The sequence below is a fragment of the Chionomys nivalis genome, chromosome 11, assembly GCF_950005125.1.
Source record: "Chionomys nivalis chromosome 11, mChiNiv1.1, whole genome shotgun sequence".
Lineage (NCBI taxonomy): Eukaryota > Metazoa > Chordata > Mammalia > Rodentia > Cricetidae > Chionomys > Chionomys nivalis.
In genome coordinates, this window is record NC_080096.1 from 17385317 (window position 1) to 17527774 (window position 142458).

The following is a 142458-nucleotide window of genomic DNA, read 5'->3' on the forward strand; positions in this document are numbered from 1 at the left end:
CCGCTCCATCTGTGCAAAGACCGTGGCTAAAGCCTTCGAGTTTGAGATGCTGAAATGTGACCGTTTCCATGCAGTCGGTGCGGTGTGGGGCTGAATCCAGGAGCCATCTAGTCTCACGTCCACACCAGTGACTCATCCCTCCTTTCCTCCAAGCTGGGATTCTGAGTGGAGTCTCCCTGCTCCTCAGTGGATGCTGAGGAACTGTTGTAATTATTATAACTTCCTTTGTTCTCTAGCTACGGATCTTGAGTACAATGCAAATAAGATTTTCTCATAATATTAGCTTTCATAGCTCTAAAGTATCGAGCAGTTTGCATACCATTAAGAGACTGAGGGGTTTGGGCACTCGGTGGGTCAGCACTAAGACTTAGGCTTTTGTACTTCAACTGAGTTAGTCTTCTGGGACCTCGCCAGAGGCGCATGGAGATAGGTTTTATGTCTTCATACTCTTTTAAAAAAAACCTATTTAGGAAACATCTACAAAGTAAAAGTGAAGGGAAGTAGAAAGTATTTTTTTAGGGAAGGTTTTGGTCTACACCTTATCAATCTGTAAAGGACTCACCAGTTTCTTAGGCTGCAGTAATCGCCATTTGGTTCAGAGAGCAAGAGAGCGAGAGCATTTGTTAGTGAAACTCACAGTGGACTTCTAAAGGGTCATCTTTACAATTATCGGGGGGGGCAGCTAAAATTATTTTATTGTGGAAAAATTTAAGTCCCAAACCATAATGCTGAACAGAATTGTAATATTTTTTTTTTGTAGAGTTCCTGGGGATAGGAATGAAAGCTCGTTTCAGAATGCTTGCCTCTTCTTTCTTCTCTTTGGAACATCAACACCAGTATATTGCTGGCAGCTATTGTATTAAAAAAAAAAAGTAAATAAATATATTTTCACTATCAAAGGATTCTCTTCTTCATGGTGTGAAAGTGTTTGAGATCGCTTTTCTGATGATTTAGCACATTTACTAGGAAGGAAAATGAACTGCTTATCCACCCACAACTGGTGCAGCGAAAACCACTGCTCTTAGCAAAATAGGGAAACGTTAAAAATACTTGGCTTTTATGTGAGCACACACATGTGTGCTCGTGTATGTGGGGGTGCTGCAGAGAGCAGAAGAGGGTATTGGATCCTCTGGAACGGGATTGACAGGATTGGCCTGGTCCTGAACATGAGCAATATACAGTTTTAGCTGCCAGGCCGACTCCCCAGGACCAGTAACCCCACAAGGTGTGGGACAGGACCGTGAAGAGGAAGCTGTGTCCTATCACTGCAGCTGTGGAGTTGTCCCAGCCGTGCAGCGAGACTGGATGGCAGTGGGAGAGAGATGGCTTTTGAACATGTGTGGATGTGTAACCTAAAATAACACACAGATTCCGAATGAATTTCTACAGACAGCACCAAATACCAAAAGTCAGGCTGGGGAGTGGCTTAGCAGTTAAGAGCACTGGTCCAGAGTACCTGGGTTTCATAACCAGCTGTAACGCTGATACTAGATCTGTCACCCTCTTCTGGCCTCCTTGGGTACCAGACATGCATGTGATGCGCAGACACACATGCAGACCAAACACCTAGATATATGAAATGAATTTAAAGATTTTGAAAGGCAGTATAATTCATATACTAAGTGAAGGAAACCTGGATCTTGGAGGAAAAATAAGTAGGAGAAACTTAAGCTTATGTAAAGTACCTGTTTTGAAAGAAATTATATCTATTTTACTTTGGTGTTTTGAGACAGGGTTTCTGTCTTTAATTCCAGCATTTGGGAGACAGAAACAGGTGAATCCCCGAGTGTGAGGACAGCCAGGGCTACACAGGGCTCAGAAAAGGTTGCAAGAGAAAAGGAGCATACAAAAACATCAGACTTCCCAGTAGAAACCCCCAAAGTCAGGAAACACGACATTATTTCAAGTCCTGCCAACTGAGATTCCTCTATCCACTAAAATTCTCTTAAAATTGAGAGAAAAATGAGAACGTCCTAAGACAAGCACCAACTAAAACAGTTCACGACCACCAAGCCAGCATTTCAGGAAATACTTAAAGGAGCCCTAAACACAGAGTGGGAGAAACGAGACTGAGAAGAATGGATTTCATAGAACTGCGGGCAAAAGCGGACTAGGAAAGGATCCAGCATATCCAACACAGCCAGAAACCCTACCACAGATAGAAGAGAAAGGAGCAACAATCCAGACGAGAATCAAAACGTGATTGCAGCAACTCGCAAACCTCTCTCAATAGTCCCAAGTGCAGCTGGGCGGTGGTGGCGCACGCCTTTAATCCCAGCACTCGGGAGGCAGAGGCAGGCAGATCTCTGGGAGTTCGAGACCAGCCTGGTCTACAAGAGCTAGTTCCAGGACAGGCTCCAAAACCACAGAGAAGGGGGCTGGAGAGATGGCTCAGCGGTTAAGAGCATTGCCTGCTCTTCCAAAGGTCCTGAGTTCAAATCCCAGCAACCACATGGTGGGTCACAACCATCTGTAATGAGGTCTGGTGCCCTCTTCTGGCCTGCAGACAGAATATTGTATACATAATAAATATTTAAAAAAAAAAAACCACAGAGAAACCCTGTCTCGAAAAAGCAAAAAAAAAAAAAAAAAAAAAAAAAAATGTCCCAAGTGCATAGTCTTCAACTGAAAGATGCAAACTTACTCAGAGGGAAGATCAGATCCTCTCCTCTAGCCTCAGGTGTGGTGGGGTTGTCAGCTTGACACAATGTAGAGTCATTTGGGAGGGGGGCTAGAGGGATTGTCTAGATCAGGATCACCTGGGGACAAGATTAGGAAGGATTTTCTTACATTCACTGAAATACTATCTTTGGTCAGGCTTATAGCTAGACTTCCGAAGCTATTGAAAAAATTTCCTGATTTCTTTCTCAAAAAAGATTCATTTCCCACCAAAACTCCAGTAATATTCTTCACAAAAATATATCTATAGATCTTGAAGTTTATATGGGAGAGCAAAATACTCAGCCAAGGTAATCCCAAGCAATGCAGAACAATGGTAAAGGTATCAAAGCATGCTACAGAGTCATAGAAAAACAACATGGTACCGGCACAAACCCAAGACGTGCAGACCAATGGCATAGACTAGAAATAAACACACATAGCTCCTACTTCCTAATATTTGATAAAGGTGTTAGAAACATACATTGGAGAAAAGACAGTGGTGCTGGGAAAACTAACCACACGAAGAGCAAAACTCGATGCCCAACTCACACCCTGTGCAGAGGTTGAGTCAAACTGGGTCAAAGCCATAATGTGAGGCACGAGACAGCTGGGGGAGAGCATGAAATGTAAACACTGTCCCAGTTTCACTTCCGTTGCTGTGGCAAAGCACCCTGCCCAAAAATGTCTCTGAGGAGGAGGGGTTTATTTGGCTTACAATTCCTTGTTACAGTTAACCCTGCAGGGAAGACAAAGTCAGGGCCAGAGAGGAAGGAATGGAGGCAGTCATGCCACCAGCTCGCTTTTTCTGCTCGGCTGTCTTCCTTTGCTCTTACACGGTCCAGGGCTCAGCCTAAGGAATGGTGCCACCCATGGTAGGCTGGGTCAGTTAATCGACAATCTCCCACAGACATACCCACAAGCTAACCCCGTCTAGACAGTTTCTCACTGAGGCTCTTTTTCTAGATGACTCTCGGTTGTGGGAAATTGAATTTAAAACTAGCCACCATAGGCCAGGGCACAGCAGCAAAAGCAGACGTGGGATTGCATGGTATGCAAAAGCTGCTGCCCAGCAAAAGCAAACACCAGAGTGGAGAGATGCCTACACAATGAAAGAAAATACCAACTGTACATCTGACTGGGAGCTAAAAAAATGAGCCACTCATTAGTAAGTGGGCACATGAACTGAATATAGTCCTAAACGAAACAAATGCCCAATAAATATTTGAAAGACCATTCAACACCCCTAACAGGGAAATGCAAATTGAAACTATATTGAGAATTCATTATATCTTAACCAGAATGGCTATTACCAAGAAAGCAAATGCCTCACAGTGCTGGAAAAACTGCTAAGCCGTTTCACTCCTCTTGCAAATGACCTGTGTCTGCATCCTGGCCTCAGATTGGGTGGCTCACACACGCCTGGGACTCTAATTCCAGAGTATCTCTCCTCTCTGACCTCCGAGGACCTGCACTTGTGTGCATACACAGACACATTGTATAATAAAAAGAAAAAAACATGTGACCAGTGCGAGCAAGGCTGTGAGGAAGGACAACCCTTATTCAGGTGGGAATGCAAGCCGGTGCAGCTACTAGGCAAATCAAAATGAAGGTTCCTCAAGAACTGTAAAATCAAACTGCATCCCTCCCAGCTGTACCTAAAAGCCTCCAAGCCAAACGTATCCTAGAGGTGCTTCCCACTGGTGTGTTTGGAGCACTGTTTCTAACTACTAAGCTTCACTCCAGCCCAGGTGTCCCAGCAAGAGAGCCATGCACTAAGAACAGGCTGTTTCTACACAATGAAAGGGGTTTCAGTCCTAAAGAATGAAGCTGTTGCCTGCCTTGGGGCAGCCTGCTCCAGTCTCTCTCTGAAGTGTTTATATTGCTTAGCCTTCTTAAGTAAACTTCCACTGAAACTGGAAAGAGGAGGAGGAGGAAGAGAATAAGAAGTTGCATCCTCTCCAGGAAAATAGATACAACGGTGACCAATCTTCCCGTGCGTGCGTGTTAACTCAGAGTCTCAGAACTAAACTGCCTGATTTCTCTCGCTTATGAGTCTTAGATCTTACACAGATAATACAGTCATATGTGTACCGATGACATAGAAGTGAAGCTCCAGGGGAACCAAAGGGACTCGTGTGAGGGGGAGGGCGATGGGGTGTGGGGATGTGTGTGCTCAGAGTCCATTATAGATGTCTTTGAAGATGGCCTTAGATGACTGGGTTTACCAAAGTGAACCAAGGGAGAGGGAGGGCTCCAGAGAGAGAGCTGGGGACAGGAGCGCGGGTGGGAGAAGGAAAGAGTTTAGCTATGAAAGCAGAAGGCGGCTGATTGGAGGGAGGGGCAGCATGCGTTCACAGTGTCTTCAAGCCTCTATAGCGGTACTGTTTGTGGTACCCGACAAAGACAGCTCACATGTCCGTCTAACCAGCGGGCTGGCATGTAGATCTGTGTACATGCAAAGGCATGAGGAGTTGGCAGATGCCACCGCAGGGATGAACCAGAAAGACGGCTCTGTGATACAAGCCAGGGACCGAAAGGTCACATACTGTGGGGTGCTGCTTATTCCAAGTGTCCTTGGTACTGGGGAGACGGAGACCAGGAGGAGGGGGCGGTTCCCAGGAGTTTGCTGGCCAGCCAGTGTAGTTAAAACATCAGGCTGTAGGTTGGTTGTGGGAGCAATCTGGCCTCCACGTGTGTACACATTTGTACATAAACACGAGTGTATACACGTACCGGAGGCGGGGGGGGGGGAGAGAAACATACCCAAATTAAAACAAAGAAAGGGTAAGGTACAAAGCAACTTAAAACCAAGAAAACAAGACCCACATGAGAGGCATGGACCACAGCCTGGGTGTACTGAAACCCTGGAAGGGGAGGGGAAGGGAGGGAGGGGGAAGAAAGGGTGGGGAGAGAAGGGCAGGGAAGGGCAATGGGGCAAGAGCTACATTTGCTGAAGAATGATTGAGAATCTTCTGAAAGCTAATTAAGAGAGTCACACATCCACGAAATGTCTGTAAAGTCCATGTGAAATAAAACAACATACCTAAGCACATCATGGTGAAAATGCCGTTCATTTAAAACAGCCAGACAGCTGGGCGGTGGTGGCGCACGCCTTTAATCCCAGCACTCGGGAGGCAGAGGCAGGCGGATCTCTGTGAGTTCGAGGCCAGCCTGGTCTACAAGAGCTAGTTCCAGGACAGGCACCAAAGCTACAGAGAAACCCTGTCTCGAAAAACCAAAAAATAAATAAATAAATAAATAAATAAATAAATAAATAAATAAATAAATAAATAAAAAATAAAACAGCCAGACAAATGGCACAGAGCCAGTGGGGGTACCATAGGGGACCAGAGGGGCTTTGCTGCTGGGGATGTCTACCAATAAAAAGTTCCTCCCCAAGAGGACAAAGAGGCAGAACTGGCTCTAACCCAGCCTAAGGAGGAATGCTAGCGCAGTTGCTTGGCAAGCGGGAAGCCCTGGGTTCAGTCTCAAGTACCGCGCTCTGAGGTGGTGAAGACAGTAGGACGTGAAACACAAGGTCATCCTTGGCTGGATAGTGAGTTCAAAGCCAGCCTGGGACATATAATACCCTGTCTCAAAAAAAATTTTTTTTTCAAAGAAAAGAGGTGGGGGGGATTTAAGCAACAACCAAATAGGCCTAACTGATGTATGCAGAGATCTGCATTCAGCAGCTTCAGGGTGCAGGTTCAAGTGCACGTGGAAATTCTAGCAAAAGAGAGCATAGACTCTGATCTGTAACTGGGGCCTCAGGAAAATCCCCTCTCTCCGCCAGTGCCGACAGGCTCCCCAGCCATGCTGCCGTTTTAAAGGCTTTCATTCAACAAACGAGTAAGTCTCAGCACGTTAGGAACTAAATGCCTTACCATGTAGGAGCTCTTTCCCGATCCTAATATAGGACACTATCATTTAGTGGATGAGGAGACTGAGACACAGGGGGTAAGACACTTGTTTAAAGTCACACGGCTGCCGGGCGGTGGTGGCGCACGCCTTTAATCCCAGCACTCGGGAGGCAGAGACAGGCGGATCTCTGGGAGTTCGAGACCAGCCTGGTCTACAAGAGCTAGTTCCAGGACAGGCTCCAAAACCACAGAGAAACCCTGTCTCGAAAAACTAAAAATAAATAAATAAATAGTCACACGGCTAGGAAATGACTGTCCCATTGATGGACTGTAGCGGTGTGAAGCTGTGTTCTGTAATCCTTAGAAGGCTTGCCTGCTTTCCTTTTTCTTTTCTTTCTTTCTTTTTTTTTTTTTTGTGTGTGTGTATGTGTGTGTGCCTGCTTTTCTTATTAAGGTTACCAACCAAACGAATTAGATTATCAGATAAAGGGAGACCCAGTTGGTGCGCACCCAGTACTGGGTTTATTCTCTGAGGGCACATCTCTTGCACCAAGCAGAAGTTAAAGAGGCCCCAGGCTGAGACAAGTTGTGCATACCCACCAAGAGGTGGTGGATCCTGATCTTCAAGTCCTGGCGGTCACCTTGGCTTTCTACAAATGGCCGGCAGGGGGCGCAGGCGACCCTCTCTGGGGCGCCACTTCTGCAAGCCTCTGCGTGAGGCCAGCTGCAGGACGCCGGCAGTTTGGGGAGTTGTCAGCTCAGATCCGCAGCGTCTCCGGCTTCCTTCCTCTTTATCAGATCTGTCAGGGCCGCGACGTGTCGTGAAGGCACCTCCGGCCTCCTTCCCTCCTTCCTGTGGCGAACGGACGCAGCCAGCTAGTGAGCGACACTTCGCACCCCCGGGGCCGGGCGGGGCAGGAGGAGGGGTGACACCTGCCCCGAAGTTGGTTCACAAATGGGCCTTTCGCGCCTCTGCACCCTCTTCTCGGCCTGTGCCCGGCAGACTGCCAGGTCTGGGTGGTAGTTGGGTGGAGGCGGCGCGAGCGCGCTCTGCCATCTCTCCAGGGGCTTCGGACCCGGGTGACTCCCAGCACGTGCATTTGCTTGGCTGTGGTCTGAGCTACACGGAGCAGTGGGTGACACCTAAGTGAAAGGCAGGCCACTTGGTCTCTGGCAGAGGTGACGGTGCGTGAAAGATCTCCGAAGATTGGTGACACTTTCTCCACAAGATGCGTTTTAGGCCCAACGGAACACGCCCCTAAGTCTGCACTCAGAGGGGAGTGGGAGGGGCGTGGCTTGATGCACCTAGGACTAAAGGAAAAACTGCTGCTTCATTCTGATCCCATGCCATAAAATAAGAAAACGACAAGGCCCCGTTTCCTCAAGAGTCCCCTTGTTCTCCGATCCCCTCCCCAAATAAGAGCGAATTATTTTCATTCGACCAGCTGTAGCGCTAAGCTCCCTCCCTCCTCCTCCTCCTCCTCCTCCTCCTCCTCCTCCTCCTCCTCCTCCTCCTCCTCCTCCTTCCTCCTCCCTCCCTCTCTCTCTCTCTCTCTCTCTCTCTCTCTCTCTCTCTCTCTCTCCTCTCTCTCTCTCCCTCTCTCTCTCTCTCTCTCTCCCTCTCTCTCCCCCTCTCTCTCTCTCTTTTTCTCTTTTCTCTTTTCCTCCCTCCCTTCCTCCCTTAGCACTGGGTTGAATGCTATCACTTCCCATGTTAGCAGGGGGTCTAGCCGGGTTTGACTTCTTGGCCGGGTAGTGGGGCAGCCCAGAGCTTGCCAAGAGAATTTTTCTGTGGGATGTTGAACAGCCTCACCAGAGGATGCTAAGAGGGCCCAGTGGCTCTGGTGCCACCTGGCTAAGTGCATGGGCCCAGTCTTCAGTGTGGAAGAGGCAGGTCCTGTCTGGTCCGATGCCGGTGTGTGTGTGTGTGTGTGTGTGTGTTAGTGAAGGTTTGGTGACGTCTGGAATCCCAGGGCTTGAGAGGTGGGGACAAGAGGATCAAGAACTGAAGTCAGCCTCTGTTGGCTCTTCAGAGATGGGGGCAGGTGGAAGGCCAGGGCTCCCTCTCACCTCTCTTTCTTTGGAAACACTTTTGTCAAAACCTCCACACAATTTCACCGCAGGCTGGGGAGATGGCACAGTGGATAAAGCTCTTGCTTCACAAACAAGAGAATCTGAGTTCAGATCACCAGAACCCACATATGCTGTGTAGACATGGCAACTACCTGTGATCCAGCAGGAGGGGTCTTGGGACATGCTGGTTAGAGGAGACTAGCCCCAAAAAATCAAGCTCAGGGTTTAATTAACAGACCCTGCCTACCTTCCTGAACAAGGCAATGGAGGTAGATCTGCCAACCTTGGGGCTTCACAGATATGTCCACCCACAAGTATGTGAATACACGCATATGTGCATGCATACCACATACATATGCTACAAGAAAAATATTTTGGGGGCTGGAGAGATGGCTCAGCGGTTAAGAGCACTGACTGCTCCTCCTGAGGACCCGGGTTCAAATCCCAGCGCCCACATGGCAGCTCACAACTGTCTGAAAATCCAGTTCCAGGGGATCTGACACCTTCACACCAATGCACATAAAATAAAGCTAAATAAACCGTAAAAAAATTTAAAAAAAAAAAAAAAAAGAAAAATATTTTGCCTCCTCTCTAACAGTTTAAGAAATTTCTACAGCTCCTTCTGGAACTCAAGGGTCTCTGCAGGAACATCGAGGTTGCCTGCTTTGCATTTCTGATCAGAAAATGTAAACGAACGTAAATGAAGTTGGTCCGTCTACTGGCCCAGTATTGACTCCGTTACTGGCGGTTTTGTTTTTTGAAGGGAAAATCCTGCAGGGCTCTGGAGTTCCTTCTCAACTTGACATTCTACACCTGCTTTCCTTATCTGATGTCTTGTGGAAATAAGTCATTAGGGCATGAAGCTGGATCCCCTCCAGCTTCTGTGTGACCAAGGAACGCCAAGGCCGAGTGGCGGAGAGTGCAGGGCTGAGCTCCTTGCTGAGCTGGGGCCAGAGTGGGCTTCAGTGGGTCAGCAGGTGAGAGATGCCACACCTGTATCTCTAGCCTCTCCTTTCGGTTTTTAGGGGCTCCCCTCTTCGGCCCACAGGCAATCCCTGATACCGTGTCCATTTCGGGTTAAAACACGCATGCTTGGGGCATCCCAGTGTCGATGGCGTGGCTAGATATGAATAAAATAGAGACACTGGGCCTTTTAGAAGCTTCCGGAATGACAAAGGAGAGATGATTTACTAGAGATGGCTGGGCTACGCAAGCCAAGAGTAAGACTGATTCATGAAAGGACTGTACACAGTCCCTCCCGAGCCTTTACCCAGCGAACAGCAGACTTAGGAAGAAACTTTCTCTAAGAAAATGACAAGGAATGGGGGGTGCTGCTGAGTTGGTTTTTTTTTTTTTTTTTTAAATTGTTTAAGTGATGACCAAAGCCATTCTGCTCCCTGAGAGGCTTGGAAGCAACCCCTCTCCCACTTCCCCCACGGAACTGTCACTCAGGGTTAGCCCTCAGGGACAGCTTGTCGACTAGGGGCTTCTTTTTCCTTTGAGAGTTTTAGGGTTCTGTCCTCTGTCACCAACAGACTATGTCGCAAACATCTCCACATCATCTGCGACTCTAGATTTTGCTCAGGTCCCCTCACGGCCGCCTATCCCACGATGAGCAGAATTCGGTTGTTTTCAGCTCTCACGGTGACACATTTAGTCACAGCAGACAGCCTCGAGCACACATCTGGGGCTGTACCCATAGTATGGGGTTCAGAAGAAATAATCAGAAATGGGAAATGAAAGCGTGAACATTTGAAAGGGGGGGGCAGAGGGAGGGCGGGGGAAGGGCGGGGAGGTGTTCCACCAGTGTAGCTCCCAGACAGGGCCTTCGGAAACGGATTTGAAAATGTGAACGAAAAGGAGCTGTTGGAAAGTTTTGCCGTGGTTTATGGGGATGGGGTGGGGGTGGGGGTGGGGGTCGCTTGCGCTATTCCTCTCAGCTTCAGTGGAACCCATGCCCCCTAGCGGCTGAGCGGTATTACAGTCCCAGCCATTTTAATTTACTGTCCATTGCTTACGGGACTAGTATCTTATCCCCTGTCGCCTTGGCCTTTTCATCTAACCTATGTATTCTTTACAAGTTAATGATATGAAAGATTTTTATTTATTATTATTAGTGTGTGTGTATGTGTGTGTGCGCGCGCGTGCACACACACACACCAACACACATGTGGCAGGCAGAGAACAATTTTTGGGTGTCGTGTTTCTTTTTCTATAGGTTCCAGTGCAAACTTAGGTCTTCAGGACCGTGCCCCAAGTGGCCTGACCTCACCAGCCCCGATTCTAACGGCCTCGGTTCTCTTTGTGATCTCCGCTGCGAACATCTCGGCTTGTTTTGTTTTTAGTTTTGCTCGTTTTAATCCTCTTTCTGTATCTTTCTCTCTCTCTCTCATGTGTGTGTGTGTGTGTGTGTGTGTGTGTGTTTTACAGGGCTGCAAGTCACGAGGACATGTTCTCTTAAGCAGCTTCCCTCTTCCCTGGCCACAGTCTGGTCATATACATCTACATTTTACACAGTGGGTGGGGAATAATAATTCTAAAACATTTTTAAAAATGGAACCTCACGAGCTGGGCGATGGTGGCGCACGCCTTTAATCCCAGCACTCGGGAGGCAGAGGCAGGCGGATCTCTGTGAGTTCGAGGCCAGCCTGGTCTACAAGAGCTAGTTCCGGGACAGGCTCCAAAGCTACAGAGAAACCCTGTCTCGAAACCCCCCCCCCAAAAAAATGGAACCTCATATTTTTAGTGAAATAGACAATCTTTAATCATTTTAAACATTTTTATTGAGCTTCACCGTTGTCCACAGGGCAGCTTGCATTGTCACAGCATGCTGACGGGGTTTGGGAAGCTAAAGGATGTGGCGCTGGAGAGGTGGTGCTGCAGTTAGGAGCACTGGTTGTTCTTCCAGAGGACCTGGTTCAATTCCCATCACCTACCCAGTGGCTTACAACCATCTGCAACTCCAGTCCCTCTCTGGCTTCTGGGGGCACTGCATGCGTGTGGTGCACAAACATAGAAACATGCAAAACACGCACACACATGGGAGAAAAAGGATGCCAGCAGCTCTTGCGGGGAGGGGCCCTGCAGACCTATCCTGCCGCTAAGCAAAGGTAGCCGATATCCCGCGTTTATAAAGAACAAGTGAGCTTTGGCTATTCTGTGTTTATATGTGTGTGTACATGTGTGTGTGGGGGGTTGGTGTCACACCCCCCTGCATACATGTGTGTGCTGGAGGCCAGAGGTCAGTGTCACATGACTTGCTCAACCACTTTCCACATTCTTCCTTTCTTATTTTATTCTATTTTATTTTGAGAGAAGATCTCAGTATGTAGCTCTGACCGGCCTGGAACTTTTTTTTTTTTTAATGATTGACTCATTATTTATTGTCTATGCAGTGTTCTGCCTTCGTGTATGCCTGTACTCCTAAGCGGCTTACAGACTGGAAGCAACTTAAGGAAGAACTTAAAGAAGGCAGGGAAGACTGAATGCGGCCTGGAACTCTTGAACCCACAGAGATCCACCTGCCTCTGCCTCCAGGGTGTTGGAGTTAAAGGCTTGCACCGCCACACCCTGCAGGCTTTTTGAGACATGGTCTCTCACTGATTCAGCTAGACTGGCTGGTCCAAATGCTCCAGGATTCCTCCCGTCTCTGCTTCCCTAGCACTGGATTATAGGGTGCACTCATGCTCTGCCTTCTGTGTGGGCGCTGGGAATCCCCTTCCCTAGCACTGGATTATAGGGTGCACCCCATGTTCTGCCCTCTGTCTGGGTGCTGGGACTCCAAGCTCATGTCCTACGTTTGTGTGACAAGTACTTCATTCTCTGAGCCATCTCTGCGGCTCCAGAATTTTGCCAGTTTTTGATCTTTGCATCCATAAAACCATAAACCATGTCCTCTCTGGCATCTGCATCTCTTGCTCCACTTTATGTCTGTTCCATCTCACCACTGAGCTTACGGGGCAGGAAACTCTGCTCCCCGGCACTTGGGCCTCTTCATGCTGTACCTCAAGAATTTTGATGGTCTAGCAGCTGACTTCTTCAGAGGGAGCTATGGAGACCAAGACAGAAGTTGCGACACCTTGATGACCTCACCTTGGAAGTTCCATGAGGGTACTCCCACATCCTCTGGACCACTGGATTAGCCCCATTCAGGATGAGATGGGCTTCATCAGCAGTCTTGCAGAAGTTGGTACCGTTGTTGATCCATTGTTGATACTTTCATAGTCTTTCCCATTGGGCTATTCGAAATGACAATTCCTTGCCGCAGTGGCTGACCTTGGCACAGACATATTTATGCACATGGCTTCTTTTTTCTGGGTTCTTCTAAATAAGCCATTCTTTGCCAATGGACTCCCTGGGTCAACGGCTCTTGCCATATTTACGGTTATTGTTTCCAAGAGAAGAAAGCCAATAGTGGCCATATCTACTGTGGCTTTGTATTCGGTACCAACGTTGCCAGTCTAGCCCATGTGCCCAGAACACAAGTCAAGCCTCGGTCCTAAAGAAAAATGCAAATGATGGCAAGACAGGTGGCTCAGTAAACAGCATGCACCGCTCTTGCCAGAGACCTGAGTTTGGTTCCCAGCACCCACACTGGTGGCTCACAACTGCCTGTAACTCCAGCTTCAGGGGATCCAGTGACGACCTCTTCTGGTTTCTGAAGGAATCTGGTTTCTCTCTCTCTCTCTCTCTCTCTCTCTCTCTCTCTCTCTCTCTCTCTCTCTCTCTCTCTCTCACACACACACACACACACACACACATCAAATAAATCTTTAAAAACGAAATGAGAAAGACAAATGACATACACCATTCTGGATTATGGTCTCTCGTTGGCTGATGGATGGGGTGGGGTGTCCCTGTCATGAGAACTGGACCCTCTTCTCCAGAGTGCCTGCATGACTGGTCCTCTGCATGTTTTGAAATCAAATGTCCTACCAGAGGTAGCGAGAACAAGATGGTCTTGAGTTTGATTTTTGCTCCACCAAGTACCAACTAAGTGAACGTGAGCAAGGTGCCCCACCTGCCTGCCTCAATATCCCCACGGGTGAATCAGGGACCAGAACAGCAGACTCTTGAGTAGTTGAGACAATGGATGCGGTTTCTGTGCCACCACATCTGCCCCATGGCAGGCACCAGTGAGGGTGGTCCTCTCTCCTTTACCCATTTCCTTTCTGGGTTAACAAGCTTGGCGCCTCTTACACTCAGTGGCTGGAAGGCTTCCGACGCTGTGTCTCCTGGGAGGAAAAGAGAAACCCCATCACGGTGTTTTTTTTTTTTTTTTTTTTTTTTAAATTCTCTTTCTCTAATTATAACAGCAATGCATATTCACTGTAGAAAAATCTGGAAGCTGTGGGAAAGTACGAAGAAGGAAATCAAAATTACCCGCAATTTCACGCCCTAGATCTGCCACTGTTCGCATGTGGGTGTGTCCCCTCCAGGGTGTTGGGCCAGGTCTTATTTTGAGAATTCTAAGATGTGACTCCAGGGCAGGGTGACGATTCTGGGGCCCGACACTACGAAGGATGGGGCGGGGGAGAGAGCCCGCTTTCTGTGGCAGATGTAGAAGCAGATAGGATTTCAAGACTCAACTTTGCTGCAGAAGCAAGTCTCAAGCTGGAGGGGACGGAACTGTCCTTCATCCTCCTGGGCTCTACAAGTCGCTGCCCAAGCTGAAACAGATCCATGGCTCTGACTGCCTTTGGGCTTCAGTGACCAGGGCTAATGTGTGGCGTGGGGGCATTCTGGCAGGGGAAGCGCTTGGGGGCTTGCTGGCCTGTGTGAGCACACATCTGTTCCTTCCTCGGAGAAGATGGGAAAACAAGCCTCCTGCCATCTCTTCGGTACCAGCTGAGTGAACACGGGCATGCTGAGGGGGAGGGGGGAGCGTCTCACCCAGCTCCTCTGCGTTAGCATCCCCACTGCAACAGCTGCCTGGGACAAGGGCCTTCTAAACACATGGCTTTCACATGTGCATTTGCAGGGCTGAGCCTGTGACCCACTGGCCATGATGCTCTGGGACCTGTTCATCATGACGGCATGCAATAGTGGCAGCCGCAGGACAGGGTACAACTATTTACCTCATGGCTGGGATGATGACAAAGAGGAAGATGCTGGGGTCCCACAGTCCCCTTCAAAGTCAAGTTCCTAGTAGCCAAAACCCTTCCTCCAGACTCCACCCTTGCATCTTCTAGTCTCTCTTCCTTCCTCTGTGCTGTGTCCTCTAGAACAAGGGCCTTTGGAGAATATTCTGTGAAGTGAGTCCACAGAGAAGCCCCTGGTGCACAGTAGGTGCTGTGTGCACAGTAGGTTTCTTATTAGCAGCACACTGTGCTGTGCTCAGGGAGTCACAGTAGGTACTCTAAACAGATTCCAGAAAGAATGTAGGTAGGTGTGTCTGATGTGAAAACGGAAGGTTTCTCCTGCTCCAGCCCAGCCCAGCCCAGAAGTAATCTCCTTTGAGCGGGCGCCAGGAATCTTCCAGCCTTTCCTCAAGTGCAGTGACCCCATGCAGAGCCCTGCTGGTGGGGACTGCTGTGCTGGTGGCCCCTGGCAGGGTACCTGGAGTTGGCAGCTGGCCTTTTCCAAAGCAGCAGGTGAGCATAGGTGCAGTGACATTTTGTTTGTGATCTAACAAATAAAGCTTGTCTGAAGATCAGAGCTAAGCCACTAGTTAGTTAGCCAGAGGTCAGGCACACACCTTTAATCCCAGCACCAGGGAGACAGAGGGAGGTGGATCTCTGTGAGTTCAAGGTCACCCTGGACCGTGTGAGATTGAGACAAGAAGGGATATGACTGGGTGGAGAGAGGAATATAAGGCGGGAGGAGACAGGAGCTCAGGGCAGTCTGAGAATTCATAGAAAAGAGATGCAGTCTGAGGACTCGTGGGGACAGGAGCGCCCCTTTTGTCTGAGCACTGGTAGAAGTGAGAACTCTCTAGTGACTGGCAGCTGACAGGTTCAGGGCAGAGAGAATGCTGCCGGGAGGGCGTGGGCCACAGGCGCTGCTATTGGGGTCTCCAGCTATCACTCAGCGGGAGTGACTCTGGCCACCAGAGAAGACAAGGTCACAGGTTACCTTGGTATGGTTGCTCAAGATGTCCTCCAATGGAGAAAGAAGAAGTTAAGGTGGTGTGTGTGTGTGAATGTGTGTGCAGGGGCTGTATGAGTCTGAGTGTGTGTGTGTTAAGTGTGAGAGGAGACGTGTCTTGTGCCAGGTGAACACTCAGGACCCATGGGAGGGTGCAGCGGGAACTCCATGCAGGTAAACAGGACACGGGACTCTGGGGCATGGCTCTGAGCACCACTGCTGGGCATGCTCCTGTCCCCAAGGCTGAAGAGGGCCTCGCTCTGCAGGTGTGTGCAAGCCTGTGTGCATCTGACCAATCCCTCTTCTCCATCTTCTCGAATCCCAGCCACTCCTGTGTCGTCCTCGTCAGGGACCTCGTGGGGCTCAGTGCCTGGCGTGATTCAGTGCTGCCGGCTGTAAACTGCCTCTACCTCATTTTCTGTCTTCCCTGACCCCTCCCAGATTCTCCACTCCATACGGTGGGTGTGTTCCTTGCTGTGGCCAGATGTAGAACACACCCGCCACGGGGGAAGGAAGCGGCCTCTGGCTTGGGGGTAGAACTCTGAGTGTCAGCGAGGGATCCAAGCTTCCTCTGTTTATTGTGTTACTTCACCTAGGACCTGGTATCTGGGGCCCTGGGATAGAATCTGAAGCCACCTGCTTCTCCTATCCATGTGCCCCCCCTATTTTTTAACTTCCATAGACTCCTCTGGGCTTGCTTCTTTTGCTTTGTTTTATTCCTTTTTTTAGTAACAATCAAAAAAAAAATGTATGTTTGTTTTCCAAGCCACCAACGGTGTAGCGATAAGGCCCTTCCACAGGGCTGGAGGGGTAGCCCAGAGGTAAATAACACTTGCTGTTCCAGCAGAGGACCGGGGTTCAGTTCCCACACTAGGCACCTATAGAATTATCTATAATTCTAATTCTAGGGGATCCAGCACCCTCTTCTGGCCCTTGCACACATATTGACTCAACCAGGGAAACACATCTAAGCATAAATAAAAATCAATAAATCTGAGAGAGAGACGGGAGCGGGGTGAGAGAGAGAGAGAAAGAGCCCTTCCTGTCAAGCCCTCTGCAAACCTCATCCCCTGCACACTGCAGAGGCCAGCTTAACTGTTTTTCTCTGTCTGGGGTGCACATCCCTTTAGTCTTCCACCTGCTAAGGCACCAAGTGGGAAGGACAACAGCATAGCTGCATTGAGCAGCCCTCCCCAGGAGGGGGGTTCATTCCTCAGTTCCCAAAGGTATCCTCAGACACCCCAGAGCTGGGAAGTGCAGATTTCGGGAGTGGCCTCTTCCCTCTTTCCTTTGGGCAGATGTCATTTGTTTTGGGGAAGTTTCCAGTTTTCCATGTGGGAAATGGGCTTCTCACGTGTCCAGCAAGCATTCACATCTGTGCAGGTCTGAGCAGAAGCAAGGAGGGATGATGCTGTGTGTGCACTCTACGTATGTGTTGTGTGTGTGTATATATGGGTATGTGTGTGGGTATGTACAGGGGTGCCCACGGGTGTGTGCAGGTGTGCACGTGGATGTGTACAGGGGTGCCCATGGGTATGTACAGGTGTGCACATGGGTGTGTGCAGAGGTGCCCACAGGTATGTACAGGTGTGCACATGGGTGTGTACAGGGGTGCTCACGGGTGTGTACAGGTGTGCATGTGGGTATGTACAGGGGTTCCCACGGGTGTGTACAGGTGTACACATGGGTGTGTACAGGGTTGCCCATGGGTGTGTATGGGTGTGCATGTGGGTGGGTGTGCACTTGGTGAGTGTGCATGTGGAAGCCAGAGGGTGACACAGGGCATCTTCCACATTAAATTGGGTTTATTTTTAGTTCTCACGTCTATTATTGATCTGGTGTTTGTGGATGTGAGTGGGTGCAGCTTGCAGATGACATGTGCCACAGCTTACAGATGGAGGTCAGAAGACAACCCACTCTGTGGGTCCCAAGACTGCACTGGGGTCATCGGGATTGGCAGTAAGCATCTTCCCTACTGTACCCCCCTCACTGGCATGCCACATTGGGCTTTGAGACATAATTTCTTACTGAATCTGGACAGGCAACACTGGCTGGCTGTGAGCTTTGGGGATCCCCAGGCCCGCACCACCACGCCTGGCTTTTTATGGGGTCGCTGGGCATCCTCATGCTTATGCAGCGAGTACTTCATCGGCTGAGCCGTCTGTCCAGACACACCACGGACGTCTGTGCAGCTGTAAAGGAAGTGAAATCCGGAATGGAAACGAAGCCTCTGCAGGGAGCTGTGTGGAACTGGAATTATGTGTCACAGTGAAATAAGTCACACACAGATAAATGTCACATGATTCTCTCACACGCGCAGCCTAGGCTTCAAATTACGTGTGTGTGCGCATATAGGTGTATGTGTGTGTGTGTAGGCCATGGAGCTAAATAGGAGACCCTGGGAGGAGGAGAAGGAGGTCTTCTGGGAGGGAAAGAGAGGACTGGAGCAGCAGGGATAGTGAAGAAGGGAGGACCGTCCGGGAAGGAAGGGAACTAGCCGGAGGTGCAGAGACATGGAGAGGGATGTGTGGAAGGGGACGGGATGAGAACAGGGATATCAACACACACGTGTGACTATTACTCTGTATGCTACTCTAAGCTTTAAAAGAGTCAGTTGTGTTCCTGGGTCTATCCCCAGCTTTCTAACAAGCAATGACTCCGTCTCCTGCACCTCCAACCCCCCAGTCTCCCCTCCCCATTCCCATGGGCCAGCAGTGCCGACATGTCAAGTGGGCCTGTTTCTTGACCTGGACACAGGGTGTGGGGTCTGTCCCAGCCTCCAGTGTGGCAGAAAACACACGATATGCAGCGTCCCGGTTGCTCACTCACTGCCTGGCAGAGTGGGGACCAGGAAACACAAGTGGGTAGAAGAAGAAGGCAGGTGTTTGAGGACTCAGTACAAAGCCGTCAACAAAGGCAGAAGGGACGTGGAGACAGTGTTGGGCTATTGGTGGGGTGGGAGCAGTCTCTTGTCCATGTTCAATCTTCACATGGTGACTGTGGCTCCAGAATGTGTGGGACAAGGTCCATGTCTCATGAGGCTATGCTGACAGGGACTCAAGAGCCAGCACAGTCCGCTCAGGTTGACATTCCAGAAACCTGGGGCACAGCAAGCATCATGTGGATGTATAGGGAGAGCCAGGAGCTGCGTGCTAACTGATGGAGAAGCCAGGGCAAGGAGCCTGGGCTCAACTGCTTTCCTTAACATACCATTCTCGGGGTTTAATTTTTATTATTGTTTGTATTGGAGACAGGGTCTCTCTACATAGCTCCAACTGTCCAGAAACTCTCTGTGTAGACCAGCGTGGCCTTGAACTCAGAGATCCACCTACCTCTGCCTCCCAAAGTGCTGGGATTAAAGGTGTGCACCACCCGGGTGAGGCAGGACTTAATTTTCTTTGAACAGAATAGAACAGAATGCTAAAACGTGTGGCAGAGGCCTTGGAAGACCCTGATGGGGTGACTGTCCTGGCTGTGACTGAGAGTCACAGGCTGGGTAGCTTACAGAGATGGTGTCTTAGGCTAATGATCCTAGAGGCTGTGGGGATCAACAGCCCACACTACAGCGTGACTGAGACCTTGTAGCTGAGGTTGCGAGGTGCCAGGGAAAGGAATGCTCAGTCTCTGTTCTACAAGGCACAACAGTTGGCTTCCCCAGAGTAACTGTGAAGAGAACCCATGATTCATGCATCCAGAGATGGAGGACTCTGCTCCCTAGGCCAGAGCTTATGTCCTACTGAGAAATCCTGTCCACATGTCCTGGGGAGGATTACGTGACCAGCTTAGAAGATGCATTCAGCTGAGAGCTGTGATCTTATGGCATTTCAGGATGGGGTTGGAGCTGCCCACTATCCCCCCAGCCTCCCATATTCTTTCCTTATTTGTGACTTGGCCAGAGTCAACAGGCCCCTTGGTTCAGCACTGCTGTGAGGTACGATACCACCTTAAGGCCCCTCAGTGCGACAACAGTGGAGATTTAGCCATTGGGGGTCTTTACTGAAACTGTCTTCATGGTGGATAGGATGAGAACGCACCCATAGGCTCACGCTTGGATATTTGGTTTTCAAAGGGTGAAACAGTCTGGGAAGGATTGGGAGGTGTGGCCTTGTTAGAGGAGGTGTGGCATGTCAATTCTTTTGTACCATTCCCAGTATGTTCTCTGCCTTCTGCCTGCTGATGTTCCTGCCGCCATGCCTGCGATCCCCTTCGCAGACTCTCGATCCCTGGAACTTGCAAGCCCAGTGAAATGTTTTCTTTTATAAGTTGCTTTGGTCATCATGTTTTATCATAGCAATAGAAAAGTCCTTATCCTGAGTCCTTTGACCATGGGTTATAAACTCAGGTGAAAGAAACCCTTAGAGATCAAAGAATCCCCCTGTATGTCCTCTGATCCACCCCTTCCACCTCATTGCTGCTGGGCAGTACCCTTCCCCTGTTTGATCTCCCCCAGTGGGCACCCCATCCCCTACCCTTCAAAGCTGCCTATGCCATATGCAGCAGGAAGCAGAGAGCGTGCACTGGGGCTGGCTTAGGGCTTCTAAACCTCAAACTCCGCCTTCAGTTACCTTCACCCTCCAACAAGACCATGCCATCTGAACTTCCCCAAACAATGCCACTAACTGGGGACCAAGTGTTCAAGCATCTGAGCCTATGGGAGCACAGTCATCCAGACCACCACACTGTGGAGGTTTTCTGCATGCACCTGCTGTGGCCATGGCAGACTGGCCCACCAGCTGCCCGTGAGCACAAGGCTGCATGCTCCCTGCTTCCCAGTCAACAGCCTGTTGAGAGGCTTAGATTTCTTTTGGGCTTCCCTTTCAAAGAGGTCGCTGTGAGTATCAGTAACCTTGACTCTATATGGGGACATTGTTAAATGGTGGCTCCCCCAGTGTGGGCTCACTAGACCTTAACTGCATGAGTGTAGGTTTGCTGGCCTTTGCCAAGGCATCCTATAGAGGCCCATCTTTACCAAACCTCACTAAGCACTGAATACCCCATTTCTGAGTGTCCCGGGGGGGACAGAGTCCCAGTGGGGAGCTGGAAGTCTGGAAGCCCCAGACCATCTGTGCCCCTCTCCGGTTGACTGTCTGTGGGGACGTTCCTTCCTTCAATTTCCTCACTCTTAAAAGGGGGTGCTGATGTCAGTTGCCTGCCCCTAGGGCTTTTGGAGGCCTTGCCAGGCTTGCATGTGGAAATCAGCCTGCAAAACTGTGGGACAAGGGACTGTCCCCAGCACTCTGGAGAGTTAGTTCTTCCTGCTGGGGCTCCCCTGAGGCTCTTCCCTCTTTCAGAGGAAGCAGCTTCTGCTGCTGACCTTTGCCAGTCTGGGCAGAACTGGTGTATCTAATGGCCATCTCCTGGAAGCTGGCATTTACATAGACCATACTGATGCCCTTACCTAAGGTTAAGTCCAGAGACTCAGGCTTGTGAAGGGTATTTCAGGTCAGCCGTCTGTCCACAGCATCAGGAGGGGCTGGTGTTCTTTTGAATCCAAGCAAGGAAACAGAAGCTCTCCTTTTGCTTGTTTGTTTTTCTTTCAGAGACAGGGTTTACCTAGCATAACAGTCCTTGTCCTGGAACTCACTCTGCAGACCAGGCTGGCCTTAAACTTGGAGATCCACCTGCCTCTGCCTCCTGAGTACTGAGATTAAAGGTGTGCACCACCACTGCCCAGTCAGAAGCACTCCTGTCTCTGGATAGACAAAGGGACTTAACACAGAGGGTTAGTTACACAGGCTTTAGGGGAGCTTAGGCCAATTAAACCAGGAGACAATGAGTGAACCTTGAGACAGAACACTGAGGGGAATGGCCACCATCCTGAGGATGGAAGGGCCAGGAGAGGTGATGGCGTTAGCAGAGCCCAGAGTCCTGGCTACTGGGGTCATCGGAAGCTTGTTTGGCGGGACCTGGGACAACATACACAGAGGAGACATGGCTGCTTCTGGGGACCTGCTAAGGCAGGATACTCCAGCTTTTCTCTTCATGCAGCTGAAAGCAAGCCCAGGAAAGGCAGCATGCAGTCAGCCCCTGTAGCACAGGAGGAGCGCCAGAGTTGGGGTCCAGCGCTGTCACAGTGATTTCCAGTTAAGCTTTGGACACGGGGAAGCTCACTCTCCTGACTCGAAAAGCAGCAGCTAGGGTCCATCTAGTACAGACCAGGTCAGCAGAGCAGAAGGATTTGGCTACCGTGGTGGGCAAATGTGAATCTCTATGCAGTCCCAACCTAAAGCCGGGCTTGCCTTCGGAGCAACGGGTGTCACCAGCCAGCAATAGCCCATTCTCCTGCATTCTGCTAATCTTCAGCCTCCCCAAAGGAGATGGGTGCTCCCAGGAAGCTTGCACCCCGTGCTGAGCCACGGTACCGGGCGCTCTTTCCCCGCACCAGGCTTCCGTTTTTACTGAGCACCTATGCCGCATTCATGCGAATTTCCCGGTCCATCGTGTCGGGTGTGGCATTTAGGGAACTCAACTCTGCCGCCTCGCATTTGCACCAGTGCAGGCACCACAGTGTGGGGGCTGCTGAGTACTGAGTAAGCCACGTCTGCTGGAATTCTCCGGAGCCCAACGGCAGAAGGCGAGCCTGCCGAGGCAGCGTGGCGAGAGTCAGCGTGGCGAGTCAGTGGGGCAGAGCTCAGGTTGGGGTCTGCCTGGGAAAGTCATGTTGCTCAATCACAGGCTCAACCTCACGCTCTTCCTCCCACCCAGCTGCGCAGCAGGGTGAGCCCCCAGGAGCCCTTTCCAGTTCCTAGGTCCCAGGGTCTACGTCAGCCCACTGCAGACAGAAATCATTTCCACAGTCACTTCTCCATTCTGAGTGAGCAAGACGCCAGGACAGGATGGCAGGTCTGACCACAGGGCAGATGTTCCCACATGTGGAAGTGGGCTAGAGCCTGCCACACTGTTCTCAGGGTGTCTCCTACCTCGGCTGCGGGTGACATGTCCAGTCGCTGTCTGGTTGCCCCTTCTGCGTCTGTGTCTCGTGATCTTTCTATACTGGCGGAGCACGTTTTCATTTGTATGGTGCTTGGAAGGGGGCAGGGGCCATGACAACGGTGTATGACCAACCGTTGGGGTCTCACAGAACCTTTACCAAAGCCCTCTAGGGCAGAGGATAGTGCTACCCCTATTGTGGAAGTAGGGAAACTGAGGTTCAGAGAGGGTAACTGACTTGCTTAATGTTACTCAGCACTACACACCTGGAACCCGTCTTATAGTTTTACCTCTTGGCCCAGTGTTCTACCCAGATCTTGAGAGCAAAAACAAAACAAGACAAAAAGCACTTTAAAGGGGTTTGTGGTTCTATTTGAACAGCTCTGTGACATCATTCAAAGCAGACAGACCTCAGGTGGGCGATGGTGGCGCAGGCCTTTAATTCCAGTCCTTGGGAGACAGAGGCAGGAGGATCTCTGTGAGTTCAAGGCCAGCCTGGTCTACAAGACAGGCTCTAAAGCTACAGAGAAACCTGTCTTGAGCCCCCACCCCAAAGTAGATAGACTTCTACTTAACATACCCTAGGAAGTAAAAATGCCATCAATAAAATTACAATTCTTTATAACTTAGAACTTTTTATCCTACTCGAAAGACTTCTTTGAGGTTTATAAGCAGTGTGTGTGTGTGTGTGTGTGTGTGTGTGTGTGTGTGTGCGGTGTGGTGTTTGCACCATGGGAATTAGCAATCACAATTCAGGGGTTTTGTTGTCCAGCTTACTAGTTCATCAGTTCACCAAGGAGTGTAACTCCGACTGTGTCAGGAGAAAGCTGTCAGCTCACAGCCGGCAGACGCTGCTCCACAGCCCATCCCTACTTAGGAAGCTTTGGTTTGTTCTGGTTTTGAGAGGTAGTGTCCTGTAGCCCAGGTTGACCTCAAACTCCATCTATAACTGAGGCTGGCCTTGAACTCCTGATTCCCCTGCCCACAGTGCTGGGATTGCGGGGATGGATCACCAAACTGAACTTGGACGCAGTATTTTTCACCAAGTCCTCAGATGGCAGAGAACCGCTGGCACAAGCTGAGCCATTGTGTGGCCAGTGTCTGCGACTCCCCGGTGAGGAATGCCACTGAGCCCGCCTGCTTCACCACCTCCTCCACCCTGTGCCCACAACGGTTTGGTTCCGAGACTTGAAAGAACACTCCTCCATTGTCTCTGAGGGTTCCCCAAGCCACAGAGTCCCCTACAAGTTGTGATGTTCAGCATCGGCAGGCAAGGAGAAAGCCCCGCCAGAGCTGCGGTGGGACACACCCAATTCCAGAAATATTAAAGCAGGACAAACCCAGTCTCTCAGAGATACCCAAACACAGTGTCTCACCATTGAACATCGTGTTTATCTTACAGGGAATGGGGCCTTGAGAAGCCGCACATTTTGAAGGTTGAGCCTTACAAAGTGGCCAGGCCCAGGTTCTCCTGGCTAGCGCCTTCCTGGTCTCCTCCCCTCCACCAGCTGAGCTGGACCTGTCTTTGCTACCATCTTGGTTCATAACAAGAAGACAGGGATAATTCAGAATTCCCCCCCCCCCCGACCCACTGCATCAGGCTGCTGCAGGCAGTGTGGTCTGTGCCTTCTATGCACAGGGGTCTTGGAATACAGCCTTGACACCGTTTGTAATCATGGTTCCAGTCCAGAGGTACCTTCGTCACCTGGGAGCCCCTACAACTGGGTTGAAACTCCAAACTGTATCCCCAAAGTCAAGTATGTCTCAAACAGATCAAGAGCCAGGCAAGATCTGAAGCCAGGAACACATGTGTTTGCTGTATAAGGCCGGCTTGTGGAGGGCACTTTCCGTACTCACGACAGCAACTAGAAGCCACTGATGTAATATGACGTGGAACAAGCTCCACGGAACTCACTATGACAGTCATTAATTGATTTTAATATTTGAGACAGGGTCTGTTCATGTTGCCCAGGTAGGTCTTGAATTCACGATCCTCAACCTTCCTAGGACTTTAGTTAAAGGTGTAGGTCATCATACCCAGCTCTAACTGTTTCTAAATGACCCCTTGGGAGACCTCTGGTTCAGACTGTCCTATCCTGAGTCCCCCTGCCAGAATGCAGGCTAGACGCCCAGGTTGAGTGGTACCCTAGTTCCACTTCTGTGGCTGTGATAAGATGCCCTGACAAAAAGCAGCTTCGGGGAGAACGGGGCTACTTCAGTTTACAATTCCAGGCTCTGCCCATCATTGTGGGGATGTCAAATCAGGAATGTTAAACAGCTGGACGCGTCTAGTCAAGAGCCCAGAGTAACAAATGCAGGCAAGGTCACTTGCTGACCGGGGCTCCGTCTGATATCTTCACTCTAACAGTACGGGACCTCCTGACTAGAGAATGGTGCCACCCACAGTAGGCTGGGTCTTTCTCTACATCAATCATTTTAATTAAGACAATTCCCCACAGACATGCCCACAATCCCCCAAGACAAGACAGACAGACAAGACAATGTAGACAGTCCCTCACTGAGACTCTTTGCAGGTCATTCTATGTTGTGGCAAGCTGACAAAGTTAAGGGTCACAAAGTGGGGGGATGCCTGTGGGGATGGGTGGGGGTACCTCTGCTCCAGAGAGAGCACAGGGAGGGGGAGTGGCATAAAGGAGGGAAACATCCTGAGCCAGACTGAGTTGAAGGGGTGGGGAGATGGAGGATGGAATGAGGCCAGAGCGCTGGTACCCTCCCTCCCCCAATCCTGGGACATGTCTTCAAGCCAGAGTCAGAAGACACGGACTTGTGTCCCAGCTCTGCCATTTCCTGCCCTTCTCCCAACTATCAGTAGCCAATGTCTTCTATGAGCCTCAGTTTCCCTAACTGGAAAACCAAGACGAAAGCATACAGGCTGCCAGGCTCGGGGCAGTGCATTCATAGGATGCTGAGGCCTCCCCAGTCAGACTTAGAGTGTTGTCTGCAAGTGGATTTACGCAAACGTCAGCACTGGGGAAATTACCAGAAATGTAAATTCCCAGGCTGCACTGGCTGAGTCAGGAGCATCCCAGAGATGGCTCATATTTTAGCACACACTCTTCGAGAGTCTAAGGAAGCCTGTGATCTGAGAGTGGACGGTTAGCTCGCGGTTCTGTTGACAGCCCTATGACACAAGAACAGTCGTCATGTGGAGAAAATGTGTCTGTCATCCCCGCTGGACCTCAGCTTCTGACTTCAAGATAATGTGATTTTATCTTTTGGTGTGTGCGTGTGCGTGCATGTGAGTGTATGTGTGTGTGGTGTGCATGCATGCATGCATGTGCGTGTGTGTGTGGTGTGCATGAGTATGTGTGTATTGGTGTCTTCAGAAGCATCATATCTGGTAGTTGTGAGCCATCTGGTATAAGTGCTGGGAACCAAACTCAGCATTAAGCACCGAGTCATCTCTCCAGGCCATTAATTAATTAGTTAATTAATTATTGTTATTATTATTAGTAGTATTTAGTATTTGGTGGGAGGACAGGGTCTCACATAGCTCAGTCTGACCATTAGCTATCTATGTAGACCAGACTGGCTTCAAACTCCTCATTCTCCTGCCTCTGCCTCCCAAGAACTAGGACTGCAGATGCGGACAACCATGCCTACCCTATGTACTGCTGGGCATCAGACCCAGGCCTTCATGCAGGCCAGGCAAACACTCTACCAGTGAAGCTACATCTCCAGCCCCTATTAACCCATTCAGTAATTAGTGGCTAGAAATATGGCTCCGTGGTAGAGCGCTCGCTGTCATGCCCACGGTCCTGGGTTTGATACGTGCACTAATGGACAGCATTTATTTATTAACTAAAAGGCTATCCAACCATCACCAGTAGTTGCAGTATAATTTCATTGCCCCCCCCCATGGAAATTTGAACCTTTCACAAGCCCGTCTCATTCTCTAGTCACTGGCCAACACTGGTCTACTTTCCACGCTTGGGTTTGTCTGTTCTAGGCATGGGCACACTGGAACGGCACGTTGTGGTATCATCATTCTCTTACAGTAACTAACACTTTCCAGGTTCATCTGTACTGTTGCGTGTTGATACACGCTGGGCTGATGATACATGCCAGCCACAGTCTGTTTCATTCATTCATTCATTCATTCCTCGTTACACAGAGTCAAAAGTTTAGACCCCCCCCCCCCCCCGACAAACTCGCTGATGGGTGCTTACAGCAGCTTTAGCCACAGTCATCAAAACCAGGAAGAAACCAAGATGTTCTTCAGTAGGTGAATGGGCAGAAAAACTGGGCCACATCCAGAAAATGGAAGACTGCTCGGCACTAAAATGAAAGGAACGACCAAGCCACGAAAAGAACTAGGAAGCCACCTATCCCACAGCTCTCTTTCCGTGTGGAAAATAAAACACAAGCAAACAGCAGGTGGGTGGCACCGTGTCTCATCAGGTAAAGGCACCTGCTGCCAAGCCCGACAACCTGAGCTTGATCCCCAGGACCTTGTGATAGAAAGAGAGAACCGGTTCTTGCCAATTGTCCTCTGACTTCTGCACATGTACTTTGTATGTACAGGTGAGGTCACACACATACACACACACACACACACACACGAGAGAGAGAGAGAGAGAGAGAGAGAGAGAGAGAGAGAGAGAGAGAGAGAGAGAGAGAGGAGGGTGGGGATAGTTTAAAATGGGAACACTTAAATCCATATTACTAAGTCTAGGAAGGCTAAGAAATATGACCATCCGACATTTCTAGGAAAGGAAAATTATCCCCAAAGTGAGTGAGGTCAGGGGTCAGGAGTCGGGGCAGGGGGTGAATCCCGAAGGCAGAGATGCGACATGTCATTGTGCACTGTGCAAACCCACAGAAGGACCAAACAAGAACAAACTCCAAAGACAGCCATGGACTAGGAGTGGAATGGCTGTGCCTCCTGGGGTTCTCAGCAGGGACAGTGCCATGTCACTGTGCGGGTGCTGCTAGGGGGCATAGCTGTGCGTGTGCCTGTGTGTGTGCGCCTGTGTGTGTGTGCGCATGTGTGTGTCCGTGTGTGAATGCTGCTAAGGAGCAGTGCCACGTCCTGTTAAGAAATGGTATTCACAGAGGATTCATATAACACACAGGATGACAGTTATGCACAAATTTATATTCCTAACAGAACAGGTCAAAAGGAGAACAGTGAGGCTGAAAAACAGAAGCCCAACTATAACCATAACCCTAACACCTAAACCCTAACTCCAAACCCTTAAACCTAAACCCCTAACTCCTGACCCTAACCCTAACATCAAATATAACTCCCTAATACTAATCCTAAACCCTAATCCTAATCAATAACATTAACCCCTAATACTAACCCTAACACCGTCCTAATCTCTAACCCTAATAACAAATCCCTAGCCTTTACCTTAACCTCTAATCCTAATCCCTGACCCCTAACCCTAACCCCTAATCCTAATCACAAACACTAACCCCCAATCCCAATACCTGGACCCTAACCCCTAGCCCTGAACCTAACCTCTAACCCTAATCCCTAACCCTAACCCTAAGCCCTAACCCTAACCTCTAACCCTAATCCTAACCCCTAGACCTAACCCTAACCCCTCACCCTAACCCTAACCTCAGAGGCTCGGTGGTTCACAGAATTTGCTGTCCAACCATGGGGAGCTGAGTTCAGTTCCCACCAGGCAGTTGGATGATGAGATGGGCCTTGTTCTGCTGTTGCTGTTGTTTTTAAATGTTAGCTATAGGTGATTTAGGATTGAATTGTTCTCATGGAGAAAGAAAGAAGACCTATCCGAGGCTGAAAAAGGCAGCCATATTGGCAGAGACTCCCTGTGGGAAGAGGTCTAGACTCAGGTTAAAGTGTTAGAAAGAACAGCTGGGGGTTACCAGGGAGATGGGTGGGGGGGGGAGTGAATTCACTTCCAACTTCGTGCTTTGTGCAACAGAGAAAGACAACTTGTTTTCTAAAGTGGAGAAGGGACTATAGACAGTCTTTTTGCATATCCAGTCATCCATCCATCCATCCATCCATCCATCCACTTATCTTCTATCTCTTTATCTTTTCTGTTTCTTCTTTACTTTCTTTTTAGAGATAGGGTCTCATGTAGCCCAGGCTGGTCTCAAACCCACTACGTAGCTGAGGCTGACCTTGAACTCCTGAGCCTCCTGCTTCTGCCCCCCCCCCATACTGAAATTACAATATTGAGTCCCCATGCCTGGTTTGCACAGGGCTGGGGATGGAACCCAGGCCCCAAGCATGCTGGATAAGTTCTCTTTGGAGCCTCATCCCCAGACTCAAGTTCCTCCCGCTTCTGCTTTTAAGCAAGGATGTTTTCTCACTCCTACTTCTCCTTCCCCCACACCCACGATGGTTTTTATAGCAAAATTATGTCATGGAAGGCGCAATGCAGGAGAATGAGAATGGTCTTGTTTCCCCTCAGGGCGCGCGTTAGACCCTTGAGGAACTTCCTTCTGACTTGGAGGCCTCACCATATGGGAAACTGGAACTCACTATGTAGACCAGACTGGCTACAAACCCACAGAGATCTACCTGTCCCTGCCTTCTGAGTACTGGATGCATAGGCCACTATGCCTGGATCTTTATCTACTTTTAAAACTACTTTGATAGTTCTAGGAAAGCCAGGATGGTTACACAGAGAAACTCTGCCTTGAAAAGAAAAGAAAAAAGAAAAAAAAAAGAAAAAAGAAAAAGCAAGCAAACAAATTTGATAAACTATGCACAGTGAAAATGACTAGAAAGATGTTTCTTTCTATAAAGCAATGATACAGTTAATAAAAGACAAAGGTCTGAATATGGGAAAACTCAAAATGCTCACACTAGTCACTTTTGGAGAGACTGAAATTGCCAGTAAATTTTCTCATGTTCCTTTTAGGACTCTGTATTCCTCTCTTTTTTCCTTTCATAATCAAGAATTATCTAATGTCACTTTAAGAAGCATTACTTAGCTTATACCTGTTATCTCAGAATTTGGGAGGCAGAAAGAGGATCAGAAGTTCAAAGGCAGGCTGGGCTACAAGAGACCCCATCTCTTTTAAAAAATGTATTTAAGATGTAATACATAAACACAGGAACCTGGGGCTTCTCTCTCATAGTCTCCACATCCTCAGACTCCAGAAGGGAGTGGATGGCTGGACCAGACTGAGATCAACAGGACCTTGGCCGAGGTCAGAGGCCTGAGATGAGGAAACCAAGACGGAGATGGGAAAATCCCGAGGAGCTGAGTGGTAGCAATGACTGCTCCTAAGACTTTGTTCCAGCGATTCTGTTAATCACCATTCACCCTGGCCAGGCATGGTGGTGCATGCCTTTGATCCAAGCATTCTGGAGGCAGAGGCAGAGGCAGGCGGATCTCTGTGAGTTCGAGGCCAGCCTGATCTACATAGCAAGTTCCAGGACATCCAGGACTGCACAACGCTAGCTTGCCCAAAACTCGACAATGGTTCGGACATGGAGCCCTTCTTGTGACCTCAGAGCTAGAGGTACCCACGACATTGTCTAGCTCTTCCTGCTCCGATGCCCACAGCTTCTGCTTCCTGTGCTCAGACCATTGTTTATCCCACTCCCCCCATCTCTTATTTCGGCTCCCCAGGGCCCCATGATGAAGGCCAGCCCCCCATCCTCAGCCCCCTCTCCAGCTATCTATGGTTGGAGAAGGCTGTCCTGCCTGCCCTATGTTCTACTCGTCTTTCCATCTTGTCTGAGGGGGAGAGATGCCTCCTCCAAGGAGCCCGTGTGCTTGTTCTGACCTGCTGTCCCCCATCTGTCCCGAAACTTGCTCATCTGCAGATGGCACTTGGGGAGTGACTGAGTGAGCGGTGGCCAAAGCCTTGAAGAGACTGTCCCCAGGAGTAGAGCAGGTTATGTGGCCAGAGGCAGCCACCCATTAACACTGAGGAGTCTTGGCCATTTCCAGCATTGGGGCACAGCGGGGAGGTGGCATCACCAGCAGGGCCACCCACCCCTCCGCATTCTGACCAGCCCTGCAGGCCCTCTGTGCTGGATATAAATATAGAACAAACAGCCCACTCTTGGTCGCAAACTAAAAATAGGAAGCTTGGAATCCGGCTTCCCAGACTTCCCTGGCCAGGACCACACAGGTGTAGCGGCGGATATTGGGGGGATACGGGCCCTCACTCTGTACAGCCCCCATGGGTAGGAGTTAGGGGAGGTCTGGGTTCCTGCCAGGGAGGCTTGTTCTTACACTCAGCTCTTCTGACAGCTCGTTTCATTTATGACCCTGAGATGAACAGAGCCACTGAAGTGCTCTTAGCTGGGATGTGGGGTGCGGTGGAGAACTGCTCCTTCCCGGGCCGTGCTGGGGGTCTGAAGGCTTGTGGCCATGCAGGCCGGGGGCAGGGAAGGGTACTGGTTAAGAAGGGAGGCAGATCTGGATCTGTGTCAGGTCCTGTCCCCATGTCACATGGCAGCCCAGATTTGTTTCCTGTGGCCCAGACAAGATGGGCGCTTCTCAGGACAAGAGTCAAAGCCATCCCAGGCCTGATGTCACAGGCTTAGGTCCTTTCTGGGAACTGCCTCTTAGTCAGCCACTAAGCCAGTCACAGATCATTAAGTCAGTGGATTCCTCAACTCTTCAGATGAGACAGGAGGACCTCGGGGCTTCCAGACTGGCAGCAGACTGGCCTCCTTGCCTGGTGGTATCCTTTGATTCTGGAAAGTGACCGAGCCTGGCTGGGGCTGCTGAGCCGAGGAGCCTTCCCTCCCAGAAGTCAGTTCTCCCCTAGTCCCTGTCTTCCGGTGGGACCTGGGAGCTCAGGGTCTACAACTGTGCTAACATACGAGACATGTGACCAGGAGAGTGGCTCTGAAGGGCAGAGACAGGAAGCTGCTGCTGTCACTACCACTGCGGGGCGAGTTTCCGGGCAGGGCAAGAGCGACTCTCCTGAGGCTGAGGAGTTCTTCCTAAACATCAGTCCATATTTCTCTCCAAAGCGGGGGTTTGGGGTGGGTAGGGAGGGACTGGATGGGGGGTGCTGCTTTCTCTCTGCCACTCCTGCTGCCACCCACAGGCCACAGAGGTAACTGCGGTAACGGCGGGCGGGGCTTCCTCAGGACCTGCCTCTAGCTAGGCCAGGACTTCTCTTGGTCTGTTACCTTTTGACACGCAGGGTGCAGTTGACAGGAGATAAAGTCAGAGCTTTTGTTAAATTGTAGGGGCCACCTTACAGGTCCACCCTCAGATAAACCAATTAAAAGAATGTGGAACTGTGCTGATGTTGCTGTTGCTTCTAACCCAAGGAGAGGCCCTGCTGGGGGACCCACTCAGGGTGAACCTGGGGGCAGGTTCTATGGTAGTGGTGGTCAGAATTCTGTGGGCAGAGCTGCTGCTGTGTAGAAAAACAGGAGATTCCTGTTGGGGGCTGATCTTAGGCAGGCTAACACAACAGGGCAGGACCTCAGAACTTTGAGGTGGGCACCACAGCACTTTGGCAGTCTGACGAAAATCTCTGTCTGTCCCATCTGGTCAGGCACAGGCTGGGGTGGGGTTCTGAACCTCCCTGATGGAAGGGTAAAAAGGGATTATCAGGCTAGGTCCCCACTGTCATCCACGGCCTCTGTTTTCAGGGTGTGGTCTCAGCTTGGCAACCACCAGCTTCAGGGAGCCATGGGACTCATGACAGCTCTTTCTTACTCAGCTACCTCATCTCCAAATGACTGCTTTGCCGCCCTGTGTCCCAGCAAGCCTACCCTGGCGGGGGTGAGGGACACCTACTTCAGAGGGGCTCCCCAAAGGGATCCTTATTTCCTAGAGCCCCTCACTCTGGAAAGGTCTTCACCTAAGAGGGGTTCTTACTCCTGAGGGGCCTCTGCCACACCCGTTCCAGGGTACCCCACTCAGAAGGTTCCACACCGGGGTGTCTGGCTGCCCCTTCAACCTGTCCCTCCTCAAATCTGATCTGTGTCAGACAGGACCGTGCAGGAACATCATTGTGTGATTGACATGGCCAGCAGAGGGAAAACAGGTTAGTGTAATCTTGAGGGTCTATCTGATGTTATGAGGTGCTAGCCCAGCCAGAAGGGTGGCCTTTCAGAGGTCCTTGGGCCAGGTCTCTGGAGCAGGATGGAGGACTTCCCAGCACGGGGGTATCTCCCACACAGCCAGCTCACCCATGCCCTGTAAGAGCAGGAGGCCCCACCCACCGTCACAGCTCTAGAAGACCGACACAGGTCCTTCAAGGCATCTGTTATATTATTGTAACAAATACAATTTTCATTTTACAGTTAAATAGTACCCAAGATGGGCAGTTGACTGTACAAGCGAATTGTGCATTTAAAAAAAACCAAAACAACAAACACACCAAAGCAGCCTATAGTGCAAAGCAGGCCCTCCCCTCCCCCTGGACTCTGAGCCCGCTTCAGGAAGACCTGCTCACAGCAGGTAGGGTACTTCAGGGAAACAATGTCACCAAGGATCAGCACCCACCTGCACACTTACAGTGACATTGTATCAATCCCTTCAGCCTCCTTGTGCTTCTAGCCAGTGCTTCCAGGTAGCACTTTAAAGCAGCCTTGTGAGTAAGGACCCATTTTTACCAGACCCCGCTGCCTGTACTGATCGTAGGACCAACAACAGACTGAACCGTCACTGTTAATCAGAGATGGGAAAGAGAAGTAATGGCGTGTGTGTGTGTGTGTGTGTTTGATTTCCCATCTCCACCTGCATTTGGGTATCAGGAAGGGCAGTTGTCTGGGGTGGTTTGCACAGTGTTAGGTGCTAGGACCCTGGAGGTGTCTTCCTTGGTAGCCTGGGCCAGCCTACGCCATGGCAGGTAGGAGGGCATTGGGCTATAGCTGCTTCCTGAGAAGAGGTGAGGAGGCCCCTCTGGGTTCAGGAGCTGGAAGGCTAACTCAGCTACTTCCAAGAGATAGAAAATGTTTTGGTCCTGCCCCCCAGCAGGGCAGGACAAAAGAAACTGTAACAAACAAGAGGTGTCTGCACGGGATTGTCAGGACCCTCTGACCTGCCGGAGTGCTTAGAGGTGGGGGAAGGCTAAGCACTACCACAGAGACCAGAGACCGTCACTAAGGAGCCTTTTAGAGGAGAGCTCCAAGGCCACACAGGACGTGGCTCACTCAGTTTGTGGAGCAGCTCTGGTAAAGCCTTCTAAGCTAGCCCACTGACAGTCTCCCACAGTCCCCATGACTCAAGCCCTAGGCCAAGATCTAACTTCCCATCTGACCTCTGCTTGGACACTGATCTGCCATTGCACACCTCAGCAGAGACCCCAAAAGGTCTCCTGGAGCCCCTGGTGCCCTCCTATGAGGAATGTGGGGTCCAGAGTGGCAGGATCCTGCTGACATCACACCAGTAGAGGCGGGGCTTTCAGATACACAGTACCTCAGCTCTCAGACTTTAAGATGCGTGACGAAGCCACTTTTTCTTTGGCTTCTAGGCTGTTTTCTTCTAGGTATAAACATGTAGGGAGCAGGGCTGCGGGTTGGGAGTTAAGGCCTGGGACACAGTTTGGCTGGACCGAGGGAGCCTACTGAGCAGGGATGCTGGTCATCCCATTGCTTCCCATGGTAAGCCTTTCTGCTCCGACCTCTCTGCCCCTGAGAACCACGCTGTCCCTTCAGGCTGGAATGTGCTTGGAGGTGTTGAGGCCATCCTCACTTTAGGGACCTGTCACCAGGGATGGGTCTGCTCTGGAGCCTGATATCTTTGGGGAAGCTAGAACTGGCCAAGGATCGCTTGCCTAGGGTAATGGAGGAAGTCAAGACTGGGATTGTGGGGGTGTGTCCTGGGTCCTTCATCTCAGGGGTTGGGGTTTCCAGTTGACTTGATGGGTACGGATGCAGAGTGAGGGTTGGTCCCCGGGTGAAGGGTGAGAGAGAGGAAGTTTGGATATCTCCGAGCCTGGGCTTCTCTTGCCAGCAAAGGCTTCCTTCCACATGGGCAGGGGTAGCCTCTGACTCAGGAGATAATCCTAGGCATGGCTGCAGACAAAAGAGATGGGTCTGGGTTGGGGCAGTGTCCTGGGGGATGTCCCCACATTCTCTGTTCAAACTTGTTGCTGGACAGAGCTCTGGGAGCCATTCATAGCTCTGGCCCCTGGGACCAGGCCAAAGTCTGTTTCTTCCTGTAGCCTGAAGCTGGAGGGCCGCTCCGGGTGGCCCGCGAGTCCCCAGGGTGCTCAGTAGGGCCGCCACACGGCCTCGTCTATACGGCCCGGCGTGCTCAGGGCCGTGGGCGAGTTGCTGTGGCTGCCATCGGCCTCCACGCCATCAGCCTGGCCCAGGCTGGGGTTCATGAGGTTGCCCGCGGACACCGAGGCGCCGCTGGGGCAGGAGGTCAGCATGCGGGTGGGCGAGCGCTCGCCACCGCCCGCAGCCGCCATGGAGAACTGGTAGGAGCCGGAGGAGGCGCCGTAGAAGAGGTGGTAGGGCGCGGGGTTGGCCTGGAAGGGCCCGCTCTGGCTCTGCGGGGCCCCGGGGTAGGGCGGCGGGAGGTAGGTGTGGTGGAAGCGGCTGCTGGCCGGCATGCCCGCCACGCTCAGGCTGCCCAGGCTGGTGCCCGACGGCGTGGCGCTGTAGGGGAAGGCGGCAGACATGGCGCCGGGGTAGTGCATCCTGGGATCCGGGAAGCGGCTCTCCGTGAGGCTTTGCAGCGTAGAGAATGAGCGGTCAAACTGGCGTGGGTCCGAGAAGGGGTTCAGGTCTGAGGAGCCTGGGGACAGCAAGAGGGGGTGTCAGGTTCGCAGGCCAGGAACACCGTGGGTCCTCTGCCACTGTGGGGTAACCCTCCTGGGGACCCTTTCCTCTGCCTGGGCTGGGCTGTGCAGGACCCTGCTCTGGGACCTCTTGTGGCAGATCTAGGGGAGTGGACCTCTAGGCCAAAGCAGAGGGGACCAAGGGGGACAGCCCTTCTTCGCCCTATGTGTCCTTCCCAGCCCGCTAGGTCACGCACTAGATAGGGCTCCCCACAAGCTCACTCTGGAGAGCTGGCAAGACCAAGAGTGTGAACAGGGTCTCCAGGGACCAGTGAGACCGGAAGCTGAAAGAGGAGGAAGCCAAGGCAGAGACAGAGAAAGACTGATTGTCCCCCTCATGCACAGAAAGTGCCGGAATGCTCCAGAAGGTCTCTTCTCCGTTGGGGCCACTGTGTGTGCGCGCACATGCATGTATGTATGTATGCATGCATGTATGTATGTATGCATGTATGATAAACGGCTCCTGCCTGTAAACTGCACAGTCAAGAGGGTCAAGGCATCAGATGAACGTCAGGACAGTTCTCAGCAGGACAGTGAGACAGACATATCACTTCTGATCTTGAGAGCAGCCATGGGCTAAGTAACAGAGCCTGGGCAGCAGCACACAGGCATCCCCGTGCCCTCTGGATGGGCACACCTGTAGATTGGGGTCCTGGTTGGGGGGGGTGGGCTCTGCTGGTCCTCATCCCCACTTCCTGAGTCTATGTCTTCTAAGTCTGCCCTGCAGGCTGAAGCTACCTGTTAGTCACACAACTGTACACATGAAACCCTCACCACCTCCGCAGAAAAGAGAAACACTTGCGGGTCCAGACCCCAGCCTGGTTAGTATGCAGTCAGAGCCGGCACAGCAATGCCAGGGGTCTGGATTTCTCAGTAGGCTCTAAGAGGGGATGTGGCGACTGTATACCTACTTCTATAATCACTACAGGTCCCGGATCCCAGCATTCCCATGGGCTTTGGGAACAAACCTAACGCCACTGGTGGGAAGACAGGGACCCAGCAAGGGAGAGGCATGCAGGTCACACAGCACACTGTCCCGAGCCCCAACACTGCATGCTGGGCACTGCCTCTTTGTAGAGGCAGCAGGACTTTTCATGGGGGCCTCTGAAGCCGTCCACTCTTCCTGGCTTTGATTTTCATTCCCTGTGTGTCCTCTGTCAAATCACTTAACCTCTCTGCGCATCAATTTCCTGAGGACCTGGATCAAATTTGTTAATCCACTTAAAACTCCGAGAACTGAGCCAGGTCCAGCAGCCTGTGCTCTCTCTGCTTGTGGCAGCCGCCGTCACACCTCTTGCTGTGGGTACCCAGAAGTGGCTGGTTTGGGTCCCGGATAAGGTGAAACCCTGACCTGGGACCCTCTTCATACCCTGACAGGGAACATTCCCCAGAACCTTGGCCTGCCAAGCCTCAGCCCGTTGCATCCTTCATCATGGATGGAAGACCAGGGGAGGCCTATCTCTGGGTCAGCAGGATCTGGGTGGGTCCCCTGACCATGAATGACCAGCTGTGTCTGGAGATGCAGGCTCAAGGGCTCCTGCTTCCTGGGGTCTGCCAAAGGCGTTAGGTGACCTCAGGTATCTGCTACCCCTTGGGTTTCCGTGTATCAGCGTCTCCAGCTGTGGAGCATCACAGAGGGCTACCCCTGGCTCCAGGTGGGGAGACTGGACAAGGGTCAGGCAGCTGAGGCTTTCTGACATGAAAACCGAAGGCTCTCTGGCTGCTTAGTCTGCCTTGAGGTCTGGGAGGGAGGTGCCTGATGGCCATCTACATGCTGGAGTCCTGTGGAGGGGACATTCTAAGATGAAAGGACACCGGACACTGACGCCCGCTCTCAGGGACCTCACTCCTCCAAGCAGACCGAACAAGACTTGTGATGGGACAGTGGGACCACGACCCTGCATCAGAGGGACTGGGATGCATGGAGAGGCCACTGACCCCTCCTTCCTCTCTCCTTGTTGCTCCCACTTCTCCTCCAGAGTGGTGGGGAAGTACCTGCCCTAGGTACCCCCTCAGATCCTCAGCCTCAGCCTCACAGCCCCAGGAAATCTGAGCTGCTGGGACCACTGTCAGACAGCTACCCTAGCAGCGGGAGGAAAGGTTCATTTTCTCCAAATTGCCCCAGCTGCTGTGTGCAGCTGAATGAGCCCTTTGAGCTGTGAGAAGCCCCCGCTGTGGGCATCTGCAACAATCTTCCCCCTCCCCCATCTTGACATTGCCTGCAGTAACTAAAGCTAGGGGTCAAAGCAATTAACCCGCACCAAGGAAAGTGGTGAGGTATCCTGGAGGACTTCTGGGACCTAGTCCCACCAGGACGGAGGACCAGAGAGTGTGACTCTTCAAATCTGAGCCTGCCAAAGCCACTCTGATGGAGGCCACTTTTCACTTTATGGATGAGCACACTAAGGCTCAGAGAAGTTAGGTGACTGGCCCAAGATCACACAGCCAATGCACGCGGAGCTAGAACTGCTCAGGTGAACCTGATAATGAAATCTATGCTTCTTTCCTGTGGTGGGTATCCAGGACCCTCTCCTGAACCCCAAAAGGCCAGCAGAGCTAACATGGGGCTGAGGAGTCCTCTATCAGGATGCAGCAAGAGAAGGACTGGCCCTCCATGCCACACTGGCTGGGTGAGGTCCAGGGCTATTGAGAGGCTGAGTCTGGCTCCAGGGAGCACAGAGTCCAAAGACCATACCCTCTCCCTGTGGCGGGGCAGCCATATGCTCTTCCCTCACAGGAACTGGTGGACAGGAAGCACTGTCCAGCACTATTGACTCGGGGTGTTCCTGGCTGGACTCTATCCATCTCTTCCAGGCCAGACCCTGTAGGTGCTGGCCTGTGGAGCTGGGGCAAGGACAAACTCCTGGACAGGGCTGGGCATGGGGTAGAGGCAGGGCACTTACTGAGGCCAGAAATGAACCTCAAAGGCCCAGGGCTCAAGAGCTGAATCTCAAAATCACAAGCCCATGGGCTTAGGCAAGCTGGGGGTAAGGCCTTTCCTTACCTTGAGCCAGCTTTCTGGCACATCGAGGGATGGTGCCACGCCCCTGATACTGTCTCATGCCTAGGACACATGGTTAATGTCCTCATGGAAGGACCAACGTGGAGAAGGGCAAAAGGTAGGGCAGAGAGGAGCCAGCACGCAGCCCACTTTGGCCCGCATGGTCAGTCCCTTCTCAGACCCTCAGAAGTCCTAACCTAGAGACAGGCCAAGGGAGACATTGAACTTGGTCACCAGAAGGCTACATGGCCCAAGGGTGGCACAACCCTTCAGTTTCAACTCACTCATCTGCCACATTGCCCCTGAGCCAATGCTGGTGAGCTGAAGGGACAGGTACCGCACAGGGCAGCAGCCAGCTCTCAGGCCTGCCCCAGCCAGCTACATTTAACCTCCTCTCTGACTCCTAGCAGAAGTCCAATGCCTGCCGCGGGGCTGGCCGAACACCTGACTTGGACTGACAGACCTCAGGGAGATCTGCTTGCGGCCTAGCCGCCTCAGCGAGGCCGTGGGGACAGAGCCCAGTCCTAATGTTCTCTATTCGTGTGACCACAGGTGGAGAGACCGGGCGAGGCGGTGCTGGCACCCAATGCCACAGTTTCAGGTGTGAATAGCACCCAGTGCCAGGAAGAGATATCCCCAACCTGCTGGGTGGTGGCGGTGGCACACACCTTTAATACCATCACCCGGGAGGCAGAGGCAGACGGATCCCTGTGAGTTCGAGGCCAGCCTGGTCTACAGAGGTAGTTCTGGATAGCCAGGGCTATACAAAGAAGCCCTGTCTCAAGGGAAGAAGAAAATGAGATATCCCCCACGGTATCTCCCCTCACCACGAGAAGGCTGAGGTAGTGGGAGTGTGCTAAAAGTGGGGACCCGGTGGCTATGGCTCTATACCCACCACGGGATTACCCTCATGTCTCTGGGGAATAGTGAGTTTCAGAGGGAGGAATGGTCACATCTCATGCTCATCCCAGGACCAGACACCTGGTCGCACAAACTGCAAACTGCCCCAGCTGTCCACCGAGAAACGGTGGGGAGCCATCTTCCCCGAGGACTTCACATCCTGGCTCCCTTTCCACAGCCCGGCCTGATCCCCACAGAGCTCTGCTGTTCTGTACCTTGGATTGGGGTCTGGGCTTGACTGCTGAAATGGCTCGTGGTGCTGAGTGAGCTCCGGGGGCTGGGGGTGCTGGGCGTTACACGCATGCGCAGGTCTCCGAAGCGGTCGGGGAAGGCCTTGGTCTGATCTTCTATCTTCTGCCGGTGCCCTGTGGAGCACGGGGAGCCCATTAGCCACTGCAATGCCTTGCCCTGTTGGGAACTTCTCCCTGGAGTCTAATCTGGGCCTCTGTGGAACTCTCTGATTTTCTGAACAAAACAGAGATTGTGGCTACTTCCCTCATCAGGCTGTCTGATCTCACATCAGAATGGTTATTTTTACATCACCCCCGGGAGCTCTGACTGGGCCAGCATGCTGTGGTGGTAAACTCTGAACCACCTAAACCTCCCCAGCATGGTCTGACAGAAAAGGATACCGAGGCAGCAACAGGCCTAGAAGAATGGCTTGGGCAGGCACGTTGCCAAGGAGTCAGGAGAAGGTGCGATACTCCCCTCATATCAACCATGCATATCCCCATATATTACACACCCCTGTGAGGCCATGAGGTCGTGGAAGGGAGTGCTGACCACTTAGTTCTGGCTGACCTAACCACCCTCAAACCTGCTTCCCCTCAGGGCTTCAGGATGGAGGGCAGGGGCATGGTTGTTGAGGGTACACAGGCTTCCAGCCCCTGCCCAGACGCAGGGCCAAGGGACCACAACACCTGGTGGAGTGTCACGTTTAGGAGACGGCCAGTCCTCCCTGCCACCTCTGCAGAGTCACAGGCTGGCTGTGCACCCGTCGATGGCTGAGGGACACTTGGGGGTGACACCTAGTGCCACACACACTCCTCAATCACCCAGCTTTCCTTTCTCAAACAACACACCGAGTTCCTAAAATAAAAATGTCAGGTGAGCCCTGGCCACCGAGGCCCCTTGATAGCAAGCGCCTGTTCTCACCAACTCTCAAATTTCTCTTCTCAGTCTTTTTTGGGGGGTTATATGCTTGGGAAAATGGAGGAGAAAGACTCCCTTGGAACTCCCTAGAATGACCTCAGCTTGGGTGTGTTATTCTATCGCTTTCTCTTAGAGTGACATCCCCGGGAGCCCACCTTTCTCACCTGTGAAGAGGGGGCAGTGACCAGCCTCTCCGAATGTTCTCCCTGCCACTCTAGAGAGCTCGTGAATGTGACGAGAAGAAGCCACATCACTGGATGCTCTTCTCCCATCAGGCATCTCTGCCTACTGTCCACCCACTAGCTCAGTCGGCCTCCCAGGCTTTCTCTGTACAAACAGGGACTATGGCTCAGAGAGGCATGGGGGCTTGTCTGAGGTCACGCAGCAATATGGCGGGGTTTCCTAAGCTAGGGAAGTGTAAGAAGGGTGTTTATCATGAGAAGTTTGCCTGAATCTTTGGTCTGGACTGACGCGGACTTTTCTTGACTGACATAAAGCTGAGTGGGACGAGAGGGTCTTTCACTGTTACCCGAGGCTGGACAAGTGAGTCCAGGGCTTTGGCAATGACCGCTGACCCCTGCTGGGACGAGGGACCTGAGGAGGCTGTGAAAAGATTCCTAACTTTGAAACTGAAGCATAAAGGTGCTGGGCCTCAGGGATCTCAGCGCTCCCACACATGCCTGCCACAGGTCCAAGTGGACTCGGGAGAGCCTCAGGAACTGAGCAGGGGGTCCAGGAAGGCAGGCCACCATAGCCAGGGAACCCCACTGTCCTCTCATAAGGCTCCAGCCGAGGCCAGCAGGATGCTGGGCAGCAGCTGTCGCGACCCCAAGGCTCTAGAAAAGGAAGAGCGTGCCCTGAGGCACCTGGAGTTGGTGCTGCAGACTCCAGGGCCTGGCGGCCTGGGGGCCCGGGCAAGCCTGTGATGAGACAGGTGGGTGGCTGCGGACTAGACAGAAGGCTCCTGCCTCACTGAGGACGACTGACTGGCATCATGGTGCCACCATGTGGTTTCTGGCTCAGTAGAAGTGCCAGAACCCAGCTCTGAGGCTACTGGAGATGGCAGGGATGAGTGGATGAGCTGGGGGCAATGAATTCCAAGACATCTCAAAAGGCAGGAAGCCCACCGGATAGATGGGAGGTTGTGGGTTGGCTGGATGGCAGCTTGGGTGCTAGGAAATGGGAGTCTCAGTCAACCGCAAGCTCCAAGGCAGCCAGTGGGGCCACACAAATGCTGGTGCAAAACCTCAGGCCTGCCATTGTCGTCACTGGTGAGCAAAGGCCCTGGTTCTGAGTCACAGTGAACTGTGTGTTTGCAACTGCTCCTGTGACCAGCGGAAGGAGAGGGAGCTTGGGGACAGTCTGGGTTCAAGGACGGATCTAAACAGGTGCGTCATGGGTCTCACCCATCACACTTCCCTCCCCTTGGGCTACAGTGTCGCCATCACAATGACCACAGGGAAGGCCAGGGTGGTGACCAGAAGACAGCCCAGATCCCTAACTCAAGACCCCTTGTTCCTTCTCTACTGTTTCCCCTTGGAGCTCCCATGGGTCAGTGGGGACACTGAGGCTTCTCAGCCAGCTGGGACCCAGTGGCTTGCCCAGGGCAGGCTCCCTGGAAGACAGGATGGCACAGGACTTCTTCCTGTGGCTGTGCAGTGCACTAAAGCCACTGCCAGGGAAGAGGCAGAGGGGAGCCTGGTGACCCCACGTGGCTAGGGCGCCAGAAAGTCTCAGAGCCGCGAGGCTGAGGCCCTCATGCTGGGAACAGAACTGAACGGAAGTGCCTGACCTGTGCCCGGGGAGGAGGACCACAGAAAAACCCTTTCATTCCTTTTCCCACAGTGAGAGCATGGAGCTGTCTGGTTCCCTCAGTCACTTGGGTCTTGCCCTTCTGTGCCTCAGTCACTGTCTCCCCCGACACCCACTGCACAGCCTGTTCACCTAAGTCCCCTCCTTTGCAGAGTTACTAACTTGAAACCGCAAGAAGTTAGCATTGATCATACTGGCCTCAAGCTGCCACTAGAAAGAGAGGCAGCCCCTGAACAGCTCTGGCCTCCTGCTGTTACTGGCCTGTCCTCTCTCAAACCCTCTGTCCTGAGTGCATGACAGCCTCTACCGGAAAGGCTCCCTATCCTTTGGGTCCAACTTAAGAGCCCTGTGAACAGCCCCGTAACAGTTAAGAGCAGAAGAAATTGGAGCCTGTTGGGCCCAGGGAGCTTTCTCCACAGCAGGCTTAGGAGGCACACCAGCCGCTGGCCTGTGTGGCCTCACGAGGGAAAACCGCCATGCCCCCACGGTACAGGTGGGACATGGCAAGGCTGGGAGGAGCCACTGACAGGCTGACAGCTCACAGGAGACAACTGGTCATCTCTTATCCCCGGAGCCCATCTCAGGAAGGGGCAAGGCTGTGAAACTCAGGGTGTGACATGGTGTTAGGGCCCAGCCTAGACTGCACTCTGTGGGGAGGGACATGAGCGGAGGGACACGACAGGCATCTCGGTTACTTTTCTGTTTCTGAGATAAAGCACTATGACCAAAAGCATCTTGGGAAGGAAAGGGTTTCTGTCATCTCCCATCACCGAGGAACAAGCCAGGAAGCAGCGCTCCTCGGCTGCCTCTGAGTCGGCTCCTGCTTTCAGGTTCCTGCATTGAATTCCTGCCCTGACTTCCCTCAGTGAGGAAGTGTGACCCGGGAGCTGGAAGATGACATCAACCATAACCCCTTGCTTGTGGCTGGGATGTTACATTACAGCAACAGAAATCCTAACTAGGACTCAGGGTCTCAGTGGAGCCCTGACGGGTTCTGCCTTGCTTTGAAACTCAGGGTCGAGTGCCAGTCACACAACTACCGCAGCCCAAGTTGCTTTCCTCTGGGCCTCAGTTTCCGTATCTGTAGAGTGGTTGTCATCCTACCCTGGGGTGGGTAGATAGTCCAGGTGAAAGCAGAGTCCTCATGGGGGGGGGCACTGGGGAAGGGCCCCTGACTTGTGGGAGGGCAGATCTCAGCTAGCCCAACCCAGGGCCAGTAGCCCCAGGCTCACTGTAGGCAGCTCTGATCTTCGGGCGGAGGTGTCAGCTCCACTTTGACCTGACTCCCACACCTGGGTCACCAACTCCCATGCTACAGAGCCAAGCCATTATCCAACCTCACAGGCAGGTGACCCAGATCAAAGCCCCTGGACAGGGAGACTCCCCAGGGACACACAATGTAGTCCAGCTGGGACTCCCTTACTGTCCCCAACCAGGCCAGCATGGGTTCCTCCACCTGCCAGACTCCTGGTGCATCCGCCAGGGTTAGCCCTAGCCTCCAGCCGGCAGGGCAGGAGGCTGGGGTTCCTATGCCTGGTGGACCACACATACAACTTCAAGGCCACAGCCCTCTGGGAGGCTCCCTTGCCCCCACCCCCAGCCCCAGCTTCACAGTGGAAAAGGCGAAGGCACCAGGCCAAGGTCACAAGGTGATAGAAAACCTGGAATGAGCTGCCTAGCCCACAGAGTTCCTCTGACAGAGGAGAGTGGGGCTCGGGCTGGCAGGAGGCCAGCTCCATGTCTGGCCTCAGTGAGGCAGGAGGTAGGATGCTGGGAGAGGCAAAGTCGGGCAGGGCCCCAGGAACAAGGTGAGCCCCAGCCGCCAGGCCCTGCGCTGGCTCAGCGCTTCCCAACAGCCGCCCTGCAGCCTGCTACTCCGCAACCCACACACAGCAGCCACTGTGCGCCTGCTGCCGAGCTTGCTCTGCGGCCTGTGGGGAGATTTACACCGGACTCGGATCAGCCTCTGGGATGGCAGGCGGGTGCCGGACCTGGGGTGGTCTGCTGTGAATTGGCCCCCTGTGAGCAGATGAAAACCAGTGGTGGCGGGGCAGGGAAGCCGCCTGGCGGAGGGCCAGTGGCAGGGAGGTAGCTCCCGCCCAGGGCTGCAACTGGGGCTTCCAGGCCTGGGCCTGATTAGGGGAGCTGGGAGGTCTGAGGTTAACCCTTTCTCTTCTGCTGGGCGGGTTCTTAAGGATCTGCCAGACTTTAGTGGGTGTTCCCAGGTTCTGGGGCGCCGGGGGTACTGAATGACCAGGTGTGGCTGTCTCTCTAGACCTTCTCTCAGCTTCCCCACACCTGAAGCCCAGGATGATGCCACGCTTCAGTCTTTTCCAAGGCCCACGTGTGACACTGGGTCATTTTCCCTGCCCATACCAGGTCCTAAGAGGCCACACTGCTATTGGTCCACTTCCTTCAGGACTGAACCTCACAAGGAGACCCCACCACCACCCACTTCCTGCAACTGCCCACCCTCGTCCCACTCCGGCCTCCTCCCAGCTTTGCTGAAATGAACACCCTATTTACTTAGCTTGTTCCTGACTGACTGAATGTTTGTGTGGGCATCCTCAGGACCAGGGGCAAGTGACTGACAAGCACAAGAAAAGAGCCCTGGCACAGTGGAACGTGCAGACCAGTGTGCAGGCACAACTCTGGCATGGAAGCAGCTGTGCAAAGGCCCTGAGGCAGGACTGCACCTGGCAGAGACCAGCAGCTGGAGTGGCGTGAGTTGGGGAAGAGGGTGCAGGAGAGGAAGGCAGAGTCAACACCAGATTTGGCCATGGTCACTGTAAAACCTGTTTCCCCTTCTCTCCTCTGGAATGTGAGACCCAGGAGGGTGGGAACCAGCAGGTGGGGTTTAGGGTGGTGTCCCCTGCACGTGGAACAGTGCTGGATGGATGCCAGGTGCCCGGGGAACTATTTGTGGGAATTGCTTTGTGTGCATTTAGGGGAAGAGACACTTCCAGGCCATGCCCCCAGCTTCTGGGAGGCGAGGAAGCTGGGCCCTGCACTGTAGGTACCAGCACCTGCTGAGCCTGGCAGAGGAGGCTAGTTGTTCCCAAACTGTGGTCACCGCCAGTGTGGTCAGGCCCTGCATCACCTCCCATCCCGATGCTGAATCCACTTCAGCAACCTGCATTTGAACCAGTCCCCAGCGACTGGGAGGGATGCATCAGAAACCGAGGCCACACAGGCAGGAAGCCACTGAGCCAGCCTCAGCCCCAGCTGGCCACCCGGCTGCAGGCTGGGCACGCTCTGCAAGGCACCAGAGGGGAACGACCTGGCCACAGAAACCACAGCTGGGCCTCAGGGATGCAGACTCCTGGATTCGGGGCCAGTCCCACCTACCCACAGAGGCTCTGACCTCACGGGGGTCCCGGAGCCAGCTGACCAGGGGGAAAGTACAGAAATCTGAGAGCCAGGAGGCTGGTCAGGTCTCAGAGGGTTGTGACATTTCCTGTGGGTCAACACTGAAAAGTCAGGAACTGCAAAATCCCTCTAAATCCCACTCAACCTGGACCTCCTGGGCCTCCAGGAGACCCACTTGGAGTCTGGAGATGCTGTGGTCACCTCAGGCAGTGGTGCTACCTCCCCAGGGTGAGGGATGTTGCAGAGGGTTAGCTCATGCAAAGACTGCAGGGGGCTGTGAGAGAGGATCACTTGGTGGTGGGCAGCTGTGTGTGTGTGTGTGTGTGTGTGTGTGTGTGTGTATGTGTGGAGGTTTTCACTCTCCTACATAGGGAAACTGAGTCCAGCAAAGAGGAAGGATAAACATATTGAGACTAGAAGCTAGGTACTGCAGACCTGATTTCTGGGTCAGGTAGGCCATGGGCAGGAGTAAGTATGTCCCGAGGATGGGGTATCCTGGTGAATGGCCACTCCCCTCTGCTCTGTGGCAAAAACAAGCTATTAAGAAGGCCCAGAGAGGGATAATATGTGTTCAAGGCCACACAGCAATCCCAGCCTCTGACCCCAGCTACCTCTTCCTGTTTTGTCGCCCTCCCAGCCACCTTATTACAGAAAGGGACAGCTAAGGTGTGGGGTTGGGGAACCAGGAGAAGGTAGGCAGGGGACTCACAGGACCCCCTGGGCAGGCTGAGCCACATCCTCCTCCACAGGCCTCAGGAAGACTGGGCTAGCAGATGAACAGAGGGGGCGCTGGGGACACTTGGGGCCTCTCCATCTTGCCCCTAACTCCCAGACCCACTGGTGGGCCTAAGTGCTGCGTCTTCTTGCTGAGCTCACTGTGGGGAGAACATACAGAGTGATGGCCCCTTTAATGGGGCTCCGGCAGCTACCCTGCTACCCTGCTGCTCCTGAGGGAGGAGGGCTATCCGCTGATGGTGTGGTAGGAGTGCAGGGGGAAGGACCAGACAGGGGGGAATGAAGCCTTTCTATCCTCCAAAGCCCTCTGCTGACACTGAGCTGCAGGCTCACGGGGAAGGGGAGGGTAAATCAGCTCCCTTAACAGAGAAGGTGCTCAGTGCCCGTCTCCTGTCGCCTGCTTGTGCAAACCCATTCTTCAGACAAGAAAAATGAGGCTGGAAGTGGCTCAAGACCTACAGTTAGGGAATGGGAGGAGGTGACTTCCCGAAGGCCACTGGTCCATTTCTGGGCCCCTCCCAAGAGCTACCTGAGGGAAGTCAAGCTTGCCTCTAAGGCTTGAACGGCACTCACCAGTGTGAATGCAAGCTACACTCTTTTGAGTCTCCTGGGCCCTAAGCAGAGGTCCCGGGACCCTGCTCTCCTGTTACAAGCCCTACCAGCCTGAGGCAAAGCCTGAGGCAGGAGCAGAAACCCCCTGGCATAGGTCAAGGTCTCCACGAACACCCAGCCATCAGGCCTGGGCCATCACCTCCCTGGCACAGGGACACCCTTTGTCTCAGGTTCATGAGGAGATCCTGAAGAAACTGCAAATTCCACCTCCCGCTGCAGATACCGACTCTGATGGACAGAGACTCCCTGGATGCAGTCGGGGCTCAGTATATACTGCAAACTCTAAGTGCACTCCTGTTCTTATCTCTGTGGATCCTGGGCTCAGTGTGGCTAGACCCTGAAGATCCAGTGGTTTCAGAAGCCGGGTGGCTTCATGGCACAAGGGAGCAGCTTCAGTCTGGGAGGCTGTTCCCCTATATCCCTCATCAGTGCAGAGTCAACTAAGACGCAGAGAAAACTGGCCTAATCCCCACCCAAATGCACCCCCATGGTTCCATCCCTCTTCCAGGCCCTCCTTAGAGAGCTCTGCTCTCTTGGCCTCCTTGCTGACCCTTCAGAGCCTGGGCTGAGCCAGTTAAAGACAGCTCTGAGCGGGACACAAAGTTACAGTCCAACCTCTGCCACCCTTCTCCCCTGGACCCTTTGCACTTACGTCGGGGCTCCCGGGGTCCATCCACGGTGACCTTGATGGCTCGGTGGTAGGTGGCCACTTGGGTAGGGTTGGTGAACACGGTAATTGTGAGCGTGAAACTTTTCCCTGGGGAAATCAAGGCAGGAGTTTGATGCCAGACACGTTCGCTGCCCCCCAGTCTCCCACCAGCATTCTGCTGCCATGGTCCCTGACTTTAAACACAAAGAGAGGGAAGGGGGTGTTCTGCTCAAGCTGGTGGGCTCGGCATTCCAGGCCTCAGGAGGCGTGCTCCCTCACCGTGTCCTACCATACACCGCCCTCCGGGCTTCTCTCCCTTCTGTGTGACGATATTTTTTGATAATCTTTTTGTTTAGGGACTCATACCGTTTTGAGGTAAAGATCACAAACGTGTGTGTGTGTTTTCCTGAAAATAGTTAGTGATCTTTATAGAAAAAAACGAGAACACAAAACATATTTGAAGAGAAGAAGAAACCCCGCCCCCAGTTCCACTAGCGGAGATTACGGCCAGCATCATTTGGGGTTTTCTCTTCCACCCCCTGGGTGTGGGCACGCATATTTACACAGTTGCTGTAGCACTAAAATCGACAGCTTTTTTTCCCCCCTTTTTATCTTTTGTTTATTTTTGAGACAGGGTTTCTTTATGTAACTCTGGCTGTCTTGGAACTTGATGTGTAGACCAGGCTGGCCTCTAACTCACAAAGATCCTCCTGCATCTGCCTCCCAAGTACTGTACTGGGACCTATCTTTTTTTTTTCAATTAAAAATTATTTATTTTAGGGCTGGGCGGTGGTGGCGCACACCTTTAATCCCAGCACTTGGGAGGCAGAGGCAGGCGAATCTCTGTGAGTTAGAGACCAGCCTGGTCTACAAGAGCTAGTTCCAGGACAGGCTCCAAAACCACAGAGAAACCCTGTCTCGAAAAACCAAAAAAAAAAAAAAATTATTTATTTTATTTGTCTGAGTGTTCTGCCTGCATGTATGTATGTATGTATGTATGTATGTATGTATGTATGTATGTATATGCACCCTGTGTGTGACCTGGCCCCCACAGAGGCCAGAACAGGGTATCAGATCCTTGGGAAACATATTTACGGACTGTCGTGAACCATCATGTAGGTGCTGGGATTTGAACCCAGGTCCTCTGCAAGACCAGCCAGTGCTCTAACCGCTGAGCAACCTCTCTAGTCCTGTCTTGTTTTCTTTCCCTGCGACAGCATTACAAGTTCTCCATAAACTTCAATTGTTAATGGCTGCTAACTATTCCCCTGGTGGAAGTCTCCACTTTGATTGGTTCACCTCCTGATGTCGTTGATTATTTCTTGCTGCTGTGTGCAGCCAGAGCTCCAGGAGGACCGACCCGAGAGCTGTAGACATGACTGTTATTTCCAGAACCCTGTTCTATTTTTAGATAGACGTTTGGCTCCAACATCTCCATTCAAAATTCCTGAGAGGGGAAAAATCTTTTAAAATAATACTTTTCTGTTTTTTTTTTTTTTTAAAATCTTTACCACTTAAAATAAAATGGAAGTGACCTTCCATGTGTCAAAATCTCTGTCCGCATCTCTGCCTTCCTCCCAGAGAGTCGCAAGAAGTGTCGAGCGAGTAGGCCATTTCAGGGGATGAGTTTGTGAGGACCAATCTTGGCTCGTTGGGGACAAATACCTCATCATGAGTGATGTGAGGCCATACGTCACCCGAGTGCCACTGGCTCGTGTCTATCGTGATGGAAGATCTCGAATTGCTCTTGATTTTGTTTGTCTTTCTTTCCTTTATTACTGAGACTGAAACTTTATGTCTGGTCACTATCCATCACCAGAATCTGGCACACATCACCACCTCCTAGCCTTGAGACTTTCCCATTGGGGCTTGAGGACCTTTGACAGCCCCTCCATCTGATGCTTGTTCATAGCTCTGGGCTGTCTGGGTGATGGCCACCACACTCCGATTTCTAGATTCAGCCCTTTCTCACCCTGCATTTTCTTTCTCGGTGTTAGACAGATCTTCCCAGGCAGGAAAGAGAGGAAGGTGTATTTGCAAGGTATTCTGCCGCGAAGACTCTGTCTGGCCCACCGCAAGGTCTAAGGTGAGGGGATGTCAAAGGGCAAGCCTATTTTTTTTTAAAGCAACTTAGTCATTCTGTCACTTTGTATGCTGAACTGTGTCCAGAGCTTTGTGCCTTTACATGTCCCTCCAAGGTCTAGGCCAGCACTGTTACGGTTTAAGATGAAACTGGGGTGAAGGGGGGAACTCCACAGATACCCAAGCCCGACTTCCCCTTGACCTGCTTTGCTTCTCTGGATCTAACTGTCAACCCGAGTTAGAAGCTCAGGAACTCCCCGTGGGCAGCCCAAGTCCAGGCATTTGTGCTTCTTTGGAGTGGCCCCCAGTGGCCCCCAGCAGCCTGCTGGAGACAGGTCTCGCTAATGGTGCCCTAAAGAGTGGGTTAGTTTCCACAGCCCTGCTGTGCAAGAGGGCAGAAGCCATCTTAATGTTCTCTTTGCTCAAGGGAAAATTCTAGCCCCGGAAACAGGAGACGCCTGAGCACAGCTAAGGCAGGCAGACCAGCCAGCTGAGCCTTCCAACCCAAAGGCTTCTGGGATTCGGGAGAATGCAGTTGGAGCACCCTGGGAAATAGCTCCCTCACTGGAAGAGGGTCTCCAGGCGGGCAGCAGAGGTCAGGATGTATCCATCCATCCTTGGATGTTTGATTAGGAAAGCCAGCTTGGCTCTCACCCTCAGACCAGAGGCCATTTGCTTCATTTCTGGAAAGAGAAACTGCAGTCTAGGGAAACACAGGGCAGGTGGCCGCAGATTCCTTTCCACTTGCCTTGAGGACACTCCTCTCTCTGCCATTTCTCTCCTACACTCCTCCTCCCAACCAATGGGGTACTAAGGGGAAGCGGGTCTGGCTCTTTGACCTCATTGCTTCTGGGGTCACAGTGAAGGTGGGGTGGGCTGATACCTGGAGCCCTAGCTGCCAGGACTCCTGACTCAGAGGATTAAATCTGTATTGGAGAGTCACCTTCTCAACGAGGGCTTTCCCTGGCCACTTTATTTAAAGATGACATTTCAGAGGCCATGGGGTATGACTCGGTGGTAGAAGGTTTGTCTAGAATGCTTCAGGCCCTGAGTTCCTTCCCCAGGGCCCAAAACCCCAACAAACAAAGTGGACATTTTCAGTTTGGCCTCTGTGGTTGACCCTTCTTAGCAAAGATGGGGCCAGGGATCTGGGATAGGAAAATCTGCCACAGTATTGTCCCCAACCCCTAACTGGAAGAGCCTCTCTCAAGCCAGAGTGCAAGCCACAAGCCACACAAGTTTAATGAGCGGTACCTTGACCTTGCCACCAACAAGCTACACAGACATTCAGAGATCATACGACAGTCCTTACAGATTTTTCCAAACACCCTCCCCCCCATGCTCATCATAAAGCCAGTATTATGGTCATCATCAGACCTGTGCCTAGAACTCACTATGAAATCTGTTCCACAGAGTGGTAACACACCACAAACCCCCTCCCCGGCAGCCATTCCCCTCTGTAGCCCCATGCATCTCACGGGAACCAGAAGTGTTCTGCTATTGCCCTCAGCCCCAGGATGCCACCAGGTGTGTGGCAGAGACTGCATTAACTATTTTAAATGCAGCAGTTTCCCAGATGCAAAGACTGGGGCTCACAGAGGGGCCATGCTCGGTCAGCTCACACAGTATCCAGGCAGGACCCAGAATCTGCTGCAGTTGCTCCCCCCCCCCCCCACCCGCCAGCCCCGCAAACACCCACCACTCCCCTCCCATCCTGCCCCCAGGGAGCAAACCACATGCCACCCCTGAGGTCACCAACAGACCTCAACAGTTAGTTCCTTGCCTTCTCAGCTATCCACAGAGAGGAAAGGGAATCAGGACATCAGGGTTGGGGTCTAGGAGTCTGAGAAACCTCGAGAAGCATGGGTGGGGCCAGCTGCCCCCAGTACCCAATTCTCCCCCTGGTGGTGCGCGGTGTGAGCATCTCTCTTTCGGAACAGGAAGCTGAGAGGAAGATGGAGGAGGTGGGTGGCGGTACAGGAGCCCAGTAACCATGCAATGGGGCCAGGCCACAAGGCCAGGAGTTGCAGTCCAGGAACTGGAGAGCTGGCCCTAGCTGCAGAGCAGAGGCTGGGCTGTTCCGGGTGCACGAAACACACGTCGCTTTCTGCAGCCCTCACAATCAGCCATCACAAGTGGGTCAGGAAGCACGAGTGGGACAAGCCCCGCCCACAGGAGCTGCCTGGACTCTGGGGACCCCGCCTCAGCTCTGCAGCCTCTCAGCTTCCGCTACTGGTCCCATCAGCCTGCACCTACGGCTCCTCATACCCAGGCTGCTTCTTAGCCAGTCAATGACGGGTCCCTAGGCCAGTAGTTACTTTGCTTCCTAGAAGACAAGCTGGGGACTGGCCATGGCGATGGGCTAATAGGGCACCAGTCCTAGAGGTGGATGCCTGCACGCTAGAGCTCATGCACATGTGGACTGGTGAGTGTGTGTGTGTGAGCACACACAAGCCCAGTACTGTATAGGGCCACAAAGAATTAATTTTTTCCTAGGAAGGAAAAAAAATGTGCTAAAAGAAAAAAAACCAAAACTACTCCCTGAGCCATGAACCTACGTCAGTTTTACCTAAATTAAAGCAAATTCGGGGATTCTTTTAATAACTACTGAATTTTTCAGAGGATGGGGTCTTGCTTTGTTTTTAGCTGGGGACCGTGGATGGGGCTCAGTGTAAGATCATTGAGCTAGCGAGTTAGAGTCAGGCTTCGATACCTAGCAAACACAAAACAACCCCCCCCACACACACACACCCTGCAAAAGCAAAACCAAACAAAACACTGTTCAGAGAATTTTCCCATATTCCGCAAGTCCTGGCACAGACCGACAACTAGGCCACGGTCACACTTTAAGTACTGTCACCCCATGTCAGGGGCTTCTTTGAAGGACGCACTGCCCATGTTTAAGGGGTGTGGTCTCACGGGGCATTTACATATTCAAATCTGTATCTGCCGAATGATTTTTATTTTCTTTTCCTCTCAGTTGTGGAGCGACAGAGGGTGTCCCTGGACTGAATAGCCCCTGAAGGAAGCTAAAGTGCAGATTACACAGCATTTATGGCAGGGAGGGGGGATGCAGCTGGTGGGGGGGCTGTCTGGCTTGCTCCCCATTGGGTTCACACCTGCAGCATGGTGAGAGGGCCAGGGGGCCGATGCATGCAGGGTGCTAGTGCAAGCCTGGCTTTTACAGAAAGTGGCCTTTCTGGGATTCAGACAAAATCAGTAATTAAAAAAAAAAAAACGCCAAAATGCACAGAAATTTTTATCTAGGATTCTTAGTTCTGGTAGACATCAAAGGACAAGGGAAGACTCTTGGGTTGTCTCTCCTGACCCAAAGTGGCTCAGGTTCTCCGTGTCAGAGGAATGTTCTCAAGAGGGAATTTCCCAGTTGTTGGGACAGGCATGACAGAGGCGTGGCCACCTGCACCCTGGACCTCCACACAGCCCTTCCTCACATCAGCGCCTCCATCTCTCCCACTCAACAGTGCACACCTTCTGGGTTTCCCCCACCCCCGGCCAAACCACACTGCAATCAGAGAATCAGAGAGTGTGGCAGTGCTCAAAGGGACCTCAAAGGCTCTCCCAGTGCCAACCATCTAAAGAACAAAATCTCTACCGTGTACCCAACTCTCGGGACCCGAGAACCCCTTCATCCACCCCATATCTCATTAAAATGTGCCATTATCACCCACCCATTTCACAGATAAGGAAACGGAGGCACAGAGAGGTTAAGTCAATTCCCTAATGCTATCCAGGAAGTCCTTAGCTGGTTTGGAACTCAGGCTGGAAGAGCAGGAGCCAAGAGCACTCCGCCCAGAGTTCCACTGGCATTGGGATGTCTATGGGGCTTCCTCCTCCCTTCTGGAACCACTGAGGGTGGCAAGGAGACAAAGACGTTGAGTTTCTACCCCAGACCCAGCCTCAAAAGGTCCCAGATCATGCAAGTCAGTGGCACCCTAGAAACATCTCTCTCCTCGTGGGGCCTTCGGGGTCTGTGGGTGGTACAATTCACTAAGAAATCTTCCGTGGGCTAGGTGTGGCAGCACAGCCCTGCGATCCTAGCACTCAGGAGGCTGAGGCAGTGCTGGAAACCTGCCGTTAATCTGGACCCGTAACAGGTTCCAGGGCAGCCTATACTGTGCCGCGAGACTGTCTCAAAATGAGGCAAAAATACTTCTTAGTAGGTAGAGAGGCCACTGTACATCAGAGAACCATCACCCTTTAATTTTCCGGTCACTTCCCGGGAGAGGGAGCAGAATGACGGCAGAGGGGAGCCCAGAGTGCTTAGTGCCTTGTGGGGCTCCCAGAATGCTTCACTTTCTACCAACTTGTCTAGGGACAGGCGCTCTCATGTGCCCCTCACCTGGGCCCTGTACCAGAGACGGTCCACTCAGACAGGGACAGGGCTCCGATTAAGTTGCAAAGGGTTCAGGGACTGGGGATGACAAAGGGGGCTTGGGGACTAATTAGGAGCAGCAACGAGAGCTTAATTCATAAAAGCAAACATTTTCCATCCATCAACCTGCAGCCAGTTAAGGGCTACGTTTGAAAGAAATCTGTGCATGGGGAAGGGAGCCAACAGGAACAGGAAATGTTCGAAAGAATGTAAACTATTTCAGTTTCATAAAAAGTAACAAGTAAACAGTTATTACATGCAAATAACGCTCTGGTTTTAATTAATGCTGAAAAGTCAAAAAATATGTTTGACATTTGTATGTATATATGGTACGGCTGCAGAGGGCAAAATGGTGCCCAGATGCCCAGTGGGAGCAGGCTGCCGGCTCCCAGGGAACGCCAACCTTGAGAAGGTCTTGTTTATTGGTGTTGAAAAGTACCATTTTGCCCCAGTCTTGGCAGCCGGGAGCCAGCTCACTTCCTAACCCTGGAGGGCTCACAGAGCTTCAGAGGAAGGTGACTGCCTAGCCACTTCAAGGCTCAGCCACTTCTCAGCAGCCTTAAAGCCGCAGATCCTCCTGTCCTCAGGGCATGGGAACTAGAAGGGCTCCTCCACCCCAGAGTTACATGATGACGGGTTTCGGGTCCCAGCGCCTCCCACTCAACAGCCCCTGGCGGCAGCCACTGTGGCGTCTGGTCCTGCCTTCTTGCCACTACCGGGGTGGGTCAGACTGACAGGGCAGCCACCAGCGTGATCCCGGAGCTGGAATGGTAGCCTCCAAACTTCTCTTTCCAACATTCACAGGTCCACTCTGAATTCTCCTTGAGGAAGCCTAGAGCTCTCCGGAGACCATGGGGACTCCTGCCCCGGGGGGCGAGTGACTGGGGTGCCTAGACCCCAACCAAAAGACACCCACACCCTGTTTGAACTTGTGCTCAAAGGACCTTCTTCCAGCATCTTTTGTGAGATCAGGGATGGTAATGGGATAAGGCAGCAGTACTAGCGGCTTTTAGGAGTTGCTAAACCCTGGAACCTGGGAGAAAACTACTGGTAAGAGACCATAAACACATCCACATAAAAGGGCAGCGAAACGGAGAAGCGCTAACCTGACAGCGCTGGGCTTGCAGATCTGACCCAGCCGCCTCCCTCAATTCCGTTCCCCACCTTTGTCATACCAAGGCCCCTCCAGCTCACCTCGCCCACTCCGGCCCACGAAGCGAAGGTCGTTGAATCTGGCCACTTGGTTCTTCATGACGGCGGAAGCATTGCGCAGCTCAGCGGAGTAATTCTCATCATTGCCCGCCATCACTGTCACCACCGTCCCATCAGGCACGTCCCCCAGTGCCACCACCTGAGGAAATCGGCAGGAAAGAGGACAGCTGAGAAAAGCCAAGAGCAGGAGCGCACCCAGCTGCTCCCCTAGGTTCCGGGCTCACGGAAGCTTTCTCGGAGGCTGCCTTAGAACAGGCCAAATGGTGCAGATCCTTCTCCAATACGGATGAAGTTTCTACCCTCCCTACCTAACATGAGCCCCAAGAAACCACCCCTATTATTATTATTATTATTAAATTTAGTCTAAGCTAGAGCTGTCAATCAGCAAGGTCACTGCTAAGGGCGGGGCGCTAAAGAAGACTATAGCTCCTAGCAAAAGAATCAGCAATGATAACAACGGGGGGGGGGTACTCCTTGCTCTCGGTTAATGCATCGCCCTTTGGGGTACGAAATTTGGCCCGGCCATGTGACCAAGGCCCAGTTAAATAGCCTCAGCGGAGTCTGGATTCGTTATGCAGAGAAAATGCAAAATGTGAAACAAAACTGCTGTTTTGCAAGCTGATCCAGAAAACCCCCGTTTTGATAGCTGCCCGGGTACCTGCTGGGAATTGCTGGATGGGTGGGTGGAGCTGCCCCTCCTCCCCACCCAAGGCACACCAAGAGGCAGATGCCTTTTGAACCAGACTTTAAACAGAGTCACAGCCATTTAAACGTGGCTGCCGTGTGCAGGGACTGGGGATCCAGATGGTAAAGATTTCAAGGAGAAAATGTTTGGGGTCTGATTAAAAAGGCCAGATTTCCTGTCAACATCCTGTCTTCTTTTAATTTCAAAGATTCCTTTTAAGCTCCAAGTGACAGTAAAACCTCCGATCTGACGATTACAGTCACACGGGCCTCCTCCCCCTCCTCCCCGGGAGATTTCCCCCCCTGGTATTTTAAGATGTCACCCGGGAGACCTCAAAGAGATCTCTATAGTTCTCTCTCTCTCTCTCTCTCTCTCTCTCTCTCTCTCTCTCTCTCTCTCTCTCTCTCTCTCTCTCTCCAATTTGAAGTCTTAATGGGAGCAAGGAGGGCCTCAGCTGCGAGCAGCCGGCGATTCCAGCCACCTCGGGCACCACTACCTCCCCAAGCTGCTGGCCCTTCCTGCCCTGCCCTTTCTCGCGGCAGCTGTGAGAGGTTTAGGGGAAAACCAAGGCGTTTTCGTTTCATCTGGCTGCCCCCTTTAAAAAAATAAAAAGAAAGAAAGAGAAAGAAAGAAAGAAAAGAGAAGAAAATGAAACACTTGCCTATCCCTGGCATAGATGGGAAAAAAAAAAAAAAACCCTCTCTGAACGACTCAGGGCTACCAGAATGGAGTCCCAAGCCTGTCATTCGGGATGCAGACTTCTGAGGGAGGCAGCCCTTTAGGGACCCGCGCTCCAGGATCAACCTATGGTCGCCCCGTGCAAAATTGCAGCCGCCCGAGGTGGAGAGTGTGGGAAGGAAGTGTTTCTGCGGCAGCGCAGGAGGCGCGGCACCGCGGGGTAGGCCAGGCCCTCCTCGCCCTCTGCACCCCACACCTCCCGGGTCCTAGCCCAGCTCTGCTGATCCTCTTTCCGGTTACGGGTTAGACTATGCCGGAGGAATCTGGAAGCCCCAATCATCTCGTTTCCACGTCGCCATACTACGCAGGGCCCTGCCAAGGCCAGGTGGTGAGGTTTGGCCCCTCCAAGCTGTCGGTGCATCCGAGAGGGAGCTCCGCAAGTCCCCGCGTTCTGTGGCTGAGAGGCCGCGGTGCACTGATCTCTACGCGGGGTCCCCGGTAACGGTAACTGTCTCCTGCAGCAGGAGCGGCGGGAGGACTCCCCCCCGCCCAGTTCTCCTGGCCGCCCTCCTGTATCGTCCCTGACTTCGGCACACCATATATTTCTGGACCCGGACTCTTGCAGAGGGACACCCAGGTTCCCTCCACGTCCTTCCAGGCCTGAGTTCCTGCAGCGTGGGTGACCAGGCACTCCTGCGTCCTACTGTCTGGGTGCTCCCCTTTCTCCCAACCTGGTGTCCCCACGTCCTCTGGAGTCTGGGCTCTTATAGCGGGATCGTCTGGGGTCCAGCAGAATATTTCCGGATCTGGGGCCCTGCAGCAGGGGAGCCTGGGCACCCCCGTGTCCTGCCAGCTGTCATCTCCCTCTATGTCCTCCCAGCCCAATGCTCCCCATGCCCTCTCCAACCTGGGTTCCCACAATGGGGGCGCCCAGGTTCTTCCATGTCCTCCCGGTCCGGGGACCCCCCCCCCCACGCACTCACCTTGAAGGCGACCGGCAGAGTCTTGTTGCAGCGCCAGTGCGAAGGCAGAACGGAGCAGAGGAAGTTGGGGCTGTCGGTGCGCACAAGCTCTCCCGCGTGGTCGGCCAGCACGTCCACCATCGAGCGCACCTCGGGCCGGGTGCGGCCGCCGGGGCCCGCGGCAGCCTGCGCGCTCAGCGCGCCGCTGTTCTCGCCCATCTTACCGCCGCCGCAGGGGAAGGCCGTGGAGGGGGGAGTGAAGCGGCGGCTGGTGCTCGGGTCTACGGGAATACGCATACCGCAGCCGTCAGGGCGCGGGCGGCCGCAGCCGCGGAAAGCAGGAGGCGGGAAGGCGGCGGCTCGGGGCCCGGCCAGCGCGGGGGGGCGGTGCCGGAGGGGGGGACGCCCCGACGGTCGGCCGCGCGCCCGCTAGTCCCGCATCCCGCGCGCGCGGCCGCCCCACGGACTCGGCGGCCGCGGCCCCAGCCCGGATCCTAGAGAATCAACTGGCGGCGCCGCGGCCGCCCGCGCGGGGTTAGTACCCGGGGCCGTGGGGCGGGGCCGCGCGAGCGACGCGGGGCGCAGCCAATCGCAGCCCCCAGGCTCGGGGTTCGCCCGGCAAGATCGGGCGTCTGGGGCCCGCGCGGGCCTAGCAGGGGCCAGGCCCCGCCCCGAAAGGTCTAGACACCCGCATCCCTGCGGCCGCGCCAGAGCCGCGGTCCCCCGGAGTCGGGAGCAGTCGCTGCAACCTGGGCAGAAATCGGTTTCCAGCGTTCTGGCTGCTTCTCGGCCCCCCCTCCCTCGGGTCGCAGCCTGGCTGCTCCAGCTCTGGCCACCGCAGCCCGGAACCTGCACCCTCAGCTGGTCGCTGCGGTGACACCCAAGGCTGGTTCCTCACTCCCTCTACCCCACAACGATTTTGACCCGAGAGCTTCCAACCCACGCGGGATTCCACGTTCCCCAGCTCTGCGCGGCCTTGGCCCTCTGTAGCCTCTGTGTCAACCTTCGAGGCAAACAGAACGGGGGTTCCCACACGGATCAACAGTGGGTTGGGGTCAACCACCCTGCTCCTGTCCAAAACTAGTTTCAGGATCTCATAGGCCTCTCCGTCGTGGCGGCCCGTGGCTGTTTGAAAAATACAGCAGGGCCTGCATCACGTGTGCTTTTTGGCCTCACACCCCCTTATGCATGCACTTTCCCGTATTGTGGAAAGAGACACGGGTCTGTGGCAGGAAGAAAGCTGTCGGTGACTTGGAGAGGGGCCGGACTGATTTCTCCCTGTGGGTGGATAGGGATCTTCCTAGGGCAGAGCCATCTTCTTGGCCCCAGTGCGCTGTGTTCTACAGTTCTGTCAGGGGCTCTGTAGGAAATTGGTCCCAGGGTCTGCACTATTACTCATGCCTGATGGCCCAGCCATTCCTGGGGTACGAAATGCCAGCAAAGCTCCCTTCTCCCGGCTCCTAGGCCTGGCATTGGTGCACAGAGGCACAACCATAGGGCTACAGAGGGGAGGAGAGCCTGACGAAGCCCACAGTCACTGGGTGCCGCCCCCTCCCCACGTGCACTCCTGGGACTGCGGAACGAACGCCTGTGTTTCTCTCGGTTCTTTGGAAATTCGACTGCATTTTTGTTGCCAGCGGCGGTGGACGTGTCTCTAACGACCAATTCCAAGCCCCAAGAGCGACGCTACCTAGGATCCAAAGGCAGCAGCATCAAGACTTCATCCTGGAACCCAGCCTAGCACACTCCATTTTGTTAAAAACGAAATCAGGCCCTGGGTGCACGACAGTGGGGACGAGCCCTGTCCCCTAATCTGAGGAACACCAGGAGAATTGTCCTGCACTGCTCTCTGGGCCTCAAGCCAGCGCCCCAGGCTATTGAGGAAGCAAGGGATAGTGAGGGTCCCTTGCTGGACATTTTAGTGAACTAGTGACTCCATCACTAGACCGAAGTCCTTGCGCAACGACCTCAGGACCAGCGAAGTCCCAGAAGCCTGGCTATGGTACACGTGCCCTCAGGGGCCTCCCCCGGAAAGGGACCACTGCTTGCCACCAGGTAGGGATCATACCCACAACGAGCCACCTACTTTGCCCTCGAATGACTGTGGACCATGACCATGACATGTGAGCCTCAGTGGTGTGTAAATTCGATTTCTCCAGTAGTTTCCAGTTTGCATCTGCCCCGTTTATTAGCCCCTCCGCAGGATTTCTCTTTCTGTCCCTACAGCGAGTTAACAAACGGGTTTCCAGAGAATGAAGTTCTGGTGTAACCCTGTGTCTGACCCCAAATCCGTACTCAGCTACAACCCTTGGAAGGCACCTGCCCCCTGTGGGCACCAGAACGAAGGATTGGGGAACTGTATGCAGCCGGACTTCTCGGGCGCAGGGACGTTCGGGCTGAAGCAGTGATCGGAACCTCCCACTAGTAGGCGCTAGCGCCTTGCTGGCTGCAACGTCGCCCGCCAGACTCAGCGCACAGATGCGCGCCAGCTGCAATGCCTAGGTTTTCCCGGGAGCCGGGAAAGAACAGCTTTCTGACAGAGTGCTTGTTCGCCTCACTGTATCTGCGGCCACGTTTTGGACAACGAAAAGCGTGGTGTTAGTTCTAGGGCTCGCCCCGGCTCTAATGGATAGGTGCCCTCATCCGGAGTTTCGGACACCGAAGGACCTGCGACCAGCAGAACTCTCTCCAACAGAAACGCACAGTTTCTACTTCTGTTCCAAGACCCATTCTGAGGCTAGGACAGAAGGCTCAGACTTTCACCCTTAGGTCTGTCTGGTGCCCACACAGCTTCCTTCTGCTCTTCTGTACTGACAAACCTAGACCTATCTCGGTATTGTCAGTTTTCAGACGGGGAGAGCCCCTGCCACCAACCAGGACTCATCACACCCTCTCTCTCCCATGTGACCTGTCTCCTTTTCTGTCCTACGGAAAGACACTATCCTGCTGTCTCTCAAATGCCCCATTAAAGAGCACCTCGGTGTGTCCTCTGAAGGGCCAGGAAGCCCGAGGTCGGAGCTCCTCTCTCACCTGCCTGTGCGTTGCTGGGTAAATTGGACTAGCCTGGGTCAGCTACAGCAGCCCCTCTCCTGAGAGGTATTCCCACCTAAGAGAGGGTTCTAGTGGCCTCTTGGCAGTGCAGTGCTGCCCCTGTCTCCAGAAGGACGGAGCAGGTCTGATTCCTTGAGAGTCTGGAGCCTGGGGAGGGTCGGCTTTGGAGAACCTGTTTCTGAGCTATGCTCTGGTTTATTACTAAGCCTGTCTTCCTTCATCACTCTGGTCTAAGAACCCCGCATCAAATATCCTTGAGGCTTCCTTTCATCTGTACAAGGGATAACAGCTGTGCTGGCAATAATGTGTAAAGTGTTTGACACGGGCCTAGCACAGAGGGATGCTCTGTCATGCCATTTGTCTTTGGCAAGTGCTGCACCCTCAACGGTGAAACACCCATCAGGTTATAGTTTCCACATAGCTTACCAGAACTCAGAGCCCAGGCTAAGGCCATGGCCATCTTGACCCCTTTTCCTCCTAGGCTGGCTGGAGGGCTACCTGGGACCTAAAGACTGTCTGGTGCCTGCCTTTAGACAGAACTAGCCCTGGAGGCAACCCTTCAAGGGCTTTCTTGCCTTCCAGGCTCCCAGACTCTCACTATCCCCCTTCCACAAGCAGCCCTGACGTAAACAGCAAGTCACCACCAATACCATAGCCCCCACCCCGCCCGCCCCCGGAGGTGTCTGTTCCCGTTAGAAACTGAATTTCTCCGTTCTGGTCCTGGCACCCACGTGCGAGGGACCCAATATGGATCCTGCCTCTTGCCTAGTCCCTGGAACTCTCTGGGGACTTTCCTGTCTCACAAGGAACTTCACTTCTCTTGGACACCGGGCACCATTTGATTGGGAGGAGGTGAACCTCCCCTAAAGGCCGAGAAAGAAAAAGCCAGAAAGAGCTGTTAGTAAGGGGAGCTCTGCATCCCATATTCAGATACACGATATAAAATATCGAAATACAAAAGATGTCGTGTAACCTGGCTGTGCGCACACACTGAACTGATCAGAACCCATGACGGAACACGGTAACACAGCTAAATTCCTGAAAGGTGGGGACCCCTACCCCTGAGGTTTCAGCTCTGCAGTCACCTCTCCTGGGTGACTTGAGGGAAGGATCCAGAATGGGTGGGTGGGAGGACGGTGTGTTTTTCAATGGCAGAAGGGATACTCAGACTTAAAGGGGGGCAGGGGAGCTAGGGACACCATTCACAGCTCTGTGGGAGTCTGGTCTTCAAATGGAACCAGGCTGGAAAACCAGTCCTTCCTTGGCTGAGGCCAGACCGAGATCCAGGCTGGGTGCTGGCTTTGAGATATGATCCCAGCTGGAGTCCCTATAGCAGCTCTCAGTCCCATTCATAGTAATGGGACTGTGGCTTCAGCAGACCCTTCAAACCCAGAGCACCTAGAAAACACCTCAGAAAGGCTGAGGAAGCGGGGAGGTGCAGCCAGGGCTGAGCGCAGACTGCAGAGCGCCGCCGCAGTGCTTCAGTGTGCAAAGCAGGGACAAGGCTGCCTTCAGCTGGAGGGAGGGAGGATGCGACCCCAGCACCCAGAGGAAAGCGGGAAGACCAGAGTTGGTCCATTTCCCTTTGGCTTCAGGTTCCCATCTGAACGAGGAGAGTGCGCTTCCTAAGTAGTCCTTGGTTCCAGCTGACTCTCCAACCCTGGGGACACCAGACAGGTTTTGTCCGTGACCAGAACCTATGAGCCATGCCCGCACTCCCAGAACACGGTTGCCTTTTATGGGATGGGGACTTCCTCCCTCCTATCTGTCCTATCTGGAGGCAGAGCAACCCTGAGGGAGGTCATTGGGTTTCGGGGTGGGGAGGAAGTCCTCTGTAGCCTCCACATCTGGAGAGCGTTGGACCAGCCTGGTAGCGCTCTTAAGCAGTTGAGAGCCCCGGTTCTCAGACCCTCTGTTGCGCATGCTCGCTCACTCCCACACTCAGCCTCTCTGTGCCCCTGCAGGTCAGAGATTTCATTCTCTGGGTTTCCAGGATGACTTGGGCTTCCAGAAGAATGCTCTTTCTCTGCACCAGATCAACAGTCTCTCTGACTCCCCACCAGCGCCACAGCAGGGACCCCCACTTTGCACCTGGAGCCCAAGGGGATTCTGACCAAAAAAAAAAAAAATCTGTCGTCCCCCCCCCCCCCGCTGGTTGCCTATCACCCCCCCCACACACACACAGGGCTCAGCATGTGGCGACTGCTGCAGTAGGCAGGGACAGGAAGAGCCCCTCCTCTCTAAGTGGCAGTCACCTCTATACTTCCTGCTCACTTATGCCTCCTTAGAGCATTTTTGGGGGCCGTTGTCATCGTGTCCATTTTACAAGTGAAGAAATCAGAAGCACAGAGAGGTTAAGAAACTTACACAAGGTTACACAGCTGGGAAACCACAGAACTGGGATTCCATCCAGGCAGTCTGACCCCAGAGCCCATGTTCCTGACCGCTCTGCTTGTCTCATGGGGAAGAATCAGTTTGGAGAAGTGACAGCCATGGAACAGAATTAGAATCCTGGCAGAGATGTCCTGGGTTGGCTTCAGAATGTCAAAATGAAGCCCCTAAAGATGTAGCTTAACGACTGTACCACGGGACGGTTGGTGAGTCAGGCAAAGGGCCTGGAGATTGAAACACACAGAGACATGGGTCATCCTTGAAACAAGAATGCCCATTTTATTGCATTCCAGGGCAGCTTATATAGGGCTCCCCTTGACTAATGGCCTCGCCTTAGCTCTCGGGATACTTCAGCTGCAAGCTCACCAGAAAGCCCTCCCCTGCCATCAGGAACTCGTGAGGGTCTCATGCTCAGAGCAGCTGCAAGCACAGGCAAACAAGTTGTTTACTCTGGCAGGCAAGGGGGTCATAGAAAATTCAGGGTTTGAGGGTCTGCAGTCCCCAATGCTAAAACATCAAGTTCAAGACCCTGACTTTGTCAAATGGCAGAACCAAGACCTAGGGAGGGAAGGGGCTGTGTTAAGATCACAGCTTAGACTAGGGTAAAGCCTGGGCACCTCCTGCTGCCACCTCCTGCTGGCTGGGTCCCGATCTTCTGTCAATTGTAGGCCCCCTTGTCCCTGAAGCCCACCCTGCAGTACCCAGGCCACAGGGTCCTATTAGGGATTTTCCACCTCTCTAAAAAGGTCTTAATGCCTGTCAGTCCTTGTGAAACTTTAATTAATCTCAGAGGCTGATGGCTTGAAGGGGAGCAGCCTTGGCCTTACAAGGCTGAAGATGACGGCTCCATTTATGTGGTGGGGAGGAACGCTGCCGACATTCCTGCCAGCAATAAAAGCCACATGGCTTTCCAGCGTCGCCCTTGGAAAAGAAAAAAAAAAAAAGTGCAGCCCTCTGCGGAAAGAAAGCAGCTATGTACTGTATGCATGGCGTGAGATAAAAACAGGCGTTCCGAGGTGGAGAACAGTCAGGCTTTTATGCCTCCTCCATGACCACCGACAGTGGCAGGGGCCGGCGGTCACCCTCTCGGCCGCAGGCAGCATAGGGAACAGGGTTGGCCCCAGTGTAAGGCCTTTAGCTGCTAGGAAAGGGCCTCAGCTTCTCCACCTGGGCTGGGTCTGAGCTCCCCTGGCTGTCTCTGAGGTGGTGCCAGCTCCCTAGGGTGTGACTTGTGCGGTGTCACAGGGCCCTGCTCTAGGAAGGGCACACACTATGTTGGGCACTTGCTCTGCCACAGGAACTCTGAAACTTTTAGTACCTGCTGTATACGGATCTGTGTTTTTATTTTTCATGGGGTCCCCCAAATTATGTGGCCATTCCTGGTCGTAGATCTCCTGTAGGCTAGGTACCCACCCCATGCCATGGCTTGGCATGTAGGGTGGAAGGGTGTACTGGGCACACATTGCTTCTTTTGCTTATAGTAGCTTAAGTGAGTCTCAAAACAACTTGTGGAATGAACAGAGGCATCGCATGCCAAGGAAATCAAGATTTGAATTCAGTTCTCCCAGACTCCAAAACAAGGTGTGTGTGTTTCTTTGTGTGTCAGAACACACATGTGCACACACAGAGACCCAAGATAGACACTAGGAATCTTCCTTGGTGACGTGCCACCTTATTCACTGAGGCAGTGTCTCTCAACTGAAGCCAGAGCTCACGGGCTGATACAACTTGTCTGGCTAGCCAGTTTGCTTTGGGGACCCCCTGCCTCTGACTGTCACACTCACCCAGCATTTCCAGGAGTGCTCGGGATCTGAACTCAGGTCCTCAGCCCCAAAGCAAGTGTTCCCGACCGCTCTGCATTATGCTACAGTGTTCCTCATTTGCGGGGCCAGACGGCCATGCACGGTCAGGCTTCTTCCCTGTTATTACCGAACAATAGAAAGCACAGCATAAACAATAGGGGGAGTCTGGTTCGTGTGGACCTGGCCTGTGTCCACAGAGCTGGGCTGAGGAGTGGGTTCTATTGCCCTTTGTGTCATTTATTAACCCCTGCGTGGGTCATTGGCCTGAGCCTGGGGTGGAGAACAGAGCGTAGAACAGAGCCAATAGTCATCAGGTCCTAGGCCTGACTTGAGTCTGAGGCTCCAAAGAAGCCACCCAGTGGTGTCACCGGGTGAGTCAGGGCAGTCCCTTCCTTCCCTGGGCCTCGGGCTCTCTTTCAGAGACACAGTGACTTGGCTCCTGGCTCCTCCCTAAGAGACCTAGAATTTACTCAGCTACAGTAGGTCTGCCCATTTTCCATCCTGTGGCTGGAGAAACTGAGAGCCAGGAGAGGTCGCTGGATTGCCCACGTGCACAGGGTGCTGGCAGGACCCTGCCTCTGGCTCTGGGCACTGACTGACGGGTAGTGGCTCCATTCGCTTTCATCCCATATCCCTCGCCACACTGGCCTGTCAGGAGCCTCAAGTGCCAAGCGCAGAAGTCACAGCCACACTTCCTGACAGGTGTTAGTGAGCCCCCACTGTGGTAGGCAAGGTCGCAGCTCACTGCAGAGACTGCCTTAGGCCCCAGCTCACTGCAGAGACTGCCTCCAGCCCCAGCTCACTGCAGAGACTGCTTCCTCACTGCCTTAGGATTGAGGTAAGGTCTCTGGGAAGGGTTTACACCGAGAGAGCTGTGTGCATCGGTGGACGGCAGACTGACATCTTGTAAAGGGGTGGGAAGCAGCTGAGGCTGCTCTGGAGAACACCGGGACAGGTGCCATTTGGAAGCAGAGCAGTGCTCGCCGCACCAGCTCTGCAGGGTCTTGGAGTTTCCCTTTATGGAGTCGGAGGAATATGACCCCGGCTCAGGCGTTATTCCACACCTCCTTCCCCACCAACATCCAGCAGCATGCGCTTCCAGAGGAAGGGCTCCTTCTCAGGGCTATACTGCCACTGGGTAGCTGGAGGGGAGAGCAGATGGTGGACCGGCTCGGCAGGTGGCGTGGGAAGCCATCCTTGCCCTGCACCTGAGCTTCACTCCTCCCCCCCCCCCCCCCGGTGTCCCAGGGTGGACAGGATACCATCCACCTGGTTCAAAGAAGGATGACTTTGGCCGGTACCAGAGCCCCCACCCCACCCCACACCTCCAGACCTGGAGGGTAGAGTATTAGCCACGGCTGGACCCTGGATTCCTGGTTAGATCAACACATTCCCCTCTCTGCTTCATCACCCTCACCTGGAAGTGGGGAACATTCCAGTGCTCAAAGCGAATTGTGAGGCTCTGGCATACAGGGGGCTCACACGGTGGCTATAGCTGGTACTCCCATGAAGAGGAATCGCTGGACCCCTTGGTCAAGACCCTGTGACACCCCCAGGGACCTTGGTGGGGGAAGATTACTAAAGCCATGTCACATGACACACTGTTGTGGCCACTGGGGACTTTGTTTGGGGGGGCACACCCTGAGTCAGAACTCCTGTTCACACTAACGGGTTCTATCTACTTCTGCTTATTTTCCGTATGTGGGTACATGTGTATAGACAGGTATGCCTGTACACGCTTGTGGAGGTCAGAGATTAATGCCTTCCTCAGTTTCTTTCCACTTGGTTTTGTGAGGCAGGATCTCTCATTGGCCTGGAGATCACTAATGGTACTAAATTCGGTTGCCCAGGAAGTCTTAGGCATCCTCCTGTCTCCATTCCCCCAACACTGAGATTTCAGGCACAAATGCTACCACACCTGCTTTTTAAAACATGGGTTCTGAGGGATTGAACTCAAATCCTCATGCTTGCACAGAAAACACTTTACTGACTGAGTTGTCTCCTCAGCCTTGACCACTATTTATCATCATCATCACCACCATCATCATCATTATCACCATCATCATCACCATCATTGTCATCACCATCATTATCATCACCATCACCATCACCATCATCATCGTCATCACCATCATTGTCATCACCATCATTATCATCACCATCATCACCATCATCATCATCATCACCATCATTGTCATCACCATCATTGTCATCACCATCATCATCTTTACCATCATCACCATCATCATCACCATCATCATCATCACCATCATTGTCATCATCATCATCATCTTCACCATCACCATCATCACCATCATCATCACCATCATTGTCATCACCATCATCACCATCACCATCATCACCATCACCACCATCATCACCATCACCATCATTGTCATCACCATCATCATCATCACCATCATCACCATCATCATCATCATCACCATCATTATCACCATTACCATCATCATCACCATCACCATCATCATCACCATCATCATCATTAGCAATAGCACTGAGACAAGGTTTCAAATATCCCAATCTGGCCTTGAGCTCACTGTGTAGCTGAGGCCAACCTTGGACACCCGATCCTCCTGCCTCTACCTCCTCAGTCATGGGATCACAGGTGTGTGCCACCACCATGCCTGGCTCACTTTTGGATCTATGAAGAACCCCCTGTGGCAGTGGCCACAGGATGCTGAGGAGGAACCAGGGACAGTGAGTGCTGGGCTCCACACAAGCAAAGAAAGTTCTGGGAATGTGCTCCAAAGAGAGCTTCAGGGCTGCCTGCCCGGGGAGGTATCCAAGCTGAGAGCCCCGGGGAGGTATCCAAGCCGAGAGCAGAACATTAGACAGTGAGCTCAGTTGTCAAATACGGCAGGGGGCTAAACCAGGACTGGGTCAGCTGATAGAAAAGGATTATTAAACAAAGAAACTCCTGGGCTGCATCCTGGCCCTGCTGAGTTCAGGCCTTGCAACCCCCCCCCCCCCCCCCCCCCGTCTCTGCCTGGGGGAGGGGAGGGGCCTAGCCTCACTTTAGCCTTCTAAGTCCAAGATGGGCGCAGAGACTGCTTTGTCCGCAGTTCTTTTTCTTTCTTTTCTTTTTTCTTTCTTTCTTTCTTTCTTTTTTTTTTTGAGACTGGGTTTCTCTATATAGCCCTAGGCATGTGTCACCACTGCCCAGTTTACAATAAAATATTTTAAAGGTAAGCAAAATATATACAAAAAGTTAAGCCAACTGGGTTGAGTGGAGTCTGCTTTTAATCCCAGCACTCTGGAGACAGAGGCAGGAGAACCACTGTAAGTTTGAGGCCAGCCTGGTCTACAAAGTGAGTTCCAGGACAGCTGATCTACATAGCAAATTTCAGGATGGCCAGAGCTACATAATAGATCCTGTCTCGAAAAAAATTATTTTAAAGCCAAAGTATAGTGATGTATGTCTGTAATCCTAGCACTTGAAAGGTGGGGCAGGAAGATCAGGAGTTTAAGGCCTTTCTCTGCTACACAGGGAGTTTGAGGCCAGTCTGGGATATATCAATAAATAAATATATAGAAAAAGTCTTAAAAGGTTCTCTGTCTTTCAAACCTCTGGGGAAGGGAGAAAAAAACAGATTTAAAAATCTTACATTTAGGCACACAACTTTAATCTCAGCATTTGGGAGGCAGAGGCAAGCAAATCTCCGTGATTTCGAGGCCAGCCTGGTGTCCAGACTGAGGTCAGGACAGTTGGGTTTGCCTAGTTAGAACCTGTCTCAAAAACAAGAACAAGAACAGCAACAAAACACCAAGCCAGCAACGCTTACATTTGTGTTGCTGTATGACGGTCTACGGTGCTCCCAGCCGGGACTGCTAATCCTTTCAGCGTTTGTTTCTGAATTTATTCTGGTACTGGGGATTGAACACCGGGTCTCCCGTATTCCAGGCAAGCGCTGCTCCACTGGCCCTAGCCCCAGTTGCGTTTGTTATATATATATTTGTTTCCAAGTCACTGTTTCAAATACATTGCTGTTCTACCACCTAGCTCTCCACCCAATTGCTTGGTCATTCTTGGTGCCATCTCATGGCAGCGGGTTCACTCATTGGCATCTCCTGGTACCCAGTAGGCACCCAGTGCCCACTGAGCACGCTCTCTGTGGTCTCCTCCAATACCAACAACTCTCTAGGTCCCTTCATGGTTCACTTCACAGGTGAGAGTGGGTTCGGCCTGGGGATTCAGCTTGGGAGGGCGGGGCTCTGGGTGATGGCACTGAGCTGTTATGTGCAGCAGCTGAACCCCCACGTCCACCCAGGGACCCTCGTTCCTAACAATATAAACCAGATATGTTTTGCAGACAGGTTCATGTACTTGCCTTAGACACTGGGCCCCCACCAATCATCACCATTTTCTCACGGAGAAAACTGAGGGAAAGCTGGCAGCTGGTCCAAGTTCTCATCAAAACTTATAGGGTCAGAACAGAGCACAGACTCCAGGAAGCAGGACAGGCCTGTGGCCCTGGCTCTACAGTGGGCACTAGGGATGGAGGGCCAGCAGCGGGAATGACAAGGACTGCTTGGGAAGATGGCTTATCAGCTGCGCAGCCCTGTGCACTGAGCAGCTGGCTGTCCCTTCCTTCTTACCGTGTCTGTGGCCCTTGGGGAGGGAGACATTGAGGATGTGGGCAGCTGACCCTGGCTGGAGTGGGCTCATAAAACCCTGCCCCACCATCTTGGCGACAGGCTCAGACAGGGGTTCTCTTTGTCATTTGTTAGAGTTTCTCATTGACGATTGTGGCATGCCCAGAGTCGGCTTTCACAGGCTCACAAACGTCCTCGGACCCAGCGTTTCTCTCCCAGCCAATCTCAGAACGGCAGTGAGACAGAGCCTTAGCTTAGAGACCTGCTCTGTCCTGTCTCAACCTGGTTCCCAGGGCCAGGTTTCCTTTACAGTCCTGGGCTCAGGAGCTGTGTTCTTCTAAGTAAGGCAGAGATAAAGGAAAACAGAGATGAGGTGGGAGGTACCAAATTCTATTTCTTGTTACATTCGGCACACGCAATATGCCACGGGTGTTGGGGACCTGGAAGCTGGTAGGGAAGACGGGAGACATTGCTGAAAGAGATGGGAAGAGAGATCGGTGCTGAGGGATGGCCACTGATGCCTTAGGGCGGTCAGGAAGGGCCTCCCAGAGGAGGTGACCGTGGGCTAAGCCACAAGGGTTGGGGAGGATTAAAGAGCCAACAGCGATAGCAAGGCTCACCCAGGACACCGCCTTCCCTCCCCACAGGCTCCTGCCATCCTCTGTCTGGGTGTCCTCTGTCTTCCATCTCTTCCGCTTTCGCACACTAGCCCTGAGAAACGGAGGCAGATTCAGGCTCCTGAAAGCTGAGGAAACTGAGACTGGAGAGGTGGAGGGATTCAGGTGGCGCTGCCACTACGACTTGTGGCCCTAGTACTGTGACTGCAGCTCTCCTGCGGGTCACAGGCTGCGCCTGGGAGGACCAGGGCTGGCGCTGGGCACGGTCCCCAGCGGAAGGCGCCCGGCCCTGATTGGAACAAGGTGGCGACGCCCCGCCGGCCGCATTGATCTCGCCCGGTGTTCCAGCCGCGGGGCGGGGCCGCGCTGGGCGTTCTGCCGGCTTTCCCAGGTGTGGGGACACCCCGGGGAAATGGCTTTTCATGTGGTTGTAGCAAAGCCTTGCCACCCAGCACGTGGAGGAGGCCGGAGAGTCGGGGGGGGTTACGCTGGCAGTGGGGAGGGGGGTCTGGAGGCTGGAGACCCACAGCCAGCCAGTGCCACACCCTGGAAAAGGTCAGGAGACAGGGACCGAGGGATCCAGGTACGGAAGGCTGTGGGACATTGTGTCCCCTTACTGTCCTTCTATTCCCTCTGTGTGGCGCATAGGTTTGGGACCCCTCCCCACACTTACACATGAGGACACTGCCGCCCTTCAAAGTTACGGGATCTGACCAAGTCAGAGGTTCTTTGTCCTGGATCTGGACTGCGATTGGAGCTCAGCTGGTGAAGACATCACTTAGCACCAGGAAGCCCTGGGCTCAGCTCTCTGCAGCAAGCAATAAATTGGACATAGGGCAGGCCTATAGTCTCAGCACAGGGGAGGTGGAGCCGGAGGATCAGCCGTTCAACACCATTCTTAGCTATCTGAGACATTCCCTCAAGTACAAAAGAACCCAAAATTCCCAGGATCAGTTGGTTCACAAAGCAGGAGGGGTTTGGACAGATTATCCCCGCATCCATTACGCTTTGCTAGCGACACAGGTCCAGAGAGGGGACAGGGTGTGCTGAAGTGACAGGATGTTGAGTGGCCATGTAGGAGACCACGGAGGGCTATGGTATGCTACTAATCTTCATGGGCCGTTCCCTTCTGGCACATGGAAAGTTCTTCTACTTAGAACAAAACTTATTGCATTTATTTATTTGTGCGTATGCTTTGCAGGTGTGTGGAGGTCAGAGGACAACTTGTGGGAGTTGGTTCTCGTCTTCTACCCTGTGGGTCTTGGGGATCGAACTCAGGTCATCAAACTTGGCAGCAAGCGCCTTTGCTCACTGAGTCATTTTGCCCATTGCCCACCCCAGTGTTTGTTTGTTTTTGTTTTTTTAAACTTCTAATTCAGGTTCCTCGTGCTTCAGGGAATTCTCTCTTGTCTGGGATTAGCTTTACTAAGTCAGTAAACACTGGTTCCTGGTGCTACGTCTGGGGAGAATGTGGCCTTCTCTAATAGCTGTTCCCTGTCTGCCACTGTGGTGGATACTGAAGCTTGCTTTAACCTGTGAAGTGAGTGCTCTCAGAGTGGATTGTGACTGAGCGGAATGGGGTGCTCCTGCGGACAGGATTGAGGCAGCGGAGGACAAGGAGGGGTGGGGGCATCATTTATTGTCTGTTCCCTTCTGATTGGCATCGATGGGATCCTGTGTGGCTTGCACCTTTCTGTAGCTCTGTCTTTGTCTCCTATGCTGTCCCTCCATGGCCCCAGTTCGTCCACAGAGTCTCTTCTGCCCCCTGCCGCAGGGCCTCTTGCCTGTCCTCCAGTCTGTCTGTACTAGTCAGCTCAACTCCACCTGGTACTTCCTCCTTCTCTGAGCCCCTGATGTAGGCAGAATCATAGTCCCATGACATCCATGTTTTTATCTCAAGATGCAGAGATAAGCCATCTTATAGGGCAACAGGTACTTGGCTGGATTCCATGAAGGTAAAGGCTTGAAGACTTTCCTGGACTGTAAGGTGGGTACGGAGGGGCGATGAGAAAATCAGAGAGATGTAGGGAACAGGCTAGAGAACTGTGGGGACATCAGAGAAGCTGGCCCATCAGCACTGGATGGCAAGATGGATAAAGACCAGGAGCCAGGGACGTGGGTACCAGGGGCCAGTAGCAGACCAGGACCCAGTGATGATGGCTCCAGGGCATCAGAGTGCAGCTCTGCCCTGCCCTGATTCTCACTTGGGATTCCAGAGGTCGCACGGCAAGGATTTCCCTGGGTCCTGGCTCCCCTGCAGACACCAGGGCCTCAGCAGTGGTGTCCCTTGTGTTCTGGCCTTTTCCCCAGAGGACATTTGTTGCAGAGGGACAAGAGCTTTCTTTACTTTGACTGGAGTTTCCCAGACAGAGACAGATGGAAAAACTATAAACCTGGCCCTGGTACAGCAATGTTTTTCTTGTTTTCTTGAAATCCAGGTATCCGGGGTGCCCCTCCGTTCCATCCCCTTAGCTGAGGCAAGTCCCAGTTACACTCCCGAAGCTCAGCGCATGCCCACCAGATGGGCTGAGCGAGTGCATGGACGCTCTGGTGACCAACCTAGTTCCAGTGACTGCTCTGACTTCCAGACCACTGTCCGGATAAAGTGAGTTGGAAGCAAGTAGCCCAGCGCTGGAGAGACTGAGGCAGGAGGATTGTTGCAAGTTTGAGGCCAACCTAGTCTACAAGATAAATTCTAGACCAGTCAGAGCTACATAGAAAGACCCTGTATCAGAAAACAAAGAAAAACCACCCCTCCCCCAGTGCCAGGAGCGGTTCTGAGCTCTCTCTAATGCTCCATTAACACAGTGATGTCATTAACCCATTTTCTAGAGGACAAAACCAAGGCCTAGGAGGTGACTTAGAATGCTGGAGCCAGGCAATGCCAAGTGCTCGGAGGAGCAGGGTGTCCAGTTCTGCCTCCCTCCTCACCCTCTTCTCAAGGCAGATCTTTGTCTATTAGCCCAGGGTGTCTCCATTTTCTCACTGCCAAACTCCTACTCATACACCGAAGCCCCATCTCCCCTGGCTCGCTGTCCTGATGTACTGTAAGTACTGTAAGGACTTTCTGGTGGCCCTTTTCTTCCCAGGACTGTGACGTCCTGAGGACAGATGTGGGTCACGTCCAGCTCTCTGGACAAGGAACAGAGGGTCCCTGGAGTTGCGCAGGACGGGTAAATGAGTGAAGTCCGCCTTTCCCACTCTGGGCCTTGGTTTTAGAGTCCAGAGTCCACAAGAGGGGGAAAGAGAACCCTTCATTCTCTCTTCTCTAAAACAAAACACATATTTTTCTGGTCATGAAAATAATACCTATTCATTAAGGGAAAATTGGAAAATAATAGAATTATGAAGAAGAAAATTAAAACCACCCCTAGCCTGCCACCCAGAACCGTTGCTGGCGTCTGCCCGTTGGTCACTACTCTTCCTCCTATGCAGCCTTCCTTCCCTCCCCTTCTTTGCATCTTCGTAGAATGCTGAGAACACACAGCACACGCTGTTGAAACAACCCGACATGTTGTGGGTGTCCCTGGTGTCACTGAGTCTCCACCATGACGGCAACAACCGGAAACTGCTGAGCTGGGGACCCCAGGCAGGATCACCATCACGTTCCCTCAGGCCAACAGCCCAGCTGCCTAGGGTGTCATTGCGCGGGACACCCCTTCGATGGAGCCTGTCACATCCCTGACCCCACCGCCCTTAGGACAAATTTTGGGGCAGGGGTGGCTGAGCCAGGGATGAATACCCTGTACACTAACTCTCCAGCTGTTTCTCCAGCATCCCCTGCCAGAACCTCAAAGTCCCCACCAGGCAGAAAGCTCTGGGCACAGTCCCTTCTCTTCCCAAGGAAAGCCTTCCACACCCAAGGCCTCCAGCTTCCAGCCAAGGGTAAGAACACCCATTATCTGGAGCTCCATCCAAGCCATGCCCAGAGCCTGTCATGGGTCTCTGGGTTGCTTGACTCTGAGTGGACTGTCATAGGTCACCTCAGTTCTTAGGGTGCTGTGGCCTCAGGCTGTCCACACCTCAGACTTTTAATGACCCGCAAGCTGGTCAGGCAGCAGATCCTGGAGCTCTGTATTCTTGGAGGTGAGTGTGTTGTCTACTGCCCTACTGAAGAGACGACAGACAGAAGGACCGAGAAAGCCTGTGGCTGAGCCTCACCCACAGTGAATTAGCTGATTCTCCACTCCAGGCTGCCTGTGCTGCCACAGGGAGCTGAGGGACTCAGGCCTTGTGGTCTGTGGTCACAGTTCTATCCTTGCAAGGTGAAACTTTGGCCTAACAACGAGGTAGCCAGATCCTGCCCGGAATCCCCTTCTCGTGTGCCCTGAGAGGTTCTTCCACCACCCTGTCTCCATTGCAGAGCAGCTGCTAACACGGAGACCTTTCAAGGGGCCACCTTCCTAGAGTTGGCTTGCCTGCACCAGGCCTCATTCCTGCTGTGCTAAAAGGGCCCAACACCCCCAGATGGAGCGCTCACCAAGTCTGCTGATAGATGGGTTCTTTTTTAGGCTGCCTCACAGGAAGAAGGGGCCAGAAATGAGCTCTGGGGTTGCCCAGGGCCCTGGGGACTCTTCCTATTTGCATGTCTTTCCCCACCACCCTGACAGCCCTGTGGATTCACCATCCTGAGAGGCTTCCCAGCTCTGGCACAGGGGACCATGGCAATGGGAAGGTCCCTGACGGCCCCCTGTGTGAGGGCTGAAGAGCTCAAAGCCCAGAAGGGTGTCACCAGCTTCCTTGTAGCCTCCTTGCCTGTCAGAGTGGCCCCCGACAGTCACATCAGTGCTTAGACGAACCAGGGCCTCCAAGAGTGTAAGATATTTCCTGGTGAGAAAAGCAGGTTCAGAGCTGCCCTGCCCCCCACAGCGACTGTGGAACTTCCAGGTGGGGGTGCACCTGACTGCTGAGGCAGATGGCCCAAAGCCCAAGGCCCAGGGCTCAGCACGTAGGGCATGAGGAAGCTATGGGGTCCAGTTTGACAGTTGTGTTTGTCTAGTACAAAGGAGGGCACAGGTGGGAGAGTTTGGGGAGGGCCACTTCCACACAGGAGAGGGGCACACCTTGGGGGCTGTATGGAGGATGGGAATGGCTGGCTGTCAGGGTCTGGGGCAGCTGGAGCAGGGGGATGCCTGCTGGGGGAATTGCCTTGTGTGCCCTCTTTTATTTATTGTCTCTTTAAACAATGGGGCTAATACGGAGCGTTAATCAAGCAGCCATCCTACCCACCCTGGGACTCAAATCGCAAGAGTATGGTGAGAAACTGGGAAAAACAGAGAAAAATGAGCAAAAAATGTCAAAGCTGGAGATCTTGTCATTGTGAGTGTGTGTGCGATGGGGGCAGGGTAGCGGGCGTTCCAGGGACAGTGTGTGTGTGTGTATGTATATGTGTGGTGTGTGCGTGTGTGTGGTGGGGGCAGGGTAGGAGGGCGATCCAGGGACAAGGCTATTCTCAACAATGGCATCACTAGTTACCAGGCTCTGGGTCCTTTGCGGGTCCCCAAAGGCACTCAGGCTTCTTGATACTGACAACCTGGGGGTGGTCGCTGTCTTCCCTGGTGCAGGGATCAAAACCGAGTCAAAGAAGCTTGGGTGCCACCCTCTGGGTGGAGGTGGCAGAACTGAGATGGAATCTGGAAACTGGGCTTGGTGACCTTGAAGAGATTCCACCTGAGGTCGGAAGGTAGACCCTAGCTGGGTCACTGGCAGAACTGCTCATGGGCCCCACCCTTGTGGTGTGTACCAGGAACAAGACACTCAGGTCCAGGCCATGAAACCCCAGATGCCACAACCAGGCCCCAACCATGATCTTAACTGTGTTCCATGCCCAGGGGCCGCTGTCCTCAGCCCTAGCTCTGGTCGCTGACTGAGCCGCAGTCCCAATACTCTTGTTCATCAGGGTCTCTTAGAAGCATCTCTAAATCAAGAGCAGAAGGCTTTACCACCAGCCCACTGTCCACACAGGCAGGGCAGGAAGGATGTGGCACCTCCTGCCACCCCAGGTCTGCTACTCTAGGCCAAGTCTCTGGGGCTCTGGGTGGCTTTGGGCCTGGCCAGTCTGGGAAGGCTATGGGGGCCACACTCAGAGCTGGGGATGTCTATGACTGGTCTGTATGGTCGGCTCAGGGTACCGACCATGGGCTCCCAAGTTCCCATATCTGCACACTCTGCTCTTTTTCCTGCTCGGACCCCAGGCAGGGGCGTGGTGTGGACCTGGGGTTGAACTGAGGTCTGAAGGATTCTACAGGCCCTTCAGCTCTGGCTGAGTCCCCTCTCAGTTTCTCACTTCTGCCCTTGTGAAGATGATGGCCGAGTACCTTCTAAGGGTCCACTGTCAGCTTCCACCGCCTCATCCTCTGGACCCCCAGACCCATTCCTCTGGTGACAAAACTGAACCAGTGTCGTTACTAAGGATCTCTGCAGGAAAGCACAGAGTCCATTCTGTCTCCTACCCTACATCCCACCTCCTTTCTAGAGCTGTTTGGGATCACATGACCTGGGCTCATGGATGCGTGATGGGAGGCAGTGGAGTCATAGAGCAGTCCTCGATGTAGGGAAACCCAGACTTCTGGGTAGCCGCCCTGTTGCAGGGAGGTGTGCCTGCTCCCATGCAGGCTGCCTTGGTTAGAACTCAGACGGGGTGATCTCAGGCATGTGGATCGACCTCTTTGGGCCATAGCACTTTCATTTATTAAATGGGTTCCATACTAGCATCTATAGGCTCGCAGAGCAAAGGCGTGGAAACACCCAGTGCGTGAATCCTGTGACTATTTAAAAGGCGAGCCGTTGTCATTCATGTTTTCTAGAGAGTCAGTTTATGGCTGGCAGGAATGGAGGTGCTCTAAAGAAACACCTGTGCCTCTTTCAGAAACTATGATTTCCAAGGAACTGGAATGTCCCCAGGAGTCTCGGGCTGAGAGGAGTAAAAGGCCGAAGCCCTGTGCCAGAGAGCAGAGGTTCCACATCAGTCAGATTTCCAATGTCAAGATCTCCTTGTGAGAGAGACTGGAAGCCAGACCTTGACGGGTGGGTGTTGGGTGGGACCCAGACACAGACCATGATGGGCGGGATCCAGACTATGATGGATGGGACCCAGACCATAATGGGCAGACCCGATGGGCAGGACCCAGACCGTGATGGGCGGGTGATAGGTGGGACCCAGACCGTGATGATGGGCAGGCGATGGGCAGGACCCAGACCGTGATGGATGGGACCAAGACCGTGATAATGGGCAGGCGATGGGCAGGACAGACACTTGACCAGGACTGCTGAGCCGTTCGCCTCTTGTTCTCTATTTAAACCTAAACCATGTCAGGACCTGAAGATGGACTTTTGGGACCACCCACCCCCATTTTACCCTTCTCTTTAATGGGCCAAGCCTGGCTTGTTAGAGCTTCCAGGGCCCAGGCTTTGACCCTAACAACTCCAGGACCACAGCGTGGATTTCTGAATCTTTGTGCTTTCTTCTCTAACGTGCTCCTGTAAGGTCTCCTTACAGTTATATCGCTCCCTGGCCTGGTGGTGCTGGTGGCAGGTGGAGACATGGCATGCTTTCCCTGCCACAGCCTATCCCGAGGTGGGCTCGGGTTAGCCTTCTAAAGGCCGTGTTCCCCAGCAAAGGCCCTCAAAGCCTGCAGCACAACCTCGTGTGATATCCCCAGCTTCTGACCTTGCGCCCTCTGTTGCTCTGTATGTCACCTGATACCTCTGCTGAGCACACACAGGGACACCCCACCTTTTCCTGGTCTCTAGGAAACAGGAGAGGAGTTAGCACTTAGAGCCACAGCAGCTTGTGGTGAGGGAAGAGTGGTCTCCACTCACACACATCATCCAGAGTCCTCCCATCCCTCCTTCACTGTCTGACTCAGCCCTGCATTAGCCAGCGCCCCACCCCCGTGAGGCATTACTGAGCATCTTAGGTGTTTTTCCTTCCTGCAATGTCCGATGTATTAAAAACAGGGTCATCAGGAGTCCTCTTCCAAACTGTAACCGCGCCATGCCTGAGACCTCCCGTGGTCTGAGAGAGAATGCAGGAAACAGCTGGGCATGCTTTTAGAAGAATAATTAAAATTAATAGGAGCCTAGAGAGATGGCTCAGTGGTTAAAAGCACTTGCAGCTCTTCCAGAGAACCCAAACTCTGTTCCCAGCCCTATACCAGACACCTCAGAGCTGCCTGTACCCAGCTCCAGGGATCTGACCTCTGGTCTCTAAGAGCACCTGCAATCGTGGGTACACACTTTCACACACAGACTCAGTCACACACCTGTGCACACACTCAGACTCACATACCCACACACAATTAAAATAAGTGATAAACGTAAATCTTTACAATGAGGTTAATAATCTGGCCTTGTGGCCCAGGCATCCCAGTTACTCGGCAGGGCGGGGAAAAAAAAAATCACAAATTCAAAGGACAGCCTGGGCTATACATACAGACTGACTTCACAAGGCCAGCCTGGGCAACTTAATAAGACTCTGTTTCAAAATGAAAGAGTAAAAATGGGGCCGAGGCTGTGGCTCTGTGGTAGCACGCCAGCCCAGCACGTCTGAGGCACTGGGTTCAATCCTCAGCCCTGCATCAACAAACGAATAAATTAAAGACCAAACATCCAGTGTCTCCATTGTACGAGGCTCTCTACTGAGCATTCAGTGTTTGCATGCGACAGTGGTCACTGGGTGGAATGCCTGGACACAGAACACTTTCTCCATCATGACAAGTCCCTTGAGACAGGATTCTCCTCATAGTGTAGGCCGGCTGAGTGCTGATAATTGTCCTGAGGTTCTGGGATACTTTCTGTGTGGCCTCACACAGGACAGGAAACCACACCACGGAGCGTTATAGAAGGAAATACACCGAATAATGGTGGTTTTGTCTAGGGGTGGGGGCCTCCAGCCTGCTTTTAAATTCCGTGGATTCTGAAAGTGTTTTGTAACCTATGGGGTTGGGGGTCAGCTGGATATTTCCAGGGTGCTTTCACTGACTCTGAAATCTTCAGGGCTTATTCTCACCACAGCTTCATTCTTGTGTGTGTGTGTGTGTGTGTGTGTGTGTGTGTGTGTGTTGGGGGCACGTTTATGTGTATAAGCTCATGTGTGCATGTATGTGGAAGCCAAATGTCAACACTGTGTTTTCAATTACCGTCCACCTTAGTTTCTCCCATCTAAGTACTAACCAGGCCTGACCTTGCTTAACTTCTGGGATCAGATAAGATGGGGGGAGTCCAGGGTGGTGTGGGGCAGTAAACCACCTTAGTTTCTGAGACAGGGTCTCCCAGTGAATCGGGAGCTGTCAGTTGGATTAGACTGTCCCAGGAGTTCCCATGTCTCTTCCTCCCCATTGCTAGACTTCCAGGTGTGCACTGCCATACCCAGCTTTTCTGTGAGGCCTGGGAATCCAGACTTAGGTTCTCATGCTTGCGCAACAGGCGTTTTACCAACCACTTGTGCTCCCAGCCCCATTTATTCTTCTTGGGTGGGGGACAGCAGGGGCTGTGCGGCCGGATGACTGGCAGCAGCAGGGAAGGGAAAGTAGCCAGGTTTGTTTTCAGGCCCATGGTTCTTTGAAAAGAAGGGCTCGGGCCCTGGCTTTATGCTCTGATGGTGTCTGTTCTGAAACTTTGTTGTTTGCTTTTTATTTAAAATTCATTTTAGAAGGATGTGTGTATGCGTGTGTGTGTGTGTGCGCGCGCGTGTGTGTGTCACAGTATGTATTATGTGTGCGTGTGTATGTTTGTCACAGAGTGTGTATGTAAGTCACATTGTGTGCATGTCACCGTGTGTGTGTCACCATGTGTGTGTAGAGTGTGTAGGGTGTTGGTCTTCAGCCGCTTAGTTTGAGACATGGTCCTTGTTCTGCTGTGCAGACCAGGCTAGGTAGCTGTGCGCCCTACTTTCCTCTTCTCTCCACCTCCTCTTGTGCTGTAGAGGCTCTGGTCTTACAGCTGTGTACAAGTGTGCCTGGCTTTGTGGATTCTGGGGATCCGAACTCAGATCCTCATGTGAGCTTCTGTAGCAGGGACTCTGTTACTGGGCTCTCTCCCTATCCCTATCCCAAAAAACATACAACTTTGAACATATGTCCTGCAGCCCTGCACCCTGAAAATACCACTACCTGCCCAGGTCCCTGGGATGTTCCTGGGATAGGTCTTTGCCCTTGTCTTGAACAGAACAGACTCGGGCAGCCCTGGCAGGCACAGTCTTTGTGTCAGAGAAGCAGTGCGCCCTGGTTGGTTATATGTTTGTGTGTCTAGAGAGGGACAAAAATAGGGCTGCGAGTGGCTCGGGAGGCCTGTGGTCTCGCCACACTCATGCACACATGCACATACGCTCGTGCATCCGCGCTGGCCTATTTCACAGAGCTGCCTGTGTGTCACGGGATGTGGGGCAGCCATCTCTGCCCAGCCTGCGCTCAGCCTGGACTCTACCTACCTAGAAGTCATGCCCAACTCTCATGTCTGGCTGTCTCTTTCCACGATCCCCTCTTGTGTCCCCTCCACAGGACACACAAGCCCCCATCTCTAGGAATTCCTCTGCATGATCCTTTTCATTCGGCCAACTCCACGTGAGCCACCAGTGTTTTCTAGCCCTCAGAGCTGCCTATGGTGATTCCAGTTCAGACTCCACCTTCCTCAGAAACATTCGGGAATTCTTGGAACAGGGCTGGGGACATTCAGGGAGAATTCTGAGGAGGTGGTGCATTTGAGCCTAAAGGAAGAGGAGACACGCTACAGATTGGAGGTGACTCTGATAGCTCACAACCGTGGCATTCACTAGGCACAGACCTTTTGCTGGGCCTCAGTTTGTCAACTGTAAAATGGCGACAGTCGCAACAATGCTGCCCACTGCATGGATTATCGTGGAGAATAAGTGGGAGTGAGACCCGATGGTGATAGAACCTTCGCAGTGCCTGGCGCATGACAAGCTGACAACAGAGGCCACACCTGTCTCCTTCACCCTTTCCTTTAGACTCCCTGAGTCTGGGTGTGTTTTCACTTCTGCAGAGGAACTCATGATGCCCCCTCCACGGCAGTGTGGATTCAGTGTGCTCATAAACATCTATAGAGGCCCCGGGAGGCGGATTCAGGGATGTAGGTGGGCTAAATGGGGCTATAGCAGCTCTCAGGGCCCCAGAACTCCTTAGCTGCCTCCATTCTGGGCCTCACTTCTCCCATCTATAAACTGGGTACATGTGCATGTGGAGGGGCGGATACCAGGTCCAGGAGGGCAAGCACAGTCACCTGCTGGCTTCACTCTTGCATGCTTGCATGCAGTAGGTTAGTGGTTCTCAACCTGGGGGTCACGGCCTCTATAGGGGTCGTATGTCAGATATCCTGTGTATCTGATATTTATGTTATGATTCGTAATGGTAGCAAAACTAGTTATGAAGTAGCAATGAATAATTCTATGGTTGGGGTCACCACAATGTGAGGAGCTGTATTACAGGGTCGCAGCACTGGGAAGCTTGAGAACTGCTGCGGTAGGTGTTCAATTAATGTGCACCAGAGGGGTCAGTAGTACCCACAGTAGAGGAGAGAGATGCTGGGAAACCGGGCTGCCTCTCCCAGGGAGCTACAGGACCCATGCCTCAGATGCAAGCAGGGCCTCAGGGGCAAGCAGGGCCTCAGACGCAAGCAGGGCCTCAGACACAAGCAGGGCCTCAGATGCAAGCAGGGCCTCAGGGGCAAGCAGGGCCTCAGATGCAAGCAGGGCCTCAGATGCAAGCAGGGCCTCAGAGGCAAGCAGGGCCTCAGACACAAGCAGGGCCTGAGGGTCTTCTGTATACAAAGCTTCACCTAAAACCAAGGGAGACCCTGTCTCTGCTACCCAACAGACCAGAGCCGAGGTGGTAAAGACAGACGTGGAGAAGCACAGAGGGTGGGTGTCCTTCAACTCCTGCTCCCGAGAGGAAGGGCAAAACCCTTCTTCTGCTTTCTTTCTTTAAAAAGACAAAACAGTTTTTTTTTTCTTCCTATATCTATAAGTACCCCAGGCTCCATGTTGAGAGGCCTAAAAAGTGCAACCGCTAAGAGAATTTCCCATAAAGCCTCTGAGCCCCTCTGGCTCCACTCACTTCCAGTGGCCTGAGCTACAGTCATATTTTATTCCATTTATTCTTTGCCTGAAGGTGTCCTCATTTGGCTTCTTGTAGAGAACCCGGCCGGGGGTAATCAGGGTTTGCCCAAGGACCCTATGAACCCACCTGAAACTCTATCCCACCTGCCCAGGGCCTGCACCTCTTGCTCAGACAACCAGGATCTGAGGCACTGGTAGCAACTCAGCAGGTCCCGAGGCCTCAGGGCTGGGTGGGCAAGGCCAGCACCTGAGGGAGCCCTGGAAAAGGTCCTCAGAAGGGCAGTTTTGGGGCAGCTACCTGCACACCCTCCTCCCTTTGTGATGTGGGTTTGGGGCAAATGCGTGACACTAAGGATACGCTTCTCTCCTCTGACCCTCTCTTTACCTCCTTCCTCCCCTTCAGGGTCTCCAAGGGCCCCCAACACCTGCTGACCCTGTTACTAGCCACTCCCCCTTCTCAACAGAAGCGAAGGGGCCAGATGACCCACAGATGTGCAGTTGGGAGACAAGAAGGAGCCCACTTACAGTCCCACGGTGGTGGCACCCAGGTAGGGGTCAAGATTCCCATGGACTCTCTGATTTTCCACTGGAAGGTGTCTGGGTGGGTGGGGCTGACAATGACAATCTCAAAAATCGTAACTTATACGAATCTACCCTCTCCGCCCACACATAAGTCTGAGCCTTGTGCCAAAAATGCCTTTCCCAGACTTAAAAGAAAACCCCAAAGAGGAACCTAAACCTCTGAGCTGCCAGCGCCCATAGGCTGGGAGAGCTTTGGCTTGGCGTTCAGAGAAAAACCAGCCAGCCTAGGGGAAGTGAGGGGGGCACGGAAACCTGCACATAACAGCAGAGCCATTCACCCCCCATCCATAACCACCCATCAGGGTTTCTACCCCCCCCACACTTTGTAGCAAGGGACACTGAACATCACTAGGGAGCCCACTACTTGGATCTCTCTTTGAATGCTTCAAGAGTGAGGGGTGCCAACAGCAGGCACCCCAATTCCTGGGAAAAGAGACTCTTGAGAAGGGGTGGCCTTGAAGCAGGGTCTTGAGGAGAGGCAGGGCTCCTACTTTTTCTATCAGCCCAGAGTCACGGTTTTTTTCCTTTTCTATTTACTGGAAGAGGAAGAATATCTATTCATAATTCTTTCTGACGTTGACAGAGGGCTTGATTGTGTCAGGCCCTGTATTGCTCTCATTCTATCCCTCGGCCATCCAAACAGCCGGCAGTGGAAACTGTTAATGTCTCCCATTTTACAGAGGGGAGAATAAGCCCAGAGAGGCTAGCTACTTCTCCCCAGGATGCACAGCAGAGAAGTGGTAGGGCCTGGCTATAGCTTGGGTATAAATGGCTGAACTTTGTGCTGTGTTCCTTTCCCTAGGGCTCCATGTGCAAAGGCTCTCCTAGTCTTCCTGAGCATCCGGCATAGTTCTCTCTGCACTGGGAAAGAGGGAGCCACATCCTGGTGCCTGTGAGCAAGCTGGAGGCTTCCAGACAGGAAGCCAACCTGTGTGGCAAACACTGCTAGCCTGTGTGTTTCCTCTTTGGAATTCCTCTTGTTAGCCTCCCCACACACACCGTGTATTATATTTTTATTGAGACAGAATCTTAGGTATCCCAGGCTGACTTTGAAACAATGCGGAAAGAGGAAGAATGACTTTGACATCCCATTACCCTCCAGTGTCTCACGCTCCGGCCTCCATCTCCCTACCGCTAAGAATCACAGGTACACTCCACTTTCTGCTGTGCTGAGATCAGACCCAAGCCCTCATTAACACAAAGCACTCTTCCAATCAAGCCACATCCCGAGTCCCAGCCCCATTTACACAACTGTGGTTCAAAGGCGCCAACAGATGAACATGCCCGAGTACCAGCTGCTACATACCTCACATGGCGCCTGAGCCCTGACTAAGAACAGGGTGGGCAGTGACTCCCTGACTGTTGAGAAAGTCAAACTGTTTCCCCTGGAACTGAATCGGAGGGGCAGTCTCTTCTTGCCTACTCTACCTTTCTCTGGAACAACTTGTTGTTGATGTTCCAGGTCCTCGACCTGACTTCTGCTGGTGAGACCAAGTCAGTTCTGCCCTCAACTCCTCCCTCCTCTAAGAGGAGTACCCAGGACCCCTCTCCATCCAGAGCTGTTGTTTCAAGGTCTGCGATGGGGCCCAAATACAGCATCCAGGCACTGAAGCCCTTCCTTCTCCTTTTTCCCCTTTTTTCCTCCCTTCCTTCTCTGGAAATGACTTAGGAAGTCCTGAAGCTGCTCTGGGAACTGATGCTCAGAGCTCAAAGTTCCCGGTCGGCTGTAGATGGTCTTGGAGCGACTCCTGGCTATCTGGGTGATGGAGATGAAGGCTGGGCAGGGCATGTAGCTCAATGGTAACACACTGCCTAGAATGCCGAGGGCTCTGGGCTTGATCCCCTATAACACACACACACACACACACACACACACGGTTTGACTCACCAACCCATGGTAGCTACAGGTCTGTAGATGATACAAAACCAGACACATAGGTCAATCAGTTAGAAGATTGGAGCATATGTAATCCACACAGCTAAGGCCACCTGATTTTTGACGAAGATGACAAAAATGTACATTGTGATAAAGACAGCATCTTCAACAAACAGGAAGGCTGGGTACCCATAGGATGAAGGACAAAGAAAGATGCTTTCCTCCCACCCTTCAGGAAGAGAACTCCAGATGGATCAAAGGGTTTTTTTAAGGAGTTATTTACTTTTATATTATGTGTGTGTGTTTGTCTGCATGTATGTAGGTGTACCACAGGCATGCAGTGCCCTGGAATTGGAGTTTTAGATGATTCTGAGCCACCATGTGAGTGATGGGAATTGAACCTGTGTCAGAAACTGCTTGGCCTGATAGGTTAGAACAGAGGTGGGTGGAGTAAAAAGAACAGAATGCTGGGAAGAAGAAGAAGAAGAAGAAGAAGAAGAAGAAGAAGAAGGGAAGTGAGCTCAGACGCCATGCCTCCCCTCTCCAGGGCAGATGTGATGAAGCAAGCCGCCAGGTCAGACATGCTGAATCTTTCCCCGTAAGACTGGTGCTACACAGATTACTAAATATGGGTTAATGCAAGATATGAGAATTAGCCATTAAGAGGCTAGAACTAATGGGCCAAGCAGTGTTTAAAAGAATACGGTTTCCATGTGATTATTTTGTGGCATAAGCTAGCCAGGCAGCTGGGAGCTGGGTGGCAGGAACACAGCCCTCAGCTCCTTCACGTTGGGCGCCAGGTCTCATTATAGATGACTGTGAGCCACCATGTGGTTGCTGGGAATTGAACTCAGGACCTCTGGAACAGCAGTCAGTGCTGTTAACCTCTGAGCCATCTCTCCAGCTTTGGGTCAAAGACCTTAATGTCAGGCCTGAGGCTCATTCAGGAAGTTCAGGCCTACAATCGACAAACAGGACCTCATGGAATTAGATCAGTCGGAGCAACCGCTTACAGAGTGGTAGAAATCCCTTGCTTGCTATGTACCTGACAGACTAGTGTCTGGAATACACAAAGAACTTGGAAAAAAAAAGCCCAACAGCGAGAACTCAAACAACCCAATCAATAAACAGACTAGAGATGAGCAGACAGTTCTCCAAGGATGAAATACAAATGGAAAATAGACCATTGAAAAACCAGCTTTCCCAGCACTGGGGGTCCCTCTCATCCCAGTCAGATTGGCAGTCACCAAGAAAACAAGAGCAGACGCTGGCGAGGCAGTAGCGGCCCTGCTGCACTGCTGGTGGGGGTGGGAGCTGATCCTGCCACAGTGGAAGTCAGCTAGAGCTTTCTCAAGAAACTAGAAATGGCTGGGCGTGGTGGTTGGCACCTTCACTCCGAGGACTTGGGAGGCAGAGGCCAACCGATATCTTCAATTCGAGGCCAGCCCTGTCTTACATAATGAATTCCAGGTCAGCCATGGCTGCACAAATAGACCCTTGTCTCAAACAACAAACAAACAAACAACCATAAAGGTAGAATTTCCACATAGCCCAGTTATATTACTCCTGGCAGTCACTCAAAGGGCTCCCAGCTCAATAATAGTGGACTTTGTAAGGAGGGTGTATGTGTGTGGTGTGTCTGTGTGTGGTGGATCTTCTATCTGTCTGTCTGTCTGTCTATCTGTCTGCCTATCTATCTATTTATCTATCTATGGTGGAACCTTTTTCATTCATAAATAACAAAGGCATATCACATCAGGAAAATAGAGCAGCCATGGGCAATCACATTGAACACATTAAGCCAGCTTCAAACGGCGCATTTCCCCTTGTTTGCGGGCCCTAGATTTCTATAGGCACCTAAAATCATGTATGCATATGCGACAAGATAGTAGAGATGAAACTGCCAAGGGGATAGAGAGGACTAAATGGAGGGGGAGGGACTAGCAAAGGGGTAGGGGGACGAGAGGAAAGCGCTCCCATATAATATGTTCGTTCATCAACTTAATTAATTTAAGAAACTTCTAAATTTTTTAAAAGTTAAAAGAGAGAGCCGGCACATGGCGGGTCCCTGGGAGATGGGATTAAGACAGTGCTTTGGATGCTGTACTGAGCCCCAAGTTCAGAGCTGTCTCCCCACCTCTCACCAGCCCAGGTCTGCCAGACCCTGGACTTTCTTTTCCGTCATGGCTTTCTTCTTCTCTCACAGAGTCTTCTGGAAGGTCATGTTTTCAGGCCCCTCCCCTTCAAGTAACCAAGCAAGCCTCAGCTTTGATGTGGCCACCTTAAGGCACCGCCATCAATGGACCCACTATCTGACCTGCAGGGCCACCAGGGGACGCCGGTTGGCTGTAGTGGGTGCGGATGAGGCCTGGACACACATTACCACTGTGTGGGGCTGGCTCACACCCACCCAGACCCTGTGGGCAGTGGGGGGCTCCTAGGAACTCCTTTCCAGCCTGGGGGTTGAGACAGGAGAGATGGTGTTTGCAGGGTGGCCTCAGCAGCCACCATCAAAGAGGCCTGGTAGACGAGGCGCCATAATGGGTGGGGAAAGACAGACGGTCACTCATCTCCCGCCAGGTCACTCATCTTCCGCCAGGGTCAGTGGAGGAGGAGGCTATGGGTCATATACTAAGGGTGATCAACCACCAGGGTGGCCTGTGACTGGGGTAGGGAGGGTTAGCCACATCCTGAAGCTTAGGAAAGGACACAGACGTCTCTCCTGCCTCCTCCCTATCCAGTGACATCTGAGTCAGGTGATTTAGGCTAGACATACCCAGAGCCATGTTGTCAGTCCCCAGCCATCAACAGGTACACCCTTGCCTGAGAGCCCAGTTCCCTTTTCTCCCAGAAGTCTAGAGGGTAGAATCTGTACTGCCCGCTGCCCCCAGCCTCCGCTAAGAGAACAGAAGTCAAACCTATGTAGAGGGTCCTGTGTGTATGGCCATCCCAGGATCACACAGGGCATCTTCCTGCCATCCTTGCCCTTGGGATCTTAAGGTATCCGGATCTTATCCTGTTTTCTGTCCCTTTGCCACCTCCTTACCCTGTAAGACTTGGTCCTGTCAACTCCTACAGTCCCCGACTTAACCACACACCACACCCCTGCCTCTCTTACCCTACCAGCATATATCCCCAGGATAGAGACCCTCACCCCACTCTCTTGATCCAGCTCCTGTCAGGAGGCCATCCTTGATGAGGGTAGAGCAGTTGCTCTGAGTTGGGCCCTCTGTTTATCTGATTTTGTCTACAGCCCCAGAAGGTTGGAGCTGCTACCATCTCCTGCAGATGTGGAAGCTGAGCACACAGGGGTGAAGAGACCTGCCTGCTGGGCACACAGAGGTGAAGAGACAGACCTGCCTGCGTAAGCTAGGACAGACAGCACTCAGGCACAAATTAGCGTCCACCTCCAGAGTCCGAGCCTGGTGAGCTTTTGTGGAATGGCTGAATTAGCAAGTTAAAGCTATCTCTGTACAGGGTACCCCTAAATCTGCATGCAGGTAATATAACCCACTTCCTCAGGTGCCCCCTCTCAAAAGACCTCTCCTGCTCTGTGTCTTTGGGAGTGGTATTCTGCCGGTGAAGGAACAATGTTGGGTGCTTCAGGGAGTGAGGGACCTGCTGGTGGGAGGTGCCTCGGTGCCAAGAAGGGCCTCAGGTAGACTTGGAGTGATGTTGGCCAGCCCCCAACAGACCTAAGATGCCCTTTTGGTTCCTCCATCCTCTCCTTGATCTTTGCTGCTGGGCAGGGTCTTTCTCTGCCCCATTTCCTTCTGGGAAAAGCTAGGGATATCCCAGGTCCAGTGAAGGACCAGGTTCAAGGGCAGGACTGAGAAAGCATGAAGGGCAGGCTGGGCAGCTTCTGGAAGGTTCTACTCAAGCCCTGACTAAAGAAGCCCAATCGTCTGTCCCCTGTTGCTTCCAGAGGCCCCAGATGTGTGTTGAGGACTCATGCCCAGAGGCAAGGCTCGGAAACAGGCCAGTGAAAACATAGACAAAGCTATTCTCTTCTGGTCTATGGGGACTCCGAGTCGGCAGAGTTTCACGACAATACAGAGGACCCACCCTGGGCTGGGGCAGGGATAGGCAGGGGTTGGAGACAGCCTGAGGAGCATAGAGTCTAACTTACACATCCCCCTTTACCAATAGCACTCAGAGATGTCAAGCAGCTTGCATGCAGTCACACAGTACATGGACATCGGAGGCCGGCACTGCCCAAGTTGGCTTGCATGGATTTCCAAACCCAGACTCGACACACACTGATTCCACAGTCTGAGTCGGGAATCTGGAACATGGCATTTTCAAGCTCTCTAGGAGAGTGACGGAGGGTCTTGCTGAGGCAGTGAGGAGGGTTAGCATTTGGGGAAGGCAGGGGAAGCGGATGGATGCTGTCAGAGAACAAAGACAGGGGCTCCCTTCTGTGAAACCCCCACAGGTGGATTCTGAGGGTCACAGTGTGAGAACACAATGGTACTAGGGTTCTTGACCTCAGCAGAAATCCAGGGGCTCCATGAACCACACTGGAAATAGTGAGTTTTCCCTCCATTAGCAAAATTTAGCATCTTTTTCCACCATGATGGTGTCACCAACGGAAACCACAGATTGTTTTCGATCTCAAGAAGGTTATAGCAGATGACCCTTTCCTATCTGCCATCAGCCCTCGTCACCCCAGAGTGACACTGGCTTCTGAATCCACGGGGAGGGCCACTGTCATTCAAGTATCTCCAGAGGCCCGAGGTCACAGTCTACAAACGGGCCTTTATATATTGGAAACTGTTTCCCTCACTCCGGAGCCCTCCAAAAATCCTTTTGATTTTGTTTTATGTCTTTAATAGTGGGACTTGAGAAGTCACGGGCTTTCTGAGGTCTAGGATGGTGTTTGAATGCGAGGGGACCCTGAGACTGGAGCTGTGGGGGCTCTGAATTAGGGAGCTGAGCCCAGGGAGCAGGTTTAAAGGAGATGAGACAAGGGCAGGATACCTTCTTGGGGTCTCCAGGCTGCCTGGTGACTCTGACACCTTCCACCCTACTGACCAGGGACCAGTCACTCAGCTCGGTTACCTCTTTCCTTTCTCCCTGTGTGTTAGGCCAGAGCTGCTGCAATCCCTTCCCTGTCCCCTTGCCTCCAACTGCCACATCCAGGTCTTTGTGTCAGGAGTCCACCTAAGGCAACCGACGCTAGCTCTGTCTTCTTTGTCTTAAGCTCAACTTCTCCATCTTGCTCAGGGAGGTAGAAATACAGACTGCAAAGACCCAGCAACTTGTTTTTATAAATTCGTATTTTCTTGCCCAGGAACTGCCTTTAATTAACACTGGAGATTACAATGGGCGCATAGTACAACAATGGTGGCCGCAAGGGACAGGACCTGGGGCGACCATTTTACCAGTCACGGCCAGGTTTGGAGGGAGTGTCCCTTCTCCAGTGACTCAATCACCATCCGAGCACACAACCTTCCTCGGCCTCCCCAGGTCACCAGGAAAGGCAAAATCTTATCACACAGGTGTCCAGGCCCTCTAGAGCCGAATGCTGGGCACTGGCTGTGGTCACACATAGCCGGAGCCGGGCAGGCAGACCTCTGTGTCTCATTTGGTCACCTTGACTCAAAAAAGGCAGTGTCCTTCAACCCTAGAATTCTAGAACATTCTGCCCCCTTTTCTGAAGAGAAGCTAGTTCTCGAAGCAGCCCAGAATTATTGCCTCACGCACAGCTCAGATGACAGAACGCCACAGTTAGAGAGAAGGAACACCATCGGGAGCGGAGAGGTTAAGTGACCCATATCAGGTCACTCATGGAGGTTGGCACAGCCTGGGGCTGAAGTCTGGGGACCGCAGTCTCCTGATCTCAGGTGCTACAGCCCCATGGGCTCCCGCAAAGGAGCAGGAAAGTGGTCCAAGTATGCAAAGTCGGGGTACCTCAAAGGCCAGAAGCAGAGCATGTCTTCCTGGGGTTCAGCCTAAGTCAGAGGCTCTCCATCAGCTATCCTGGCCCCTATCCTTGCTGAGGGACACACCCCAGAACTCTGTGTCCTTCCGGACCATGAATAGAGACAGAAGCCACCCCTGAAACGCCTTCTTATACGACCAAGCCTTTAAGCCTTCCGGGGACAGGGTCTCCCATATTATCCACCAGTGTTGAACAGATTCTCATAGAGGCCTCCGGCTCCTTTCTCCTCCCTTTGACCCCACTGTTCAGAGTGCGCAGAGAATGCCAAGATGGTCCTCAAGATCTGTGGGTCCAGGTACAGCTCTGGCCCTGCTTTGCCTCCATGGCCCTCCTGGACACACCTGACCTCAATCCATCCGAGCCCTGGTCTGGGCAGACAGGCCCCAGTGCCCGGTGGGGGAGGCAGAAAGCAGAGGACCATGGTCTTCCCTTGTTCTCTCCATCCCAGGACCCTCTGAGGTTTAGTCTCCGAAGTCTATACTGAGCCATTGCCCCCGTCCCCCGTTACACCCTCCACCAGCAGAGAATCAAAGTCACACAGCAATGCTCATGCCAGGAGACCGCGGAGGCCACCAATCCCTCTCTCCACTTAGTGTCTCAGAGGCGAGCCATTGAGGTGGCTAGAGCGTTGGACTGGGGGGGTCACGGTCGGAGAATGTTACAACTCCCCACCAGGAGAACCAAGTAGAGCCCCATCACTGGTACTCACCTCGTATGAAGGTCGGTGTGTAGTTGGGGAAGGAGTCGAAGATGCTGTTGGAGGCCATACCCCACGCTGACAGAGGCAAGGACTCGGCCTCAGGGGGTTGGGTTCGGACCCACTTGGTTGGCTGCTGTTTTGTTATATTTTTTTTTTCAAGTTGCTTTTGAAAATAAAAGGGGGGAGGTGTTGCCTTTTCGTTGGTTTTTTTGGTTTGGTTTCTTTTTTCTCCCCCTGCTGCTACGAAAAAGAAAAAAGAAAAAAAAAAGAAAGAAAGAAAAAGGAAAGAACGCGAGAGTATCTGTGGGCGAGAGAGAAGAAAATCTCCAAGGAAAGAAAGTTTCGGTTTGTACCCAAGAATTTGGCTTCCCGGTCCCACAGGAATGTCTAGCCACAAATTTTCAACAGCACTATGTGCAGAGAGTATCATTAAAGAGTGGGAAGGGGCTCTGGGCAGCCAGGGCGGAGGAGCCCGGGGCTGCAGCAGTGAGGCAAGACTCAGCAGCCGGAATGAATGAATGAATGAACGAGGCTCACCCTCCACGGAGCCCAGGCTGTGGTGGGGGCCAGGATGGCCGGGGGGTGGGGAAGCCAGGAGCCAACCAGCTCCTCGCAGGGCCCTGGAGGCGGCGAGGGCCTGGCCTTGTGGTTCTGTGGTTGAGGGACCAGGCCTTCCCAGTGTCAACCCAGCCTCACATCACAGGATGCTAGAAGCCAGCTCTCAGCCTAGGCCCATTGGCTAGGGCACCATCACCTGGGCCGTGATGTCACAGCCCCTTAGAAGATCTTGTGGCTACCGTTCCCCCCCCCCCCCGCCCTCAGCCCTTCTTTGGAGGCTGAAAGAAAAGAATAAAAAGAGAGAAAAAAGGTAGGGTTCCTGTTTGTGGGTCTGGCCTCATCATACAACCCAGGAAACAGAGCTGGGAGCCACTGAGTGGCAGCAGGCTGCGGTTCACAGTGGCCTAGGAGAGAGACCTTTCGTAACAGGAGGCCTGGCTGCTCCTCCCCAGGAGAGGGCGAAGGACCCCTCACGATGGCTGTCTCTGCCTTGGGCTGCGGCTGACACCCTGCCATGTCCGTCACCACACTGCCAGGCAGAGGCGTCCACATATGTGGCTGGTGGCACTTCAGGGGGTTTTATGGGAGCTGGGATTTATGTACAAATGGGAAACACATGAGCCGGCTGCTGCGGCCTGCCCACCAAGAAAGGCCTTGCTTGGGAAAGCTGTGGCAAGGCTGTGCCGGGACCGCCCCTGCTCTCTGCTGGAGCCCGCAGCCTGAGCTCACTGGTCTGGGGTCTTTGCCATGCCCTTGGGGTATTGCAGCCAGAGAGACTTGGAGCTTCCTGCCGCAGGGCCTTAGCACGGACAGGCTCTCGGGTGACTGCTTTTTAACCTTTCCTATGCCGAGACTTGGAAAAGCTCGAAAGACAGGGACTCTCTATCTTCTACTAAGGAGTCTGTCAGGTATGGGGCATAGATAGTGTGGCTTTTTCTATTTATCTTAAGAGCTCTTCCCTTGCAGCTCACGGCCCCATCATGAAGGCCCAGGACCATGATAGCATTGCTAAGACCTCACAGCCTTTCAGAACGGGATTAGAACCTCCACCTTCAGCTCTCCTACCCAGGCCCTGGTTGACAACACAGGAGCGTCAGCTGTCCTTTGAGGTATCTTCAGACAGGGCACCATGCCAGCTCACACCAGAGTCCAGGCCAGGGGCTAGGTCCCAGTACCAGCCTTGACTAAGCTCTTACATTAGGGAGGAGGCGATTATCTAAGGCTGTGGACCTTCCTGTCTCCTGGCTAGACTGGACCTTCAGTCAGGGTGACACCCCCTAAACGTGTCCCATCTGAACCTCAGGTACAGTCCTCTGCCCCACGGGCAAGCTGAGTACTGCCGAGGTTGGAGGGGACCAGCCAGTGGTGATGGAGGGCTGGCTGGAGGGCTCTGGAGACACTTTTAGGTCCCGAAACTGCTAGACACTGGGGCCTTCTGTTTCCCTTCCCTGGGCCTCAGTTTGTATTCCTGTAAAATGGGGATGACACCTTGGTTAAAGGAACCTTGCTGGGTGAGGGCCTGGCACACACTGGTTTCCTTGGCAGTCTCCATGACGTAACAGGGCTCCATTATGAGTAAGCTGGGCAGGGAAGCCGCACAACTGTGTAGGGAGAACACGCCCCTCCCACCAGCTCTGAATTTATCAGCTGGCCTGACCCGGGCTGTGGGGGGTGGGAGGTCAGCAGCGGAGCTGGTGACCACCTGAGGGGCCTTCGGGGGCCATTTGGAGCTGCAATGTGAAATACAGCAGAAAACGATGCCGTGGGAAGACCTCCTTCTTTTCTAGAAATGGAAACTGAGCCCCACCCCCACCCCCCGGTGGGCGGACTCATCCAAGTACCCCGAGTGAGTCAGTGGGACCCATTGCCCGGTTCCCAGGCAGAGGCTGTTTCCACCCGGCCGACACCACCCCCTCCACTTTCTAACTTCCCACTGCACCTCGCGGGTTTTTCCACACCTACGAGTGCCCCCCTAAGCTCCTGTCACTTGCTCACCCTGAGGGGCTCTCCCTTTCTAGAAACTGTGTCTAGGCCCAGGAACTGGAGGGAAGCCCAAGAGGCTTATGGAGGGGCCTAGGGGCACGTCATAACCCCGGATCCTGAACTGGTGGTCTCATGCAAGGCAGCAGTCACCAGGGAACGGCAGGCAGGTCCTTACCCTCCTTTCCCCTGAGAGATTTACCATTTCCATGTGCAGGCTGCCTCAGGCATGGGGGAAATACAGAGGCTGGAACCAGCCATGCCTGAAGCCCGACTTTAGTTCTAAGTTGCCGTGAGATTGAACAGGCCTCAGGCTCCTGAGCCTGATGGATTTTTTGTTTTGTTTTGTTTTTTGAGACAGTGATTCTCTGTAGCTTTGAGCCTGTCTGGAACTAGCTCTTGCATACCAGGCTGGCCTCGAACTCAGAAATATGCCTGCCTCTGCCTCCCAAGTGCTGGGGTTAAAGGCGTGCACCACTACCGCCCGGCTTTCCTGAGCTGGTTTTACTGAAGTACAAGGTCACTTGTACTTACCCTAGATCACAGAGGAGTCAATGAGAAAATAACCAGGACTGGAGTTGACTCACTGTTGGAACTGAGATCCCAGCTCTCTCCTTCCTTCTTTCCCTCTTTCTTTCCTTCCTTCCTTCCTTCCTTCCTTCCTTCCTTCCTTCCTTCCTTCCTTCCTTCCTTCCTTCCTTCCTTCCTTCCTTTCTTCCACTGTGTGTATTTGTATGTATGTAGGTCTATGTACACATCTGTGTGCACGTATGTGTGTGTGTGTGCTCATGTGCAAGGAGAGGACAGAGGTTACCCCAGGAGCTGTTTCTCTGGGCCTGGAGCTCATCAAGTAATCTAGACTGGCTGGCTAGTGGACCCCAGGGATTCTCCTGTCTGCACCTCCCCGGCCCCAGGTTCGCAAATGAGCACCACTACACCCAGTGGTTCTAGGAATTGAATTCAGGCCCTCGTTCTCTCGAGGCAAACAGTACCGACCAAGCCATCTCTGACGGTCATTCTCCTGGCACGCGTGGCACAGCCTGGTCTTCTCTTAACAGTGTGCTAAAAATGACTGGAGAAACTCAGTCATAAAAACAAGGAGAAACATAAAAACGTTTTCTACAAATAAAAGGCAATTATAAAATAGTATCTTAAAGCCTTTAACTCCATCGGTTTATTTACTTATTTTTGTTCTGTTTTGTATTGTCTAGATTTGTTTTTGAGACAAAAGTTTCAGTGGCTGGGTCAGGCTGGTCTTCAATTTACAACTCTCCTGCTTCAACCGTCCTCCTGAGTAACTGGGAATCCACGCCCGGATCACCAGGCCCAGCTTCAATGGTTTTCTTAGCAGTTTGCCTTCACCTAGCTTCTGAAATATTCCATCTAATTTTCCTAAAATCAGAGTCTGGTGTTAGACACCAAGCCATGGGGGTTCACAGCATCCCCTTAGAGTCCAGTTGAGGGAAAGAGGTGACTGGGAGGGGGGCGTGGAGAGGGCTGTCACCTGATCATCAGGGAAGAGCCAGGCAGGACGGCACTATGGAGGTCAGGAAGATGCTCACGGAAGGTGATCCCCTTGAAACCAGTACTGTGGTGGACTTAGGGCTGATGGGAGAGACAGGATGGGGAGGGGCACATGGACAACGACACCCACCATGGCGTGACTCGGCCACTCTGGAGATGTCTCTTGGGCAAAGAACACAGGGCAGAAATCTTGGCCAGAGGACCAGCTGGAGTGGGACCTGCTGCCCTTAGCTGGTGATGCTCTGTCTCCATGGTGTCAGATACACCCGCCTCACACGCAGTGCTGGGTGGGAGTGAGGGTACCGGGGGCTGGAAATGAAGTTGGTCCTTACCCACGAGCAGAGCTGGGACCACAGCCTTGACCATGGGCTGCTGGCACTAGGGAATCCTGTCACTCAGGAGTTTTGACAGTAGTTCTCAAAGACAGCCCTTCCCTGAGCTCTTGGCTCCTCCCCATCCCCCCACCCCACAGCTGCATCTGGCCTCACTTTCAGGCTGAAAAAGAGGAATCAGAGAAACCGAGGCCACGTCTTAGCCTCCTCTCCATTGCACAGACGCTAGTGCCAGACAGCCACGGATCTGAGCTGAGCCCTGGAACTGAGTTCAGATTCTGTTGCCACCAGAAAGCCGTGTGCCAGGGAGGAAGGGGCTGAGTGGTGTTTGATATCGGGCTGGTCAGAGGGCTCTGCTCCAAGAGGCCTGCAGGGTGATACCAAGCTATTAGTGTCCAGGCCAGAGCCGTGCCTTCTTCTGAGCTGGCTGGTGAGGTCCCTTGCAGCGTGTAGCCCTCCTGGGGACCAGGGTGGACAGGCCTGGCTGAGATACAGGGAGTCGAGGACCCCATGCAGTGTGCGGTGAACAGCTACAGACAGACTTTTCTCGTAGTATCTCTGAAAGGGACTCTTACTGTCATTTGTCCTTACTGCTGCTTTCCAGGGAGGGCCAGAGGTGAAGGGCAATGTCAAAGGTCATCTATCTTGCAGGTAAAGGTTGCAGGATCCCACCCTGGAGAGCACCACCCGCGTTCTGGGTTTTCGTTCCCCACCCTTGCTCTCTTTCCTGTTATTCTGAGAAGCTGTCTGTGCTGCCCCCTCAAAGCCAAGCCCTCCCCTCCCCCACCTTCCTGCCTTGAGAGACCCTTCACTCGCTTCCCAGGGGAGCCAGTTGTCACCTGTGACAGCTCAGAGCATGCAGTGAGGACAAACTTCGCTGTATTTCTCAAGGACCCCAACAGCCTCTCTCACCCTGAAGGCCTTCCAGTCACAGGTCTCAGTTAAAAGCTCCGATCCAGCAGGGGTAGACTCAGTGTTCTCTGAACAGTCAGAAACCCTTGCTATTGTGGGTGCTGAGTGCTGTCTCCCACATCCCTACCCAGGTCCCTGGCATGAACATTCCGTCACCTGTTCCATCTGGCGCAGGCTGACTGTGCCAGGCTGCCACCCTGCATACAGGGAGTAAACGAAAGCTTGCAGAGGTGAGAGCTCTGTGAATACCCAGGGACGGGGCTCAACCCCAGTCTACGGCCTTCACCCCCTGCCACGTCCCCCAAGTGACTCCTCAGTTTGTCTTCTCTCCCTAAAGTCCCCACAAAAAGACAGAATACCCTGGTCTATGTCAGAAGAGCGTTCTGCTTGTGCGGCAGCTGTAAGGAAGGCTGTGAGGTCAGTGTCTTTACAGGGAGGGGGGGAAGTAAAGGGCTCTGATAGGTCCTGAAGGCTGGGGAGGTGAGGCACTTTCAGAAGAGAACAGCGTGGGTGCTGGGCCAGATTGGCGTTTCCTCAGGAATGGTCAGAGAGCTATGGGCGTGTACTTCTGTGCACAGGTGTAAGGGAAGGGAAGGTGGGAAGGCAGACTCCTCGGTAGGTTTCTCTTCCCACAGCTCCCTAAGTCCCTGTGCTCACAATCCCTAAACACCTCTAGGTTCCAGAGGCTGCTCCAAGAACATCTGGGTGCTAGGGGGGCCAGCTAGGGCTCAGGGCTTTTATCCCTGAGACTCTGGTCAGCGAGAACCTTCTCATGTGCTCATCCAAGGCCTGAGAGGCCAGCTCAGAGCCCCCTTTCTCATTAAGTACTCTAGAAGGAAGAAACAAACCTCAAACATGGGTTCTCTTTGCTTGTAACCTTCCTCTGGGCATTTGGGTAGAACAATGTATTTTTAGCATCCTTGCACTATGCTGGAGGCCTTCACCTGCAGAGGGATGAATCTTAAGGAGGTCACACTTGTTTTGAAGGGGCAAAGAAGGTCCCTAACCTCAGGAGAGGCAAGAGGGAGGGCCCGCCCTCATGGGGCTACCCTACAGGCTCCTGGCTGGAGTTTCTGGCCAGGCCCTCTCCCTGAACTTCGGTTTGGAGCTGGGATATGTTCTTACCATGAAGCTAAAGTAAGAACAAACATGAATTATGACTTTGCGCTTGAATCAGATTTTCCACGAGCCTGCTGGGCTTCTAAGGGCCCACAGAAATCAGCTCCCTAGATCTCATAGCATTCCTGCCACACACAAGCAACTAAGTCACATGTCCGACACTTGAGTACAGAGAATCCTCAGGACTGTTATCTGACTTACAGTGGAGGAAAGAGGCTCGGGGAAGCTGGCGAATTAATTCCGTATAGTTGGATAAGGAGTGGGCGTTGAGATCCATGGGCATGTCCTAGGACTCCTGTGACTATGGGTACATCAGGGTGCTGTGAACTGCGGCTAATTCTACCAAATGTACAGGTGGTGGGTGTTACTACCCTCTCTCCCGTTTTACTAGGAAGGATGCAAAGCTCAGAGACACAAAGAAACTGGTGGATTCTATCGCACAGCCGAGAGGTGGTGATGTCAGTATTGGAACCTTGGCCACCCCCTCCCAACACACCCAACTTTCTGGAAGCTCCATTCCCAGCTCCCAGCCCCATCTGCCTTTCCATTTGAGGGTCTGGACCTAAGGAGAAGCTTTCTTCTGCCCTCCCCCCGCTTTTCCTTTTGGTTGTAATAGCCTGGTTTGCAAGGGGGGGGGTGCGCTGGCCAGCAAATTTGCTGACCCAGGCAAAAGGAGAGGGGCTATCATTATGTGGTCGGGGAATGGCAGGGCATCGCGCATGCCACTGAGCTAGCATCCCAGGAATCCCAGCGGCACTACATGAGAGGATCCTCTCCCAGCCAGGCCTGTGGCTTCCCTATCCTTGTGTATGCTCATTCACTGGGATGCTTGGAGCCTCTGTGAGGAAAAGGCAGCTCTGTGGGACCAGAGAGCCTGGCCAGTGAGGCTACAGGTATGGCCGACATTTAGGGGGGTCCAACACAGAGCAGAGCAGAATTTTTCCTAGGCCACATGGCTAAAGCTATGACCCACATGTGACTCGCTTGGTGCACTCAATCAGGAGCAGGGCTGTTGCCTTAGTTTGGGTCCCTATACAGGCTGACCTTGAGTCTCAGAAGTAAGATATAAGGAATATGTCTGGGAGATGTCTCAGGAAGCAGCAGGGGTGGGGAGTGAGGAAATGGGGAGGGACACAGACCAGGGAAGGCAGCTGACTCTGCCACCTGGAACTCAGCCAGGTGGGGACCTTATGGAACCCAACACAGAGCTACTCCCTGGTGGCAAGCGAGTGGTGCGTGTCCTCACCGTCTCCTGGTGTTATCGGTAAGCATTGCTCTGGAAATGTTTGCTCTCAGGCCATTCTTGCTCTGTTCTCTGGGGACCAGGAACACAGTCTGACAACCTCCTCAGGACAACCCAGGGTGCCTCCATGTGGGCGAGCAGGAATTCACATCACACGTGCTTTCACCGGTGTCCTTCCGTCACCCTTCCAACTGCCACACTGTCAGGGAAGCCATGTAAGGGTGCACCTCGGGGAGAAGAGCCTCCCTCACTACTGGGTCCAGTTCTGGGTGTGGTAGCTCACTCCTTTAATCTCAACACTTGAGAGGTAAAAGCAAGCAAATCTCTGAGTTTGAGGCCAGCTTGGTTTACATAGTAAGTCCCAGGCCAGTGATGGCTACATAATACTACATAATGAGACTCTGTTTAAAACAAACAAACAAATAAACAAGCAAAAACAACTGGGTACAGTGCCTGAGATTCTCCAGTTCAATTTGCAAGACAGCGTGGCTTACGTACGATTAGTGATCCTGGATTTTGTGGACTCTAGGGTACTCTGTGTGTGTGTGTGTTCTAGAATATTACTTAGAAACAATACAAAGGAGCCAGATTTACATAGTCTTCCTGGATAGTTTAGTTGGGTATAGAAATAATGATTGAGGTTGGTTTTCCTTTCTTCATGCTTTGAGGCATTTCTCCACTGCCTTCTCTGTCTTCTTCACCACTCTGTGGTAGTGAGTCTGGAGACATTCTGATTCTTCTGTCTTGAGAGGCTGGATGAGGAATAACCAGGATTTGTGGAAATGCCAGATCCTTCAGAGGTCTCTTAGGCAAGAGGAAGCCTCAGCACCCCCAAATGCCTCTACTCACTGTCTCTTGTGAATGGCCCTGCCTGCCCCCTGCCCTAAATCAGGTCCCAGCTCTTCTGCCACTCCCTGTTCCCTGCTGGTGACACCTTCCAAATCACTTGCTCATGGCCTCTTTCTTGTTTTTCAGTGCTGGGGCAGGCACCCAGGGCCTGGAACACGCTAAGCATGCACTCTATTATGGGGTCACACCACATTCTCACACTGCCTCTTACCCCCAATGTGAGCAATTTGTTCTTTGCCTCTCAGTCAGGTAGGCAGAGTCAGTCAGAACCTGCCTCAGTTTCTTCAAAATCCTAGTTTCTGTGAAAAAGCCTGGACTTCCCTTACTGGCACAACTGGCTCCAGGTCCAGGCAGTATGAGGCATACAGTGCTTTAGACTGGCTCAACAGTATCACCTTGCTCCTGTGGTCATCTCTAAGGGTGACCTGCCACCACCTGACACCCACTCCCTATCTATGGAGAGGTCAGTGGCCCTCAGAAACCTTTGTTTTTCTTTTTTGTTTTTTTAAATTGATTTTTATTGAGCTCTACATTTTTCTCTGCCCCCCCTCCCTGCCTCTCTCCTCCCCTTCAACCCTCTCCCAAGGTCCCCATGCTTTCAATTTACTCAGGAGATCTTGTCTTTTTCTACTTCCCATGTAGATTAGATCTATGTATGTCTCTTTTAGGATCCTCACTGTTGTCTAGATTCTCTGGGACCTTTTTGGGTTTTTGAGGAAGGGTTTTTCTGTGAAGCTTTGGAGCCTGTCCTGGAACTCTCTCTGGCCTCAAACTCACAGAGATCCACCTGCCTCTGCCTCCCAAGTGCTGGGATTAAAGGCGTGCGCCACCACTTCCCGGCTTCAGAAACATTTCTTTATCTGGGCTCTTCAATCCTTCCATATTTTCCAGTTTCTCTAATTCCTGTATCTCACTTTCTTAACCAATCTGTGGGTTTTCTGAGAACCAAAAGTGTGTCCCTAACTCCCTGCACAGGATTTGTACAAAGTAGGCATGTGCAGGGGTTTGTTGAATAAATACACAATTGAATGACCAAAGAAGGGAAATCTAATGAGCATCTTGCTTTACTTCAACCCCAACAAAGAGGCTCTCTGTTCATTTCTTTGCTGCTGCAGGACTGTGTGAGGGCTCTGGCTCTCTGGTGGGCTGCAGAAATAGCACACAGCACAGCGTCCCCCAAACAGGACTGACAGTATAATGGGGGGAAGCAGAGCCCAGCCAGTGACTGCACAGATATGACTCAGCTGGAGTCCAGAAGGCTCCTTTACTGACGTGATAGCTACAGATTCAGGAGTGGTAGGAATCCATTTGCGGAGTGGGGCAGCCTTGTAAAAGGTGGATGAGGGACAGAGGGCATGGGCAAAGGTCTGGAAAAGGAAAGAGACACGTGCCAGCACGGGCCATGAAGAGGTCCATCTTGGGACTGAAGAAGTAGGAAACACGCTTACATTTGTGGGGAGTGGTCCCCGGGCAGGCACAAGAATAGAGGAGTGTCAGAAGGTCTCCCCATTTCCCCCCAGCAGGTCATCTCTAGGGGGCCGTGAGGGAGGGTCACTGCTCACAGTCACTCCGGGCCCAGAGGCATCCCGATTCTGCAGATGAAAATAGGAATGTTCCCGGGGCGGCACCACAATGCCATCAGCTGGCAGGTCAACTGTGGCTCTGTGGCAAGGCTGATACGAGGGACAGAGAGGGGTTGAAACACCAGACACTAACAACCATCAGGGAACTTTTCATTTATTTTAATTGGGTTTCATATAGCATAGGCTGGCCTCAAACTTGCTATATAGCCAAGGATGACCTTGAACTCTTGATCTTACAACCTCCCCAGTGTTAGGATTATAGGTGTGACCCGCCACACACAGTTTACAGGGTGCTAGGGATTGAACCGGGGCTTTGTGCATACAACACAAACATCCAACCCCAGCACCCTAGAATCTCTAAGCTTCAGCTGTCCCAGGGCCCCACATGTCTCACCCCATACCCCCAAGTTTGTTTGCAGATCAACAACAGTGGCTTTCTTATCAAGCGGATAGACCAGATAGACCGCAGAGCCACCAGTCCCACCCATAGCGGGAACGTGGACCCAGCAGGCCTAAGGCCAGGGAGGCAGCTGTGCCGGGGGTGTCATGTGTGGGAGCAGAGGGGGCAGACAGATCCATCCAGCATTGCTCGTTCCTTCAGCGGCTGCAATGGTGCTATAAAAGCCTCCCCCATATGACTCTGAGAACTTGGTGGCCTGGAAATATAGTTGGGTGACATCTCCTCTAGCCCCACCAAGGCTACAGAGGCCATTCCTAGGCAGAGCAGCCAAAAGCAAGAAAGAAATCAAGACACCTTCCTCGCCTGCTCTGCAGCCTGCACCCGAAGGTAACTAGATAAGCTTCCTCTCTCGTATGTGGTTAAGGTGTCAGACAGGCTGGCTGCTGGCTGCCTCTCTCAAGAGTTCTCACTGCTCAGCCTGGCCTCCTCTGGGAAGGCCAGGGAAGGCGTGGGCAGAGCCCGCTCATTCATGGAGCCTGAACTAGATGGAATCACAAGTCCCAGCAATGCTGGTCCTGGAATCAGAAGCCCCGGGAGTTTGCAAAGTGCCAGGTCTTCTCCCGCGTCTAAGTCTCAAATGGCTCCCTGGGACCCAGAACATCACCTCCACAGCCCTCAGCCTTGCGTTCAAGGCCTTTCTGGTTTTTAAGGCTCTCCTCTCTTTGTGTTTAACTTGGGTAAACCCAACTTGTTAAGACTCCATAATGATATGCTAATGACGGTCCACATTTAGTGTCTCAAGCACAGAGAGGTCAAGGGACTCGACTTCCCTTAGTCACACAGCCAGGAAGTGTCAGAATCAATTGGACCATTCCAGAGCTGAGACTTGGGTCTTCTTGACCCCTGTTGTCTTTCCCCAATGGATGCTCTGGGACTCTTCTTTCAAACGGGTTCACGCTGGTTTTGATTTCTGTTAACTTTCTTCTCTGTACTTACTTAAATATATATATAATAAGAATCCCTGAGCCAGGGAAGGCAGGAAGGTGACCTGCCCATCCCTGCCTCCAAGCAGGTGACCTAATTAGTTAGAACCCAACTGGCTATGCTAAGTAACAACACCCAACTCTGATGGGTGACTTGAAGTGTCAATCCAGCTAAGCCTGGGTGCCCAAGCGCCAGGTCCGTCAGTTGGATGCGTGACTGGAGGCTGCTGGGAAGGCATTCTCATATGAGAGGAACACCAAACCAACACAGGCTGAGTAGATAGGCTAGCCCTCCATTGTGTGGATGCTATCCGACAAATTAGTTTAAGGCCAAAGAGGTGTGTGGTGGGAGGAGGGTTGTGACTTTTGTTTGCCGACAGCCCGGGTACATGTGCAGTAATGTCAGCTCCCCCGGACTCTCCATCCTGAAGCCTGTTGCAGATATGGGTTTAGCCTCCACAAGAGAGGTGGCTAGTTCTGCAGAGGCGTCTCTGTGGGTCTACTGAGCTGTGTCTCCATTTCCTGAGCGGGGTCTTCATGGTGTGGGGACTAGGCCATCAGGAGTCTGACTCATGGCTTTGGTTGAGTGTGCCTTGGGACGGACGGGGCTCAAACAGTTCCCTTGAAAGCTTGGGAGGCAACCCTCACTGACCTCGCCTAGTGTGTGGGGTGACTGGAAACCTGCTGTTCTGTGACCAGCCAAGGGCAAGTGCCCTCCATGCTACTCTGGTACTTATGTCCCTGTGGCTCCCTGGGTTCGAGTCCTGAGTCTCCTAAAAAGGAGAAGGGTGGGTCTCGAGAGAGAACATTTCAGTGGGGGTGGAACCCGGGGACTCATGGGAGTGGGGGATGGGAGCAGGTGCCAGAACCCAAAGTCTCTGAGGAACTAGCTGCCTGTCAACCCCACCCTGTGGAGGTCTATTGGTTCCCGCCTCTGGTGTCTGTCTCTCCATCAAACTCCCCCCTGAGAGGCACACACCTCCTGCACTGAGAGCTCAAGCCGGTTCAGGCAGCCTGTGCAGCGTTCAGTTGCTCATTGGTAGAAAGTCTCCTCCCAGGGAGCTGTGGCCTGCTTCAGCAAACCCCAACCCCCAATCTTGAGCCTGCCCCTTCTCCCCACCCTCTTTCCTCTCCTCTCTGGCCATGCTGTGGTCCTCAGGCTTCTGGGTTAGTGCTGGGGTGGCACATGACTCATGGGGACCCCACAGCTTCCTCTCATGGCATCCACTTCACAAGGGAGGGGATGGGGCCTTGGGACTGGAAGTCAGTCATACCCAGGGCAGCACAGGAGGCCTCCCTGATTGCAAGGCTGGTGCCCCTGGCTTCAGACTGTGCTGTCGTTAGCTGTCTCCTAGATATGGCACTGTTACCCCTGCCCCCTTGCTCTTCCAGAAGCCTCTGTTCATGACCCAGTAGGTGACAGTCTTGTCGAGTGGAGTGAAGGACAGACAGCAACAGCTGGGACTCTTCTGCTCCATGTCGCCTAGAGCCCCTCACCCTGGCTTGTAGAACAGACCATCCAGAACATCCAGAAGTTTTATGGCTGGAACCAGAGGCAGCAGATTCCTGACTAGTCCTCCCCTCTCCATGTCTCCACAATGCCTCTGACCAGGCCTCACCTGCATCACCTTCCGCATCTGAAGTTTGACTTATCAGAAGTTCACCGACACCAGAGGAAGGGTGTTTATCCCGTTCCCACACACCCAGGGCTGACTTTGTTTTGTCTTAACTTGGGGTCTGGGCTCCTCTTAAACCACTAGCTGTATTCAAGATCTGGCTCTCGGGTTGGCCAGGGCTGATTCGTGGGCTTGGAACAGGGAAGCTTGTCATTACCACCGGAAGTGCACGGACTAGAAGTGCGGAGGGCGTGCATCAGTACGCTGCCTCTGCAACAGGGACAGTGGTCTGTCCTGGGCCCATCTGCTTGTTGCAGAAGGCTGGCATGTGCTGCACTCCCCAGCTGAAAATTCCTTTCCCCCTCTTCTAGGAAAACCTACCTTCGTTAAGGCAACCAAGAATCCCAGGATCTCCTGGTGCTAACTGCCTGATGCTCTTCATCCACTATAGCTCAGCCCAGCCATCTCCCACGGCATCTTGTACCTCAGTCCAGTGTGTGTGTGTGTGTGTGTGTGTGTGTGTGTGTGTTCCAGGCACTTGCTACACCCAGGCTAAGTTCCACAAAGATGGGCATTGCCTATTTTGATCCCTAGCACCTCAAAAAGTGCCTAGTACAGGTTAGTTAAGGCATGTTTGTTGATTGAATGAGACCAAGGTCAGCGCGCTGGCACATCTTATCCAGTTCCATCTACCACACTGTGAACCAGATGCTTCTCTGGTGATGGACACTCCACAGCTGCAGGCCAGCCTCTACCACCCACCGAGAGCGCCTCCATAGCCTGCTGTGGGATGTCTTTCTGTATGTCGTGAATATGTGTTGCTCTCATTGGTTGATAAATAAAGCTGTTTTGGCCTATGGCAAGGCAGGATAGAGCCAGGTGGGAAATCCAAGCACCCAAGGAACAAGATGCCAGAGCACCACCAGTAAGCCACGGGTCACATGTCAATACATAAATTAATAGAAATGAGTTAATATAAATGTAAGAGTTAGCTGGCAGTAAGTCTGAGCCATTGGCCAAACATTTATAAGCAATATTAAGCCTCTGAGTGGTTATTCAGGAACTGGCGGGTGGGAGAGAACCTTCCAGTTACAATAGCCCTTTATGGGCTCAGAGGAGTAAGGTAAGCGCCACCAAGGTCACACAGTCAGGCTGTGCAAAGCTCAGGTGTCACTTACTTAGGGGAATGAGACTGGCACCCTACTCCAAATGACTGCCAGGGATGGTCATGGCAGACACACACGGGACACCACAACACCTCAGGGTCCCTCTCCATCATCTCTACATCTTCACTAACTGAGGAAGAAACTGAGATCCAGAAACTTTATGTGGTGTGCCCAAGCACCTCAGTAAGCTGAGCTGAGCTGGGATTTGAGGCCAGGCTTGCTCCTAGCTAACCAAGCCTGCCTCCCTCTGGCTTAGCTGCCCCTGAGCTACAGATGCCCTGAGCACTGTCCTAGGTGCTGGGAATGCAGCCAAACAGACCAGCTAAGACCCTGGTCTCACCCTCCTTCCTCCCCTTCCCTCTCCCCTGTCCCCCTCACAGAGCGGTGCACCCATAGGTAGATCAGAGGACTAACAGACCGCAAACAAAAAAAGAATATTTTTAAAAAGATGCGCTATTCAAGGAGACAGAGTCATTTGGAGTATGAGGACAGACCCCTGTGACCAGGGGACATGTAAGCTGAACAAAATGAGTGCCCATGGGCCGAATGCATTTTTTTTTCTTTTTGGTCATAGGAAGAACACATGCAAAGGCCCTGGGGTAGGAGCAGCCTCTCCACACTCCAGAATCAGAAAGGCTGGTATACCTAGTGTCAGCATGTGAGGTGGCAGGGCAGAGGCGAGAAACAGACCAGACAGTGTGGGACCCGAAGCCCATGATGAATTTTGTCTCCTCCTCCTGGGCACTGAGAGTCATTGGAGGACTTTGAGCAGTGGAGTGTCACGGTCTGACTCTTGACCAGCCCTGGACGCTGTCAAGGACGAACAGGTGGCAAGTGTGGGAACGGAGATCCTCAAGGGATTCTGACAGCATCCGGGTTAGAGACGCGGGGGCCGTAGGCGGCAGCTCTGGCACAGCCGTGAGGAAACTGAGTCTCAGAAAGGCCAGCTGATTTCTCTGAGTTCAGGTCTGAGTGAAAAACAAAGGCTATTGGTGAAGTATTGGGGTGCTGTCCCGCCAAGGTGCGTGGTAAGTGACTGGTGGCCCGTCTCTCAAAATGCCATAAGCAGAAGTCAAACAGATGCTAGCAAATGCTGTATCAGTTTAAAGAGACACGAAGTCTAGAAGTAGGGTCTGCCTCAGGTACGGACGGAGCTAGGGGTTCTGGTGACGTCGTCAGAAATCCACCTGCCCGTCATTCGGTTCTGATCTCGGCTGCTTTCGCCATCTTCTGAGCCGGCTTTTCTAGCTCAAGCTTGAGGTGCCATGATCCGTCCTATTTGCTGTAGTTTGTAGATAGTTTTGGTGGGGATATTCACACCACAGAAATCAGCCGACATCTGCTCCAACACAGTGGGTAGCAACAGCACAGGGAGTGCTCCATCCCAAGTACTTGAGATTTTGCTTTCTAGCCTAACCTCCATCCCCCATGCCTCTCTGCTGCCCCTCTCACAGCGTTGCCCACTCCAGCCCAGGGCCTTTGCTTCTAAACCAGTTGTTCCTGGAAGCCCTCCCTCCTACCACGCTGCGGCCAGGGGACCCCACTGCATGGACCAGGTTTCTGTGGGTATATCCTCCTGCCTGTGAACTCCTAGAGGGTGAGGTACCTGCTGCCTTTCTGGGTTCTCATCCTTCGGTCTACACCGGGGGTGGGAGATCCCGGAGAGTGAATAAATGTTGAACAACAACATCACAAAAGACGGAGGAGGAGGGAGAGGGCATTTATACCATGAAAAGTGGCAGACGCTGCAAATCAGGACGCACATTCTGCACCCCACTGCCTGGGGCCCACTCCTAGCCATGTCTTTCCATAGTGTCTGTCCTAACTCCCCCAAATCAGGACGCACATTCTGCACCCCACTGCCTGGGGCCCACTTCCAGCCATGTCTTTCCGTAGTGTCTGTCCTAACTCCCCCAAATCAGGACGCACACTCTGCCCCCCACTGCCCGGGGCCCACTCCTAGCCATGTCTCTCTGTAGTGTGTGTCCTGACTCTAGAGGACAATGCGGTTCCCCCAGTTTTACCCAGTTCATGTGCTACCCACTCCGGAAGCCTCTCCCAAGTCTCATGTTGATGCCAGATGAGATTTATGTTTTCACACCTGCCTCACCCTCTGCCTCTCTGATTCTAGGAAATACACTCGGCTCCCCCTACCTTCCCTCCCCAGTCCCCATCCTTTCTCTGGCTTGAGTTCCCCAGAGTCATAGGAACCATGAGTGAAAGGGTTAAAGGCCTCTGAAACACATCTGTGTTCACCCCTGAAACAGCAGTAGGGTCCAAGAACAAGGCTCCGATCTGCTCTTCTCTAGTGGGGCAACACGGGACATAGGTAGACAGACTTCGGGGTTCTCCAGGGAAGGAGGGAACATTCGTGGGGTGCCTGTGTGTACAGGTGCCTTAGACACATTCTGACTTTATTTTTACAAAAACTCGATAAGTATTTGTCTAATCACATAGTTGATAAAACGGGCTCAGAGAGGTGAAGTAGAAAGAGCAAGATCACACAGCTCTTATTACGAGAAATGGCAGAGAAAGAGAGAGAGAACGAGAGGGAGAGAGAGAGAGAGCAAATGTCTGCCGATTTCTGTGGTGTGAATGCCCCCACCAAAACTATCTACAAACTACAACAAATAGGTCTGCAGCATTCAGAATACTCAACCACAGTGGGTAGCAACAGCACAGGGAGCCAGAGCACCAGGGGAAGCTTGTCTGCCTCCCAGCACAGCCTGGGGAAGCGAGGGGCAGACAGATGTTGCCAGGCTCTGGACTGTGGATCCACACCTCTGTGGGGCCAACCCCCTTGGCCTTCTCTGTGTCCCCTTCGGCTTCTCCCTGCAGGCCTCTCTCTAGACTATTCCTTGCGTCTTAGGGAGCTTTTCAAAGACACCTGGGTGAAAAACAAGTCACACTGACTGTACACGGTTTGGGTTTTTTTTTTTTCCTTGCTCTTCTAGAGAACAGGACGTGAGCCGGCCAGGGTGAAGCTTCCTGTGTGAGATGATGTGTAGGCTTTCTGAGCAAAACAAGGGCCAGGCTGTGGTCCTGAAGGAACCGAGGCCACAGTCACCTGGAATGGAGCCTCAGGCAGCTCCTGCCCTCCCTGGGGACAGGTTTTCTGCCTGGGCACAGAATGTTCCCCCACACACCGCAGTTGCGCCCCATTTATTGAGACCTTCGCCACAGGCCACCCTGACCCTACCCAGTCCTGGCCTGTGTGGCCTCTTTCCACGTGTGTGACCTGAGAATCCCTGGCTCTGTCTTGGGGAGCCTCAGGTTCCTTATCTCGGAAGTGGGGATGATAGAGTAGACCTTGGGTCTAATTTGTCTCGCCTGTGGAACACCCCACAGGATGTCCGGCAGGTGGGAGGGGGTGAGGTGACATCGGTGGCCAGTCTGGTATGAATACTAGTTGACGTCTATTTGGGCAGATGATGGCCAATGACTCACTGAGCCTCCCCGAAGGGAAATTTTCTAATACAAGCTGAGGGGGCCTTCAGCAACTTACCTAAGCTAATTGTGCCTCAGTTTCCCAATCTGTAGAGCAGAGACATGGGCCTAGGAATAATACCAATAGAGTGCTCAGAACCCCGCCTGTCCCGTGGCACTATCAACAGTCGCTAACGCTGCTACCATTAATTTGATGGCACCCGACAGTCGTTTATCAGAATGCATGGTTTTATTACTAACTTCAGGCATGCCTCCGGTAGAAGTCACAACACCTTCTGGAGGCTTCGTCATCCAGGCCCCTTGCGTCACTCACCTCTGCATCCATGACAGCCCCACACGCACGGCAACTGTCAACACCACCCATAGTCCTCAGAGAAGGTGGAGGCGTACCTCTCGAGGGGTTCAGAAGGGATGGCTGCCACACCCACAGATCCACTCTGTCCCCAGCTCTGGTAGACCCGGCCATGCTTCCATTTGGACAGCACCTAACCCAGGCTTGTCACTCAGGACTTTCTGAGCCCTGGTCACACGGACGGGATTGGCTCTTGCAGCCGGATATGTGACCCAAGCTGGGCCAGTGAAAGTAGGACTTTGGCCCCTACTGGCTGCCATGTTCAGGACCAGTGTATGCCCAACATGGCCGCCCGCAGGCAAGTACAGGATCGTCACAGCTTGGTTTCCACCCACTACAGATCTTCCCATCCCCCTCCTCTCTCTCTCTCACACACACACACACAAACACACATACACTATTGCCTTGGGGAAGTCTCCCATCTAACAGCAGACACCTGTCATATGCCCAGTGTTCAGGAACTGTGCTCATTCCCCCTGAGAGAATCGCTTCTAGAATCATCTTAAGGGTTGGAAAACTGAGGTAAAAGGTTCGCACAGCGAATTCTGCTGTGATGTGTTGTCGGCACCTCTGTGTCACTAATATTACCACCCTGTTGAGCAAGGATGCTTTCCTGAACCCCTCAGAGAGGGTGTCCCCAAGGTGGTGAATCCTGGCTGGCCTTGTCCACTTCCCGGTTGATTCTAGTTTTAAGCAGAGGGAAGGGGACCCTGTCTCATGCTGGCTCTGGCCTCACTCTTATGAGTCCCTGGGTGGGGCTTGGCTTCTCCTCTTCCAGCCTCAGTTTCTCTAGTTCTGAATAGATGCATTCTGTTGTCTCCAGCTTTTTACATCCAGGGAGTCCTCCTGGTGGTCCCCTTCCCCTCCACACAGCCACCTCATTTTCCGAGCCAGTATGTGTGCATCTCCTGGGCTCCATCCTCTAAGCAGGGAGGCAAATGGCAAAGCAGGAAGGATCGGAAGGTCTGGGTTGGGTATAGGGACAACTCCAGAGCCTGCCTGACCTGGCGAGGGCAGGGTTGACTTCTGTCCATCCAGCCTGTCAGGTGTGGGAAGCAGAGCTGTTTTTCTCCGAATCTGAAATGGATGGGACAGAGTCTTGCAGACTGGGGTGGTGGCAAATGGAACCAGGAAGCAATGCCCTTTGATTCTCGGAAGTTCAGCTCCTGAAAGAGCAGACAGCACGCTCTCAGTTGAGGATCAGCTGTCAAGGTGTGCTGCAGAGCTTGCTGGGAAAAGGTGTGGGCTGTCGGAACCTTCCGGATTCCGGACCTGGACTCCAGTAGTGGCCTGCTGATGCTGATCTGATAGCCCTCGGCCCCTCTATGTTCACCACCTGGGCCCTGCTATCTCCAAATATCAATTCTACCACTTCCCACACATTCCTCCTCACTTCTGCAGGTTCTCCCGACCCCTTCATCCTCAGCCTCAGGGCCCTGTCTCCCCAGAAGGCTTTAGCTGGCCGTGGAGTCAGATGCAGAAGTTTTGGAGTTCTGGCTTCGGCAGTGGGGCCGGGTCCCTGGAGCAGGCTGCAGTGTGCCCTAGTATGGAAATGGTGGACTGAAAGCCAGGCTTGGCCCTGAGTCTTGGACGTATCTGACATCCAGCCCTCGGTATCCACCTCTGAAAGGGACCCACTGAGCCAGGTGGAGCTTATACCCTTGCAGTCTATCCGGCGCAGCCACAGTCACCTGACCTAGATCCTCCCCTGCTCAGCATCTCTCTCATTTTCCCGGGACTCGGATCCAGTCCCAAGCAGCAGCCAGGGTCCTTGCTCATCCATCCTGCTGTGGTGTGGATATGAAGCCTCCTCAAGAGGCATTTGTGTGGAAGGTTTGGTCCCATCATGGGAGCTGGGGGGTGGGTCTAGTCTCTGAGAGGCTCTGCCTGGGTGTGTTATGGGAATGGACAGGAGGAAGTGGGCCACTGGCAGGTTTTACAGGGCACACCTGTCGGCTGCCCTTTCTTCTCTCTGCTTCCTGGCTGTTAGCGTGGGAACAGGGGAGCAGCTTTCCTTCACCATGGTCTCCACCATAATGTCATGGCTTCACCACAGGCCTGAAAGCCATGGAGCCAAGCAGTCAACGACTGAGATCTCTGATAAACCAGAACAAATCATGCTTTAAGTCCAGTTCCCAGCCATCTTGTCTCAGTAGTGACAGTCTGGCTAGCACCCCTCCTCTCCCTCTGGGCTCCCAGCTCTCAGCCCAGTGAGCTGCCACCATTGCCGGGGGTGGGGAGCACCTCTAGGCCTTGGTGCTGGGTGTGTCCCACCTTCCTTTTGTCATTCTTCACGACATGGATCCCCCTTCACAGTTCCCTCAGCCCTACCTTTATCTTTCCCACCCTGTTGGTCTGAGTCAGACTCAAGGTGGCCCCCAGACAGAGAGTCTGTGGAGGCTGACTTCTCTTCCTGGGGCCTGGGACTTCCTCATGGCTTTTCTGAGGGGTGCAGTCAATACTAAAGAAGGAGGCTGTGACATTGGAGGGAGGTCCTGGCTAGCTTGTCAGAAACAGGCTGGATTGGGAAGGGTGACCCTACATCCGTGGGTTGTGGTTGGGTTAGAAGGGCTCAGCCTCTGGCTAGATTAGGTTTGGTCATCTGGACCAGAGGATGTCACTGGGCTCACTAGTGGGTGGGACTAAGGTGGGTGGGTGGTCTTGGAGTAGGGTGAAGTGATTGTGGAGTGGGGTAAGGTGATGTTGGGTTTGGGTTGTTATGTGGTGGGTGCTCGTGTCGATGGGGTAGGATGGTTATGGGGTAGGGTGGGGTGTTTGTGGTGGTGGAGTTGAGCGGTTGTGTGGTATGATGGGGTGGGACAGGTTGGTCGTGTTGTGAAGTAGGGTGGTCATGTTGGGGTCAGGTGGTGGTGTGCTGGGGTGGGGTGTTTGTGTGGGTGGGGTACAATGGCTTATGTGGTAAAAATGTGGATTTTCCAGATTGAGGATCTGGTTGGCCTAAGCTGGGTAAGTTGAGTGGTGGGGTTCATTGAATAGAATTACTTAACTGCTAGGTTGAAACGAGTCTTTGGAGATGGGGCTGCCTGGTCTATGGCTTTGAGGAACGGTCTGTTCACCCCGCTGCTGACTGAGCTGGGTGGCGGACTTGGCTGGGGCTGCATTGGTGGCCTAGGCTGTATGAGTGGGCTGGTTGACTGAGTTAGGCTTGGTTAGACCGTTTGAGCTCATTTTCCAGACTAGGTCAGTTGGCTATCTGATGGCTTTGGGCTCTTTTGAGCAGGGTTAGTTAGTTAGTTAGTTAGTTAGTTAGTTAGTTAGTTAGTTAGTTATCGCCACCAGTGGGACAGGTTGGTCGCTTGAGTTTTTAGCTTTCATGGCTTAGGCAAGCTGGTTGTAAGACTTGGGGATGGGTTATGAGTTGGTCTGGTCTGGCCGTCTTGAGGACGGCCACAGTGCTAACTTATGCTCTGTCCCCACCTCTAAGCCAGGGCCGTGGGGGGTGGTGGGCGCCTTGGCCACAAATAGCTGTGGGGAACACAAACAGTTTGGTCTTCAAAGCCCTTGGTGGTGGCGGCTGTAACTTTCCATAGAGCCCCAGTGAACACGACTCTGGGCCTTGTGTGCAGCCCGGCTTCTGCTTCCTCTGCAGCTAACCACAGTATGGGGGGCGGGAGAGTGGGGGAGCTGGGGGCCCGAGGCTCCTCTGTAGGAGCCAGTAGGCCCCCCAGCAACTCCTACCCAGGGTCCAGGTGCTCTGTACCTGGGAAGAAGGACTGACCATGGGTAGGAGAGCTTTCTGGGGCCTGTGACTCTGCTGGCACAGTTACAATGCCAGGCCTGGAGTGGTGACGAGAGACTGGGGGAGGGGGGAGAAGGGAGCATAAGAGTCAGGTACATAGCCGGGGTGGTTAGACCACAGGCTGGACCTTGGTCTCTTGCAGCTGGAGTGGAGACCAGCCACACATTGGTCCTCCTTTCATGCCCAAACCATTCTTGATCTCTCACTATGGACAAGGACCCGAGGGAGAGGTAGCCAGAGCCACAAAGACAGGCATCTTAGGGGCAGTGTGCCCCAGTCACTCCTGGTCTCGGTCTTGTTCAGTACTCCTTTGAAGGCTCCTACAGTGGGTAGCTCTGAGCCCACTGCGCCCGGAAGAGGTACGACTGTGGTCAGCAACACAACGGTGGCCAAGCCCAGACAGCAGGGCGGGCCCTCGAGGCCCAGCTCCCCTTCCCCTCAGCTCCCTTGCCTCTCTGGGCCTGGCCACATGTCACCTCACCACCATGCCAGTAGAGCTGACCTTCCCTGGCTCTGGGAAGGTAGATACCGCCTGTCAGACTAAAGTCAGCAATTTAGGGATGGGGAAGAGGTGGGGTTGGGAGGGTCCTGCCTGGGAGGCAGCAGGCTGGAGGTGAACTCAAGGGCCCTCTCTGTCCAGATGTTCTGACGGGTGGAAGTCCTGCTGATGACCAGTCCTAAGCTTGCCGTGTGTACGTGTGAGGCCTTGAGCTGGCATTTTAGTCACCCAGCCTCAATTCCTTCAAAGGCACTGGCTCTCCGGGCAGTCTTGCCATCTGGAGGGACACTTGGCACCATCCCAAGAGTGCAATAATGTTCCCTGGGTGCCACTTAGAACAGAGGAACACCTACGGTGCAGGAGGAAGAGAACCCCCACACTAGGGCTTCTCAGGTCCCAGATGTCAGCAGGCTGACATGCTGTCCTTAGTGACCAGTCTTCCCAGTTTGCTTGGGACCGAGGAGCTTCTTGGGACACGAGGCATCCATGCCAACCAGGACGGTTAGCCACAGCAGCTCCCTCTGCAGAACCGGACAAATGGACCTTCCCCAGCCTGTCATGAGCTTAGACAAGAGTCGGTATACGCAAGGTCTGGCCCACACTGCAAGCATGGTTCTCACTTCTCAGTGGCTTCCTTCTGGTGGGTACCTTCTTGGTGGGCTCTGCATTTTCTCCTCTACACCTGGCCCTCCTCTTTAAGTTCCCAGCCCCACTGCCCCCAGGATGCTGTCTGGGCTCGTGCAGTCAGCCTGACGTCTCCCTCCTTGGATTGCCTGAGGCCAAGCCATCTTCTTAATGGTTCTGGTCAGTCTCCTGGAACTAGCTGGAGCCCATTCCTGTCTGTGCTGGCCTCAGACACCGTGAGGTACAGGTCTGTAGCAGGTGTGCATCTGGGCCTTAATGCCCAGCTTGGGCCTGGCACATAGGTGGCGAGAGCAGTCACCCACTTGGGTAAATATCCAACCCTCCCAGGTGGCTCCTCAGCCCTCTACAAACCCTGGAGGCTGCGTCTTTGCTGTCACGCCTCACATGGCACTGGTTTTTGACTCAGACCTCAAAGCTTTGAGCAACCCAGGTCTAAGATTGCTGGGAGGGTGGTGGGACCCCAAGTGAACACATCAACTAGAATAGCAGGTGGGTGGGAACGTACCCCAGGAAGCTGTATTCGTAGGAAGCATGACCTTTGATGGCTTGAAGTGAGTAGTGGCTCTTGAGGTGGCGGTGACTGGGCTTGGCAGGAGCTGGTGCATGCCACTTCCCTGCCGTCTGACACCGAAACTGCTTTAAGGCCCTCTGAGTCCCTGTCTCGGTGTCGGTACAGGGAGGCACTGTCAAAGTACCTCTTTCCTGGGCCTTCTGGGTAGTGGGGAGTCTGGGGATCTGATAGAGTGGCACCAGGAAGGTTCCCTCACAGTCTATACTCAGTGGGTGCCCTGCCGTGCGGCTTGTTAAATACACTTCCAGCAGCTGTAGGTGAGTTCTCTCTTTTCTTTCCCACCCTGCTTCCAGCCCCAGCTCCCTTGCCCCAGGCTTTCCACTAACACAGAGTCTCCCATCACAGTTCACGCATGAGCACTTGTAGCTGGTGGAGCAGGATGGACTCTGTGGGTCCCTAGAAGAAGCCATGTCACCTCTATAACATCTGTCCTGTTCCCCCAAGCAGATAGCCCATGCCCCTTGGAGACCCCTGCCCACCATGCCATCAGACAACAGGTTTGGTCTTCCTCACTGATGCCACCCTCGGTATTGAGAACACCCGATCCATGTTCCTGTTTGCTGGATGAGTTTGCCCTGACCTGGTGTTGGGCTGATGTGCTTTCAACCACCCCACCTGGGCCTCTCCACCCTTGCCACAAGCTCCCTCCACATAGGCTTCCTAGCCACAGAAAAGAAAACCAGGCGCTCCAGGGCCCCCCAAGTTCTTCCTCAGCAGGGAACTGGCATCCACGGGCCACTGGCTCAGGCCAGGATGTCCTCTGGGCCAGTTGGGAGGCCGCAGACTACACACTGGTCAGCGGCTCCAGGCCCCGCAGCAGCTGGGGCCTCACACAGCTGCATTCTGTGTCCACTGCTCTGCCCACAGTTGGACACAGGCCCCCAAGCGTGGCTGGCATGTGGGGCTGGCCAGTGACCTGTCTTAAACTCCCTGCCTTTGGCTTGATGACTCAGGAAGAAATGGAGCCCCACCCCATGGTCTTGGGCATCAGGGCCGCTCTGTGGTGGACTTGCCTCCCAAAAATGTTTTCTTTCCAAATTTTTGGTCATTCCAGTAATAGCTTCTATGAGTCTCTAACCCTAAATTCATCTTGAATGTATTCCTTAATATGTTTTTCAAATGCATTCATTCTTTTTACTGAAATAAGTTCGATTTTTTTCTTTTAAAATTATTTCTTTCTTTCTTATTATTTTACAGGAGTGTGGGGGATGGTATGTGGGAGTAAGAACAGCCCCCCTGGGAGTTGGTTCTTTGCTTCCACCACCCAAATCCCAGAATCAAATTCAGGTCTTCAGGCTTAGAGGCAACTTAATAAATTTAATTTCTTAAGGTTTACTTAAGAAGCCCAGATTTAGCTGGGTGGTGGTGGCACATGCCTTTAATCCCAGCACTCAGGAGGCAGAGGCAGGTGGATCTCAGTGAGTTTGAGACCAGCCTGGTCTACAAGAGCTAGTTTCAGGACAGGCTTCAAAGCTGCAGAGAAACCCTGTCTCGAAAAACAAAAACAAAAACAAAAACAAAACAAAACAAAAAAAGCCCAGAGTTGCAGCGCACACCTTTAATTCCAGTACTTGGGAGACAGAGGCAGGTGGATCTCTATGAATTTGAGGCCAGCCTGGTCTACATAGAGAGTTCTAGGACAGCCAAGGCTGTGCATAGAAAAATACCTTGTCTCAATTAATTGACTTTAGGACATCTTATTTCTCATAATCACAAGTTTGACTTACTGCTTCAGTACCGGGGATCAAAACCAGCGCCTTCCACATGCTAGGCAAGAGCTCTGCTCACATGCTAGGCAAGAGCTCTGCTGCTGAGCCGCACCCCCGCTGACTGTGACTTCGTCCTCAAAAGCATACTAACCATGAGCCAGACAGGAACCATGGGCAGGCCATCCATCACGTTGTCCTAGGAAGACAATTAAAGAACAGCCTCTATGGAAATGCCCAAACCCCTGCCTCTCCACGCTCTGAGATGACTGAGTCTGATCCTGTCCGAGCCCCCCTAGCTACAAGATCACTAGAACCTTCAGGATCAACAGAGTTAATGGGGATCCGGGCTCTGATTGTCTTGCTTTTATGAGGACCCAGAGGTCCTCCTTGATGCTTGCCCAGAGTGGCTTCCTCAGTGGCAGAGTTAGAAGTTAAGGTTAATAACAACCACACATACCAAAGAGGTCTTTGTGGTTGCAGCGTCCATGCTGAAGCCTGGGCCTGAGGCTGTATAAGTACAAGGAACGGAGCAGAGAGTGATGCCCAGAGTCTCAGAATGGTGCTAGAAATACCCAGGGAGTCTCTGACTTCAAGCTCCCCAGGGGCTGGGCTCTGAGGTAGCTCAAGCAGCCTCAGTGAGGACTGGCACTGAGAGGGGTAAAGTGTCCTTTCCCACCCCCGGGCATCAGGGCTGAGGTCCCCGGTGCTAGTGTCTTCCTCTCCTGCACACTGGCTAATTTCTGCGGATGAGGTTTGCACTTGCAGGTTTGGGAAGATGACAGAGCCCAGCTGACATTTCAGAATGGTCGTGACAGGTCATAATGTGGCCCCCTGACCCCTTGGGCATGGACAGGACTTGGGAAAGGAAACCTTGAATGCAAAGGAAGTTTATCCTGATGACTGCTGACAGTGAATCTCGATTGTCAACTTGATGAGATCTAGATTCTCCTGGGAGATGAACCCAGATGGTTAGGTTAACTGAGGTGTGTGTGCCCACTGTGGGAGGCTCTATTCCCTAGGCTGGGATTCTAGAGTGTTCAAAAAGAAAGGGGGCTGAGCACAAACATCTGCTCCTCTCATCTTCTTGACTCTGGATGGGATGTGACCAGTTACCCTACATTCCTGCTGCCAAGGCTTCTCTGAGATGACAGACTGTTCCCTGGAAATGTGAGTCAGAATGAATCCTCTTTGCTTCAGGTTGGCTTTGTCAGAGTATTTTATCGCAGCAGCAGAACGAGAAGGAAGAGAAAAGGTGTTCCTGAGAAGTTTGGCCATGCAGTTCTTAGGCCTTTGGAACTGTTTTGTGGTCTCAATGTGGAAGAGTCTAGAACCTAGGGCTAAAAAAAGCCCTAAAATGTTGGAAGCAGATTTTAGTGGGGCATTCTGGTGGGCGCTTAGAAGGCTGGGGCATGAACTCATGAAGTTTGAGAGGGAAAGGGTCTACAAGGAACTGGGCTAAGGGAATGTTCTCATCATATTTTGGCTAAGAATCTGACTTTTGCTCAGGACTCAGGTCCTGAGAACTTGAGTGAAGCTGAATTTAGAAGTAGTTGACTTATTTATTTATTTATTTATTTATTTATTTATTTATTTATTTGGCAGAAGAAAACCTGAGGGAGGAGGGCTTTCCCGCTGGTGCGACTGTTACAGGGTCATGAGCTCTGAAGAACAAGTCCCCTGGCACCACGCGGGGACAGGATAGGCATCCTGAGAGAAAAATACCACCCAAGGGTGGGTCTATCTTATTTATATCCAAGTTCATTCAAATCAAGAAAGCCTAAACAAGGGGTTCCCTGTCGCTCAAAGGCATCAGTCTAGGGAAGTGCTCCCCCCACCCAGGGAGGTGCTCCCACAGGGTCAGCACACAGAAGCTGATACCACTGTGGTCTGGAGAGAGCCTGGCTACATCTCTGTCTGGCATCAGAGTCCGGCAATGTCATCTTTGTGGTACTGGTTTTGCAGGCACGAAAGACTCAAGATTGAGGTGCTCATGGAGAGCAGCTGGGACCAGGCCAGAGTACCTGCAAGGGGGCCCCAAGAGGCCAGTTTTAAGCTGTGAAGGGCAGCAAGGAGGCCCTAAGAGGCCAAGTACAAAGCCATGAAGAAGGGTCCTAAAAACAGAGACCCAGGGTATTGAGGATGCCATGGCTATGAGATGCCCACCAAGAAAAGGAAGAGGCGTGCAGTGGAGCCAGCCTAAGAGGGAGGCTGTGTGCTGCACGCAGCAGAACTGGAGGAATGGGGTTACCCAAGCCCTCTGGAGTCCCACCAAATTTATTTTGGCTCCCCAGATGCTAGATAAGGAGCTGCAGGATTTGCCTTACTTTGGTCTGAAAAATCCTTACTATAAACCACGTCCCCCCTTTTTTTGAGACAGGTAGCTGACTGTCTTGGAACTAGCTTTGTAGACCAGGCTGGCCTGGAACTCAGAAATCCGCCTGCCTCTGCCTCCCAAGTGATGGGATTAAAGCATGCTAATACTTCTCTTTTGAAATTAGGAATGTTTACTGTGCCATCATATAGCAGAAAGATGTAACTTGTTATTTATTATTATTATTATTGTATGTGTGTGATGCACAGGGGAGTGCACACTGCTATACATGTGTGGCGATCCGAGGACAGCTTTGTGACGTTGGGCTCTCTCCTCCTTTACCCAGGTCCTGGGATCAAGCACAGGCTTTGTGCAGCATTCTCTTTAGCCACAGCACCATCTTAATGGCTTCTTGTTTTGCACTTAGAGATTGCCACGGGTCTCAGACGAGACACAGACTTTTAAAAGTGTTCGAGATGGTGGCGCCTTTCAATTATATTTTGCATTCTGAGATAAGCATGAGAATTTGGGGGCAACGGAAGGCCAATAGGATTAAGTTGATGTGTTTGGGTGTCAACTTGACCAGGAGTGGGGTTGGAGTGGCTTTTCTCAGTTTTCAAGTTGAGATCTAGGATTGTCTGGGAATGCTGCGGGGGTGGGTGTATCTTATTTAGATTCAGTGAGATGGGCAGACCTACCTACTGCAGGCAGCACCGTTCCCCGGGCCTGGGTTCTGGTGCCTATGGAAGGGAGAAAACCACCTGAGCACTAGGATTCACGACTTCCTGACTGTGGACACAACACTTCTGGCCTCTTCAAGGCCACGCCGCCTTCACTTCCTCCCTGTAATGGATAGTGCCCTGAGACTGTAGTTCAGAATAACTCTCCCTCAAGCTGCTTTTGAGAACGCCTTTTGTCATAGCAATAGTGACTAATACGTAGCCTGACCTCACCCCAAGAACCTTTAAAAGGAGGTGAGGGGTCAGGTGCTGTGCTCTGCTGTCTTGGGGACAAATGGCCCTGCATGGGCACAAGGTGGGGGGTCTGGGTGGCCTTTAGGAGCCTGCTGACAGTTAGATGAGCTAGAGACTGTTACCCTTCTCCAACCAGCTCCAGATACTGCCCATCATTTAGAAGGGACCCAGGAGTGCGGTAAGTGGTTAGCTCAGTCAACACAGTACTTGTAGCCAGAAGACACCCAAACCTATTCATGGGGGCGTGGCTCCCGGTCCACCCATGCTGTTGGTGTGATTGGCGTGGCTGCTTGAGGCAGGAGGGGCTGAGAGTCTGCTTCCCTTATGTAAATGGTTTTCTGAGTACAAGGGGCTGCTCAGAGGGGGCCTGCTCCCACCCCCTCTCCCAGCCCCCTCCCACTGGTGCATGCAGATCTCACCTCCGTGCAGGCAGAACAACTGGCGTGTGTCCCTTGCAACTGTGGGGTCAACCAGGAGCTGAGTTCATTGCCACTGCTTAGCACCAGGAGAGACGATCAGAGTCAGGTGTGGTGGTTATGGGCGTGAAATACCAGCATAGGGAGGTAGAAACAGTAGGATCGGGAGTTCAAGGGCTATCCTCAGCACCATAGGAGGTTTGAAGTCAGCCTGGGCTACATGAGATAACTCTCAAAAGAACAAGAGGAGGAGCTTGTTTAGTATGGCGATATAAGGCTGGCTTTGTACTCACTCTGTAGCACAGGCTGGCCTTGAACTTTTGATTCTCCTGCCTCAGTCTCTCAAGTTGCTGGGATTATAAATGTGTCCAGTAGGCACAATTTCCTTAGGAATTTTAAGTCGAACTAGTTCAATTCATAAAAGAACTAGTGTGAAGTGTTTTAAAAAATGGTTTCAATTCTCTGACCTCACCATGCGGCAAACTTCCTTACCTCCTCCCAGTGGGACTGGGTGGCCCTTGTCATGTGAGGACACATGTGACCTCCATAGCGGGTCACAGAGGGCTGAGTGACTGAAGGCTGGGGCATGTGGGACACTCACACTTGAAAAGCCAGCTGTCGCATGAGGCCGCCACCCGAGAGGCACACGCAGGCCCTCCAACAGCTGGTCCAGCTGAGCTCCTAGCCTCCAGCCGGAACAAGGCAGCCCGTTCAGGTCTCCAGATGGACACAGCCCAGCCGGCTCTGACCACAACGGCACAAGAGACCCCAAGCAAAAGAAGCATGGTGCCACGCCCCTGCCTTTCTCCAGTGCCCGACCACAGTGGATCTGCAGAGTGAATGGCTGCTTTCAGCTGTGGCGCTGCAGGGTCCTTGGGCAGCAGCAATAGCAGCCAGGACAATTCATGACACAACCGTGTGGTTCCCAATCTGCAAATGTCCAGGATGGTTTGGGACCCACTGTGGGGGAAGTCTGTGTGGAGACTGGGCTCCCATGAGTTTCTGCTCCTACTCCTCTTCCTCACTAGTGGCCCCACTGATGTGTGTATGCCTTGCCTGAGAGGCAACTCCAACCTTGCTGAGAGAGACATCACAGAGGCAGGAAAGGGACATGGATGAAGTCAACCAGTTTCAACCAAGGTATACAGCTGGCGCTCAATTCATGCTTCTGCAATGAACCAGACTCCAAGGCAGCAGTGCTGGGTGCTCATTTGTTCAAAAATTCTGGGATTAAGCTCTTTTGTCCCATGTCCCAGGAATAGGACAGACATATGTTTTCCAGTATGTTCAGGGACCCTACAGGGGCATACTGTCTGGGAAGCTTTTACAGACCTCATAATGATTGAAAATATGCATTTACTGCATACCAGGCACCGTGCTAAACGCCTAAGAACTGCATCTCAAAGCCAGGGGCTGATGCGACTGTGATCTCAGGGGCAAAATCAGCTGCAGGACAGAGAGGAAATAGTGCTAGAATCTGGACTGTGTGAGCCCAGAACTGTGGCTTCCACACTACCTTCTCCTGCTTCCTGGGATGTCATGGCCCAGAAGAAGGGAGGATGCTGCTGATGGAGCAGAGGCAGGACACCGCCTCCTGTGTTAGAGCATCACATGGGCAGGGTGAGGAGGAGGAGGCAGCGGAGTGGTGAGAAAGTGGAAGGAGCACTAGAGGGAGGAGGGGAGGAGGAGGACATGGAGGGAAGAAAGGGCAGCAAGGAAGGAGGAGAAGAGAAGGAGGAGGTACTGTCTTTAGGAAGCTTGTCCCCTTTAAAGGTATTTCAGCTTGCACAGCACATTGCAGAGGACTGGCTTAGTAGCTGTGGCCTGGGTAGACTTCGGTGACAGCAGAATTATACAACCTAAGCCCTGCAGGTTGTCTGAGACACAGGTCCAGGCTTAAGCATGAGGTTCCCAGGTCCCTCAGAACAGGGTACAGGCGGAACCCTTCTGCACCCAGACACAGTCCCAACCCGTGCCCTCCTGGACACTCAGCTGAGTCTCCTCTTACTTCCTGGATGAGTCCTAAGAAGGGTAAAGGTCTTCTTAAGGCCACTCAGTGAGGGGGGTGACACAGATCTCCAGACTGCATTCCACTCCTGACTGGCTTTTGGGGGGCTCTGTGGATGATCGTACAAAAAGAGATGAGTGTGCTGAACCAGAAGTTGGGCAGCCCCCATTTCAAGGTGGTTGGTCAGTCATAGCTTCCTCCATCTTGAGTCTCAATAGCAAGAAAGTGATCAAACTGAGTCAAACTGAAATAGGGTCCCCCAATGCTTCTGTGGAGGCCCCCCAAAATGGTAATATGGGGAAAGGGCAACGTGAATGGCTCTGGAAGGTTTGGAGGGTTGATGCGGGAGAGAGTGGACAGCTGGGTGCTGGAATGAGTATTGTAAATGGAGTCAGAGGCCAGGAGTCCAGCATGAGGCAGCATCCTTCCCCTGGGTCCTGACATTCATCAGAGGCAGGACTGTCCTGCAGGGGAGTGCGTGGGACAAATAGGAACACAGTAGAAAGTATAATGGGAATGGGACTGTGGGGAAAACAGAAGGGAATGTGGGGACTGGAGGTGGGGAGCGTGGTACAAGTGGTCCAGCTTGGCTCGACTGTATCCTGGGGAGAAAATGACATCTGGGAAGGATGCTTGGTATGTGGTTTCCAGTGCATGCAGGGAGCCTACGAGGGCACACTCTACAGGAAACTTTTACAGATCTTATAATTGAAATTAGGCAATCCCTGCATACCAGGCACTGTGCTAAGCACAATAGAGCCACATCTCAAAGCCAGCAGGTGATGCGGCTGTGATCTCAGGAGCAGCTAAAGACTTCGGGTCTTCATAGGCAGCAGAGCCACTGACAGCATTGGAGTGCAGACACATGAGTGAGTGAATGTATGAAGCCAACGCCCCTTTGGGAAACGTAATGCCCCCTGACCTCTTGAGGGCTCAGCTGCCAGACCAGGAGATTGGAAGAACAGATTAGAGAAGGCAAATCCTTGGTCGGGTATCTACCATTCCTTCCAAAGGTGTGTCCACAGCAGACATCACTAGCTGATCCTTGCACTTGCCCATTCCAGACTCTACCAATCGAATATCACAGGCTTGGAGGAGGGCGCCAATTGGAAGTGATGATCAAGGCAATAGCTCTCTTCCCTGCACAGAAGAGCACATCACCCACTTGCCCGGATTCTGCTCACCACTCCAGGCATCCATTGCTGGCTGCAGTCCCCCAAGGAGGGAAACTGAGGCCCAGCCCCTCCCAGGCTTCTGCACCAGCACTCAGGGTCCAACACCCCTTCTCAGTTGAATATCAACGCCCTTCAGTCCAGTAAAGGACGTGGGGACACATCCAGTCTTGTCACTATCCCTGAAGCTGCTGGGGGCTTCTCTGCTGCCCCTGGCCACAGCCCTGGTGGTCCCAGACGCAGAGCGCAAGAAGCTTTGGGAGTTGTTGGCACAGGACAGACGCCCAGTTAGTTAGAAAAACATGTGGCTCACTCTTCCCTCTCCTGCCCCCTCCAACCGCCACCACCTTCTAATTCAATTTCCCTTGAAAAACAATGGTTTCAATGAAGGGGGAAACAAGATTTTCCGAAACTTCGTAAAGTTTTGCAAAATAATTACCCCCCAAACTGGCAGGCGTCCTCCCTTTCCTGCTCAAATGAATGTCTCTGGGACATTTCACAGGCTGGACGAGCCCCTGTCTCCAAGCCGCCCACCCAGATCCCAGGCTGGCCATCAGACTGTCAGGGGCCCCAGGTCAACACCTTTTGCTGGGTGGCCCTCCTAGGATTTTTAGGAAGCTCAGGGCAAGAGAAAGGAAGCCAGAAGGAGCCTGGCTCACCCTCAGTCCAGCTGGCTGGGCAAACCTCCGCAATGTCCCGGGAGCGGGCTCTGAGCATGGCCTCCTGAGCTGAGAGTCAGATGGACCAGGTGAGCTTGGCATCTCAGCACAGCACAGCGGAAGTCAGAGCCGGGACTGAGCTGGACCCCAGATCTTCCTATCAGCCGCTCCTTCTGGAAGCTTTGGGTTGGAGGCCCCAGAAATATTGGGGTTAGGTTGTTGTAGCAGAGCTTAGTCACCTACCTGACCTCTCTGCAGCCTCTCACCTAGTTTATGGTCCACCCCCACCTCCAGGATTCTCACTAGGAGCAACCTCCTTAATTCTCAGCTCACTCTTCCCTCAGGATCCTCCCACGCCCTGGGAGTCACCCCACTGCTGTGCCTGGGGAATCCTCTCCAGCTGCTCCCCACTGGGGGCCACTGCCAGGTGCTCTCCTTGGTCTATGCTCCCTACAACCTTGGCCCCTCTCTCCACTAGCTTATACTCCAAAGCCCGTTTTTTATTACGGCCTGAAGATAAAGTAATTCATACCACGACTAACCAGTCTCACTGTCTCAGAGAGCAGTGTGGTTCTGAGCTGAGCTTCTGGTGCAGGGAGTTCCTGGGAAGTCATGCCAGGTGCTCCAGGGAGGCTTGGAAACAGAGTCACCTGCTCAGGCCCCGACTGTGACTGTGAAACTGACACAAGCAGGTGACTAGGAATGACTTCCGTCCTGGGCACTTCCGTGCGCTGCGTGCTGCAATCTCAGCCTCTGGCTGGAAGGAGCAGATGCGCCCAGTTTTGGGAGCCAGTCTCTGAGAAGGCTTGTTTCCCCACCTCCTGTATTCATCCCTTGTGAAAGCTCAGCCCACACGGGGAATGACTGATTTAGCCAACTGGGTAATACAGAAATGATAGCGTAGCCACTGTACATCTGTATTCCCAGCATGTAGGAGGGTCATGGGTTCTAGGCCAGCCTGGGCTATAAAGTAACACCCTGCCAGAAAGAAAATGAGAGAGGGGACTAACTTCTGAGACCGGATCCTTAAGGACATGGCTGCTCTTGCTTCGCACCCTTTCTGGGCCCCCATCACTTGCTCTGACAGAAGCTGTCTGCTCTGTTACTACTACACAGTCAAGCACCCCACACAGGGACCTCGTGACTAAGGCTCCCAAGAGTCCACACAGAATCCCCAGTCTGGCCAATGAGCCCCCTGGGATCCAGCCTCTGGCATCTGGGGTCAAACCGTTAGATGACTGGTCACCATGCTGACTGCAGGCCCACACAGTCTCAGAGAGCCCAAGCTGTGACTGACTCAGCTGCTCCCAAGTCCCAGCCTCCGGAAGTGGCAACACAGTATTTGTTCATTGTTTTAAGCCACTGAGGGTCTTCTGGAAGAGTAACCAGAAAACAAAACCAAACCATAGCTATAGCAGCGTGAGGTAGCTGGTCCCATGGCATCCCCAGTCAGGAAGCAGAGAGAAAAGAAGGCCAGTGCTCGGCTCACTTTCTCCTTTGTGTGCGGTCCAGTACTCCAGCCTAGGGAATGAAGCCACCCACAGTGGTCATCTTCCTACTTCAGTTAACCTAATAAAATAATCCCTCACAGGCATGCCCTGAGGCTCATCGTACAGATGATTCCAGATTGCATCAAGATGACAATTAGATTAAGCCTCATGTAATGAATGTACGCATGCATTCTCTTGGGTCTGTTCCTGCTTTCTGCACTGGCCCAGGGGACTGTCCCTTTGACTCTGTGTGCCATTAAAAGGCTTCTAGAATCTGTGTGCTCGGATGCGGAATTCTGTGTATTAGAAAGTCTCTGTGTGGTTCCTCTTGGTCAACTTGACTGGGTTGAGAAGTGCCTGGGGCATTTGTAAGAAGGTCCACCCTGAATGGGGGGAGGGACAGTGTCCCATAGGCCAGGGACCTGATGGAAGAAGGAGAGAGATGAGAAAGCCTGCATGCGGGTTTCTCACCCACTGCTTCCTGCCACGATGTGAACTGCCTGCCACACACCCTTACCCTGAGGGACTGAAGCCTTTGGGACAGAGAGCCAAAATAATGCTGGGATAGACAGTGTGGGCCTTCTCTGGTCACCAGGTGACGGCCCACACCTGCCTTGTCCTGCCTTCTGTCTCCAGGATTTGTGCTTGGCATGAGAAGACACAGACACACAGAGCCTGGGGTGCAGGGCCACCCTGAGTTTGCTAAGTGACTAAACGATGTTGCATTGAGAGGCACAAGATAGCAGGTCTACAGTTAAGCTGCCAGGCTCAAGGGAGCAAGTCCTCTTGGGCCACCCCAAGTACAGGGCCAAGCGTGTCCCTGGCCACATGCAGCCCTGAGCTGTGACCTGGGTAACATGCAAGACTAACAAATACTGTTTCCTCTAAACAAGGCAATTTGCAGTCAAGGGAGGCTTCCACACATCCAGCCTTACCGACCTCAGTCAAGCTTTCTCCCTCAAAAATGGGTATCCTGGGCTGGGGATGCTCGGATGGTAGAGTGCTTGCCTAACACGCATGAAACCCTGTGTTCAATGCCAGCACCACATGAATAGGACATGGAATACACACACCTGTAATCCCAGCAACACATGAATAGGACATGGGACAAACCTGTAATTAGGACATGGGACACACACACCTGTAATCCAGCACCACATGGATAGGACACGGGACACACACACCTGTAGTCCAACACCACATGGATAGGACATGGGACACACACACCTGTAATCCAGCACCACATGGATAGGACACGGGACACACACACCTGTAGTCCAGCACCACATGGATAGGACACGGGACACACACACCTGTAGTCCAGCACCACATGGATAGGACACGGGACACACACACCTGTAGTCCAGCACCACATGGATAGGACATGGGACACACACACACCTGTAGTCCAACACCACATGGATAGGACATGGGACACACACACCTGTAGTCCAGCACCACATGGATAGGACACGGGACACACACACCTGTAGTCCAGCATCACATGGATAGAACACGGGACACACACACCTGTAGTCTAGAACCACATGGATAGGACACGGGACACACACACCTGTAGTCCAGCACCACATGGATAGGACACGGGACACACATGGATAGGACACGGGACACACACACCTGTAGTCCAGCACCACATGGATAGGACACGGGACACACACACCTGGAGTCCAGCACCACATGGATGGGACACGGGACACACACACCTGTAGTCCAGCACCCCATGAGGCAGCTGGTCACTCCCCATCCACAAGCAGGAAACATGAACGCCAGCGCACGTGCCCAGCTCGGTTTCTGTGTTTCATACAGCTCAGGATCCCATGATCAGAGAATGGTCCCACCCACAGTTAAGATGGGTTTTCCCACAGCAATTAAGACAATTAAGATAATCCCCCACAAGCATGGCAGGAGAAGTCTCCCGGGAGCTTCTAGATTCTGTCAATAGTAACTAGAAAACACTACTGAGGCCCAGCAAGGGCAAAGGTCATGTCCTACTGTCTTCTGCCACCCGTGTTACCAACCATGCAAGTCACGTGACTATGAGTCTAGGGATACCTCTATGGGACTGACGTGGGGCCAGGCCATCTTCCATAGCAACCTTCATCACAGGAATGTCTTCATAAGGAAGACATTCGAGTTTCATTCACATTTCAGAACTGAGGAAACAAACCACAGAAAGGCTGAGCACTTTGCTAAAGGTAGCACAGCTTCTGAACGGCAAAGCTGGGATTTGAACCTGGACAACAGGATCAACAGTCCTCATGTTGACTTGTGAACCAGGGCATGGGGAGAAGGAAACGGAGGCTCCCAGAGGCAGTGTCCTCTTCCAGGCATTTGATGAACAAGGCCGGGAGCCCCAGTCAGCTGGTTCTGTGGTCCCATTAGAGTGAGGCTGAGTCAGCTGGGGGCCCTCTGCAGCCTTGTGGCCATCACAGGGACATGGAAGGTAGGCAGGGTAGGCATAGGAGTGACAGAGACAACTGCAGCTGCCAAGACTGAGAGGCCTCGCCCTGGTCAGAGGGATTCTGAGAGCACAGAACTCGGAGTCACAGCAGTGGCCCGGTGCGGACTCCTCCGCCCACCTGCCCCCCATTCCATCAGGAGATTGCTGCCCCGGGGCACTACTGGCTCCTGGAGTCATGGTACATGGGGCAGGGGCAATGTCCCCTGCCTGGCAGAAAAGTCACTCCAATTGCAGCTTCCCGGTACCAGCTGATGCCCTAGGCTGCCCTCCCCGAGGCCAGCCAGTTACCAGCTCTGTCACCCCACAGACTCCTCCGCAGAATCCTTCCTCAGCCAGAGTCAGGAGTCAACAGACCTGGGCCACTGTCTTCTTATAACCCCATACAGGAGAGGCTAGGATTAGCCACAAGTAGAGAAACTGAGGCACAGGACAGGAAAGTAGCGTATTAAGTATTTATTTGGAGAGATCATCAGGGTAGCCATAGATGGACTTGCTACTAAAGCCAAATGTCTCATTTTACAGATGGGGTGTTGGCGGCAACTCAGAGAAGACAAACAACTTGTTTAAGGTCATACAGCAAGCATGCACCTGACCTCTGACCCTTTCCAAGGTAAATACTGAAAGAGCCAATGATATGTGACCCACAAACGTGCTGTTATCCTGTCTCCCGTGTCCCCACCACCTCACCCCACCGTACCCTCACTGCCCAGCTCCAGCCTGGTCCCTCCTAGCTGGCTTTTCAGTATTTGGTGGTTGAGGGGAAATCCACCAGGGGGGACAGTGGCAGGTGTAGCACTTCCTCACCTGGGGCTGTGGATTCGCCTTCTTCTCACGGCTCCTGAGATGCAGGGACTGGAGGAGACCCCAATATTCTGCAGTGACCTCGGGGCAGAGGCTATCTGGCCCGCACTGGACTGAGAGAGGCATGGTGGGGCTGTCTGCTTGACCCTGGCTGACTTGGGTCATCCTATCTTCCCTATGAAGTCGGGGGTGAGCATGGCCTGAACCCCACCCAGGAACAACTCCCCATCCCCGTCAGACTGGGAGCCCATGATCCTGACTGGGTTATCTGAGATCAGGTGGGGAGACAGTCTACAGGGGTCCCCGTAATTCTCTCGTTTTCTGTTCGTTTGCTTTGAAGACAAGCCTCGGGTAGCCCAGGCTGACCTAAAACTCACTATGTAGCTGATGCTGCCCTGGAACCCCGATTCTTCTGCTACCCACTTCCGAATGTTCTCGTGAGAGGCCGGTATCACCATGCTTGACAGGTTAGAGTCCCCGTTGGAGACGCTGCCAGTGTGACCCTTGACCCCAGTGCTCCCTGTAAAATGAAGATCAATTCTGGGGTCCCTTTCAGTCCAATTGTTGGTGGGGTTTTTGCTTGTTTGTTTGCTTTCGGTGATGGTTTGGGGACCACAAGGTCAGGGCAGACAAAGTCAAGAACGGTGCTTGTCTGTCTATGTGACTCTTTTGGCACAGACCAATCAGCATGTGAACAGTCCTCCCGTTCTCAACCGACATGGTGGGGCAGGGATTTGCCAGCTGCTTCTTTCTTTGAGTCTCCCGTCAGCCAGGCTGGCGATGGCCCCGCTGAGGTGACCTAGGATGACAGGGGATGACAACCGTCTCCACACACCTGGAGATGCTGAAGAGAGTTCATGAACCAAGCAGACCACCTGTGTCTCTGGAGGTGGCCTCCACCTCCACCCAGCCCGTTGCACCAAGAGAACAACACTGATCTGGAAGATTTGAAAGCTCTTCATTTTCTACGGTTGAGTCATTACATTCAATCCTTCCCCTTGACCCTGACCACAACCCAAACCTTATTCTTGACTGCATGGAGCCCTGACTCTGGATACGGACAGCTACATGGAGGCCGATGTAGGTGGAATAGCCTGAGGTCAGGCAGGCAGAAGGTGGTCACCCCACAGACTTAAATCACCTAACCCTCCTTACCCTCAGGAGACACGGCTGTAGACAAACCTGGACCAGTCTGGGAACCTTAGTACCGTTCACTGCTTCACTGGGGCAGGACTGTCCCACCTTTCGACACCACCTGTGTGCTTCCAGATTCCTCTTGCTCTCACTGCCTTGGCCCCAACTGCTCAGAGTGACTCCTCACCATGGGAGCAGCCTGATGACCCAGATGGCACTCCCAGGCCAGGGGTCTTTGTGGTTTCCCACACCAAGCCTTGGCCTGTCAGTCTGTGGTATGAGGACCATGGTGTGTCGGTGCTCTTGTCCCAGGGCCCTGCATGAACCTCGGGGACCATCCGCGGACTTCCTGGGCTCTGTTCTAGGGGTGACTGAAAATACTGTTTCCCCTTTCCCTCTCCCGGCAGGGAAACTGGGGCCACGGTTCCCTGCAAGCTGAACCAAGGCTGTGGAGCCTCTGCCTTTTCCTTTACATGTTTCACAGAATCTTCCGGAACCTCTGGTAACTTTGGGCAGGTCCCAGTTCTCTCAGACTCAGTCTCCCGACTGCAGGAGCCGGCAGCCAGGCCACGGCAGGAGGTGAGGGCAGCCAGGCCACGGCAAGAAGTGAGAGACATCGAGAATGCTTTGGAACAAGAGTGGAAAGTTGGTGCCCGCTTTTACAAGGTACCCACCCCCTGCCATTCATCTCATGACATTGTACCAACTGTTTTTTTTTTTCCATAATCCAAATCATTGTTTTTCCAGGGTGAAACTGGAATGAAAGCCACATGGTCCCCACAGCACACGGTCCCCACAGCACACGATCCCCACAGCACACGGTCCCCATGGCATATGTTCCCCACTGCACATACTCTCACCAATCAGAAGGAAGTTCTGGGTAAAATGTAATGAGCATGTGGAAGAGTGTCTACTCTCTGTGGGGTCACCAGGCAGAGGCTGTCTGGCCATGGAGACACTTAGGACTTCTGGAGGCCAATCTGGCTTAGGCTTAGAGGTCTCCAACTGATGGGGCTGAGTTAAAGACCCTCTGTTAGGGGAGCAGGAACCCAGTCCTGCTGATGGAGCTGGGGAGACGGCTCAGTGGTCAAGAGCATATGTTGCTCTTCCACAGGACCCAAGTTCAGTTCCCAGCACCCACCTCGGATGGCCCACACCCACCTGTAACCCCAGTTCTAGAGGGATATGACTCTTTGACCCTCTGTGGGAATTTGCACTCACGTGCACATACCTGTACACATATGCACACAATTAAAAATACAAAAATAATTTTAAAACGTCTGCCGCTGGCAAGATGGGGGGGGCGTCAGGTGCTGGGACATGGTACAGACCTCAGAAGCAACTGCTGACACCTGTGCAGAGCGAGGGGCCCCAGAAAGGAAGAGGGGCACCAGGCATGATGTGAGAGAGGAAGCTGAGAAGGTGGGGTAGAAGACAGGGAAATCTGGGTGCAGATCACGGCTCCTTGGCACCCGGGGAGCTCCCGTGTGGAAGGCGTGGGATTTTGGAAGGAGCAAGCTGTTTTAGTGAATGGAGGGGCACACCCAGGAAGGAAGGGGCTTGGATGTCCCCATAAGGGACTTTCAAAGGTTCTCCTCAGGGAGACACATGCACATACATACGCATACACAGCCCCCCAGCCCTCTCCACAGGCCCATGCACACAGAGGTCCCTGCACTTGGCTGATATGTGCATGTAAGAGCCATGCACAAAGTGCAGGCTTAGAGAGGCTCCCTCCAAAGACACTGCTACAACAGCCAGACCACAGCAAGAGTGCAAGGCATGGAAATGCAGTATGCAGGCACATACCCATGCCTGCACACGCATGCCTGGGCACGCACACCTGTGCATGCACGCCTACCCACACAGCCTCACACATACACATATGCATGTATGCCTACATGCATGTACACATGCAGACATGCATGTTGAACACATGCAGAGGCTTCCCAGCCCAAGCTCAGGATCATAGCTTACCCTGAGCCCCGTCAGCTGATCTACACACACTTATTGTCAGGCCCCAGCCTGAAGCTCCCAATCCAGAGAGAAGGTCACAGTGTGCTTGTTGAAATTATGGTGCCTCCTCACACAGGCATCCCCACTATGACTCTCCTGAGTCAGGGTGTCCCTGTGCAGCTGAGGAGTGTGTGTGAAGGTCAGAATGTGCTGCCTGCCATTCCAGAACTAGAGCACAGCCGTCCACTTGCAGGGGCTGGAACAGGTTCTCGGCTCCTGTCCAATAACCGCTGTCCTCTTGGCCCCCAGGCAGGCCAGGGAGGTGCCTCCCCTGGAGATGCCGGAATCTGGGATGTTCCCATTAGCTGACTGTGACCCTGCCCAGCCCCCACCCCATTTCTCCTGCCAGCCACTCCCTCTGCATCCACGGCCCCTTGTACAGAAGGCTGCACAAAATCCCTGAAGACAGTGGCCCCCATAGCCACCAGTCAGAGCCCAGAGAGAGAGAGAGAAAGAGAGAGAGAGAGAGAGAACCTGGGAGGCTGTAGCACTTGAATGCCTCCCCTCCCCCTGCAATCCTCAGGCTTCCTATTTACATCCTGTAGCCTGTGCAGACCCGGATTCCCCCAAGCCTGAACCACAGGGATGCTACACAGTACCACCCATGTCCTGAGCACCAGAGAGTTGCCACAGTGTTGCAAGTGCCCAGTGGGGGCTTAGCAGATGGCTGCCCCTCTCCCATCCCGTGGGACATCCACCATCCCTCATCTGTGTGCCACCTCTGGAGGCCCTGCAGAGGGACAGAGGCCAGCAGGAGAGCAGGTGTCCCTGAGCTGCTGACTAACAGCCCTCAACTCCTCAGAACTTGTTCTGGATTCTCAGAGCTGTCAGATGACCTGAGGAACCACGTAAGATGAAGGATCCTGGGCCCTTCCTACTTAGACTGTTCCTCCAAACCTAGAAGGCCAGATAGGCAAACAGCACAAGTACCTGGGCCTCAGCCTGGTTTCAGCTGAGAAATATACATAACATTATATATATGCCTACATTAATATATAATTTATATGTTAATATAATATAAACATATAAATATGTTATATAGACTTGTGTAGAATTTTATATATTAAATATAACATAGTAACATAATAGTATAATTACTATATAATTAATTATATGTAATTAATGTATGATATAATATAACATAATAGTATATTAAATATATTATAATAGAATGTGATAATATATTAAAATTATAAATATTTAATATAATATGGATATGTACATTATATGTTAAATGTATGATTTCTACATTAATGTATGTAACATATTAATATGCTATATATATATACACACACACATACACTAATCTCTCAGGTATGATGGTATCTTATTAATCTAGAGTCTGTCATCTGCCGAGGAATTCGGTGAGTTTATTGAGTGAATGTTTGACATCTCTGGACTGATCAGGATGTGGAATCACACAGTGGCATGCTGTATGACTGGCCAAGCCATGGCTTTCTGTGGACCTTGACTCAGCTGGTCACCAAAGCCTGGAACTGGTGAGCTGATGACAGTCTTTAAGGGCTTTGTGGACTTGGGGTGACCTCCCTGACCAAGGAGAGAGCATGGCTGTTCCCCCATGTATCTGAGGGCCTGTCCGTTTGTCCTGAGAGACGGACCCAGGTCTCAGAGATGCGATGACCCTAGCGTTCGTCCACACCCCCAGGGAAGGGCTTTGCCAGCCTGAGGTGGCCCCTGCCCCTGGCCAGGATTGAGGGAGGAGCTGGGGAAAAACTCCACCCAGCACTGTGGATGAGGGACTGGGTGCTCATCTCCCACTTCTTAGAACCCTGTGCAGCTGGGGTGAGCTCATTTACGGGAAAGGGAGATGGGGGCTCCATTCACACCCGGCCCTTCTGGGGGGCGGCAAGTGCGTCAACAGCCCAGCTCTGAGCCTGCCTCCGGAAACCGCCCCGGGAGCAGTCACGAATGGGCTGGGTGAGGGGGGCAGCGGAGCACCAGGGGGGTCAGGTGACGGCCAGGAGGCCCAGCAAGGCCTGAAGGCTGCTTAGGGTGCACCGAGAGGTCAACTTCCCCCTTTCCGGCGTCACCCCACTCCTGCTGCTGGCTGGAGATCTGTCCAGCTGTCTGTGTGTCCAGCTGCTGTCTCCAGGCTTCTGCCTGTCTGCAGAGTCCCCAGGAGGTTGAGCTCCAGTCCACATAGCTTCAGTTGGGCTTAGATGTCAGGATCCAGTCTGGAGTGGGGATTCTGGCCCACTGGCAGCAAGCCCTGGCTCTCCACCCCTCCCCACTACCTCCTCCAAGGCTTGATGCAGCTATTTAAAGCCGGTGGTGGCCCGTGGGAAACTTCTTCAGATGTGTGGTTTCGTCTTCTCGAGCTAGTGCAAGGGCTGCTCTCGAGGCGGGTGACTCACTCATGGCGAGAAAGGCCTTTTTGTTGTTTGATGCCTGCTGGAGGCTCTGCTGCCTGAGAACCTAGTCTTCTGGGGCCTTCCCCTGCCGGGACTCCTGGAAGGCTTGGGGAGTGCCCAGAGCGGCTCCTTTGTCCCTCGGGAGCCAAAGCCCCTGGTACTCAAGGGCTTGAGTGCTCTGCCCAAGCTGGGACCACTGGCTATTAGGGAGGAGGCATCCTCAAATCTCACCTTCCTTGGCCACTAGCACCTCCAGGAAGCCACCCTCAACTCCTCCAGGACTTCAGTCAATCTCTGCTTTCCTCGTTCAATCCCCTGGCTCCCTGTCTTCTCACCGGTGACACGGCATTGGGTCCAGCTGTGTGGGTCAGCTGCCAGGGCCTGGGCACAGCTGATGCTCAGTGAACACTTTCAGGGTGAGAGAGGCAAGCGAGATTTAATGAGTGTTTACTCTGTGTGAAACTCTTCACGTGAATAAACCCCACTGAGGGGCTGTGGGTGAAGCTCGGCGGTAGACCAGTTGCCTCGTTAGTGTATATAAGCCTTGGGTTCCATCCACAGCACCACAAAAAACAAAACAAAAACACCCCCAAACTTCCTGCCCATGAAGAGTTCCACTGAAACCCCCTGACAGTTCCATGGAGCAGTCTTCGAGACTGAGGCACAAGGGGGTGGTGTGGGAACAAACAATCAAAGTTAGACTCGAACCCAGAACATGTGGTCTAAAGGCCCCGTGCCACCAACCACAGCTGTTAGTTAGGCTGTCCCCAGTGTTTGGTGATGGTGGCCGACATTGGTCCCCGAGAGTGAGAAAGAAAGGCTCTGTGATCAGAGCCTCGTACAAGCTCCTTCCACAGTCTCTGCCCCTCCTCACCTGCCTGCTCCTAACCTTGAGACTTCAAGAAATCACTTCTTGGGTTTCTTGCCCTTGTTTGTGCACATACCGCTATGGCGGCAGCAGGCCACACATTTTTGCCTACGTCCCTGTCCTGACAGGAATGTCTTCAGGGTAGAAACCAGCCTGGCCCCCAACGCCCCAGTCCCTGGGCAAACACAATATCAGGCCCACAATAAGCACCCAAGGTTTGTAGGCTGAACAGGGACATTTTATAGAAACTTTGTCACAATCCAGAAATCCCTGTGGTCACCTTCAAGGGAATCAGGACCTTGGGTCTGCAGACTGGTTAGGATCTAAGGTTGCAGCAAAGTCCCATAGGACCCGCTTCCCTGGACAGCAGGTAACCACCCCCTCTGGACCCTATGTGTTATAGAGTTCCAGAGCATCAGGGAGCATTGTGGGGAGGGAACCCTGGGCTCTGCTATATTCAGTCAGATATTGACAATGGCCAGTGTCTCCTGAGACAGGAATACTGAGGTCAAGAGGTCAAGAGGTCACCAGAACCAGAGCAGGATAGTGCTCATGCCAGGGAGGCAGGAGAGTCAGAGAGAGGTTCCAAGGTGGAGGTGGCCTCCTGAATCTTGGGTTTTTGAGTGATGGATGGAGAGTGAGGCTGGCCTGTCTTTGTGGGAGGCCCAGCGTGTCTAGAGATTACCAGCAGGTGTCTGGAATGCTGTTGCTAGCTCAGTCACGGCCATGCCACCAGCTGCAGAACACCACATGTTCCATGAGGGACGTTCCACATGCACAGGCAAACAACCCACCCTTGACCCCAGAGGCTTGTGGCACTCTCAGAAATGCAAAACGCACCCAGCCCAGCATCTACCACCTCAGAGCTGTCGCTCGCAGTCCCAACACCATTCAAAAGACCACAGACTTGTTGATGCAACAGATCAATACACTCCAGCATCTGAGAGGCGGAGGCAGCAAGGCCACCGAGGTCTAAAACCACTTCTGAGATGCACCCTTCTCCGTGAGCCCCTGCAAAATCAAGAAGCAACTTAGAGGGACTGGAGAAACGGCTCAGTGGTTAAGAGTACTTGTTGCTCTTGCAAAGGATCTGGGCTTAGTTCCTAGCATCCACATGGTGGTTCACAGCCATCTGTAACTCCAGTTAAGTTCCAGGGAATCTGATATCCTCTTCTGACCTCTGTGGGCACCAGGTACACGTGTGGTATACACACATATCTGTAGGCAAAACACCTGTGTACATAAAATTAAATAAATATATCTAATTTTTTTTAAAATGTTATATGTCAGCAAGGTACTCAACAGATAAAGATGCTTACTGCCCATGCCTGGCAACCCAAGTTTGGTTCCCCAAACCCATGTAAAGTTTGAAGGAGAGGACCAACACCCACACACTATGACATGTAGTGATATTTTTGTTTGTGTTTTAACAAAGCCTGCCTGAAGATCAGAGTGCAGAGCTAAACCATTGGAGGCCAGGCAGTAGTGGCCACACCTTTAATCCCAGGACTCAGGGACAAACTCAAGGGACTATTAGTTTAAGGCCACCCTGGCCTACACAAAATTGATCTAGAATAAAAGAGCACAAAGGTGATCCCAGCCCTTGGAATCACACGCCTTTAATCCCAGCACTAGGGAGGTGGAGACGGGAGTGATATGGCTGGGCAGAGAGAGGAAGACAAGGTGGGAGGAGACAGGAGCTCAGTGCAGTCTGAGGAACAGTGCAGTCTGAGGATACAGTTTGAGGACAGAACCACCCCCCTTTGGTGTGAGTATTGGTAGAGGTAAGAACTCTCTAGTGACTGGCCTCTCTGCTTCCCTGATCTTCAGCATTAATCCCTATATCTGACTCCAAGATTTTATTATTAAAACCAATTAAGATTCATATTATAGTGACATGCATCTCTCCCCAAACAATAATACTAAGCAAAAAGTTAAATAAAAAAATTAAACTACATACTTCCAGTATACAATGACAAGGAGTACACACTCCCTTCCAAAAGGGAGGAATGGGAGGGGAAAGCCACACAAATCCCCAAGCCAGCAAGGCCAGGCTCTAAGTCTGGGTAGCATCTGGGGCACAGTGGCAGTGTGCGGGTTCCAGCAGATTTGAGTGCTCTGTCCCTTCGCCACCACACAGAACTGGTTCAAGCTGCCTGTGGCAGATCTGCCAGTCACACAGCTTCCTGCTGTGACAACTGAGTCCCTGGGTCAGCTTGCCAGACTGAAGCACCATGGCGCCTCCACCCACCTCTGTCCAACAGCCTCCAGGAAATGCTGGGAGGCTTCAGGTAGGAGCCGAGTTAGGCCAGAGCTAATATACCTCTCCAGATATTTTTGCGGATGAACAAGCCATCAAAGTTCATCCCCCAGACTTGACAGTTGATGTATCAAAGATATTTCCTTGGAGACGGCCTAGCATCCTCCCTGGAGCCCGAAGTGAGACCAAGGGACCTGCTCTATGAAGGAAAACCCCACGGGAGATGTGCTTACATCTTTTTCAACATGTGTGGTGCTGTGGGGGTTGGGGATACATGTGGGGTGCCTCCCCAAGACACCAGAAGATGTTTTCATAGGGATGCTGGAGCCGTGAGGGGCAGCGTCGGACAGGGCGAGAGACCTGTCCGAGACACGCGGTGCCTGCGCAGGAAGTCGCTCCGGAGTCTGCCTCCCTCAGCACCTCTCGGCTCTAATCCAGCTCACTCGTGACGTGAGGACGGCCCCTGCGAGTGAGTCTGGGGGACCCTGACAGAGTCAGAAGACCCAAGCCAAACGAGGGGAATCCCAGTGCCAGACAGCTGTGGAAAGCAAGTGTCTCTTGCCCATGACAGAACGTCTGACCTGGGGCCCCGGCTGGATCCGAGTCCGGCCCAGAACCTAAAATTTCCCCTGTGGTTAGGAATGGGTTGTAGCCATCACTTCCTGTGAGGGGAGAGAATGGGACAAGGGGCCGCAAAGGGACTGGCCCTGCTGTGGGGGAGGGGGGCGCTCGACACAAGCAGCTTCTGCTGAGGGTCCTGTCCTGACCAGGACACCGACTCCTCTATCTCGTCCTCCGAAATGAATGTCACCAAGGTTCACATCCCGCTCTGGGGTCTCTGATATTAATCACTTTGTTTAACAAAGGGACCAGAAGAGGCACCAGAGAGGTTGTGGGGAGCCATGTGGACTGAAGGGGTGGGGCTTTGAAAGAGATGGATCTAAAGATCCAGTTCTAGCTTTACCACTTGTTTGCTGTGTGATCTTGGGCAACTAGCTTGACCTCTCTGAACCTTCATGAGGTTCATATCATCATATCAATAATCACGATTTCCCTCTTCAGTTTCTGCTAGACCTTGTGCCAATTGATAACTCTCAGACACTGCCCAGGCCTCCTCCTGGTGGGAGATGGGGGGGCTACCCTGACAACCTGATTCTCTGTTCCATGGTCTTCGTTGCCTGCCAGAGGACAAAGATCAGTGTGAGTCAAAGGTCATCTGAGACAAGCCCTTTACTCGGAGCTCAGCACTGAACCCCACTGCCCAGCCATTGTCACACTCCGCCAGCCTCCGCCACCTCCCCCACAACCAATCACTTGGTGCCACCCGCGTTCAGGGCTGTGGATTGGAGGGACTTCTGAAGGCATGAGACCCATGGGGGGCAGGCCACATCCAGGGCCACAGGGCACGCAGGTCCTTTCTCACCCCACTTCCTGTGCCCTTTTCTCTGAGCCTTCTGTCTCTGGGGACTGCTGGGTAGAGCCCCGGTGGCCTTTGTGATGGCAGAGAGAAGTCTTTGCCCATCCAATAGGCATTCCCTCTGCTGCAAGGTCGCCATGTTGTGCTACCTTCTCAGTCAGCTGTCTACCGTCCTAGCTCACACAAGGACGCCACGTGATGCCCTCTCTTAGTCATTGCGCTTTTTGCTCAATTCCCCGTGGCCTTTGGCGTTTGGACCTTGGGTTGCAAGTTGACTGTGGGGTTGGAGTCTGAGCCCCTTGCTGTGGGCGCAGAGCAGAAGGCTCAGGCAGGGGAGGCTGTCTAGACAGGGCCAGGCGCTGCTTCCAGGGCCCAAACTACACTGTCTCCACCTCCTGCGCTGTCTCTACTACCCCTGTGCCAACAGCATGGAGATCAGAGATACCCTTGAGCCCTGAAATCACATGACTGCTCTCTCAGGAAGGTTCTAATCAAATGGTTTTCAACCTGTGGGTTGTGACCCGTTTGGGGGTCACGTATCAGGTATCCTGCATATCAAATATTTACATTACGATTCATAACAGTAGAAAAATTACAGTTATGAAGTATCGACGAAAATAATTTTATGGTTGGGGGTCACCACGATATAAGGAACTACGTTAAAGGGTCGCAGCCTTAGGAAGGTTGAGAAGCACGGGTTTACTCCTTCCTGAGCCAGGGCCCCTTTCTCTCCACCCCATTCATCTAATGAGGCTCAGGACCCTGAAAACAACAGAGAGACCCCTGGAAACAGAGGGACACAGGCCTCTCCTTCTGTCTCTCTGTCTGAGTCAGCCTCAGTGAGGTGACTCAGAGGAGACAAAGCCCAGAGCCACACCCTATTCGCAGCGTGTAAGGAGCCTCACCCAGCCCAGACCAGGTTTCCCAGGACTGGCTGCCCTCCCACAGCCCCTCGGTGTCCTGGAGAAGACAGCTGGGGGGACAGAGGAGGAGAAAAGGAGCAGACAGGGCTCCGGAGCAGAGCCTCGGGTGTCTAGGAGGCCTGGAGACACTTTGGGGCAGTTTCAAAATCAGAAGGCCGAAAGGCTCTCCCTGATAGACGCCTCCATCACTCAGTTGACTCGATCCAAATACACGCGCAGCTCTCGCTACGCCTGGGGCCAGCTGGGGCTCGGGGGTCTGAGAGGAACCAGGCCTGCTCCCCAGGGACTCCTCACCACCGAGGGGGACAGACACAGTAACAAATAATTTCAGGTATGAGCAAAAGTCTAGGCATAAAAACACACAGGGTTGGTGAACCCAGAAAGGCCACGGAGACAATGAACTCAATGCTTTGTGTGATGATGCAGGGGAGTACCCATGACTCTCCAGAATGGAGCTGGCCAGAGGAGGCTGGGGTGTGGTCCTGGGGGGTGTGGGAAACAGCTTATCCTGTCCCCTAACTGCTCCTGCAGTACCCCAGTCCTGCTAAAATCCGAGATGGGCATGGGGGTGTGTAAACTGTAGAAATATCCTGGGCATAGACATGCAGACTGCTCAAGCCGAGGCCCTCCTCTGGAGCTGGCTGTTTTCATGACTTAAGTCTCCCCCCACGCCCCCATGTTCTCTACCCAACAGGGACCCAACCTGATGACAATTACACTGGCTGGTGTGACCAGCAAGAGCAAGGCCAATAGTAGGATAGTCAAAAGAAAATATGTTTACAGTAAGAAATCTTAGGAGATGCTACATCAGTGTTTGATCCAAAACAGTGTACTGAACAGTATTGAAAATAGCCCGGGAGTTTTCACCATGTGACAGGCCTCTGCTGGAAGTGCCTGCCTTGCTCTCTCTCTCTCTCTCTCTCTCTCTCTCTCTCTCTCTCTCTCTCCCTCTCTCTCTCTCCTGTCAAAGGTACTTCAACAGCAGCACTGATGGTCCTGTCTGGTTGTTTTAGCGTGGTGGCCTTAATCAGACCTGTGAGGTGAACTGGTTCAGGCGCCATCAGGATTTGGGTGTGTGTGTGTGTTCTTGTGTGTATGTGTCTGTGAATGTAAGCGCCCATGGAGCTCCAGGCAGTTGTGAGCTGCCCCACATGGATTCTAGACATTGAACTCATGTCCTCTGGAAGAGCAGTGTGTGCTCTTAACCGCTGAACCGTCTCTCCAGCCCCCGCCCCTTATTTTTATTTACTCATTTCTTACCACGCCTGAAGTTGACTGGTTTAGCCTGACTGACAGGGGATCCTCCCGTCTCTGCCTCCCCAGTGCTGAGACAATGAGCAAGCACCCCCACACCCAGGCTTTGATGTGGACAAGGGATCAGAATCAGGTCCTCGTTCACGCACGGCAAGCACTTCACTGACTAAGCCATGGGCCCAGTCCTCGTTCAGAGCTTCAGAGCTTGTTTTCTTTCTTTTCTTTCTTTTTTTTTTTTTTTTTTTTTTGGTTTTTCGAGACAGGGTTTCTCTGTAGCTTTGGAACCTGTCCTGGAACTAGCTCTTGTAGACCAGGCTGGCCTCGAACTCACAGAGATCCGCCTGCCTCTGCCTCCCGAGTGCTGGGATTAAAGGCGTGCGCCACCACCGCCCGGCTTGTTTTCTTTCTTTTTCTTTCTTTTTTTTTAGCTGCAGTGGTCCCCATGGATGCTCGAGAGATCGTCCTGAACTCTATAATCACGTGGTTTTCCCTACAGGCTTCTCCCGTGTCACCCGGCACTACAGTTCACAGCCCTCGGTGCTTTCTGCCCTTTACCATGCCATACTTAGTCTACGGCAGTAGATTCTCAACCTGTGGGTCGCAACCCCTTGGGGGGGCGTCAAAGACCCTTTCACACGGGGTCGTCGTTAGAAAACACAGATATTTACATTATGATTCATAACCACATAGCAGAATCACAGTTATAAAGTAGCAATGAAAATAACTTTATGGTTGGGGTTCGCACCATGAGGAACTATGTTAAGTGCTGCAGCGTTAGGAAGGTAGAGATTCGCTGTTCTCTGGGGACATCAATGGGCATGATAAGGCTCTCTCAACCCAAGTCTTGGCCATGACAGCCCTCTGGTAACAAGACAGGCATTTGGTGTCTGGTGAGGAGTGTGCACAGCCCGGTACACCAGACAAAGGAACAGCTCACGCGGGCAGGGTGGAGCAGATCTGTGTGAGATTTTAAAAGCTGCCTCAGAGCAGCATGGGTTAAAGCATCAGAACTGTTGATTTCTAGATTCTTCCCGTGAATACCTTTGAACTGTGGTACCTGAAACCATAGAAAGTGGAACGAGCCAGCCACGACCACTGGGCTACCCCCAGACTGCCATCTGTCTGTCTTCCTGTCACCTGAGTCCATGGCCTTTCCCTTTGCCATGTCACCTTTGTGGACTTCCACGGCTCTTGCTTAGTTTTTGATGGCGTGATCACTCTTCCCTCGGCCTCATTTTGGCCTTCGTTTGGAATTACAGCTGGAAGCCACGGATCAGGATACAAACCTCCCTTGCTCAGGGAAGCCTGGAAGCTCCAGGAGATGCCAACCAGCATGCAACCTCCCGGGTTTGCCTTGCCCTGGAAAGGGAGGTGCAGTCCATCTGAGGGCACTGGCTACCACCTGTCACTTAGTTTCTGAAGCCA

The 142458-nt window shown here is 52.8% G+C and overlaps 1 protein-coding gene across 2 annotated transcripts; it reads right to left on the reverse strand.

Annotated features, from left to right (window-relative positions):
• Nucleotides 1-34026: 34026 nt before the first annotated feature.
• Runx3 (RUNX family transcription factor 3) lies at nucleotides 34027-91295 on the reverse strand. Of its 2 annotated transcripts, XM_057784683.1 has the most exons (6): nucleotides 91238-91295; nucleotides 57600-57859; nucleotides 55236-55392; nucleotides 47570-47674; nucleotides 39453-39602; nucleotides 34027-35293 (listed from the first exon to the last, which is right to left on the reverse strand). In XM_057784683.1, the coding sequence occupies exons 1-6, from the start codon at nucleotides 91293-91295 to the stop codon at nucleotides 34761-34763; spliced, it is 1263 nt and encodes a 420-aa protein (XP_057640666.1). In that variant the 3' UTR covers nucleotides 34027-34760. The 2 variants fall into 2 exon arrangements, with proteins under 2 accessions (XP_057640666.1, XP_057640667.1); XM_057784684.1 differs by lacking the exon at nucleotides 91238-91295 and having other exon boundaries at nucleotides 57600-57875.
• Between the last annotated feature and the right edge of the window lie 51163 nt (nucleotides 91296-142458).

What these genes read in the sequence shown, in the direction of transcription:
- Runx3 (XM_057784683.1), bottom strand. Translation starts at nt 91,295, where the DNA reads ATGGCCTCCAACAGCATCTTCGACTCCTTCCCCAACTACACACCGACC. An exon ending in CACACCGACCTTCATACGAG is followed by an intron (nt 57,860 to 91,237) that starts GTGAGTACCAGT and finishes GTATTCCCGTAG; the next exon opens with ACCCGAGCACCAGCCGCCGC. An exon ending in AGCCCAGACCCCAATCCAAG is followed by an intron (nt 35,294 to 39,452) that starts GTACAGAACAGC and finishes TGCTGTCCCCAG; the next exon opens with GCTCCTCAGACCTGAACCCC.